Here is a 123,673-nt window from a genome sequence, read left to right on the forward strand (position 1 = left end):
AGGCAGCCTAGGTGGCTCAGCAGTTTAGCGCTACCTTCAGCCCAGGGCCTGATCCTGGAGACCCCGGATTGAGTCCCTCGTCGGGCTCCCTGCATGGAGCCTGCTTCTCCCTCTGCCTGTGTCTCTGCCTCTGTGTGTGTGTGTGTGTGTCTCGAATAAATAAATAAATAAAAACCTAAAAAAAAGAAAAGAGTTTCCTATAGTTTCCTGTAGGTAAGGAACAAATGCCATCTACCAACATATGTTAAAGTACATATGAAATATGATAATACGTAATATTTAGATAATACAATAATATATTATTTTATTTTCTACTTAAATATAAATTAATTTGCAACAGATTTCTCTGAAGAGACTATATGGACTCAGCTCCTTCTCCACTATATGGACTCAGCTCCTTCTCCACTATATGGACTCAGCTCCTTCTCCAGTTGACTTCTAGTTTGACGATAATTTGCTTTGTGGTCTTTCTGTCTCTACACTGTATTGGTGGCTAACAACCTTGACCCTTCATCCCTGAAGATGGATACTATCTTCAACTACTATATTTTCATGTGGCTACATTTAGCAGCACTGTTTCCAAACTGTCTGCCACTAGTACTTTTCAACCTCTGCCTAACTTTTCCATATTCTTCTCAAAGTTTATGAACTGATTTCTCCTGTCTTTACCTTCTCCAAACTATGCTACATCTTGCACTTTTCTCCAAAAAAAATTTTTTTAACTTTTTCATTGCTTGAGAAACAAAACAAAAATTCCTCTCCATTTTTGACCTAGGTTTCTTCTTTAGAAAATTTGCTTTTGATCTCAGTCTTCTTTTGTTCATTATAAAATTCATTTAACTAATTTGGCTCAGCACATTGGAAGGCATTCATACGATGATGAAGATGAGGGTAGTACCGATTCAGCTCTCTCTTTCCTGATTAACTCTTCCTTACACCCTCTCAAACCAGGGCCGACTGACAAAGGTACCGTGACCAACCTTTGAGAAGCAGTTGGGAAGAGTTTGCCATGAATCACAGTGTCATATCATTCTGTCAGCATAGAGTAATGGCATGTTGAGAGTTCCAAGGTCACATTGCCTAATGGAATTCTTGTGCTCTGTGAGGGTTATGGGAATGAGTGGACAGGAATGGCTACAGGGTGCCAAGATTGGAGATGAAATGAATAAGCATGACATAGGGTTACTATGCTTTAGGTCATTTATGTTGACTTACTCCTAAGGTTATTACAAAAGTGTACCTTTTCAAAAGATTGTACTTTACTTTGCTACAGATTCAGATATTTGCTAATATTGAAGTGTCCATAAATAATATAACAAAAAGGAACAGTAATATCAAGTTTGTATTTGATATTAGCCTTCAGTCACTCACAGTACTATTTCCTAGCCTCAAAATTGTGGCATCCTAAGGGTTCTTCAACTATTTAAAGGGTGTTGTAAAACGTTCAGAAATCTATCAGAGCAAAATGAACTTGGGTTTGCAATCATGTATAAATCAATTTCAGAACTCTACTAATATCAGATGGAACCTAAGATTGTCTTCACCCACTCCTTTGCTATGGTTTTTTTTTTAACTTTTTATTTTGAGATTCTTATAGATTCACATGCAGTTGTAAGAATAACACAGAGAAATCCCCTGTACCCGCCCCAGTAGTAATATATTGCATTTTTGGTTTGGTATTCATGAGAAATATTGGTCTATAGCCTCCTTTCCTCCCTTCCGCCCTCCTCATCCTTCCTTCCATCTGTCTTTGGTTTTAGTATCAAGGCAGTACTAGTTTCATAAAATGAATTGGGAAGCATTCTCTCCACTTCTATTTTCTGGAAGAGATTGGGGGTTGCCTGAACGCTTTTTAAACTCCCATTGTTCTGAGTATCACACAGCACATACACATACCTTATCACAGTCTATTGTTGCTGCCATTTTACTTGCTCGAGTGAAATGTAGAAATGTCATTTCCATTACACCCATTTACCCTCTCCTATTTATAATCTAATGGTCTTCTATATTCCTCTAGTTACATTTAAAACCACATCGGGCTGTGTGGTTAATTTTTTAAATAAAATTTTGCTTCAACCATCAAAAACATTTAGAAAACACAATAGGAGACAGGTTATTGTATTAGCAATACTTTTGCTTATGACATTCTTTCTTCCCAATATTCCAAGTTTCCCTCTTTTATTATTTCTCTTCCATTTGTTTTTTAAAGGTTTTATTTATTTATTTATGAGAGACACAGAGAGAGAGGCAGAGGTGCAGGTAGAAGGAGAAGCAAGCTCCCTGTAGGGAGCCCGACGCAGGACTCTATCCTGGGTCTCCAGCATCATGCCCTGGGCTGAAGGCGGTGCTAAATCTCTGGGCCACCAGGGCTGCCCTCTCTTTTGTTTAACCCTTCTTTTAAGGTGGGTGGGCTAGTGACATATCCGCTTAAGTGTCCTTCAAATAAAATGTCTTCATTTTCCCTTCCTTCCTAAAGGATCATTTCACTGAATTTGGAATTCTGGGTTGAGGTTGCTTTGTCTTCAGCACTTGAAAAAGGTTGTGCCACTTTCTTCTGAGCCTCGTAGTTTCTTATGAGAGATCCAGTGCCATTCAAATCATTTTTCCCTATAATGATGTGTCATTTTTCCATGGCTGTCTTCGACATTTTTCTGTGTATTTAGCTTTCTTTTTTGTATTTACTTTTTAAAGAACAGCTTTAGGTTCACAGCAAAATTAAGTAGAAGGTATAGAGATTTCCCATATTTAGTTTGATATCCTCCCAGTTCTTGGTCTGTTGAGTGTAACTCAGTTGAAATGTGGATATTGGAAATACGATGTTATAAAACTCTAGATCTTACATAAGCCTACTGTTTACCTTGATTTTTAGACATCGCTTCAGCTGAAAAAGGGATACCATTACTGCCTCATTCCTGTAAGTGGAGAGAGAAGTCCAGGTTCTTCACTTGGGCTCCATTCACACTGAGGTGGGAGGTGGTCCTTGTTACTGCTGGGTAGAGGTGGAAGTTCTGACTTCCTACTAGCCTCCACTCCTACCTTCCTGGCTGGGAGGAGAAGTGCATTGTAAGAGTTCTCCACATGGTCTCCACTGGCATCTGGGGTGGGGTGGGGGTGCATAGGGATGGGAGTGGGAGGAAGGAGGATGGCGAGGAGGCCTTGGTATCGCTGTGTGATGGTTAGAGTCTTAACCCTACTGAATCCCTTCTGACACCACCCTGGAGGGAAAGGGAAGAGAATGCTTCATTTCTATTAGGTGAGGAAGAAAAGTTGGCTTTTTATTTACTCTTCCTTGACATGGCTGGGGCAGACAGTGAAATTGGGGTGTCTTCTTACAACCTAGCAAGGATGGGAGCTGAAGCTTGCCACTTAGCTTTTTCAGGTGTGGGTCTGAATGATACCAGTTTTTTTCCTATGTTGTTTGGCTAGAGTAGCTACTGTCTAAACAATTTCTGTCTTGCTAGGCTGCCCCTTTCCTGGTCCTTTGCTGGAGAGAACAGGCTTTTATTAGGGCTCCTTTTTGGCTGTGCATACTGGCATTTCATATTCTTCTCCTCCAAGCCTGGGACATAAGGGGGCAAAAATGACACAAAGCAAAACAAAATGGGAAATTCATCACCATGTCATTCTTTGGATTCAAATGTCCTTAGCTGGTTTGCCTTTTTCAGAGTCTTCTTATGTTTGTTTCATGTACCATGTTCAGTGTTTTTAGTTGGACTTAGCAGGAGGAATAGGAAAAAATACATCTACTCCATCTTCTTTGAACTTGCTGCCTAATTTTCTAAATCTGTTTTCTCTAATAAAACACAGAGGCAAAGAAAGAAGATCCTAAAATCAAATTAGCCAGTATTTGTATTTGTTCATCAATTGAAGAGATGTGAAGTACTTGCTAAAAAGCTTTCTCTAACTTATCTGCTCATTTCCCCCCTGCATCCTCTTAGTAACATCTAGTCCAATATGTCTACTTATAAAAATCTGCATGTTTTTCTACATAAGACATGAGAGTAGGTGGACACTATCTCAGTCTGGCCTCAAGCTTATTCAGCAATAAAATAGGGAGTCAAATGCCAATAATTAGAGATGATAACATGGCACAATAATGAGGCAATATTAAAGAAACCAGAGTTCAGGGGATCCCTGGGTGGCTCAGCAGTTCGGCGCCTGCCTTTGGCCCAGGGTGCGATCCTGGAGTCCCGGGATCGAGTCCCGCATCGGGCTCCCGGCATGGAGCCTGCTTCTCCCTCTGCCTGTGTCTCCCCCTCTCTCTCTCTCTTATCTGTGTCTATCATAAATAAATAAATCTTTAAAAAAAAAAAAAGAAACCAGAGTTCAAGCTCTTCATTCATACAGCCTTATGTCATGTTTTGCATTATGTTGTGCTGCATTCATTATACTTATTTTTACATCTTTCCTTCCTGTGAGCTTCCTAGACTGTGAGCTTCTCCAGGAAGGGAGACAACACAAATATAGTAGCTGGCACATTGTAAGTACCTGATAAATCCTACTTTCTGCCTTCTTGTCCACTCGTTTTCCGTCCCTCACTAGTTCAGGATCAAGGCAGAAAGCCCAGGAGAGAATCTGCATCTGCAATTAATCTAGGCTTAAGGCTTGAAGAAGATCTCTGAATCAATGACCAGTTACCATCAATCAGTACCTCAGACTGATCTTGCAGGAAGTGCTGGCCACCTCCCAACTCCCACCATCTTAGAAGATCATGACAGAGCAGACACCATGGAATTAAAAGGAAGGGGTTTGTCAGAGCACCTGGTTCACTCAGTTAGTTAAGCATCTGCCTTTGGCCCTAGTCATGATCCTGAAGTCCTGGAATCAAGTCCCTCAGGCTGACCTTAGCCCTGCGTGGGCTCCCTGCTCAGTGGAGAGTCTGCTTCCCCCTCTGCCCCTCCCCACCTTGCTTGTGCTCTCTCACTCTCTCTCTCTCAAATAAATAAATAAAATATATATTTTTTTAAAGCTAAGGGGTGGGGTGCCTGGGCGGCTCAGTGGTTGAATGTCTGCTCAGGTCGTGATCCTGGGGCCTGGGGATCCAGTCCTGCATCAGGCTCCCCTCTGTCTATGCCACTGTGTGTGTGTGTGTGTGTGTGTGTGTGTGTCTCATGAATAAATAAATAAAATCTTTAAAAAAAAAAAGGAAAGGATTGTAGAACTCTGTCTTCCACTTCCTTTCTCTTAGAGCTCTGACCAATTTTGTCAATATTTGTCCATTTATTTAATATATATTTATGGAAGAAGAGAGGGGTGGAATTAGAAGCATCCCCCTAGAGCCAAGTTTTGCAGACTGTGAACTGGGGATTGCCAGCAAGTACTTAGTAGGCAACAAGGGTCCCTTAGATAACAAGTGTTCATGGTCAAATAAGTTTGAGAAATGCTGCTTACCACACTGCTCGCTCAGAGGATCACAATGCACATCGAAGATCAAGAAGTTTTGGGGTAAAAAAAATCACCTAGCTTTGTTTACCTGTGTTTCCTCCCCACACCCCTATCTCACAATACCCACTGAAAGCATTTATACTCTCTTTAGCCTTACACATAAAACCACTTCTAAGAAAGGTATTCTCAAAGTTCCAAGAGCAGGGAAGTAATGCAGAACAGATGGGAGTGAAGAGTGGAGCCCCGGAAGAAAGATGGTGTGATCTTAATTTGGCTGAGGTGAGAGGCAGATAAGGATGTGGTGGACTACATACGGGGTTTTATCCACTGAGAGACTAAAAATGAAGTGGAAATTTAGACTTACAGAGGCTATCAAGACAGCTTTTAGAGAGCAATCATTGTACTGGTCAAGAATGGTACCTTTTTCAATGATATAAACTTTTATCAGTCGATGTCTCAGCAAGGCAGGAATGGTACATTCAAAATTAGGATATTCGGGGCACATGGGTGCCTCAGTGGTTGAGCGTCTTTCTGTGGCTCAGGGCATGATCCCAGGGTCCCAGGATCGAGGCCGACATCAGGCTCCCTGCCGGAAGCCTGCTTCTCCTTCTGCCTGTGTCTCTACCTCTCTCTCTGTGTGTCTCTCATGAATACATAAATAAGATATTAAAAAACAAATTAGGATATTCAAGGATGATTTAATGAAGGACCTAGTAATAAAGATATCGGCAGAACATAGGGTATAGGGGATATATCATAACAGATAGTGGAGACCTTGGGGCCACAAAAATGGGAGGCATTGCCTTCCCCAGGCCAGCATCGTAGGGGAGGTAGCTGTTGCCAGAACTCATATTAAGTGTCATGCAGGGAAAACTGCTTTGAGAAGGAAAGTGAGGCCCTCCAAGTGCCCCCAGGCTCCCCTTCAGCTGAGCCCACAGAAGTCAATCTCCCAGGGCAGAGAGTAGTACAGAGAGAAGGATGGAGTGTAAATACGGAAGAACAAAGGGAAGATATTTGGCACATGTCTCAAGAAGGAAGCCTCTGGAAAGTAGCTAAAGATATTTGAATTCTGCCATTTTCTGGCCCTGATTATCTATGATTCATGCAATCCTTCTGAAGTGGTCATCTACTGTGTCAGGACACGGCATTAAGCACAGCCAAGACACAGACATGAAGATAGAGACACAGCCCTCAGGTATGCAAAAATAACTATAAACAGAGTGAAAAATGAGCAAATGACTAAAATACAGAGAGAAATATAAACATCAAAAGATGTACAAAGTCTATGGGAGTTTTGGCGCAGATAATTTGCATAGCTAACTTAAGACTTTGGCCTTGATATGCAATGCTAATAGAAAAAATTGTTGGCTAAAGTAACCTGTCTGGTATAAATGCAAATTTTGAGAATTTAAAATGTACTCGATTTAACTTCATCTGTTAATAGCCAATAACAGCCCATAATAAAAAATTTAGCTATTCAATGAATTGCTTTCAGAACTAAGGTATATATGCAAAAGACTTTCACAAATGCTAAGTGTTGTGAAACATCCCATGATCCAACATTTTTAATTTTCCTTTTTTTTTAAGGTTTTATTTATTTATTCATTGGGAGACATAGAAAGAGAGGCAGAGACACAGGCAGAGGGAGAGGCAAGCACCCTGTGGGGAACCCCATGCGGGACTCGGTCCCAGGACCCTGGGATCACAAAGGCAGACGCTCAACCACTGAGCAACCCAGCTGTCCCTCATCCAATGTTCTTAAAGATCCTTTTACATATTTGTTCTCATAGAAGAAACACCCTGAACTAGTTTTTCACTTTATCCTAACTTCCATTTTGGCATATTTCTCTCCAGGTGTTGTCTGTCTGTACATATTCTGGACCTGGGCTGTCTGACCCCAAAGAATTTTATACCATTTTTTACTTTAGGGAGGTAGATTATTACAGCCATGCAGTTTTTCAAATAATTCTGATAGTCTCAGCCCTAGCTTGGCTGAAACTGGCGCTTTACCAAAGCAATGGAGAAAATCCACGGATAAGTCCCAGATGAGTCATCTATTTAAACTCTAAAGGATGGGAGTCATGGGGTCAATGCCCACACTGATTGACATGTTTTGCATAAGAGAATTGAGGAAGGACAATGAACTTTTTTGGAAATGAAAAAATTTGCCACATACCAATTCTGATGGAATTAGGGAAGCCTCAGCTGAAAACTGGTGTGATTATAGAAATAAAATATTAGAGTTATGACTTTGGTAGTACTGTTGAAGCTTTCTCTATCTTTTGACTAACACAGAAATTTTAAAAAGTCCTCCTTTCTCTTAACCTGTGCCCTTTCCCTTCCTCCTCAAACAGAATAGTGTGATTTCCTGTGTAAGATGCTAGGAGTTGTGTCTCCCTGATGCTTGTGAATGAAATGTTATGGGCACAGCAGCTCTCTTACTGGCTACCCACATGCTTTGGAGATGCAAGGTAGGTTTCTAAAGTGTAGTCTTTTCTTTCTTCACTTATGGAAGTTGTAAGGTATGTATTTTCATCTTTATAATGGAAATCAAAAAGGTAAGATGTGGTTCATTTTATTTATTTTTGTAATTTTTTTTATTGGAGTTCAATTTGCCAACATATAGCATAACACCCAGTGCTCATCTCTTCAATGTTGTTCATTTTATGAAATCTCACTGCACATTTGTAGGAATGTGAACCCCCTAAAATAAGGCATATCTCAATACTCTCGCCATTTCAAATTGACCACGGCAAGAATACAAATCAATCTATTCTAGCACACCATGCTTTCACACCTGGTCCCTACCTCACTTCCCAGACTTATCCCTCTGACGGCCACCACTCACTCCTTCCAACACACAGCACCGGAAACTGACCACCATGAGTCACTTCCCATTCCAGCCGTAGGGGCTGTTCTACACTGCTCTTTGCAGCCACACCCCCTTCCCTACTGTCCATCTGTCAGGTAGATAGATACTCAGTTCTCCAGGCAGCATTTTTAAGGCTCGAACACTCCCAGGAGGAGTGATCACTCTCTTCTTGATTCCTCAAGAAGTCTTGCATCATGACACCAATACATATTACTAACCTAATCTCTTTTTTAATAGATTTTATTTATTTATTCATGAGAGCCACAGAGAGAGGCAGACACATAGGCAGAGGGAAAAACAGACTCGTATGGGGAGCCTGATGTGGGACTCGATCCCAGGACCCTGGGATCATGACCTGAGCCGAAGGCAGATGCTCAACCACTGAGCCACCCAGGCACCCCCTAACCTAATTTCTTGTCTCTCAAACTGTGGTCTCCTCATCTTATTATTTTGCCCCCAGTATCTAGTCCAAGCACCTCACATAATTGTCAAAGGAATAAATACAAACACAACTTCCTTTTCACATAAGAGAACTGGTAGCCTTGAAGAGCAAGGAAAATATGAAGTGAACGCAACCAACATTATTTTTTTTTGCTTATAGTCTACATACTGAGTATTGTCCTAAATCCTTCATTATATATTTCATGCTCAAGTAATCCAATAAGGAGCTATGGAAATCCCTTAATTGCCAACGAGAAAATAAAGGCTTAGTGAAAAATAAGTAACTTGCCCAAGAATCATACATGTTAACAAACTGGCAGTTAAAAGAGAAACCCAGATCTTTCCAGCTGGAGAGACTAGGTGCTTCTCCATACACGAAGGAGCAATCAATGAGAGGGAACACATTTCTGTGTGGCTGACCAGTGAAGAAAGCGAAAACATTAGTTTCCAGCTCCAAGGTCACTTTTCCTTATGACCAAAACTGGCTCTTTTGAAAGAGTCAAAATATTTCATCATGTACCTTTGCCTTTTGCACATATCTGGAAACATTCCTGCTTTTCTCTTTGCTATTCTGATTTCTCCAGACTCCAAGGGCAGAGGTCTTTCACCTTGCTGTTAGAAGTTCCAAGTGGAACAAAGGACTACAGTTGCAGAAGGTGCTCCCTGAAAATCTTTTGTTTAGTCTTTTTTAAAGAGCAAAGATATTTTTTCATTAACATATACTTTTGTTGAGGACTTTCAATGTGCTAGACCATTGATAGAAGTGTTGGAGTACACGGGTGAACTAGGTATCCACCAAGACACTGAAATTTTGAGGGATACTTTTAAAGATTAAGAGAGAGTAAGTGAAAATCCTTTATAGGCTCTGGAAGAGTCATTGCTTGTTAGCCATCAATTGGCTTAAAATAGTGGTTTTCATTTTTTACTTTTTTTTAAAGTAGGCTCCACATAGTGTAGAGCCCAATGTGAGGCTTGAACCCACAACCCTGAGATCAAGACCTGAGCTGAGATCAAGAGTTGGACGCTTAACTGACTGAGCCACTCAGGCGCCCCAAAACTCTGAATTAAGTAGGTTCAGCTAGGTGGTTCTCATCTCATGATGGTGCAGTCAGATGCTGGCTGGGTCTGTACCCTAACACTCAACTGGGCTGGATGTCTGAGATACTCACTCACATGGCTAGCACTTCATGCAGGCTGTGGGCTAGAGGCTCAGTTGAGTCAAGTCATGTGGCATTCCCATGTGTCTGAGGCTTCTCCTTACAGCATGGTGGCTGGGGTCTGAGTTGGGGGATGATCATCATATCTCAGGATCTGGTCCTCAGCTTCCAACACTCCCAAACTCCATCTTGTCAGAGAGGGCTCCCAGAGAAAAGCAAGCAACTGTGCATACCCCACCACAGTGCCTCATGCCACTTTCTACTTCATTTAGTCAGCTCCAACCACAACGTCCTTCTTTCTGTACATCAAATTCTCTTTGAACAAGCTATTTCCTCTACTTGAAATCTCTCCCTCCTTCCCTATGCCTGTCTCCCCATTTCTACTACTTCCTTGGTAATTCCTCTTTGTTTCAGATTTCAGCCAGAACTATCATTTCAGAAGCAACAAATTCTTAAGTTTAACTGTCTGAGTCTATTTCTTTTTTTTAATTTTTTGTTGTGAAATATAGACTCACAGGAAGTTGAAAAAACTGTAGAGTGGTGTGGCTCCCTCATCCAGCTTCCTCAAATGATGGCATATAGTCACTATAGGACAAAATCAAACCGAGGCCATTGACATCGGTACCACACTATTACCAGACTACTCTAATTTCTTAAAAACAAAAACAAAAAATTTCTTTTACAAAATTATGGACATAAATCCCATAAGGGTTGCCTTTTATTCTGCAAAGCAGAAAAGGCTGGATTTTAGATTTTTTTGGTAATGGTCACTTCCCTATTTTTTATATAAAATTATATGGCCTTGGATAAAAATTCTCTTAATATACATTAACAAAGAACTTTCAGATTTTTTTTAAAGAAAGGAATTTTTTAAAGATTTTTATTTATTTATTTATTTATTCATGAGAGACAGAAAGAGAGAGAGAGAAAGAGAGAGGGAGAGAGAAAGATGCAGAGACACAGGCAGAGGGAGAAGCAGGCTCCATGCAGGAAGCCTGACATGGGACTCAATCCCGGGGTTTCCAGGATCAGGCCCTGGGCGGAAGGTGGCGCTAAACCGCTGAGCCACCTGGGCTGCCCCAGAACTTTCAGATGTTAACTTGTGATAAAACAAAACTGACCCAGAGAGGAAAGCACACACTAAATCAAAAACTTGGCAAAACAGCAGGTACTCATGAAACCTCTACTAGATATCAAGGACTTTGCCAAATGCAAGAATCAAGGGATACAAAGACAGTCATTTTCTCAAAATGTTCACAAACTGGGAGCAGGCATCTGAAACAGAGATGTGAGTAAGAAAAAATGAATCACAAAGACTTCTTATCACTGAGATCTGGGAACAAATAGCTACTTTGTGTGTCAAGAAACAGACTGAAACACATTTTGGTCTAAATTCAGAACCTGATTCTGGTGAAGCAAAGAGAAGGGCGATCATTGTTTAGAGTTGGATATAGCTGGAGAATCCTAGCATGGAGCTAGGAAAATAAAAGAGTGGAATCAAGCAAACAGTACACTTTGGGACCCAGCTGTGTTTGGTTAGTACCCTGAGGTCCAAACTTCTGAACGCCTTCTGCTATGATGTCACCTCAAAGCCAAAAGAACAAATCATCTTCCTTCTAAAAGAGTTCCTCATCCTCATCAAACTCACAGCATTTTTCAAGTCAGTTTTTCTTTTACCTTTCTCATACAGATTATGGATGTATCTCAGAGCCATCTATTCTCTGTTCTCACCAGCCCAACTCAGACTCATTACCCGCGTTGTTTTGTTTTTTAAATAAAAGCACCTTGCTTAGCTTCTCTGATTTGAGGCTTTTATCAGTTTCCTGAGGCTACTGAAACAAATCACCACAAATCTGGTGGTTTAACAGAGAAAACAATATGGAGGTTCTTCAAAAAATTAAAAATAGAAATACCATATGATTCAGCAATCCTACTTCTGGGAATATAGCTGAAGAAAATGAAATCAGCACTCCTGTGTTGACTGCAGGATGATCACAGTGGTCAGGATATAGAAACCCACATGTCCATCAATGGATGAAAGGATAAAGAAAATGTTGTGTATATACATATATACAACGGAATAGTATTCAGCTATAAAACAAGGTAATTTTGCCATTTATGATGACATGGATGAACTAGAGGGCATTTTGCAAAGTGGAATAAGCCAGAGAGGGGGGAGGAGCAAGATGGCGGAAGAGTAGGGTCCCCAAATCACCTGTCTCCACCAAACTACCTAGAAAACCTTCAAATTATCCTGAAAATCTACGAATTCGGCCTGAGATTTAAAGAGAGACCAGCTGGAATGCTACAGTGAGAAGAGTTCGCGCTTCTATCAAGGTAGGAAGACGGGGAAAAAGAAATAAAGAAACAAAGGCCTCCAAGGGGGAGGGGCCCGCGAGGAGCCGGGCTGAGGCCGGGGCGAGTGTCCCCAGGACAGGAGAGCCCCGTCCCGGAGACGCAGGAGCTGCACCGACCTTCCCGGGCGGAAAGGGGCTCGCGGGGAGGTGGAGCAGGACCCAGGAGGGCGGGGATGCCCTCGGGCTCCCGGGGACACTAACAGACACCTGCGCCCCGGGAGAGTGCGCCGAGCTCCCTAAGGGCTGCAGCGCACGGCGGGACCCGGAGCAGCTCGGGGGGCTCGGGCGGCGGCTCCGCGGAGGGGGCTGCGGGGCGGGAGCAGCTGGAGGGGCTCGGGCAGAGGAAGAGGCTCCGTGCGGAGGGGGCTGCGCGGTTCCAGGAGCAGCTCGGAGGGGCTCGGGCGGCAGCTCCGCGGAGGGGGTTGCGCGGCCCGGGAGCGCGAATCCACCAGCGCAGGCTCCGGAGCACAGGGCGCCAGGACACAGCCCGGGATCCCGCCTCCCCCGGGACAGGCAGAGGCCGGGAGGGCCCAGGACAGCGAGGACGCTCCTGCCCCAGCTGAGCAGATCCGCGGCCCCACCCCGGAGCCTCCAGGCCCTGCAGACGGAGTTCCTGCCGGAGCTGAATCCAGGTTTCCAGAGCTGCCCCGCCACGGGGGCTGTTCCTCCTGCGGCCTCACGGGGTAAACAACCCCCACTGAGCCCTGCACCAGGCAGGGGCACAGCAGCTCCCCCAAGTGCTCACACCTGAAAATCAGCACAACAGGCCTCTCCCCCAGAACACCAGCTAGACGGACAACTTCCAGGAGAAGCCAAGGGACTTAAAGTACACAGAATCAGAAGATACTCCCCGGTGGTTCTTTTTTTTTTTTTTTTTTTTTTTTGTTGTTGTTGTTGTTTTTTTTTTTTTTTGTTTTGTTTTGCTTTTTGATTTGTTTCCTCCCCCACCCCCCCTTTTTTTCTCCTTTCTTTTTCTTTCTCTTTTTCTTCTTTTTTTTTTCTTTCGTTTTTTTTTCTCTTCCCTTTTTTTTCTCTTTCTCTTTTCTTTCCTTCTTTCTCTCCTCTCTTTTTCTCTTTTTCCCAATACAACTTGCTTTTGGCCACTCTGCACTGAGCAAAATGACTAGAAGGAAAACCTCACCTCAAAAGAAAGAATCAGAAACAGTCCTCTCTCCCACAGAGTTACAAAATCTGGATTACAATTCAATGTCAGAAAGCCAATTCAGAAGCACTATTATACAGCTACTGGTGGCTCTAGAAAAAAGTATAAAGGACTCAAGAGACTTCATGACTGCAGAATTTAGAGCTAATCAGGCAGAAATTAAAAATCAATTGAATGAGATGCAATCCAAACTAGAAGTCCTAACGACGAGGGTTAACGAGGTGGAAGAACGAGTGAGTGACATAGAAGACAAGTTGATAGCAAAGAGGGAAACTGAGGAAAAAAGAGACAAACAATTAAAAGACCATGAAGATAGATTAAGGGAAATAAACGACAGCCTGAGGAAGAAAAGCCTACGTTTAATTGGGGTTCCCGAGGGCGCCGAAAGGGACAGAGGGCCAGAATATGTATTTGAACAAATTCTAGCTGAAAACGTTCCTAATCTGGGAAGGGAAACAGGCATTCAGATCCAGGAAATAGAGAGATCCCCCCCTAAAATCAATAAAAACCGTTCAACACCTCGACATTTAATTGTGAAGCTTGCAAATTCCAAATATAAGGAGAAGATCCTTAAAGCAGCAAGAGACAAGAAATCCCTGACTTTTATGGGGAGGAGTATTAGGGTAACAGCAGACCTATCCACAGAGACCTGGCAGGCCAGAAAGGGCTGGCAGGATATATTCAGGGTCCTAAATGAGAAGAACATGCAACCAAGAATACTTTATCCAGCAAGGCTCTCATTCAAAATGGAAGGAGAGATAAAGAGCTTCCAAGACAGGCAGCAACTAAAAGAATATGTGACCTCCAAACCAGCTCTGCAAGAAATTTTAAGGGGGACTCTTAAAATTCCCCTTTAAGAAGAAGTTCAGTGGAACAGTCCACAAAAACAAAGACTGAATAGATATCATGATGACACTAAACTCATATCTCTCAATAGTAACTCTGAATGTGAACGGGCTTAATGACCCCATCAAAAGGCGCAGGGTTTCAGACTGGATAAAAAAGCAGGACCCATCTATTTGCTGTCTACAAGAGACTCATTTTAGACAGAAGGACACCTACAGCCTGAAAATAAAAGGTTGGAGAACCATTTACCATTCGAATGGTCCTCAAAAGAAAGCAGGGGTAGCCATCCTTATATCAGATAAACTAAAATTTACCCCAAAGACTGTAGTGAGAGATGAAGAGGGACACTATCTCATACTTAAAGGATCTATTCAACAAGAGGACTTAACAATCCTCAATATATATGCTCCGAATGTGGGAGCTGCCAAATATATAAATCAATTATTAACCAAAGTGAAGAAATACTTAGATAATAATACACTTATACTTGGTGACTTCAATCTAGCTCTTTCTATACTCGATAGGTCTTCTAAGCACAACATCTCCAAAGAAACGAGAGCTTTAAATGATACACTGGACCAGATGGATTTCACAGATATCTACAGAACTTTACATCCAAACTCAACTGAATACACATTCTTCTCAAGCGCACATGGAACTTTCTCCAGAATAGACCACATATTGGGACACAAATCGGGTCTGAACCGATACCAAAAGATTGGGATTGTCCCCTGCATATTCTCGGACCATAATGCCTTGAAATTAGAACTAAATCACAACAAGAAGTTTGGAAGGACCTCAAACACGTGGAGGTTAAGGACCATCCTGCTAAAAGATAAAAGGGTCAACCAGGAAATTAAGGAAGAATTAAAAAGATTCATGGAAACTAATGACAATGAAGATTCAACCGTTCAAAATCTTTGGGATGCAGCAAAAGCAGTCCTAAGGGGGAAATACATCGCAATACAAGCATCCATTCAAAAACTGGAAAGAACTCAAATACAAAAGCTAACCTTACACATAAAGGAGCTAGAGAAAAAACAGCAAATAGATCCTACACCCAAGAGAAGAAGGGAGTTAATAAAGATTCGAGCAGAACTCAACGAAATCGAGACCAGAAGAACTGTGGAACAGATCAACAGAACCAGGAGTTGGTTCTTTGAAAGAATTAATAGGATAGATAAACCATTAGCCAGCCTTATTAAAAAGAAGAGAGAGAAGACTCAAATTAATAAAATCATGAATGAGAAAGGAGAGATCACTACCAACACCAAGGAAATACAAACGATTTTAAAAACATATTATGAACAGCTATACGCCAATAAATTAGGCAATCTAGAAGAAATGGACGCATTCCTGGAAAGCCACAAACTGCCAAAACTGGAACAGGAAGAAATAGAAAACCTGAACAGGCCAGTAACCAGGGAGGAAATTGAAGCAGTCATCAAAAACCTCCCAAGACACAAGAGTCCAGGGCCAGATGGCTTCCCAGGGGAATTTTATCAAACGTTTAAAGAAGAAACCATACCTATTCTCCTAAAGCTGTTTGGAAAGATAGAAAGAGATGGAGTACTTCCAAATTCGTTCTATGAGGCCAGCATCACCTTAATTCCAAAGCCAGACAAAGACCCCACCAAAAAGGAGAATTACAGACCAATATCCCTGATGAACAGGGATGCAAAAATTCTCAACAAGATACTGGCCAATAGGATCCAACAGTACATTAAGAAAATTATTCACCATGACCAAGTAGGATTTATCCCCGGGACACAAGGCTGGTTCAACACCCGTAAAACAATCAATGTGATTCATCATATCAGCAAGAGAAAAACCAAGAACCATATGATCCTCTCATTGGATGCAGAGAAAGCATTTTACAAAATACAGCATCCATTCCTGATCAAAACTCTTCAGAGTGTAGGGATAGAGGGAACATTCCTCGACATCTTAAAAGCCATCTATGAAAAGCCCACAGCAAATATCATTCTCAATGGGGAAGCACTGGGAGCCTTTCCCCTAAGATCAGGAACAAGACAGGGATGTCCACTCTCACCACTGCTGTTCAACATAGTACTGGAAGTCCTAGCCTCAGCAATCAGACAACAAAAAGACATTAAAGGCATTCAAATTGGCAAAGAAGAAGTCAAACTCTCCCTCTTCGCCGATGACATGATACTCTACATAGAAAACCCAAAAGTCTCCACCCCAAGATTGCTAGAACTCATACAGCAATTCGGTAGCGTGGCAGGATACAAAATCAATGCCCAGAAGTCAGTGGCATTTCTATACACTAACAATGAGACTGAAGAAAGAGAAATTAAGGAGTCAATCCCATTTACAATTGCACCCAAAAGCATAAGATACCTAGGAATAAACCTAACCAAAGATGTAAAGGATCTATACCCTCAAAACTATAGAACACTTCTGAAAGAAATTGAGGAAGACACAAAGAGATGGAAAAATATTCCATGCTCATGGATTGGCAGAATTAATATTGTGAAAATGTCAATGTTACCCAGGGCAATATACACGTTTAATGCAATCCCTATCAAAATACCATGGACTTTCTTCAGAGAGTTAGAACAAATTATTTTAAGATTTGTGTGGAATCAGAAAAGACCCCGAATAGCCAGGGGAATTTTAAAAAAGAAAACCATATCTGGGGGCATCACAATGCCAGATTTCAGGTTGTACTACAAAGCTGTGGTCATCAAGACAGTGTGGTACTGGCACAAAAACAGACACATAGATCAGTGGAACAGAATAGAGAATCCAGAAGTGGACCCTGAACTTTATGGGCAACTAATATTCGATAAAGGAGGAAAGACTATCCATTGGAAGAAAGACAGTCTCTTCAATAAATGGTGCTGGGAAAATTGGACATCCACATGCAGAAGAATGAAACTAGACCACTCTCTTTCACCATACACCAAGATAAACTCAAAATGGATGAAAGATCTAAATGTGAGAAAAGATTCCATCAAAATCCTAGAGAAGAACACAGGCAACACCCTTTTTGAACTCGGCCATAGTAACTTCTTGCAAGATACATCCACGAAGGCAAAAGAAACAAAAGCAAAAATGAACTATTGGGACTTCATCAAGATAAAAAGCTTTTGCACAGCAAAGGATACAGTCAACAAAACTCAAAGACAACCTACAGAATGGGAGAAGATATTTGCAAATGACATATCAGATAAAGGGCTAGTTTTCAAGATCTATAAAGAACTTATTAAACTCAACACCAAAGAAACAAACAATCCAATCATGAAATGGGCAAACGACATGAACAGAAATCTCACAGAGGAAGACATAGACATGGCCAACATGCATATGAGAAAATGTTCTGCATCACTTGCCATCAGGGAAATACAAATCAAAACTACAATGAGATACCACGTCACACCAGTGAGAATGGGGAAAATTAACAAGGCAGGAAACAACAAATGTTGGAGAGGATGCGGAGAAAAGGGAACCCTCTTACACTGTTGGTGGGAATGTGAACTGGTGCAGCCACTCTGGAAAACTGTGTGGAGGTTCCTCAAACAGTTAAAAATATACCTGCCCTATGACCCAGCAATTGCACTGTTGGGGATTTACCCCAAAGATACAAATGCAATGAAACGCCGGGACACCTGCACCCCGATGTTTATAGCAGCAATGGCCACGATAGCCAAACTGTGGAAGGAGCCTCGGTGTCCAACGAAAGATGAATGGATAAAGAAGATGTGGTCTATGTATACAATGGAATATTACTCAGCTATTAGAAATGACAAATACCCACCATTTGCTTCAACGTGGATGGAACTGGAGGGTATTATGCTGAGTGAAGTAAGTCAGTCGGAGAAGGACAAACATTATATGTTCTCATTCATTTGGGGAATATAAATAATAGTGAAAGGGAATATAAGGGAAGGGAGAAGAAATGTGTGGGAAGTATCAGAAAGGGAGACAGAACGTAAAGACTGCTAACTCTGGGAAACGAACTAGGGGTGGTAGAAGGGGAGGAGGGCGGGGGGTGGGAGTGAATGGGTGACGGGCACTGGGTGTTATTCTGTATGTTAGTAAATTGAACACCAATAAAAAATAAATTTAAAAAAAAAAAAAAGGAATAAGCCAGAGAAAAATTTTTTTGGTGGGGCTTTTAGTATTTATACACACACACACGCGCGCGCACACACATGCACACACACAAGATCCTATTATTTACAAACCAAGACAATTTTACTTCTTCCTTTCTGATTTTTTTTTTTTTTCTTTTTTGGCCTGACTGCTTTGGCTAGGACTTCAGTAGTATATTGAATAGGAGTGGTAAGAGTTAACCCTTTTCTTTTTCCTGATCTTAGAGGAAAAACTTTCAATCTTTCACCATTAGGTATGATGTTAGCTGTGGGCTTGTCATACATGGCCTTTATTATGTTGAAGTATGTTCCTCTATATATAATTCGTTGAGAATTTTTATCATGAAAATATGTTGCATTTTGTCAAATTCTTTTTCTGCACATATTAAGAGGATCATAAGGTTTTTAGCCTTCATTCTATTACTTTAGTGTACGATTTATGCATTTGCATATGTCGAACCATTCTTGCATCCCAGGAATAAACCCCCTCCATCATGATGTGTGATACTTATAATGTGCTTTTGAATTTGGTTTGCTAGTATTTTATTAAGAAATTCTGTATCTATATTCATTAGAGATATTGGCCTATAGTTTTCTTATAGTGTTTTCTTTCATTCATTCGTTCAATTTTATTTTTTTAATTCCAGTATTATTAACATACATATTAGTTTTAGATGTCTTGCAGTATTCTTATCTGGCTTTGTTATCAGGGCAATGGTGACCTGGTAAAATGAGTGCTGAAGTGCTTCCTCTTCTTAAATTTTTTGGAAGAATTTGAGAAGGAATAGTGCTAATTCTTCTATGTCGAATTCACCAGTGAAACCATTTTGTCGTGGGCTTTTCTTTGTTGGTTTTCAATTAGTGATTCAATCTCCTTGTTATTGGTCTATTCAGATTTTCTATTTCTTCACAGTTCAGTCTTGGTGGGCTATACGTCTCTAGAAATGTATCCATTTCTTCTAGGATGGCATGTAATCTCTTCATAGTAATCTCTCATAAACATTTGTATTTCTGTGCTACCAGTTGTAATGCTCCCTCTTTTATTTCTGATTTTGAGTCTTCTGTTTTTCTTAGTCTAACAAAAGTTTTGTCAAGTTTGTTTCTTTTCAAAAAATAACTCTTAGTTTCATTGATCATTTCTATGTTTTTCTGTTCTCCATTTCATTTTATGTTTTGATCTTTGTTATTTCCATCTTCCTGCTAACTTTGGGCTTGGTTTGTTTTCCTTTTTCCAGTTCCTAAAGGTGTAAAATTAGGTTTAGTTCTTTCTTAGGTATTTATATTTATAAATTTCCTCTTAGAACTACCTTTGCTGTATCTCCTAGGTTTGGTATGATGTGTCCATTTTTGTTTCAAGGGCCTTTTTTGTTTGTTTGTTTCAAGATATGTCTCTACTTTGATTTCTTCTTTAACTTATTGATTGCTGAGGAGCATGTTGTTTAATTTCCTAATTATTATGAATTTTCCAGCTTTCCTCTTGTTACTGATTTCAAATTCCAAATTATTGTGGTTGGAAAAGATCCTTGGTATGATTTCTTTTTCTTTTTTTAAGATTTTATTTATTTATTCATGAGAGAGAGAGAGAGAGGCACAGACACAGGCAGAGGGAGAAGCAGGCTCCATGCAGGGAGCCTGACATGGGACTTGATCCCGGGTCTCCAGGATCAGGCCCTTGGCTGAAGGCAGCGCTAAACCGCTGAGCCACCCGGGCTGCCCTGATTTCATTCTTTTTAAAATTTGCTATAACTTGGAACCTATCACATGATCTATACTGGAGAATGTTCTATGTGTGCTTGAGAAAAGTATATATTCTGTTGTTATTGGATGGAATGTTCTCCACATATCTGTTAATCCATTTGGTGTAAAGTATAGTCCAAGTCCAACATTTCTTTGTTGATTTTCTGTCTTCATTATCTATCCATCATTGAAAGTAGAGTCTTGAAGTCTTCTAGTATTGTCTGAAGTCTACTATTACTGTATTGTTGTCTACTTTTCCCTTCATATCTCTTACTATTGGTTTAATATATTAGATGCTCTGTTGTTGGATGCATATATTTTTACAATTATTATACCCTTTTGGGCAGCCCAGGTGGCTCAGCGGTTTAGCACCGCCTTCAGCCCAGGGCATGATCCTGGAGTCCCGGGATTGAGTCCCTCGTCGGGCTCCCTGCATGGAGCCTGCTTCTCCCTCTGCCTGTGTCTCTGCCTCTCTCTCTCTCCTCTCTGTGTTTCTCATGAATAAATAAATAAAATCTTTTTTAAAAAATTATTATACCTTCTTAATGAAGTGACCCCTTTAACATTATTTAATGACCTTTGTCTTTGTTACCATTTTTGGCCTAGAGTCTATTTTGTCTTATTAAGAATAAGCTACCCCTGCTCTCTTTTGGTTTCTACTTGCATGGAATATATTTTTCCATCCCTTCACTTTTAGCCTATGCGTATCCTTAAAGCTGATGTGAGTCTTTTATAGGCAGTGTATAATTAGGTCTTGATTTGTTATCCATCCAGCTACTCTATTCCTTTTGATTAGAGAATTCAATCAATTTGCACTGAGGACTTATGATGCCATCTTACTATTTCTGGCTGTATTTTAAGTTCCCTTGTTTCTTTTTCCTCTCTTGCTACCTTTCTGTGAGACTTGATGATTTTCCATAGTGGTGGGTCTTGATTTCTTTCTTTTTGTCTTTTGTGAATCTACTGTAGGTTTTTGCCCTGTGGTTACCATGAGGCTCACATAAAACATCTTAAAGGTATAACAGTGTATTTTACAAAACATAAAAAAATATTAACCTTTTACTTACCCTTTTCATGTTTTTGATGTCACAAGTTGCCTTTTTTATATTGTGTACTCATTAAAATTATTACAGCTACATAGTTAACACTATTGTCCTTTAACCTTTATACTAGAGTTAAGCAGTTAACACACCACCATATTATAGTACTATAGTATTATGAATTTAACTACATACTTACCTTTACCAGTATGTTGTATATTTTTATATGTTCTCATGTTACTAATTAGTATTATTTATTTCAGCTTGAAAAACCCCTTTCAGCATTTCCTATAAGGCAGTTCTAGTGGTGATAAATTCCTTCAGCTTTTGTCTGGGAAAGTCTCTCTCCTTCATTTCTGAAGAACTTTGCCAGACAGTTTATTTTTGGTTGGCAGGGATTTTTTTTCCAGCATTTGGAATGTATTAGCGTAGTCTCTCCTGCTGAGAAACCCAATGACAGCCTTATAGGGGCCCCTTACAAATTACAAACTTTTTTTTTCTCTTACTACTTTCAAGCATTTTTGTATTTGATTTTTGACAGTTTTATTATAATATGTTTAAAAGGGGATCTAAATTGATTTTATGTGATGACCCATGAGCTTTGCAAACTTGAATATCCAATTTCTTCCCAGGCTTGGGATGTTCTCAGCCATTATTTCTTTAAATAAGTTTTCTGCCCCCTTCTACTTCTCCTCTCCTTCTGGAACTCCAATAATTCAGAAACTGGCTCTTTCAATGGTATTCCATGGATCACAGGCTTTCCTCACTCTTTTCCATTCTTTTTTCTTTGTTCTCCTCTGACTGGATTATTCAATGCTGTTGTCTTCTGTCTCACAGACTCTTTCTTCTGACTGACCTATTCTTCTGCTAGTGATCTCTACTACATTTTTCATCTCATTCACTGTATTCTTCAGTTCCAGAATTTCTGTTCCTTTAAATTTTCTCTTTGTTAAACTTCTCATTTTGCTCCTATACTGTGTTCCTGGTTTTGTTGAATTGTCTTTGTGTTGTTTTGAAGTTCATCAAGTCTCCTTAAAACAGCTATTTTGAATTCTTTACCAGATAAAACATAGAGCTCCATGTCATGGAGTCGGTTACTGGAAAATTATTGTGATCCATCGATTGTGTCATGCTTCCTTGATTTTTTTCATGTTCTGTGAAGTTTTGCCTCACTGTCTTCCCATGTGAAGTAGCAGTCACCTCCAGTCTATTCAGTGGCTTCAGGAGAGAAATATCTCCCATCAGCTATGCTAGTAACTTGAAGGTTTCATCTGACCCTCTATGAATAAAAGTGACCCACACTTCTTGCTCCCCTTATTGGAAGAGACCTTAAGCTTATGTGCCTTCTCTTGACTCTATACCAGGCCATGTAGTGATTGCCTTCCTTTTGTTTTACCAAAGGTAGCAATAAAGCTCAAGTCTGTGGCCTTCCCCTGGCCTGCAGACTTGGGCCAGCCTTCTGTGTGTGCTCACTAGCTGTCTGCCAAGTCTTTTGCTCTTACCACTGCTCTTGCTGCCACCTTTGGGAACTTGTACAAAAAACTACCACAGGACTGGGCAGAGGCTATGTGTATATCAGTAAGAACACTGAGTGCTGGGGTGCTCCATGGGCCAGTTGGGGGAATTTGCAGGCAAGGTTTTCCCTGTGGCTTGCAGCCAAGTTTCTTGATAGAGTCCATGACACAGTTGGTAGGATCCATGTATCTTCAACACCTTCTCAGAGTCCAATCTGCTGCTTTCCCGGTTTCTTCCCACACCCTCTCAAAGTCATGCATCTCAAAATCCAGTCCTCTAGATGAGGAAAATAAACCTTTTTGGCAGCATTCTGCACAGCTGGGGAAGCCAGGTACTCCTTCCTGTTTTCACTTCCCTCCACAACAGAAGTCAGGGGCTAAGCTCTCTCCTGGGCCTTCAGCTGTGTTGCCACGATAGAGGAGTGGGACAAGTCAAGCTATTCCTCTTACCCTCTCCAATGCATTCAAGCTAGTATTCTTTTTGCTCTTTTTTTCTGGAACTTCTTCTCTGAACTCCTGGACTTCTACAAAGGCTGTGTCATCCATGGGTGACTGTTTACCACAGTGTTTTCTAGAACTGGGACTGAGAGGGCCTGGAGCCAGTTCACAGGCCACCATCCATAGCCAGGACCAAGGTCTGTCTGCCTATTATGTGACACACAGGTGGGTGAGACTTCCCTCAGGACCCTTGGCTTCTAGATCCCACAGCTCCCACAGAGGCACTTGTGTCTGTGGATGGCTGCTAAATTATTGTTGTTGGGGTAGGGGTAAGGACAAAAACACAGGACATCTTATTTCACCATGAGGCTGCTATTACTCTTCCAGGGTATTTTATTTTAATCTACATTTCTTTCATTATTGAGATTGTGCACTTCTTTATTTTTCTAATGTATTTCTTCCTTGGGAACTACCTGATCATGTCCTTTGCCCCTTCTTCTTTGGTGGTGGTAGCATTTTTTCTTTTTAAAATTCTTTAGATAGTAAGGATATCAATTGTTTACAATAAATATGGCAAATACAACTCTAGCTTGTGTCTTTCAATCTTGTTTGTAGTGCTTTTGGGCTTATTTATTTGTTTGTAGTCAGAGTATCATTCTTTGTGGTATTTTCTTTTTTCATTCGCATATATCTGCCACTAGAAGGGTCAGCTTTGGAAGAGACCAATTATTGGGAAAAGTGATTCATTATCAAAACAGAAAAAGAGTTATTATATTTTTTAAAGTGCAGAAATATTAAGATCCTGTAAGAGCCCTTTATAAGAGCAACGCAAAATATTTGACATATAGCAGAGTATATGCTATACCCTGTATATCCTGTGCCACCCTCCCACCCCTAAAATTCTGCATTGATATGTGTAGTTGGTTTGAGAGCCGTCATAATGTAGAAACACAAGAACCAGCAGGATCAAGTCCACAGAGAATGAGGGCTGGTGGTTCCTTAGGACCCACTGTGAAAAAACATATACAATGGGAATTATTTACACTATTTAACCATTTTCACAAAAATTAATGGGAGTTTTTAAAGAAGGCTTTTTTTAAAAAAAATACATTAGTAATCTTTAATATTTCATTTGAGAGATGATATAGGCATTTTAGACAAGAGGACTCTCGTCATATAAAAGTTTAGTTTTATTATAGCTAGCACTTTATTCAAACATTCAGTACTTTTTACCACTTCTATAATCTTTCAGCAAAGCAGTAAGTTACAAATAAAATATAAACAAAAATTATACAATTTATTAACAAAATCTACTTTGAATTACTCTATAATTTTATAATGCAATTAACACCAGTATTTTATTCCATCAGATAATGTTTCTTTTGGTTCCTTTAATTATAAAATCTGAAGACTCTGAACTTGGTGGAATGATCTTCAGTTGCAGCAAGAAATGTTAAACAGGTAGTTCTACATAGTTTTTCCAGTAAGTGCTCACCTTTTAACTTTGATTAAATGCCATGTTTTAACACAAATATTAAAAAATATTTAACAGCTCATATGGCCACAGTTCACTAGCGCTTTGCTCCAGCCTGGACACTGACCATGGAAAAATAGATGCCTTTCTGAGCCAGCAGCTGTTGATGTGTGCCATGCTCCTTGACTTTGCCATTCTGAAACACCACTATTAAATCTGCATTCTGGATGGTGGACAAGCGGTGGGCGATCACAATGCAGGTGCGGCCTTCTCTGGCTTTGTCCAGGGCTTCTTGGACAACCTGACCAATAACCACATAAATTAATTCTGATAAAAACAGTCCTCTCCTTTCCTCCTCCATAATAAGGCTCATAATCATCCTCCCTTCTTTAAGGATGGTATCAGTGAAATACAACAGAATTGACAAAGCAAGGAATCTGTCATAACAGGAGATAAGTGAATCGTAGTCTGGATTAGTTCTGAGACAGAGGTCATCTGTTCTCAAAGTTATGACAATAAACACAGTCTGTTCAATCATTTAAAAACATTTACTGCTGTGCCCACCCACAGAACACCTCCAGGGCCACCCTTCAGTCCAGCTTTACAGCAAATTCAAGGAGAGTGAGCACAAGCTGAACACAGCCTCCTTGAATTTGGTATTTTTAAGACAGGGTATAGCTCAGAATTAATTTGTCTTTCAGATACTCGAATAGTGAACTTTTTGCTCAAACTGAAAATGATTACTAATATTTATCTTAGGGTACAGTCATCTTTTACAGTATATTAAGCTCTTGTTTTTTTATATAGTTGCTGAGGAGATACCACCAGTAGAATGGGAAAGTGACCTCCTTAACACAGCATCTTTGGTCAATATAAGGTGATCCGGGCTATTTTTTGGAGCCTAAGTGCTATAAGACTAATTTCCCTTATTTTGTCTTAGTTCTCTTGAATAACAGCTACAGAAAGGGTCTACATTCTGTTGAACACTGACGTAAGTAACAATCAACATATCTGGACTGAATTTTGTTCTCTTCCGTGAAAGACCGAAGCATTTATTTAAACCTTTCAAGGACAACCGATTCAAGCATACTGAATCCAATTTAAATTCTTACCTTTTCACTTTCTGTATCCAGAGCTGATGTAGCTTCATCCAAAAGCAAAATATGAGGCTGTCTAACAAGAGCGCGAGCTATGGCAATGCGCTGTTTCTGGCCACCAGAGAGCTGGGTTCCTTTGTCTCCTACTCTGGTGTTGTATTTCTGTGAATAGGGTTTTGTTATTGAAATGGAGAACTGATAACCTAAAAAAAGAGTGTGCTCACAGAAAACAGGATAATCACATTCATAAACACACAAAAAAGTTTAGGTTCAGAAGCTAAGAATGGGTTCACAGAGGATTAAACATCAAAAAAATAGCTCTGCATGGCAGGTTTGACTTCTCTTCTTGAAAACAGACATTTGGAGGGCGCCTGGTTGCTCAGTCGGTTAACTGTCTGCCTTTAGCTCAGGTCATGATCCCAGGGTCCTGGGACTGATCCCCATGTCTGGCTTCCTGCTCAGTGAGGAGTCTGATTCTTTCTCTCCCTCTGCCTCTGCTCTCCAGTGCTCACTCTCGCTCTCTCTCAAATAAAAAAAAAATTTTTTTTTCTAAAAATTGAAAAAAAAAAAAAGAAGAAAAAAGGGAGAAAATAGACATTTGGGCATAAGAGGCCATGTTTCAGTGTAAACAAGTCAATATCTTTATGAGGAAGACTACTGTTACAATGTTAGTCTCTTCCAGGCTCCTGGTTTCATTATATTTGGGACAAAGATTGGTTCCAGGAAAGAAATCAGACTTCAAACAGGCAATGCAAAAAATAAATGAAGTTCATTTTACTTATAACCAGCAGGTGGTGCTCTCTGCACGAAAGTCAGGAAGGGAAGAACTTCTTGGGATGCTAATCTTACCTGTTTTTATAAAACTATGTCTAACATTTCAATAATTTTAATGGCTGCTAATGAATTCCATTCTGATCCTTAACTTTAAAAGCTAAAATATCTTTTTAATTTTTTTTATTTTAGAGTTCTCCCAAAGTTCTTCACATATTGTTTCCCACAGTAGACAATTGTCATTTACTACTCAACAGGATGATACACGAGTTAAAAGGTTATGTAGAAGAGAGCAGGAACAAGACACGACAGCATATGTAACCTAGAAAACAAGACTATCATAATTTACAGGCTCTTGCCAGATTGGAAGTATATCTGATTCTGACAATCAGGGTTTGACTTAAAAATTCATGTTCTATATAGGATTGGCTATTTTTATTTGCTATATCTGTCACCCTAGTTCAGTGGCACTCAGACCGAGATGTCTACCTGCAGGCAAAGTCCGAGGATCTCACCTGAGTTTCCAGCAGATGCTTTCCACTGGTTCCCCCACCCCCACCCCGCCCCCCGCCCGCCCCGGGGCTGCAGGTCCCTCAGAAGGCAGGAACACTGACGTGTGTTCCACATAAGTGTAGGGATCCCCGAGACAATCTGATCCTGTTGCAGCAGGTAAAGGCAGAGCTGTTGAAGGAAGTGGGTCACCAGACTAGCCTCCTTTGGGGTGAGGGAAATCCTAGTAGGAATTGCTCAGGTAAAGAAGTGGGTCCTTGGGCAGAGAACAGGACTCAATGGGCTCTGCCTTCTGTTTCCACATCTAGACATTGAGGAAAAGAATCATGATGTCTATAGGTGTGCTTTGTGTGACAGAGACCAGGAGCCCAGAAGGGCTGGGTCCTTGTGGTAGACAAATGAATGCCAGAGGAGTATATTTAATGAGAAGCTAATATTTACTCTCTGTGTTTGTCTCTGTTAACCTCCAGCCCAGTGGTTCTCAAACTGTAGCCTGGTATCTGGGCTATTGAAACACAGATTGCTAGACTCTACCTCCAACACTTCTGATTTAGCTGGTTCTAATGTGATGGTTCATGCCCATATTTTGAGATCATTAGTAAAGGGGATTGAAGCTATGTCTTTCAAGTTTTCTAGCCTTGGGAAAGACCGGTTATCCCACAGCTGGGCAAGAAGGTTGAAAGGAGGGGAAAGGGACAATCCTCTTCTTGGGGGTCTGTGATGTGGGGGCTGCAGTTATCAGAAGAAGAGCCTCAGAAAAAGGAAGTTTGGGAAAGAGTTAGGGCCAGTTGGTATTGCCATCCTTACACATAAGGAAATTGCCTTCCCTACTGGTTTGAGGCTACTGAGCTTTATTCTTTAGGGGTGATTCCTTATAAGTAACTAGTGGTGATGGGACATGGTGTAGACAAGCCAGTTCAAGGTGACTTCAAAACACAGGATCTAAAGGGAGGGCTTTAGGGAGGGTAGGGTTCCTTTTAACTTCCTGGGAAGAATTCAGAGGGCATCCAAGGACAATAGCTCAGAGAGCCCCAAGGAAGTTTTCGGCAATCAATCCTATAAGAGCTTGGAGGCCATGAAATGTGCAAAGATGAGGGATTGAGGGATTACATGATACCACAGTTATTCCCAGGGCTCAGCTCTATTCAGGGAGAGCCTTCTTTTTGACATGGGTTCAGCTCCCCAGCCTGGCCCAACACAGAGGTAGGCTTGCAGCTTGGGAGAGAGCAGCAAAGAGGCAGAAGGAAGGTCGGGAGAGGAATGAGGGTAGGCGGCTATGCCTACTTCTACAGAGCCTGTACTTGGGCTCAGAGGGAAAGGCTTCCTGCAACCACATGCTTTTCCATCAGGCTTGCTCACAGGAAGAGCCAGTCAGGTGGTCAGGCAAGCATAGTATCAAATGGGCATAGGAAGTTTGGCAAGATTTTTTTTTTTTTTTTTTTAGGAAGTTTGGCAAGATGTTGTGCACAGGTGTGTATTCTGGTCGCTCACTTCTCTTCAAGTTTGGAAAACCTGCCTTTTAGAAATCAAAGTGTAGGCCAGGGAGGTTGCCACAGGCTCCTGGGCTCCTATTTTGGAGAAAGACTTACCTCAGGGAGTGTCTCGATGAAGTGGTGTATGTTGGCCTCCTTGGCTGCCTGCATAATCTCTTCATGTGATACGACCCGGCTGTTGTCTCCATAGGCAATGTTCTCGGCAATGCTGCAGTCAAACAGGATGGGCTCCTGAGACACGATGCCCAGGTGTGCTCGGAGCCACTGGACATTCAGGTGCTTTATCTCTTTGCCATCAATTAGCTGAAAACGAGAATTCATGGGTGACTCATGACCAGCACATTTTTAACTTAGCAAAATCACTGTCATTATTTCATACACTAAAATTGTCAGGTTACCATGGGACAATATTTTTGTTGTTGTTGAGTTTGGATTGTCAAAGTTAACTGAACAAGGTCATAATTGTATGCTCTGATAAGTTGTCACGTTTCTTCTGCTTTAACCCTGGTTTCGCTATGTGCTGTGGTAAGTAGGATCATGCCCCTCACCCCCCAAGATATCCACGTTCTAACTCATGAAACCTCTGAGAATATAATGTCACATGGCAAAAGGGAATTAAGGTGTAAGGTTGTTCATCAGCTGATCTCAAAATAAGAAGATGATCTGGGATTATCCAGGCAGGCCCAATGTACTCATGAGGGTCCTTAGCTGTGCAAAACAGAGGCAGGACACTTACAGCTGTGCAATATGGCAAAGCCTCATTTAGTCATTGTTGCCTTTGAAGATCGAGGAAGGGGCCAGGAGTTAGAAAACAGTCCCCTCAAGCCTCCAGAGGGAACACAGCCCTGGTGACATTTTGATTTTGGCCTGATGAAATCTATTCTAGATATATGACTTCCAGAATTTGTAGGATAGTAAGTTTGTGTTGTTTTATGGCATTAAATTTGCTAGCATCCTTATTCTTATGTATCAGTTTTTCACAAGAAAATTAGCTAAGATTAGAAATCAGTAATTACTGTGAGCACATGAGAGGTCTGCAGGTCAGGTTTCTAAGAATCAGGTTTTAGAAGAATGGGATGTAGCAGTTAAACGGAATAGAAATAAGATGGCTGCTGTATCTCTAAGTAGTTGTTGGTCTTGGGAAAATGAGCTAATTTCTCTGACAGCTACTTTGTGGATAAAATGAGAATTATGATAATAATTCCTAAACTCATAGAATTGAGAATTGAATGAGATTTCATCTAGACCCCACTCAGCACAGTGCTTCAAGACTGTCAGAGATTGGTTAACTCTGTGTGGCTGTAACTGAAACTACAGTGGACGGATGCAGGCTGAGAAGATGAAATGTTGGACAGACATCTACAATGTTGGGCCAAAGGAGTAGGAAGGAGAAACTGCCTCTTCTCCAGTGACCTGGCTCTCTAGGTTACCGTGCAAGAGCCTAGGCAGTGCCCCTTACAGCCTTGCTCTGATCCACATAGGTCTGCCCAAAAGATCTACTTTGCAAGAGAACTCTGGTATTCAAGTGAGAGAGCTAGTTCATCCCCTCCAAAGAAGCAAGTGACTCAGATGCAGGCTTTTCCCATCGTGCTGGTGAGTGTCTACTGAGCTATATATACTCTTTGGATCCCATGTGCCTGGCTTGGTGCCCCTGGGAGACAGCTGGCCAGGGGTAAGGTATAGTCTTTGCTGCAGGAACGCGGCTTCTGTTTGTGAAGCTGCCAAGTGCAGGGATAGAAAACACAGCCATGACCTTATTAGTACCGAGCCCAGTTGCCATGGAGACTCTTCCAGCATCTATGTTGCAGGCATCCTTATAGTGTTAAGTGAAGGTGGGAAGTAGAGGGTGGAGAGAGGCAGTAAAAATCATACAAAGATGTGGCAAAACAGCAGATCCTGTTAAATGGAACACTGTACTTGAGAAATGGAAGTTTCAGGAAAGGAGTAGCTTAATTTTTTCTAAGCTTATGCTCCTGGGAGGGAAACAGATACTGCCAAACTAATCTAATTAGGCAAATTTGAGTCATCCCATCAGGTTTTAAGGAGTTTCTCTCTATCACGCTGTATATGGTAACACTCTTGGCCCTCATCATTCCCACATGATATGCTGGAATTGCAAATACTTAAAACCTGTGTTAGCTGAAGCATCCTCTCTATAGAGAAAACAGGTTTAGAAACCCAAATGTGATAAAGACCAGTGCAGAGGTTCTTGGGCTGAGGCATGAGTGATGGTCTGAGGGAAGACCAAGGAACTTTGAGGATTCAGAAAACACTGTTCCAAAGATACTGGCCTACATAAAACTTAACTAGGAAAGTAAACACACTGGTAATAATAAGGTAAAATCAGGTTAAATGGCCAGCTATCTCTATTCTAGATTGTTAAATGTGCTGCTTCCTTCATAAGCACAATCATATGTTAAATATGTACTACTCTGTTATATGTATTTACTCTGAAATCATGATTATAGATAAATTAGTGAGCACTGACTGTAAGTCCTGTGATAAGCATGTCTCATGCATTTTCTTGTTTGATCTTCACAACAGCCCTAGTGAGGTAGTATGGTTTTGCTTTCTTTTTTAAGATTTATTTATTTATTTGAGAGAGAGTGTGTAGTGAGTGGGCAGAGGGGCAGAGGGAGAGAAACCCAAGCCAAGTCCGTGCTGACCTCAGAGTCTGACCGTAGGGCTCCATCTCACAACCCAGGAGATCCTGACCTGAGCCAAAACCAAGAGCCAGGAGCTTAACTAATGGAGTCACCCAGGTGCCCCTGGGGCAGGCGTGGTTTTAATCTCCATTTTGCAGATTAAAAAGATGAGCAGGGATCCCTGGGTGGCGCAGCGGTTTGGCGCCTGCCTTTGGCCCGGGGCACGATCCTGGAGACCCGGGATCGAATCCCACGTCGGGCTCCCAGTGCATGGAGCCTGCTTCTCCCTCTGCCTGTGTCTCTGCCTCTCTCTCTCTCTCTGTGACTATCATAAATAAATAAAAGTTTAAAAAAATTTAAAAAAAAAAAAAAATAAAAAAAAAAATAAAAAGATGAGCAGAAGTAAGTAATTTGCACAAGATCACACAGTAACTAGGGTAGCTGGGATTGAATGTGTACACTACAGGGTGGGTTTTGGTAACACACACACCTTATCATTGAAAGACATTCTGTATCCTCCCTCACAGAGGAAGGCCCCACTTAGCTCAAGTGCCCGCCAGGTAATAACCAGACTATGACCACAGGCTTCTGCCAATGGTGCATGTGATAGATGGGAGAAGACTCAGACCAGAAGCGATTTAACAGTGATGTTAATGAAGTTCATCTTCAAGGGTCCTGAATTGCAGGTGACTGCTGGCTGCTGAACTGTGTTCTGAGTGGGGGGAAAGTGGGGGGCACAGGCTGCAGTCAGGAAGCTCTTCTAGGTGATTTTATGTATCTGCTTAAGGAGGAAAGAGACCTGAGGGGCACCTGAGTGCCTCAGTTAGTTAAGCGTCTACCTTCAGCTCTAACTGAGATCCTGGGATCCTGGGAGGGAGCCCCTGTCAGGCTCCCTGCTCAGGGGGAAGGTCTGCTTTCCCTCCCTCCACTCATGGCGCACTCGCTCATGCTGTCTCTCTCTTTCTTAAGTAATTAAATGAGAAAAGGGACTTGAATCTTTACGTTTTCAATATTTTGTTGTGATTTGTTTTATTAGAAGTAAATATTCACTTTTGTACCTAATTTCTTCGTATTCTTTTAAGTCAAGTCTCTAAAAATGTATAACCTGCACGCCCCACAAAACTTGAAGTACCCACTCTGTACAATTCAGTAGCTTCATTTTTCAAGACTCTCCACAATTTAATCTACATCTTTCCAATTTATCATTTCAGTGGTTCTGAAATGATAGTTGGCATCTGAATCACCTAGGAAAATTGTAAAAATTAATAGGCCGACTGATTGGAATGAGCCAGGGTGGCTGTGTTCTTTAGTAGCTCTGTAAGCCCTTCTGATACACATCATTTTGAGAATCACACCTCTGGTCACTATTTCACAAAGTACAATTCAAGGCCCACTGATGATCATGAGGATTTCCTGACTGTAGGATCACATCCTTTTGCGGTTCTTATGAGCAATCATGCTCAAATCCACACTCATATTTTACATGACAGTGAGAACTAATTATAAGTCACCTACTAACTGAGTTCTTAAGGGTTACTCATTGATATTTATGAACAAAACTTGGCACACATATTAGTGTTTCTTGAGGACACTTGGCTAAGAATTTTGGCTACTGTGCACCACTTGGCAGGACTTCAAAGCTCTAGCACAAATGTACAGGAGCAGACAATAGTGTTCCTACAATAGATAAGGACACTTTGTTTCCCATGTATTTTAAGTGTTGTCTTGAGATGGTTTTTGCCCTGTGCACTCAGCATTCATTTCCATATTCTTCTGTGTATACCCTTCCATATATGACCGGAGTGGAAGGCTAAAAACTATTTCCCAGACTCCCTTCTGGTTCTGGAAGTAATTGTGGTTCTACCAGAGAGATGCACTGTGCAAAATCTGGAAGGTGTAGGCTAATTCTCTTTAGTAGCAGTACTAAACTAACACATGTGAGTATGAGTACAATGGGGAGGCCATGAGTTTTTTTTCTTTTTTTTTGCTCTTCCTAAATGGGTCATAATTTAAAAGTGTGAAAATCACAACTTTCATTAAATCTGCTATTTCAGACAAAAAGAGGTTATATGGACATTGGGAGCAAATAACTTATCAAGCACAGCTCACATTATCTCTTTCATCAAATGATATCTTGCATGCTCACTCTCACCCTCATGCAACCAGCTCTACTCATCCCTTAAGAGCCATCTGTAGGTCTACCTTCCTTTATAGAACTCATGGAAGTATATGTCCCATCTCCTCAGTTAGAGTCTTTGAGTGCAGACATAACCTATAATTCATTAAAGATCAACATTTAATACACTGCTTACTCAACACCTATTAGGGGCCATAATCAGTGTCTGAGAGCTAACATTTCCTTCTGTAATTGCTTCCTTTGTCTCTACCTTTAGAGTCCTCTGTTCAAACTTTAATAGCAAAATTGAAGCATAAAATCAGAACAGAAAATATAAAACAAGGGATCCCTGGGTGGCGCAGCGGTTTGGCGCCTGCCTTTGGCCCAGGGCGCGATCCTGGAGACCCGGGATCGAATCCCACATCAGGCTCCCGGTGCATGGAGCCTGCTTCTCCCTCTGCCTGTGTCTCTGCCTCTCTCTCTCTCTCTGTGACTATCATAAATAAATGAAAGTTAAAAAAAAAAAAAGAAAAGAAAATATAAAACAAGAAAGTAAAAATAAAGGACAGAGCTTATGTAGGTGTTAAGAAACAGACTGAGTAGAATACAATAAAAAATATCTATGAGTAAGCATGAGTGAATTTAATTTTTTTAAAGATTTTTTTTATTTATTTGAGAGAGAGTAAGCAAGAGAGAGAACACAAGCAGGGTGGAGGGGCAGGGGGAGAGAGAGAGAGAGAGAAGCAGACTCCCTAGTGAGTAGGGAGCTGGATATGCGGCTTGATCCTAGGACCCCGAGTTCATGACCTGAGCTGAAGGCAGATGCTTAGCTGCCCCAGCATGACTGAATTTTCAAAGAGCTCTGGACTACAGGTTGTAAGTCTATTTTCACAATGGTCATTAATTCAAGTGGATTCCATGTGGAACTGGGGCATCAATATGTACAGAGCAGGTATCCATTCTGTTTGGTCAGTGCTCACACCATTCTAGTCATTAATTTTTTTTTTTTTTTGAAAGGGAGGAGTGGGGAAGGGGCAGAGGGAGAGGGAGAGAGAGAATCTTAAGCAGGCTCCATGCCCAGTACAGAGCCTGATGTGGGGCTTGATCTTATGATCTGAGATCATGACCTGCACCAAAATCAAAAGTCAGATGCTTACCTGACTGAGCCACCCAGGCACCCTTGTTGTTAATTTTTTTTTTAATAGCACTTCATAGAACAACCAACAACTAAATACCCATATAATAAACATTTCTATTCCTTCCTAATTTGATTCTTTTCCTATTCTCCATTGTAGTCATTTCACAGCTCCCTTCATGACTCCTATCTCATCCCCAGTACCTAAGATAGTCCCTGACAGGCACTCAGTAAATGACTATTGAGTGCTAAATTAATAAATGTGACCATTTATTCTTTTAGTTCAGGAAAGAAAAGGGAATCCCTCTATATTCTTTATCTGCTTCCCAAATCTGTTGATCTCACTGTTGTTGTTGTTTTCTTTCCTTAGGAGGTGTTTCAATACCCTCTCAATGATTTTATCTTATCCTTTGTCATAAAAATGTTCCAGATTTCCCCTTCTCAAACCCCTCCCCTGGACTCTGCTACCCCGCTCAACCTGCTGTTCTTGTTATTCTTTCTTTCACCTTTGATCTCCTAGATAGCCTGCATTCAGTCTCCACTTCCCCTTCCAGCCCTGCCTCAGGAGACAGATGATAACAGGCTGCTGGCAAAGGAGGGTGGAGGGGAAGTTTGAGAGAGAGGCCTGAGAAGCTGCCTCTGGCCGCAGACATAGCTTAGAGCCCTGATCTAGGATGTCAGAATTTCCGTGAGACTGTTATTTCAAGGTTGGAAAAACTGTGGCTTATAGTCAAGAATTAAATACATCCAGGCATTTACATGATGAAAAACTTAAAATGAGGTAAGAAAGTGTGCTCACCACTGAACCAGCCAAGGGGTCATAGAAGCGCTCTAGGAGCTGAACAACTGTGCTCTTCCCACAGCCACTGCTACCTACGAGGGCCAGCGTCTGGCCCTTCTTCACCTCGAGGCTCAGCCCCTGGAGCACGGGGATGTCTGGTCGAGTGGGATAGTTGAACACGACCTCATTAAATGTCACATTTCCTTCCAACGTATTCTAAAATCAGAACAGTAACAATAAAAATGATTATTACAATCCCCAAAGTTTTGTATAGCAAACCCCCTCTACTACCAGGTGTCAAAAGACAGTGAACTTGTATTACAATTAGGCTGCATTTGTAACTGCCAGAGTGCAGTAAATAAGATCTAAGAGTCAGTGTTTTTATAGCACGTATTGTTAATAGAAATGAGCTAACTCAAATATGTTCCCCAAGAATACAGTGACCTACATATAATAAAATCTAATTAACAAGATTTGCTTATAAATTGGGCAGTATTTCTATCTCCCTGTAGCCTTGTTCTACAAAAGTATGGGATGTAAATGTACATTATTAGCATTTATTAAAATGATCTCATGATCTAGAAAGTTTCTTTTTATTACCAGCAAATAAAAAAAAGCCACAAGTTTTATTAAATTTCCTCTTAGAGTACTTGTACTTATCAGTTAGGAATATATCATATCATCAAAACATCAAACTCACTGGCTTGAGGCCGTGAGGGCTGTAGCTGTCAATCAGAGGGCTTTTTTCAATGATCATGATGACGTGGGCTGCTGATACTTTGGCTTTGGCATAGTCAGGAGCAAATGAACTGACCTGCCCCACTGCCATGGCACCAAAGACAATAGCTGAGAATACCCTGCAAAAACAAAGACAAAGCATGCATAGAGTTAAGATTATAATGCTAGACAGCGGACAGTTCTACAGCTAGAGAGCATTGCCTCAATTAAAAACAGAAGTTAAAAAATAAAACAAAACAAATAAACACTTTTCCTCATAAAGTTCACCTCAGTGTAACATATTGTAAGATGGCCCCATTTTTCATCTGTCTCTGTATCCTCACCTTCTAGTAATGTGACTTTGCAGCTCCCCCTTTAAGAAGAGGAATTAGTTTTCCTAACTTTTGAATCTGGGTTGGCCTGTGACTTGCTTTGCCCAACAGGATGTGGTGGTAGTGATGGTTGCCAGTCCTAAGCCTATCACTCAGGGGCCTGTGTGCTTCTCTCTCTGCCGACTACCATAAGCCCAGCTAGCCTGCTAGCAGACAAGGCACAGAGGGAGTCAAGCTGTGTGGGCCCTGCCAACTAGCTTTTAGTCCCCTGCACATATGAGTGAGCCTCGCTGAGATCTGCTAGGTCTAACCCAGATCAGCAGACCCATCCACCTGACCCATAGACTTGTGGGCAAATAGGAATGTTTGTTATTGTATGTCACTGGGGTTCAGTGGTTAGTTGTTATGTAGTGTGATTGTGGCCATCAATAACGGATGTAGGCATTTGTGACAACGTGGATAGACCTAGAGGATATTATTATAAGTGGAATAAGTCAGACTGAAAAAGACAAACACCCTATGATTTCACTTGTGTGGAATCGAAAAATATAAATGAATAAATAAAAAGCAGAAGACGACCTATAAATCAGAGAAGAGACTGATGGTTGCCAGAGGGGAAGTGGGTGAGAGGAGGGTGAGCAAAATGGGTGAAGGGTAGTGGGAGAGGCAGGTTTCCAGTTATGGGATGAATAAGTCATGAGAATAAAAGGTACAGCATAGGGAATCCAGTCAATATTATAATAGCATTGTATGGTAAGGGATGATAGTTGAACTTGCTGTGAGCATAGCATAATATATAGAGAAGCTGAATCATGTTGCACACCTGAAACTAATGTAATATTGCATGTCAACTATTAAAAATAACAGATATAGTGCTGAAATTACATTGGATTCTTGGAAAACATGTGAGCTGTACAGCAAAGAGTGAGTTTCTTTTTTTTTTTTTTTTAAAGAGTTTATTTATTTATTCATGAGAGACACACAGAGAGAGGCAGAGACATAGGCAGAGAAAGAAGCAGGCTCCGTGCAGGGAGCCCTCTGTGGGACTCGATCCGGGACTCCAGGATCATGCCCTGGCTGAAGGCAGGCACTCAACCGCTGAGCCACCCAGGTGTCCCAGAGTGAGTTCCTTATAGAGACAGATATGCTTCTCTCAAAATGCATCCACATGTTTAACCTATGCCATGGGAATCATAGAGGCTTAAAGCTGGGAAGGGTTCTACAGGCTATCAAGAAGTCCAGCTCTCAATATTTGTTCCTTGGGCACTTTTCCTAAGTTGACTTCCATCCTTTGTTTCAGGAAGTAGCAACTTTGACTAAGCCTATTGTTAAAAAGTTCTTTTTCAAATAGAAGAAAAATGTACATCCTTTTACATAATTCAGCCCTTAACTGGAATGTTGTTAAAAAGGCCCTTTGCTTCATTGGGAACTCCTTTCTCTCTCAACACACCAGCTGCCCTCCTCTGGACAGATTTCTCAATATGTCTTTTTATTATTTTATTTTTATGTATTTTTTACTTTTATTATTATTTTTTAAGTTCCAAGTTTTTATTTAAATTCTAGGGAGTTAACATATAGTGTAGTAGTAGTTTTGAGTGTAGAATATATAGTGATTCAACACTTTCATACAACACTCAAAGCTCATCACAAGTGCCTCCCTAATCCCCATCACCTATTTCCACCATCCCCTCCCCTTCCCCCTTCTGGTAACCATCAATTTGTTCTCTATAGTTAAGTGTCGTTTCTTGGTCTGCCTTTCTTCCCCTCCGCCATGTTCATGTTTTGTTTCTTAAATTCTACAGATGAGTGAAATCATATGGCAATTGTCTTTCTCTAATTTTTTTTTCACCTAGCATTATTCTGTCTCCATCCATGTCATTGCAAATGGCAAGATTTCATTCTTTTTTATGGCTGAGTAATATTCCATATATGCCACACCTTCTTTATCCATGCATCAGTCAATGGACATTTGAGCTGTTTCCATAAGTTGGCTATTTCAACATGCCTTGTTAAACAGTGGGCCTGGAATAGGATAATATTTGGGAACCTTCCCAGAAGAATACTATGAGTCCATCACATCCTCTCCTTTGGACTCTAAATAAATCATACAAATGGTTCATCTCAGGCTTGCCATCATTCGTTCCTGTGAGATCTTTTAAAAATGGACTACTTTCAGAAAGGTATCTCCTTTTCTTTATGTGGAAGATTGATTTTTCCAGTCTAAATGCCCACATGTCAGCAATTTTAATCAATTCAATGCCTTATCTTGAAGTAAAGCAATATATCAAATAATTATCTAATCAAAACCCCAATGCCAGTGATGCCTGGTTTTGATCTTTTGGCTCAAGTCAAAAATAGCTCCTGTGTATCATTTGTCAGAGATATTAAGTGGAAATTTTAAATCCTCTGTTGAGGTCATCCTGAGCAAACTATAATGCATACACAAGGGAATGTCTAGATAGAACAAAAATATTATACTAACACCTTATATTAACCAGGCTTAAATGATTCTGATTTAAATGTAAAACTTTACTATCACTAATCATGGTATGCTATCAAAGGGAAGACTCTCACTCACCACCAAATCTAGATGCTCAGAAAGATTATACATACTTTTCACTACCCAACTGCTTATTTAAGTACTTCAGAAGTAAAATTAAGTTCAAGTCTGTCTTTCCCTGACTGAAGTATAATTTTTTGCGTTCATAGCAATGGAGCAGAAATCCTCCTAATCTAGCTTTTCCTTTATCATTTCTGAATTTCTTCAGCTCTTACCTTCTAATCGCTCTTTTTGTGTATCAAGGAAAACAAATTTATCCTAGAATCTCCCAAGGCTTGCAAAACTCAGTGTCGCACACCTGCCCTTTAGCTGCCCTTTTCAGAGACTTCTTTAAAAGGAGCCAGGCGGGCAGCCCGGGTGGCTCAGCGGTTTAGCGTCGCCTTCAGCCCAGGGCGTGACCCTGGAGACCCGGGACTGAGTCCCACGTTGTGCTCCCTGCATGGAGTCTGCTTCTCCCTCTGCCTGTGTCTCTGCCTCTCTTTCTCTCTGTGTCTCTCATGAATAAATAAATAAAATCTTTGAAAAATAAAAGTAAAATAAAAATAAAATGAACCAGGCAGTTGGTGCAGGGTTAGGTTTCTTCCCAAATGCCAAAACCTCCTGGAAACCCCTTACTGAATCACTACCATCACTGAGCCAAAGATTCAGAAAGGTCAAATGTATGAGTCAGCACTGGGGAGGAGGCCAGTCATTGATTCCCCAGAAGAAATGGGGTTACTTCAGTGATACTACACAGAGACTCAGGAAAAATTCCACCTTTGGAATAACCAGAATCATGAACCTTACAGTAAGGTTTTCTATCCAGGCATGAAGATGTTTACCTCAGTTTTATTTCTAGAGTTCGATTGCCAACATTTACAAGAGAACATCCAATATTTATGATGTACCCAATACTCACAAAAGAACATCCTGAAAGTTCATGAACTCATTTGCCACCAAGTAGGCACCAAACCGGAAACAGCCAGCATAGGAAAAATACATCATTGCCTGGGTGATAGAAAATGAGACCCCGAAGATGTGTGCTTTCCTCAAAGAGTTTCTGAAAAGAAGACATTACGAAACTTACTTGACTTTGATTTCTCAGTTCTTAAAACATAACCTGTGCTAGATCAGCAGTGGGGCATGGTGGGCAATAATGAGTTCAGTTTCCAAAAACATAAGTTTGGTCTTCATTTTTCTACTTGTGAAAATTTAGGACACTGCCTAATGGAGGATTAGCCACACCTCCAAGTGTTAGGGCAACTTAAAATAAGCTGAGGAAAACATGAAGAGCCTGTTAGGGGTTAATATAAATACAAGTGCCTTCCCTTTCTCCCCACTTTTGGGCATACAAAATATATGCACTCTTGAGTAAACATTCATTCAACACACATTTACCCAACATCTACAAGCTGCAAGGACCATGGTGCATGATGCAGAAGAATCAGTCGTGTTCTTGCCCTTGGGGACCCAGCAGTCAAGTTGACTATAATTATGCAATGAAGGAACACTATGAATACCATGTTAGGAAAAGAAAGGAGGAAGCCCTGAACTCTCTGGGGGATTTAGAGAAGGCTTCATAAGGCGTAACATTGGTGGGTTTTCTGAGCCACATTAACTGGGTGATGTAGAGGGATCAGGCTGGTGAGTAGGCACTGGGCCTCCCACCTCTGCTCCAACCATGTCAACTCTGTTTCTATCTGTTTCATATATTGTATTTCAAATGAAGACATCTTCAGAAAAAAAGGCTCTACTATTATTTTTAAAAAAAGTTTGTAAATCCATCAATTAAATCCAGCGGTCTCCTTTTACCATATAAAAAACTGAGATTCAAAGAGGTTGGGCTTAAAAAAAAAAAAAAAAAAGAGGTTGGGCTTACTTTTAGAACCCTCACGGATAAGTTCATTAAAGGAAATACAAAAGTTCTCCACTAGAAAACCTCAAGAGAGGAAGGAAAGTCATCCTCAAGAAGTACCACCTCCTCACCCAGGTCCCACAGATACATCTGATTTCATATTCCATAGAGAACTCATCCCCACTGAGAGCAAGTAATAGGGTCATTACCCAAGCTTGGCATTAGAGAGTCATTCTCTATCTAACCTCTCCCCTCTGCTTCCCATCAGTTACTGCTCTTACAGGTTCTACCTTGGAGAGGTCAGGGTCTTGTGATTTCTCTCCTGGATAATTACAAGTGCTTCATGGTTGGTTCCCTTCTAATAGCTTCTCTGCTTGTTCCCCATCTTCTGGCCAAAGTAACCTTTCTGACAACGAATCTGGTGATGGATAAGCCTCCTCATAATCCCCTCCTACTCTTCAGTGGTTATTACCTGTATGGTACTTGCAAACTCTGTGCATACATGTATTCAAACTTCTGCTCCCGAGTCAAAGAAACAACAGTTCGGAAGTTTTCGATGGCTTCTGTAGCAATCTGTAACAAAGAGCCCCCAGGCACAAAGTGAATAGTGGTAATTAGTATGAAGTCCATAAAGAGATTAATAAAGTTAATTTTATTATTATATATTACTCATTTATTATGACCTATGAGCTTCTTCACCATGAATAAGGAGACTAATTTATTAAATCAAATTTTAGATCTGGAAGGAAGATTGGCTAATTCAATTTCCTCTTTATAGAGAGAGAAGCTAAATCTTAAAAAGACAGGATAGTTAGCTAAAGCCGCATAGCTTTACAGGGCCTTTTTTTTTTTTTAAACAGGGCTAAAATTCACCTGAGAGCTCAGTATTTTACATCTACATCGCAGTGATCTTTTTTCTATGGCATTTTAGGTTTATAGTTATTTTATATGTATTTTAAATGTGATGTTTATGTTTTTCTCTCTATAATTATCATTCTTGACAACTAAGGAATATTTGGGATTTACTGAGAAGATAAAAAAAACTAATAGAAAACTACATATAGATATATTTTATATATTAGCTTACAAATTGTTTTTTTTTTCTAAGCATATACGTACATAAGAAAATTGGGACCAAAGTCTCTATTTGGCTTTTACATCAGTATTTTTTACCTTGACAAATATCAAGAGCATTTTCCAAGGTCATTAAATATACATTAAATAATGAGCTATTTACAGGCCACATATCTTAGCCAGTAAAGCACTCCTTTATTGTTGAACAAGGTTTTCCATTCTCTTCCTATTAAAAATAATAATACTATGATAGACATCCTTACACATAAACCTTTGTCAAAAGTAAATTATTTTCTTAAGAGAAGTTCTTAAAAGTGAAATTACTAGGTCAAAGGGAATAAACTACTCTTTAAGGAACCTGGCACATATTATCAATGTATTTTCCAGAAAGTTTTTGTCACTCAGTTATTTTTTAACTGAATGCAATTTCCAACAAGTCTTTGTGATTAGTACAAATACATCCTTTTGGATTCTGGGTAAAAGATTCTGGAAAACATGAAAAACTCCAGTGTACAAAATGAGATGTCAGCCTGTATCAGCCATGTGACTAAATTATAAATTATAAATCAATAACTAAGAGAAATCATACTTCTACAAAGATTTTCTTCCTTTCTCTGGCCTGTACACTGGTCAGAGCTGATTTGTTTTTTTAAGAGCAGAAAGAGGGGTAGAGGGAAAGAGAGAATCTCAAGCAGACTCTACACCCATTGTGGAGCATGACATGGGGCTCTATCTCATAACACTGAGATCAAAATCTGAGCTAAATGATTTACGACTTAAAAAATCATAAACATGAAACCTCACTTATTCCTTACTAAATCCTATACAAATTACCTAACATCAAAGGGAAAAGCAAATATTTGATACAACATAAGTCAGTTTTAAAGAGTAACGCAAAGAGCTATTAGAAGAAAAAGAAAAAAAAAAAGAAAAACAATATTATATACTTAAAAACAAAAACTTATTTAAAAAGTAAAGTTAAAAATATTACACTCCGACCCAATTAGGCCAAGAATATCACACTATATTTACTCTAAACTACTGACAAAGATAGAAAAACATCCAGATTCAATTCATGTTAAAATATTTCATAAAAATCTGTACACACTATGAAAATAATATACATTCATTTTAGAAAATCCTAAAAGTACAGAAAACATAAAGTTAGAGGAACAAATTCACCTCCAATCAAACCCCCACACAATCCTGGTTCAGACCCGTGTTAGAAATATTTTCAATGATAATGCTCCCAACAGAAAGGTTTTTTTGCTTTAGTAAGGAAATTCAACAAATTATAACAATGTCTGCTAAAAACAGATTTTACTGTAAATTTCAATGTGGTTTCTAGGAAAGATTTTCTGTGCACCATTTTCTAAGAGAAGTGTGTTTTGTTTCTGACTGGTCTATAAATGTGGTCACTTCATAGAGAGTGTCAACAGCCCACTACAAGTGAATTTATGAGTCACAGACCTCACGTAGTGAGTAAAACAATACAGTAATCACTTCACAATCATCTTTATCTTGCTTCACAATGAAGCAATTAGGAAAAGGCTTAATTAGTACTCTGTATTCTCAAAGCTTCATGTTCTCCAAGAGTTTTAAATAGAGACTCAGTAACCACTATGAGCAGATAGAACTTCTTTAAATAAGATTTATTACTTATTTCAGGGAGAGAGAGAGCAGGAGGAGGGGCAGAAGGAGAGGGAGAGAGAGAATCTCAATCTGACTCCCTGCCCAGCACAGAGCCCGACTTGTGGCTCCATCTCATGAGCCATAGATCATATGAACCCATGAGATCACCCCCTGAGCCCAAACCAAGACTCAGATGCTCAACAGACTGAGTCACCTAGAAACTCCAAGGAAAGAGAATTTCTAATGTGGAAAGAGTAAATAGCATTGAGTTTCCTTCAGTAGCCATCATGAATTAAATAATTTTGAAGAAAGCAACATATATTTTTTTCTAGAAAGAAAAAAAATCCCTCCTGGTGCCTCTCTTTTTATCCCCAAATAAACTGATGTTTGCTTATGGCTTTTTTCTGAAAGGGAAAAATCATCTATTTTATTAAGATGTTCATTAGTCAATAATAATGTGACAGAAATCTATGGAGCACAAGCAAGGTAGGGGCCATGAGCAGGCTGACAGCACACAATCCTGCTCTGGGATCCTGGGCCTGCTCTGTTCCTTTAAAGGCAAATCCACAGACATAGTCCTATCCCCATGAAGCTTATGTCTTAGTAGGGAAGACAGACCATGAATCAATAAAGAAAGAAATAGTAAAGAAACCTCAAGTGCTGAGAAGTGTCACAAATTATTTCAAGTTTTAAGAAAAGCCTCTCTGAAGAAATATTAATGCTGAGACCTGAATAATGTAAAGGAACCAGCCATGAAAAATCAGAGGGAGCCAGCATGGAATGTTCCAGGAACTGAAAAAGGAAGCCCATGAAGCCAGAGAGGGGTAGGCATGGGAGAAAGTAGAGAAAGATGAGTTCACAGTTGTTAGGGAGGCTGGGTCATGAAGAATCTTATAAACCAGGGTAAAAAGTTGATCTTATTCCAAGTGTGATCAGAAGCCACTGGAGGGTTTTAAGTTGGTAATTGGTTAGCATGATCTTATTTGTGTTTGTAAGACATCAGTGTGGCTTCTGTGAGAGGAATATAGAAAGCAGGTGGACAAGAAAGGAAGGAGTGGAAGTAGGGAGATCAGTTAGATTATTGCTGTGTGATTTGGGCAGGTTACCTGACTTCTCTGAACCTCAGGTTTTGTCATCTAACAGGCATAATCCAAAAGAGTTATTAAGAATATCAAATGAAAAAAAAAAAAAAAGAATATCAAATGAGAAAATGCATACAGAGCTCCTCTGTGATGCTGGCATATAATAAATACTCAATAAATGGTAACCTGGGAATGATGAGCTTTGGGAGTTGATTTTCAAAATTACATGGACTGGATGATGCTGCAACCTCCACTTTCCCTACCTGCATTAGCCTGTCTCATGAACCACCACTGAATCAGAGCATTTATCTCACCTACAACATTTGCTCAGTGAGCCTGCCACATTCACACATAACCACGTGCATCGGCACCCTTTCCTTTGCCCCATGTGATACAACTCCAAGAGTCTTAAATCTGATGCACCACTTCAAAGGTGATAACCTATGGTGTGCAATGAATTACCTTATAACTATATCTTATAACTTGATCACTTTCTTCCAATAAATGACCTAAGGCTCCTTTCTGGTACATTTTGAACACCTCAGGAAATGATGATACTACGTTTTCTTTTTATACATGTTGTCCTATATTTTTCTGTCTTCTCATATGAAAAGCCAACAGCAGAGGTGGGAAAAGAAAAAAACAAGACAGTACAATATTAAATGAAGTGACTGGTCACAGAACAGGTTCCCTGACAGGGGCTTCCTAGGTCTGTGCCCTGACTCTTGGGAACCTTGAAGGGTCCACTAATAAATGTATCCCTACCCAGTTTTGGGGGTCACTCATACTCTGACAATTTCCATTTCTGTATTGACAAAAATTATGTGATATCAGATTTGTTTGGCCATTAGCAGACTTCCCTGGGTCTTCACAGAGGCACAGCTTTGGATCTCCACTCTGAGGCTTATCAGTCTAAAGCACGGGGGTCATTACCCATCTTCAGCTGAAAAAAGAGTTAATGACAGAGCCTACCTTCAAGGCTACAATGAGGAAGTAAAGCTTTACCCAGGAAACACAGTAAATGCCATACAAGCATTTGTTTAAAAAACAACAACTACAACAACAAATAGACAAGTATGCAAGAAGAGAAGGAGAAGAAAGAAAAAAAAAAGTAGTGGTAGCAGTGGCAATAGCAGTAGTAGGATAAAGTTAAATAGAATTAAGATGCTAGCAGGAGGCATGATAAAAAAGGAAAGAGTGCTAATAATTTAACCCCTATAGAATAAATACCTTTAGGACTTTTCCATATTTTAATCCCCTTAATCATAACATCATATGTAATTAAATAGGGCAACCCTCCTCAGTAAAGGAATGGATTTCAGCCTGCTTGCGGGGATGGGGGGTAGAGGATGTAGAGGAAGAGTGTAAAGACAATGGTTTGAAACTAGAAAAGCCTAATAAAATTAGTCATTGGCCTGTAGCCTCAGTATTTGTTTTGCTCCTTTTCTTCCATTTCCAATCTGCTGAACAAGTGTCAGGTGAGACTGCTTTGAGGAATAGTTATAACACCGTTCTCCAAGCATAGTAAGTAGTAGTGAGTAACAGAACAACACTGATTAGAATATTTTGCTCTATTAGATCAGCAGTGATATTTGGTTGACTCACCTTCCCAGCTCCTTCTAGCTCTTTCTTATCTTTCAGTGCTTGTCCAGACAACATTTTCATTTCAACAACTCCTGCTATTGCAATGATGGGTACAATTGCTAAGAGTAAAAGTGTTAATTGCCAACCATAGATTAAGGATATAATAATGCCTGTCCCAAGATTTGCTATATTCTGGGTAATGACAGCAAGCCTGGAACCTATAGCCTACAAGAAAAAAAAAAAAAGAACAAATTACAGAAATGCTTTCATATTCTCTTTAAAAATCTATGCCTAGATTTTCTTCAGGATGATGACAATTCAGCTTCATGAAATTCTATTAATTATCTTCTCAGTTACAAAATAAAAATAAAAGGTTTACTAATAAGTTTATTTGGTTTCTAAAATAAAGATTTCAGAGTAAATCTTGAAAGTAAATACCTTCAGAGTAAATACTGAAAGTAGAAGATCAATAATTCAAATCTAAATTACATATTTGTATCTCTTCAATTTTTTTTAAATCCATGCCCAGTGTGGAGCTCAATGCAGGGCTTGAACTCACAACCCTGAGAACAAGACCTGAGCTGAGATCAAGAGTCAAATGCTTAACCAAATGAGCCACCTAGTCACACCTCTATTCTTCTTTTTTTTTTTTTAAGGCAGTAAAACAAGGTGATGGCACAAAGCTCTGGAAAAGGGAGGGGACCCGAAAGGGTTGTCACCAGAGTTTCTAAGTTTAGGGGTTTTTTAGGCTTGCTTGGTGGGCTGTTTTAATTTGATTAACCCTCCATGTGCCTGTCATCCAGTCAGGTCTTGGTCATTTATCTATCACATGGGAAAAGGTGGAAGGATCTCTTTTAATTTTTAATACAAAGAAGATTTTCATTAATCAATGAAACTATGATCACTAAAGCAATCTATTCAAATTAATAAAAGATAAAATAGTCCAACAGTGACACAGGAAATGTTGGCAATTTCCTATATTAGATGCATAGCTACTCATAAGTTGAACCTAATATTTGTCATTAAGAATATCCAAATATATCTTGGCCTATTTGAGATGCTTATTGTGTTTAATTTAACCTTCATTTGATGTGGAAAAACTACACAGAGCTGGAAGTTATGGAATTTAAGTTAGGATATTAAGCGGGCATCAGAGCCTTTAGTCTGAATGCTAGAGGGGGCCCAAAGCATGACTTTCAGTAGCATGCAGTGACTTCCAGTTCTAAAGCCAAAAGTCAAACTATAAAGTCAATTCAGTCTACTACTCCACACTGTACTTCTCTACCTTAGAAACACCCAAGCCCTCAATCCATTCCAAATTCTTGCTCTGATCCCCAGATCTGGAAACGGCCCATGTTTTTTCTACTCACAAAGTTCTCTCTGCATGCATGGAGCCAGACTCAGGTAAAGATTATGATGGAGTAGAGTCCAGAATGGTCACTATCTCCTCTGTGACTTTGGACAAATTTCTCCCAACCCTCAAAATGAGAAAATATGTTGATTAATAACCAAAACTTCTCTCAGCCCTAAATTTTAGGATGGAATTCTTTATATTCCCCCTTCTCCATCACTCCAGTGTCAACACTCTGCAATCATTCAACACCTATGTGATGTAAACACTAGGCCGGTAATTAGGGGACAAGGGTATTGCAACTACCAGGAGCCTCTGTACATTAAATTCTATACCAGGATTTGTACCATACAGCATGAAAAATGGAGCATTTCTTTTTATTTGATGCAGCCATTGGATTTCTATCAGAGGGATGCTTAACCAAATTTGACTTAAGCCAAAGAATGAAGTGGATTTCAATGCCAGCTCTTTGTATTGAACATTTTCAATCTGAAAGTCAAAGGTTACAAGCCAGAAAGTCTGTGGCATGGGGATGATGTAGATTGCGCCTGTTCTCAGAATCTACAAATCCTACCCAGAACTCATTTCCCACAGCAACTGACTGAGAGAAGCCTCAGAACATCCCGCAAGCTCACAGCAGGTGAACCACTCTAGAACATTACTGTTCTTTATCCCAAAGACTAACACTCACGGTTCCACATCTATTCCTCATGCGGAATATGAGTCTAGAGTTCTGAGGATCACAGTTAATGGGACAGCAAAGATTAATAGTAGCATGGTAATTTTCATTTCAAAAAAGTAGAGCTGAGGGGAACCTGGGCGGCTCAGTGGTTGAGTGCCTTTTGCTCAGGTCTTGATCCCGGGATCTGGGATCGAGTCCCACATTGGGCTCCTTGCAGGGAGCCTGCTTTTCCCTCTGCCTATGTCTCTGCCTCTCTCTGTGTGTCTTTCACGAATAAATAAATAAAATATTTTTTAAAAAGTACAGCTGAGAGAAGATAACAATCCAAAAATCACAGCCCAAGCGTGAAACAGGGTCAGACAAAAATAGGCTAACACTTGAAATCCACCAAGACCCCTCATTACCTCTCCACCCTACCACACATTCAAGTAATTATATCTCACTTCCTCTTCTACTCATTTTTCTGCCCATTCTGCCTTGTTACTCCCTGCTCTGCTATTTATTTCCTCCTCCAAACATAACCATATTGCTTGAAATCTAATTTAAAACATTTGTGATACTGAAAAAAAAAGCCTATTTCTTGAACCTCTTTCTGAAATTAGAAACATTTATAACATCATCTTTTCCTCAACCACCTTCTCCTCGGAAAAACATTTTTTAACTACACGGTGGCTTTTGATCTCTCCACGGCTCTCATTTGCTTTTTTTTCCCTGCAGAATTCTAGTCCTAATACCAAAATAAAACTTAAAAGCTCATCATTTCCCAGGTAAAATATTGAGATATATTTTCTCCTGATTTATTTCTAGCAGAATTATGTTGCTTACTTAAAAATACATCTGAGAACATGTTTCATTGACAATGAAGTTAAATATGAAGACCATTAAACCTAGACAAATATTATCACTAACTATATACACACAAACTTGAGTTAGCCCTGCCTTGGGTGGAATGATTTTTGACAGTACTGCTTACTTTGGATATTTTTAGATATAAAAAATTAGTTTCACTACTTCCCACCATGAAATAGACAGATGGAAGGGTATATACATGTATATATGAGTGTATATATGTACATGTATATATATATACGTGTATGTATACATATTTACACATCTCACACATACACCCCATCATAAACAGGTCAGCTGGTAGTATAAAGTGGATACAACTACACTGTCTCTGCTGATTTGTGGTAACAGCTACATTGGGCTTTTCAATTTGTGATGACACTCACAGCCCTACTTGCTTCCTCTTGCTTGGTCCTTCTCTATTAGCTGTTGTTCGAAGTTCTGGAAAACAGTTCTGACTTGATGGCTCATACACGGTGTGCAGGTGCCTGTGCTAGGAGGGCCATGCGAGTGCAGGTTTGAAGAAGCAAGTGAAAAGCACCTGGTCAACACCAGCAGGCAACCAGGGACTGCTGGAGTTCCTGCGAGTGGCCGAGGACCTCAAAGGCAACAGTAGAGGGAGAGGGCTGACCACCCATGTGACAGATACAGGAAAGGAAGGGGGCTAAGGGCAGACCACAACCCCAGAGGGACCTCAGAGGAGGGGAGAAAAACTACCTGTGCATGATGCTCACACTACACCTGCTCATGGTTCTGGCACCCAGGACTGAGTTTCCTCTAGGATGTGGCCTCCACACCAAATGGGCTATCGGCCGAGTGTATCGACGCAAGCATATCGCGCACACGACCAGGTCTCCGTGAAAGGCCTACTAAAGTTATGGCAGCAAAGTTCAACTAGGAAAAACTGGATTTCAGAAATTTAAGTACACAATTTGTCCACACTGATTATGGTCCCCAAGAATGGCTTCTGAAGGGAGGGAGCAATATTGGATTGACCCCAAGCTCACTGGCTGATTCTCAATACAATTTATTATTATTATTTTATTTATTCAGTTTTATAATATTTTGTTTATTTATTCATGAGAGACATAGAGAGAGAGGCAGAGACACAGACAGAAGGAAAAGCAGGCTCCCTGCGGGGAGCCCGATGTGAGGCTCAATCCCCGGATCACCACCTGGGCAGCTGTCCAACTGCTGAGCCACCCAGGAGTCCTGCAGAAAGTCCTTTAATGATTTGTCCAATTGTGTTAGCTCTCTTTTCTCCTTCCTCATGATTCCACTCCCAACAGGTTTGTTCCTACCACTCCCTGGAAACAGTTCTTGTCAACAGCATAAGCACCTCTGTGCCATAAAATGTTCAGTCATCTTGTAAGCTCATTGGCGTGTTTGATATCCTAGACTGCTCCTCCTTAAAATGCTTTTTCCATGTTGTGTCTAGGACACTGCTCTCTTCCCTCTCCGACTCCCTCTCAGTTTTCTCTATGGGTCCATCCTCATAGCCCTGACCTCAGGGCCCAGGACTTGCTATGCTCTCTACCTACATACACTTCTTTAGCTCTCTCACTCAGTCTCATAGTTTCTAGGCCACCACTGCACTGAAAAATCTCCAAGTGTCTATTTCCAGACCAGACTTCTGTGTTCAACTCCAGACTTACACATCTCTCTGCCTTCTTGACATCTCCACGGGGACGTCTCACTGGGCATCTCAAAATTACCATGCTCCAAAAAGAACTCTCAATTCTCCCTCAAATCTGTTCTTTCAACAGGCTCCCAGTTTCATTAAAAAGTGACTCCATTTCTTAAGTAATGCAGGTCAAAAATTGTGGAGACATTCTAAATCCCCACTATCTTCTACCCTGTGTATAACCAACAGATTCCGTTGGCTAGATCTTCAGACTATGTCCTGGATCTGATTACTTTTTGTCACCTTCAGTATGACCACCCCAGTCTTCCAGTCTAAAACATTATCATCTCTCCCCTGATTTATGGCAAAAGAGACCCTGCCTCCACCCTTGCCTCCTTCAGCCTAGTCCTACAGCAGCCTTAAAAAATTTCAGATCACATCACTCCTGTATTTGAAACCCTGCAATGGTTTCCTGTCTATTTCCAGATATAATACTGATCTCAATTCTTATGACTCTTCCTTTCACTTACTTTACTCCCACCCTACTATCCTCTTTACTGTTTTGGGAACAGTTATGGAAATGCTTCTGCCTCAGGGCCTTAGCACTTGCCGATCTTTCTGTTTAGAACACTCCTCTCCACACATCTACAGGGTTAGTACCTTTCCCTCACTCAGGCCTCTTGCGTAACCACCATATCTTTGAGGCCTTCCTTATCTGACAACTAGAAAGCCCCTATCTATACATCCTGCTACCACTTATTTCCCACAGCACTTAATGACAATCTGACATACCATGTAGACATATAAGGCCAGGGTTGTTGTCTGTTTTGAGAAGTTCAAAGGTATTACAAGGAATGTATATTTGGCTCTGCTAGGTGCCATACGACTCAATCAAACCTCAATTTTTGTTGATTTGTTTGCTTTGAGTAAAGAAATCTATATGAAAACAATTCCTAAGACTTATAATTTTAAAACTCCATGTGCTTTCATATTGATCACCTAATTTATTCTTACAGAAGCCCCATTTATTAAATAGAAGAAACTTTAATATAGAGCTACCTTAGAGAAAGACTAAAAGATAAAGATTAGTAAGGTTCAAGGGAGGGAAGGACATGGCAGAGATCATATGCTTTTTTTCAAATCCTACATCATCTCGTAGATTTTTGCCATCAGCAGTTGTAGTTGAAGAAGAAACTGTCACTTCCTCCACAAATCAAGACCTCGTTTCTAGTTATACCAATTAAAGAGAGTCATGAAGTAGTAAAATTTAAGCTTCATAACATCATAAAGCTGTTCCTTCTAACCACTGCTTTAATTTTTTAATGTGTTTCTCATTTTTTTTCTTTTTTCCCTTATTTCTTTCAACCTGTTTTTATTTTATTTTTTTTACACACAGAGAGTACATGCACGTGAACAGGGTGGGCGGGGAGACAGAGGAGGGAGAGAGAGAGAGAATGTTAAGCAGACTCCATGCCTGCCCAGTGCAGAGCCCAAAATGGGGCTCTATCCACGACCCTGACAGCATGACCTGAGCCGAAATCAAGAGTCCAATGCTTAACCGACTGAGCCACCCATGTCCCCCTCAACCTTATTTTTAGATTTTTTCCCTCTTCTCTCAACTGCAGTGCTCCTAAACATTTATACAGAAACTTTATGCATTCTTTTTTTCAGTAGCAATTACAGTTTTCTGTTGATTAACTGAACACAAAACAGACTGAAGATACATGATATGCTGCTGGTAAATACTTCTTTTTCTAAATAATTATCCTTCCATGTGTATCTTGTTAAAGCATGACTAACTAGTAAATAACAAAAGAAAGCCTATAAATTATGCATATACTATACAGTATATAATGTTTAAATGGTTAACATTTTTGCTATAAGGCACATGATTGGTTGTGTGACATATTTATCTAATATTTTAATGATGATGAGAACACTTGTAATGAGAAAATTAATTTCATGCTGAGATCCAAAATGGCCAATTAAGACAAACACCAGCAGAACGAAGGCACATACCCCTTTAACTTGAGCCGCATCATTGGCAAGCCTGGTTGTCAATGCTCCAGTGGTGTTTTTAGGGTCATCAAACCAGCTGACATCCTGTGGCACAAAAAATGACTTTAGTGTCTTAAAGCTTTATTTATAAGACCCTTAGTTTTGAGGGCAAGGACAGGGTCAGGTTGGTGATTACTTCTATCCCTGCATTTAGCACTCAGGATTTGACACTCAATAGACGAGAAAGGAACAGATGAATACATAAATAATTTCATTTGTTAAGATAATTTTTTCCCTCTCTTCTTCTCTGCCTTCTTTTATCCAAATGTGATTTTAAGTGTTGGATCTATACAACCGTGAACAAAAAAGAAAAAGTTGCTGCTTTCATGAAGCTTAGACTCTAGAGATGGATGCCACAAGTAAATAAATACATATTATGCCAGGTGTTAATAAGTGCTATGAAGAAAAATAGAGCAGAGTAAGAGGGAAAAAGTGAAAAAAAAAAGGCACAGAGAAGGCCTCTCTAATGTGATATTTGAGCAGAGATGTGAGGGAAGAGAATATCTGAGAGAAGGAGGAAACAGCTTGTGCAAAGGCCCTGAGGCAAAGGCATACTTGATCTATCCATGCATTTTCTTTTCTTTTCTTTTTTTTTTTTTTATCCATGCATTTTCAAGAAAGCTTTAAGGGCTTTAACAACCTTTGTATGAATTTATAAAAGTTGCCTCTTCTTTTGGACAGATTTCCACTCTCATTTGGCTCTCCTACTCCTTCCCTCTCTTATCCTTATGCAGTAAGCCATTGTGTACAGACTGTACAGTGGGAAAAGAGGGAAGCTGTAGGAGATGGGTCTGAGAGTGACAGGGACCACATCATTTATGACCTTAGAGGCAACTGTAAAGATTCCAGATTTTACCCTAAGGTATATGAGTAGCTGCCAGCAGGTTTTGGGTAGAGGCGTGTGATTTAACTTATATTTCAGAAGGATTACCCTGGCTCTTGGAGGTAAAACTAATGGATTTGAATAAGAATGGGGGCAGCGAGACCAGATAGGAGGCTATTGTAACATCACATGGTAAGAGAAGGGTCAAAAATGACCTTAAAGTTCTTAGCCTGAACAACAGGTACAATGGAGCTGCCGCGACAGATATGATGGAAGACTAGGTAAGAAGTAAGCCCCATGGCAAAGGGAGACCAAAAGTTCAATTTTAGAAATGAGCATGAAATGCTACCTAGACATCCAAATAGAGAGGCTGAATAGGCAGTTTAGATAACTGTAGTTTAGGGCAGAATAAATGAAATGGGTTTAAAAAAATCAACAAAAGAAATCTAGATGAAAATTTAAGTTTAACATAAAATAGGATTTTTTTATAAAGCCATTTACTAATTTTTTAATTTTTTAATTTAATTCAATTCAATTAATTAACATATATTATTAGCTTCAGAGGTAGAGTTCAGGGATTCATCAGTTGAGTACAACACCCAGTGCTCATTACATCACATGCCCCCCTTAATGCCCATCACCCAGTTACCACATCCCCCCTTCCCCTCAGCAACCCAGTTTGTTTCCTATAGTTAAGAGTCTCCTATGGTTTGCCTCCCTCCCTGATTTCATCCCATTTTATTTTTTCCCTCCTTTCCCTATGACCCCTTGTTTTGTTTCTTAAATTTCACATATGAGTGAGATCATATACTAAATGGCTGTCTCTGATTGACTTATTTCACTCAGCATAATACCCTCTAGTTCCCTCCACCTTGTTGCAAATGACAAGATTTCATTTTTTTGATGGTTGAGTAGTATTCCATTGGAGATATATACATACCACATCTTTTTTTTTTTTTTTTTTTTTTTTTAATTTTTATTTATTTATGATAGTTACATCAGAGAGAGAGAGAGGCAGAGACATAGGCAGAGGGAGAAACAGGCTCCATGCACCGGGAGCCCGACATGGGATTCGATCCCGGGTCTCCAGGATCGCGCCCTGGGCCAAAGGCAGGCGCTAAACCGCTGCGCCACCCAGGGATCCCACATACCACATCTTTATTCATTCATCTGTCAATGGACATCTGGGTTCTTTCCATAGTTTGGCTATTGCGGACATTGCTGCTATGAACATTGGGGTGCAGGTGTCCCTTCAGATCACTATGCTTGCATCTTTTGGGTAAATACCCAGTAGTGAAACTGCTGGATCCTAAGGTAGTTATATTTTTAGCTTTTTGAGGAACCTCCACACAGTTTCCCAGAGTGGCTGTACCAGCTTGCATCCCCACCAGCAGTGTAAGAGTCTTCCCTCTTCTCCACATCCTTGCCAATGTTTGTTGTTTCCTGACTTGTTAATTTTAGCCATTCTGACTGGTGTGAGGTCGTATCTCATTGTGATTTTGATTTGTATTTCCCTGATGCTGAGTGATGTTGAGCAATTTTTCATGTGTCTGTTGGCCATTTGTCCATTTACCTTTTTAAATACATAAATACTAAAAAGATTTTGAGTGTGAAGTATGAATTTATATCTGTAATAAAAGTAACTGTGGTCCTGTTATCTGTACTGGTGATTTGCAATTAAAACAATATCTACCATGGTTTCCCAAAATATTTAAGAAAAATGAAAGTATATAAGTTATTCTAGTATGTATCCCCTTGCCTTTTAAAACTGTGTGTTTGAGTTCCTCTTCCACTGGCATGTAACTTCCTTGAAGACAGGGACTACTAATGTTTGAATGCCTGACAATAACTTTGTATTACAGCTCTGAAAGAGAAGGTCCTCCATATGTATGTACCAGACTTAATAATTTATGGAGAGGTCATTACACAAACCATCCCCTCAGCTTCCAAAGTATAATGTATCCAGGAGTCGGCCTGGGGGCTGGTAGGGTAATGGGGAATTTGGTTCTGGACCTAGATCAGCCTCGGTCCTAAATGGAATCTCAGTTACAAATACGGTTTGACTCAGAGTCCTAGGACAGGGCCCCCATCAAATAGTGCTCTGTTACTCATTCAATTCAGTCCTGGCTCTGTCAGTCACTGACTAGCAATTCCCATAAATATGCTTCTTTTTAAGTAATGGTGGCACAGGTGGGAGAGGATTGAGGAACCAAAGACAGCCAGAAAAATGTGAACGTCATCTAGAAATCCTAATGGAGCAAACTGAAGCTTCTCAACTAGCATTTGGCACTCTTGGCACATCCAGGGCATCCTTCTGGAGCCTCATTTTATTCACTGGCAAGCGACCAGTGATTTTAAAATGGAGAGTTATAAAGTCATATACAAAATTTCCAGGATTGTTAAAGAAACGTTGCCTTTGAACTGGGCTGCTTTGGGTTACATTCCCAGAAGCTCCCTCCCCCTTTTCCTAGAAAACATTCACATGAGCCTGTTGCTAGGGTTTTGAAGGTATGAAATCTAAGAGGCATTCCATTAAGCCAGTATCAGCTTGTTACACTGTGACTTGGATTACTGTATCAGTCTAACCCCAGCAAAGAAATTGGGCAGTGGTGATCTACTCTGATTTGTGAAAAGAAAGGGTGTAGGAAGCATCTCTTGGTGGGAAGAAACATGAATGTCTTGGGTTTCCCAGGGGAAAGAAGGAAAGAGAGAAAGGGATGAGGGGTACCGCCTACATTGCCTCCAATTGCCAAGACAAAGGCTGGAGGTGAATCTGCTCTGGGGACTCTCTGTGGGAATCCCATTCCCTGTCCCACCCACAGCAGCCGACAGCCAGAAGGACCTCTGACCCAGACCTAAGGGGTTGTCCAGTCACATATCTGAGGGGAGACCAACATGGGAGCTTGATCTGAGTAACCTGACAGCACTCCCACTACGTGAGACCATGGGCACAAGCAGGGAGTTCTGCACGGCCCAATCCTCAACAGACATACCTGTCTCAGCATGGATCTGAAAACCATGTATCGAAGCCGCTTAGTGAGGATCTCCCCAGCTTTGCCAAATGTGAAGCCCTGTGAATGAGAACATACCACAAGAAAGGAGACTTGTCAGAGACCCAGCCACTGATTACACAAAAGGAGGGAGACCTGATGTCCCTGCTAAGAGGACAAAATCAGAAAGCCAGATGTCAGGGTTGGCTATGTTCCAGTAACCATGTACTATGGTACAGACCACATTGGCAGCATAGCCAGGGTGGCCCAGTTTTTAGATCATCACTGCTATTCCATAGTTACTGGCAGGCTGATCAGGGATTTATTAGTAAATGTGTTTCTTTGCTCCTATTCCTATTCCTGCTTACTTCTTCCAGTGAACCAGGGCATATCATTCAGAAAACTGAAGTTGTTTCCAAGACAGGAGCACTCGAAGCAGGGTGGCTGTATTACATATCACTTTGAAAATGCAGAAGGATGCTTTTACTAAAATACCAAGACCTGAGGTGTAATCTGGGAAAACGGAAATATTTAGCCACCCTAGCCATAAAGGATGCAGGGAACAAAGATATCAAATTCCTAGTTTCCAAGTTAAAAAAACCAAAGTCCAGGAGCAAAATAGGCTGGGGAAGAAGGCTGACCAAGAAAGAATGCTATACATTGCCCCTCCCCTTCCCCCCAAGGATATAACCTTCTGTGTCTGAGAGGAGGGAGGAGTTACTCTGAGAAATAAAGTCTGGTGTGAGTTTGTGGCCATGTGGGGTCACATCTGGGGAGAAAGGGCAACAGAACCTTCATCCCAATGGGTGTGGGGATACAGGACTAGGAGGAGGCAGTGCTTCCCCATCTTCTGGAGCTCCAGGAAATGGCAGTCTATGGATAAGGTCTGCCACACAATGGCATGGGGAAAGTAGAGCAGAAATGGCCCATGGTGCGTCAGAAGAGGAGAAGCTCCAATAACAGTTCAATTCCCTGCAGAATCAGAGATGTGGAAAGGGCAGTTATATCTCCTCTGTGTCCCCAACTAGCATGTGGAGATTACTGAGAGAGGGAAGAAACGGAGGCAAAGAGCACAAGTGAAGAAAGAGCCAATTCTTCCAACTGGTTCTGATAAAGGCGGACAGCCAGGTGGGACCATGTAACTGAAGGCCTCAGGCTCTACCAGGTGCCAGCAGGCAGCAGGCAGCCACATAATGTCCAAAGACCATCACCCTGCACCCCTCTGCTAACACAGACACTGATCTACGAGCGGGAGGAAAGGGAGAAACCCTATATTAATGGAATTAAAGCCTGAAATTACTAAAACAATATACTTAGAAATGGCCAGATTAAGGTTTCTGCTACTACACTGAACAAAATGTGAAATATCTGGCTCACTACAGGAATATTACTGTTATTTTTGTTGAGACCTAGCTGTTGTTACGTGCTTATTCTGAACCTGTAGTTTATATACATTACATAAACATATATGTATATACATATGACAACTCTCTTAGTGATGGAAGAATGTCATCCTATGACAACCATATAATCATCACTTTACAAAAGCCACTGAGGTTTAAGGAGGCTGCTAAGTTGCCAGAGGACACACCTGTAAGGTGTTAGAGATGGAACCCGAATCTAGGTCTATGAGAATCCTAACTGGAATGGGAACCCAGCGTCCAAAATTTTTCACCTACAGAGCTCTCCGCTTTTGTTTCTAAATGAGAGGCCGGGCATTCTAACGGTGTTGGCCACTGTGCCATCTCTACATTTCCAAGGTGCTAACATTTAGAGCCTTTGTTTTCACTTAGTTTTGCCAGGCAAGTCAAGCTCCTGTCTCCCCGAGCATCATCATGTTACAAAGGTACTGCTTTCACTGCCTTTGCTTTACCAATTCAAATCTCCAAAGTTTAAGGGACCAGCTTAAAGCCTACCGCCCTTAAAATCTCTTAATCAACTTCACACTCAGGAATCTTTAAGTTCTATGGCATTAACAGTTGCTATGGCAACCGTGCATACAGTGAAAGTGTTACATCTATTCTGCTTAGGTCAAATTACTGGATAACGTTTTAAGTACTTCGTAATGAAAGAGTTCAGTGTTTTTTCTTTGGTACGTCTTATAATGTCAGGAAAAATGTTGTCTCTATAAAAATTAATGCATGCTTATAACATATTAAATAAAGAGATCTGTTCAGAATTTTATCTTAAAAAATTACATATGGTTAACATCCATTCATTTAATAAGTAATTGAGTGTTTGCTACTAACTCATACTGGCCTGAGAACTTGATCACCTTATTTTTTTCTTTTCCTTTCTCTTTTCTTTTTCCTTTCTTTCAATGGTACAGTTTTTTAATTCCTAGAATCTAGATTTGAGGTATCCATTCCTATAGGAACTAGTTGTCTTTCCTACTGTAGCCAAAAAGATTTGTTTGGATACAAAAAAGCTAGCTTTATAACATGCACACACACACACACACACACACACACACACACACACATATTTATTCCTTCCTTTGATTTTCTGGCATTTCTAAATTTGTAGTAAAAGTTTCAATATGAATTTTTTCTTCAGTCTGCAATGGAGTAGACACCATTGCTTATGCAACCTCAAGGAGTCCATTCAAACTCATGAGAACCAGACACTTCTAAGAAGACACAGTGAATTGCTGGCACTCTCACAGGGGGTGCTTCTGTGTTAAAAGGTTTAGAGGGGGCAGCCCCAGTGGTGCAGCGGTTTAGCACCGCCTGCGGCCTGGTGCGTGATCCTGGAGACCCAGGATCCAGTCCCGCGTCGGGCTCCCTGCATGGAGCCTGCTTCTCCCTCTGCCTGTGTCTCTGCCTCTCTTTCTCTGTGTCTCTATTAATAAATAAATAAGAAAAATCTTAAAACAAAATAAATAAAAGGTTTAGAGGGTGGAAACAGCTCCTGCAGTTGTATTCTGAAGATGTGTTCTGGAAGGTCAGTGTTAGCAGGCTTCACCCTCTGGGGGACCCAATAGCAAGTAAGTGGAGTGTGGCTAGATACAACAGCTCCTTCTGGAGGAAGAAGAGCCTAAAAGGTTGGTATAGAATGCATCAGAAGCTCTTTTACGTCAAACTTTTTTTCAGGGGATCCCTGGGTGGCGCAGCGGTTTGGCGCCTGCCTTTGGCCCAGGGCGCGATCCTGGAGACCCGGGATCGAATCCCACATCAGGCTCCCGGTGCATGGAGCCTGCTTCTCCCTCTGCCTATGTCTCTGCCTCTCTCTCTCTCTCTGTGACTATCATAAAAAAAAAAAAAAAAAAAAAAAAAAAAACTTTTTTTCAGGATCTAGCTTTACAATAAGCTTTTGCCTCTGAGTAGAGAGTCCTCTCTGCCACACTTCAAATGTTACAGGAAACAATTTCCTCCCTTCAACTTTATCAAGTTGGCTATTTATCACTACTGAAGAAAAGAGGATGGGCCTTCTAAAACTGATGTTGAGATCAGCAGTCATGACAATTCCCCCAGCTATAATCGCAGACATACCAACAGCAGCATCAATCATGGTTGCAATGGCACCTCCGTAAAGGAATTCAGGTGCTCCTTGCAGGTAAGGACCTCCTTAAAATATGAAAACCACCCTTTTTTTGGTATATTTTTTAATTGGAGTTTGATTTGCCAACATATAGTATAATACCCAGTGCTCATCCTGTCAAGTGCCCCCCATCCCCCGGTTCACGAAGTCACACCATCCCCCCGCCCACCTCCCCTTCCAATACCCCTTGTTCATTTCCCAGACTAGGAGTCTCTCATGTTCTGTCTCCCTCTCTGATTTTTCCCACTCATTTTCCCTCCTTTCCCCTATTTCTATTTCTTATATTCCCCGTATGAGTGAAACCATATGATGATTGTCCTTCTCTGACTTAATTCCCTCAGTATAATACCCTCCAGTTCCATCCACGTTGAAGCAAATGGTGGGTATTTGTCATTTCTAATGGCTGAGTAATATTCCACTTTATATATAGACCACATCCTCTTTATCCATTCATCTTTCAAGGGACACTGAGGCTCCCTTCCACAGTTTAGCTACTGTGGACATTGCTGCTATAAACATTGGGGTGCAGGTGTCCTGCCATTTCACTGCTTTTGTATCTCTGGGGTAAATCCCCAGCAGTACAACTACTAGGTCATAGGGCAGTTCTATTTTTAACTCTTTGAGGAACCTCCACACAGTTTTCCAGAGTGGCTGCACCAGTTCACATTCCCACCAACAGTGCAAGAGGGTTCCCCTTTCTCCACATCCTCTCCAACATCTGTTGTGTCCTGTCTTGTTAATTTTTCCCATTCTCATTGGTGTGAGGTGGTATCTCATTGTGGTTTTGATTTGTATTTCCCTGATGGCCAGTGATGCGGAGTATTTTCTCATGTGCTTGTTGGCCATGTGTATGTCTTCTTTGGTGAAATTTCTGTTCATGTCTTTTGCCCATTTCATGATTGGATTGTTTGTTTCTTTGCTGTTGAGTTTAATAAGTTCTTTATAGATCTTGGAAACTACCCTTTCTGATTATGGAACACTGCACAATCAAAGCTTCAAGGCCCCTGGGAAAAAGTGGGGTCTATGGCATGTGTTCTTTTATAGGCTTTGCGTCAGGAAGAAAGGTTTTGAAGTCTTTGATCCTTCAAGTACACTTAAATTTATATGAAAGCAAATATTTCTAGGAGCTGTGTTCACTGTTCTTCATGAGCTGGTCAAAGAGGAGTCTCATGTCCTTGCTCCCCAGCTGGGGCTGAGAAGAGAATGGTCCTTATCAGTAATCTTCTCTCAAGAAAATGACCTTGGCAGTGACCTCGGCTCCCTCGCCTGTGGGGACGCATGTGCCCAGGGCAGCAGAGGGTGCAGTAACACATGGCTGCTCCTCAGTTTGGCTCCAAGGGTGCGCCAGACGATGCTGGACAGCCGCCTGGCCCCTGCTCCAACACTCCTCCCCAGTCATGGAAAAGGCACATGACATTGGTCACATTATTTTAATCATCAAGAGGAAGGTACTGATATTCTTACTTTACAGATGAGGAAACTGAGGCTTAGTTTAAATTATTTCTTCGTCCTAAACCACAAAATTAGGAATAGGTGCAACTCATACTCAAACCATGTCTAACATCAAAACCAACACTGCCTTACCATACTAGACTTTTAGAACACTTAATTTCTTTGCAATTCTCTTCCAGCCAAATGATTTGCATGCTGTAAAATCTGACTCCTCACAAATGTGTCTATAGTTTCTGTTTAAAGACTGACGTTCTTCCATCATTAAAAAGTTTCTTCTTCCTTTAGCGAAAGTTGAATGATAAACTCTTCAAACTTTTTTTTTTTACATCAGTATGACTTGCTTACAGTGTTTTGCTTTTGTTGTTTTCAGGACATACCAAGACATTTTTGAGTACTGTAACTGACTGGCAGTACTTATATCCAAACTTATGGCCAGGGTTCCTCTGAATTCCATTTTTGACTCCCAGCTTTCATTTTCAATCATCGTATTAGATCAGACACCCTCTTCCCTCTGATTTCACTAACGTTTCATTTAGGGGAGGTGTTGGTGGGGAAGAGAAGGTAAGTAAGTGCTCCAGTGGAAGCAAAATGTCTTTGTTTTAAAATATTTTTATTTTTTAATATTATTTACTTACTTACTTATTTATTTATTTATTTATTTATTTATTTATTTATTTATTTATTTTTGAGAGAGAGAGAGAGCACAGTATGAACCAAGGGGAGGGGCAGAGGAAAAGGGAGAGAGAGAGAATCTTTTTTTTTTTTTTTTTTTTTTTTTTTTTTTGAGAGAGAGAATCTTAAGCAGGTTCCATGCCCAGCACAGAACCTGACTCGGGGCTCAATCCCATGACCCTGAGCCTAAATCAAGAGTCGGATGCTTCACCAACTGAGCCACCCAGGTGCGTCAAAACATTTTTGTTTTAAATAGGTCAAAGAAATTTGGTTCCCAGTAGACCAGTTAATAGAGAAAATTACAAAGATGTTTAGAAATTTCTCCAGCTGAATAAGGATGCATTCCCCAAAATGGATAAAGTGAAAATGTAGACACTTACCTGGAGGAAAAATGTAATAAAAGAAATAATTCCAAGGACTAGAAACAATACAGAAAACATGTTACTATTCTGTCGTTTTGTTTCAGGATCCTCATCTCGGGTAAAGATCTGTTAAGAAAATATTTAAAGGTTTTCAGTTCAAAGACTAAAGAAGTCTTTCTGGGTCTGACCCACTTCCCATCAAGCACAATATTTGGGAGTCAAGATAGGCTTAGCATAATGGAAGTCAGGGCTGGTTTCCCTAATGCCAAACCTAAAGATGTGTGTACTCTGCCTTCCTTATGGGCCAAGAATGGGTCTATATCATTTCTAAAGGGACCTACTCCTTTCACTGTGCATACTCTCTCTTGCAATAACGAGTACCATAGAGGCCACATCAACTATATAAAGTAGAAACAAGAATAAAGACTGCCCTCCTAAAAAAAAAAGAAAAAAAGAAAAAAAAAAAAAAAGACTGTCCTCCTATTTGAGTGATAAACTACATTGTATGGCAATTTATTGTTTTACAATTTGGACATTTCAAGCTGGAGACAAATTTGCTGATGCTGTTTTGGTAAACCAGAGAGAGGTAGTCATTCACTCAGCCCAGGCCTTTGGCAAGAAAGGAGCTTCAATGAGCCAGTCTTCTTTGTAGGATGGCCAGTTAGATAGCCAGCCGACCTAGTACCATACTTGGAGATCTTTCTAGTGATGGGAAGAACGCTAATAGGATGTCTTGGGCTTAGAGAACACAAATAACTACTTCATAGGAAAAGAAAACAAGCAACTCCCTTCATAGTGTGCCAAAATTGTCTTATAACAGAGCTACATTCCTAACCCAACCCAGTAAACTTTATCCTTTGTACAGGGGGGGAAAAGGCCTTTTAAAGGAGATTTTTCTTAGTTATTTTAACCAAAAAATAGCTAACAATCTGTGAGCTCTTATTCTGTGAGAGCTATTATTCTCATATTCAAATTCACGTATACTATTCCTCTATCCTCACAGTTACCTCCTAAGGTTTATTATTGTCACCACCTTACACAGAAGCACAGAGAAATTAATTAACTCATCTAAGGTAACAGCCAGCCAAGTGATGACCCAAAGATATAAACCTGAAGAATCTAACTCAGAGCCCATGACCTTAAACCCTGTGTTACAAACCTTCAATGAGGCAGATAACTAGTTGCCTAACCAATATTTAGGAGTCAATGTGCTGGATCATTTGCTTCTAGACTTACTGTTACATGAAGAACAAAGAAAATATAAAATCCTTAGGCTGAGTTTTTGTTACATACAGCCAAACCCATTCCTAACTAGTCCACTTTTTTTTTTCTTTTTCTGATGATGCCACTGTCTACCTCCCTGCCTATAAACAAATGTTAGAACAGGGATGAGTTCCCTGTGGACCACCAGCTAAATGTTTATATAAAGCTTTGATGGAATAGTGCCATGTTCATCTGTTTCTGCACTGTATGGGTGCTTTTGTGCTACAACAGTAGAGCTAAATATTTGCAGCAGAGACCATATGGACTTCAAAATCTAAACTGTTTACTCTCTTACCCTTTATAGAAAAAGCTGGCTAACCCCTGTCCTAGAACATATGCTCCATGCTATCAGACACTTTGTCTCCTTCTTGGTGTTTTTTTTTTGTTTTGTTTTGTTTTGTTTTGTTTTTACTGCCTGGAACAGTATGTGGCACAGAGCAGTCACTGCAAAAATATTTCTTGAATACATTAAACATATGGATACTAACCAGAAAGAAGTTAGCCAGGCATGGGTAGACCTGAATATTTATATATTTTTTGGTATATCAAAAGTCAATGTTTGGCCTCTTTCATGTAGGGATCAACTTCTTTCTCTGTCATATTTTCAGTAGTTATGGCAAGGGTATCCTCAGCTTGATATCTGAACACCAACCGCTAAACAGAGAGCATTCCTGCCTGGGTTGTAGCTTTATTGCTAAAAATGCCATCATTTAAAAACAGGCACAACCACCATATGTCAACCTTTCAGAAGCCATTCCTTTTTGTTTTCATCTTAACAAGTGGGATGGACATCTCAGCAGAGGCAGCATGAGAGGCCTGCCCACATCCTAACAAGTGTGTACGTCACAGGACAGTTCTGTCTCAAGTCAGCCTGACAAGCACACCAAGAGCTCTCTCTGCACACCAGTGATATGACTTTTCATGATGTTTACTCAGAGCCCTGGGACGGCAGGCAAGAGATGCTCACCTAGGCAGGTTTATGGCCTATTACAGGGACCTGGACCCTAAGACAGCCACAAACTACAAGCACAAAGGAAGCCTTGAAAAATTCACCTTCCTGTCAGACCTACATCTTCAAATTGTGGAGTTTCATAGGAAGGTACATATTTTTTGTGGCTTATGAATAAAAACAGCTCATTGTTTACTCAGGAGTCACAATTTTTTTTTTAGGAGTCACAATTAAATCCAAAAAATGGACATAAATTCTTACCCCTATAATCCTTGAAAATATTATTGAAAATGCTGGTTGCAGGCCTCCGTTTATAATAGCACAAAATATACCAACCACAAAATAAGGCCATTCAGTTGAGTTCAGCTTCAGAATCCTCCAGAAGGAAACTGGAGGTACATTCTCATTCTGGAAAACAAAAGATTACAATAGGCTAGTTAGAAGAAGAACTGATACTTTTAATCAATTTAATGATGCACAGTCCTTCAATATGTACAAACATTTTAAATGAAGATGTTTTATTCCAATTTTCTTATGAATTGATGGCTATTTAATTTTTTTATTTGATTTTATTTTTTAAAAGATTCTATTTATTTATTCATGAGAGACACAGAGAGAGAGGCAGAGACACAGGCAGAGGGAGAAGCAGGCTTCATGCAGTGAGCCTGATGCAAGACTCGATCCCAGGACCCCAAGATCACGACCTGAGCCAAAGGCAGACGCTCAACCACTGAGCTATCCAGATGCCCTGGCTATTTAATTTTTTAAAATGTGCTGACAGATTCTATTATATTGTTCCTTTATATTTTAAGAAATCAATGATGTTTCCATAAATATTTAATAATTACCTGACATTTAGAACATGACAAGAGTATTTACAAGTAGGGATAAAAGGATAGAACTGTCCATGTTTGAAGACTCATTAGAATTTCTTTACATTATAGGGGCACCTGGGTGGCTCTGTCAGTTAAGCATCCAACTCTCGATTTTGGCTCGGGTCATCATCTCAGGGTCATGAGATCGAGCCCCATGTCAGGCTCCATCTCAGAAGGGAGTCTGCTTCTCCCTCTCCCTTTCCCACTGTCCTTCCCCTGCTCACACATATACACACTCTCTCTCCCTCAAATAAATTTTTAAAAAATCTCTTTACATTATAAATTCTAATTCTAAAATTCTTGTTTTATAAATTCTCATTCATAAATGGTAATCGGAGTCTAAAATGTTGAGATTTTGGTGTGTGGAATATTTAGGGGGATAGGACAGGAGGATTTTGAATAACTCTTGTTCCTACTCCTGCCACCCCAGGGCTAGCCCAGAAGGAGGACTGAAGACATAACTACATCCTCTCCGTACCAAGTCCTCTTTTGTACCAAGCTTTCTGTCTTGGCCTTGTGGTGCATGTATACTCCTGCGAGTTGATCTTCTTTTTATTAAACTGGACCCTGAATCTTTTGGAGACATTTCCAAGGCATCACTTTCACTTTTGGATTCACCAGTGGCATTTTCTAACTCAATTTCATTTCCTCTTGTCTAAAATAAACAAGAAATAAACATAAGCAGGTTAGGCTCAGAAAACAAATGAAATTTATCAAAGAAAGTGGTAATTTACATCACTGTAGGAAAGGATAAAGCTAAACTTCTGGGCACGGGTGTTGTGTATAAATATGTGATATATTTGAAAATTAAAACCAGTGAAGGGGGATTACCACTGAATATGATGAAATAATATGACATCCTGTCCTTGTATCTTACGCTCATAGGACTTTTTGTGGGTGTTTGGGCTCAATAATATTTGCTTTGGACCAGTGCTATCAACAGAAACCCATATTTGTCATTTAAAATTTTCTCAGTAGCCACATTTAAAAAGGCAAGAGATCAATCCATTTTTACTATGTATTTTATTTAACCTAATAGATCTAAAATATTAGCATTTCAACATGTAATCAATATGAAAACATACTGAGACAGTTTATATTCTTTTTTTGGTACCACATCTTTGGAATCTGGAATGCATTTCTACTTAAAACACTTCAGTTCAGAATAACTACCACTGACGTGCTCAATAGCCATATGAGGCTAGTGGCTACTACAGTGGATAGATTACCTTTAAATATTTATAAAATTTTAATTTTCTCTAATTAGCCTTCTTTATTTTCCTTCCTTTTAAATGAGAAGAAAAATATGGTCTTAATTCCCCAAGTATTCTTCTCACTTATCAATATAATCAACACAAAAAGTAACGTTTATTTATAGTACTAAACATGCAAAATTAGTTTATACCTGAGATACTTGAGGAAAATTCTGGAGTTGGACTATTACCTGCATTGTGACAAGTTTGAAGTAAATGCCCTTCTCTTTCATGAGTTCATCATGATTTCCTTTCTCCACAATGACTCCATCATCAAAACCAGCAATGACATCGGCATTACGAACTGTAGACAAACGATGAGCTATCACAATGGTAGTCCGGCCTTTTCTGGCCTAAAGAGAGAAAAATTAGGTTTTTGAAAATGTGTACAATTATAGGCAAAAGTTCATCCAATTTATGTTTACTGAACACTAGTGCTCTGAATATTGCAAAACCATCTAAACTATATAAGGTAGTCTCTGGCTTAATAAATGTATAGTCAATTGATAATGGCTTAAAATGATGTTTTATTATAATAAATATTAACACAAATATTATAGTTACCTATTAATGTTAAGTAAGCTTCTAAGAATTTTACTTAACCTCTATCAGCCCAAGTTTACAATAATAATCAGGGGCTTATACAAAATAAAAAATGCTACAGTCCAGGCACTGGCCAATCAGAGCAGACACAGGCCAGTGTGTGGTACTGGTACGGACTAGATAGCACCTGTCTGGGGATTCATAGTGTCCCATCTCACAGAACTTCTGGATAATTAATACAAATAATAAATGTGAGGCAGCAAAGTCCATTGTTACTGCCACATTGATCTGAACTCAAATCTTAGTTCTGCCATTTATGAATTGTGCAATTTTATCTAAATCTTTTAACCTGTGTGGGGCTCAGTTCATTCACATATAAAATGGAGATAATATTAATACTCATTTCTTAGAGTAGCTGTGATAACTAAATAATATAATTACAAAGCGCTGTGATTTTATATATATATATTACTAGTTCCTAGGTAGAAGCGTTATTAAAAGACTGAAGAGCTATGCAAATGATTTTAAATACCCAGTGTCATTTTTGTTTTAATATGGAACAGAGGTTAACAGAGTTTAATATGGAACCAGAACTTGTCTGAGATTTCTTTCACCTCTATAACTTTCCCCAGGGCTTATGACTTTTGTGACTTTGTATTTCTCTCCAGGAACTAGAAATAAAATTTTCAAACTGACAAGAGGTATTAAGATCAATATAAAAAAGAGAAGTGGAAAACTGACAAGAAAAAAAATACATATAGAAAAATTAGGTGGTAGCAACTAGAAGGTAGAGAAGATAATCGATCAGTTCTTTGGATGTCTTTAAGGAAAGGGGGCATGTGGAATTATCCTTCCAAAATTTACATTGTAAAGGAAAAGTATTTTTTAATAGTAAATATATATATTTTGGGGGGGCAGGTTGGAGGGGCAGAGGGAGAGGGGGAGAGAGAGAATCTTAAATACACTCCATGCCCAGTGCAGAGCCCTATACAGAGCTTGATCTCAAAACCCTGGGATCATGACCCGAACTGAAATCAAGAGTTGAGATGCTTAACCAACTGAACCACTCAGGTGCACCTAAAGAATAAGCATATTTTTTAAAAAAGATTTTATTTGTTTATTTGACAGAGAGATAGAGCCAGAGAGCATAAGTGGAGGGAATGGTGGAGGGAGAGGGAGAGAGTAGGCTTCCCCTGAGCAGGGAGCCCAACACAGAGCTTGATCCCAGTACCCTGGGATCATAACCTGAGCTGAGGGCAGTGCTTAACTGACAGCCACCCCAAGAATAAGTATTTTTAATGCAACTTTTAAAAATCATTTTTATTTATAATTTAATACATACTTCCATTGTGGAATAATAAGAAAACGCAGACATATAATTACAGATAAGCAAAGTGAAGGGAGAAATAGCAGCCACAATCCCATCTGCCTCTATTGTGATTCATTCAAGTTTTAGTAACCTGCTTTTCTCTCCCTCAATAATCCATTAAACACATTGACAGGATGTTTAAAGGAACATCCAGTATTGTTTTGTTACTAGAGAAGGGGAGAGCTGGAAGAAATATGAGTTCATCTTTGACTTCTACTGTGATACTTCTATACAGGGCACTTCTGGGTTAAAAGGTCTTTACATTCTGAAGAGGAAGAAGGCAATGGAGTAGGAGGACCCTAAGCTCCTCTCCTCACACAAACACAACTAGATAACTATCATATCATCCTAGAAATTGACGTGAAGACTGGCAGAATAAATTCTACAACTAAGAAAAGAGCCACACTGACAAAGGTAGGAAGTGAGGAGATGTGGTTTAGGAGGAAAACGTCACAGGAGCTGCAGTGGGGACGGAGCCTTGGTTATGGAGAAGGGCATGAGAGAGAGAGAGAGAGAGAGAGAGAGAGAGAGAGAGAGAGAGAGAGAGCGCACACAGGGAATGTGCAAGGGGAATGTGCAAGGAGAATGTTTCCCCAAAGCCATTGGCTTGGAAAAGAAGATGGGCAGAATTTTGCAAGTTCTTGCAACCATTAGGGCTTAAAGCCTAGAGCTTTAAAGGTCAATGGGCTTGGCTGGGACAAAGCTTGGAGGGCACTGTGCTGGTCCTGGAGAGAAGGCAGACAAATAACCTGGGGGTGGATAGTGTAGAAATAGTGATCTGAAAAATGCCTGGGGGGATATTATGCACTCTTCTCAAAGCACATCCCAGAGACTCCACTTTGGGAACAGGGGAGCTGGCCAGTACCATTTCTCTCCCCTAATCTCAGCATAAACACAGAGCCACCTGCAGGAACAGTGCAGTGCTGATACAGCAGGCTGCCTAACTTGCTTACATCAAGCTCCTGTGCTCAAGCCCTTCTCTGCAGAGCTTCCCTCAGTCCCAGTGTGGTAGACTCCTTCCTCAGAAATCCAGCACAAGACCCTGCCCACACCACATCTCGAAAGCCTGAAGCTATAAAGGTCAGCCACCTTGGCTGGGATAAAGCCAGGAGGGCAGGAGAAATAAATAGCTTTTGTAACACAGAGAAGAAGGCAGAGACTTAGACAAAATGCCAAGATGGAGGAATGTATCCAAATTAAAGAACAAGTTAAGGCCACAGCCAGAGAACTAAGTAAAACAGATATAAGTAACAAGCATGTTGGAGAACTTAAAGCAACAATCATACGGATACTCACTGGGCTTGACTAAAGAATAGAAGACATCAGGGAGAACCTTACCACAGAAATAAAAGAGTTACAAAAGAATCAGAGATGATAAATGAGGATGGAACCAAATTGGATGCAGTGAACAGAAAGCTGGAAAAAGCAGAGGAATGAATTAGTGGCCTAGAAGACAAATTAATAGAAAATAATGAGGCTGAACAAAAGAGAGAAAGAAGAATTATGGAACATGAGAATAGACTTAGGGAACTCAGTGATTCCATCAAATGTAATAACATTCATATTATAGGAGTCTTAGAAGAAGGAGAGACAGAAAGGGGGGGCAGAAAATTTTTTTCAAGAAATAATAGTGGAAAATTTCCCTAATATGGGAAGGAAACAGATGTCCAAATCCAGAAGACACAGAGAACTCCCATCAAAACCAAAAAAAGCAGGGATCCCTGGGTGGCACAGCGGTTTCGCGCCTGCCTTTGGCCCAGGGCGCGATTTTGGAGACCCGGGATCGAATCCCACGTCGGGCTCCCGCTGCATGGAGCCTGCTTCTCCCTCTGCCTATGTCTCTCTTTCTCTCTCTCTCTCTCTCTCTCTCTGTGACTATCATAAATAAATGTGCAAGGAGAATGTTTCCCCAAAGCCATTGGCTTGGAAAAGAAGATGGGCAGGGAAATGTTTCTTTGGGGAAACATTCTCCTTGCACATTTATTTATGATAAATAAAAAATTAAAAAAATTTTTAAAAAATCAAAAAAAGCAGGCCAAAACAAAGAGACACTGTAATTAAATTTGCAAAATATAGTGATTAAAAAAAAATCTTAAAAGCAGCAAGACAAAAGAAGTCCTTAACTTATGGGAAAACCCATAAGGCTAGCTGGAGATCTTTCAACAAAAACTTAGCAAGCCAGAAGGGAGTGGCATTATATATTCAGGTGCTGAATGGAAAAAATCTACAACCAAGAATACTCTATCCAGCATGGCTACCATTAAGAATAGAGGAGTGATAAAGAGTATCCCAGGGGATCCATGGGTGGCTCAGCAGTTCAGCGCCTGCCTTTGGCCCAGGACATGATCCTGGAGTCCCTGGATCGAGTCCTGCGTCAGGCTCTGGCATGGAGTCTGCTTCTTCCTCTGCCTGTGTCTCTGCCTCTCTCTCTCTCTCTCTCTATGTCTATCATGAGTAAATAAATAAAATCTTAAAAAAAAAAAAAGAGTATCCCAGACAAACAAAAACTAAAGGAGTTTGTGACCACTTAAATCAACCCTGCAAGAAATACTAAAGGGGACTTTTTGAGTGCAAAGGAGAGACCAAAAGTGACAAAGACAAAAAAGGATCAGAGAAAATCTCTACAAACAATGACAAAACAAGTAATAAAATGGCAATAAATATATATCTATTAATAATTACTTTGAATGTAAATGGACTAAATGCTCCAATAAAAAGACATAGGATGTCAGAATGGATAAAAATATAAGACTCATCTTTATGCTGCCTAAAGGGACTTATTTTAGACCTAAAGACACCTGCAGATTGAAAGTGAGAGAGTGGAGAACATTTATCATGCAAATTGATGTCAAAAGAAAGAGTAGTAATACTTAGATAAACTAGACTTTAAAACAAAGACTTTAAAAAGAAACAAATAAGGGTATTATATAATCATAAAGAAGCCAATCCAACAAGAAGATATAACAACTGTAAATATTTATGCACCCAACATTGGAGCACCAAATATATAAAACAATTCATAACATAAAAGTTCTTACTGATAATAACACAATAATAGTAGGGGAACTTTAACACCCCACACACTGCAATGGACAGATAATGTAAGCAGAAAATCAACAAGGAAACAATGGTTTTGAATGACACAATGGACCAGGTGGACTTAACAGACGTATTCAGAACATTCCATCCTAAAACAGCAGAATACATACTCTTTTCAGATGCACATGAGATATTCTCCAGAACAGATCACATATTAGGCAACAAAACAGGGCTCAACAAATACAAAAAAGACTGAAATCATACTGTGCATTTTTTCTGACCATGCACAATGAAACCAGTAATCAACCACAAGAAAAAACTTGGAAAGACCACAAATACATGGAGATTAAACAACATGCTACTAAAGAATGAATGGGTCAACCAGGAAATCAAAGAAGAATTAAAAAATACATGGAAACAAATGAAAATGAAAACAAAACAGTCCAAAATCTCTGGGAGATAGCAAGAGCAGTCTTAAGAGGAAAGTATATAGCAATACATGCCTACCTCAAGAAGAAAAAAATCTCAATAAACAACCTAACTTTACACCTAAAGAAGCTAGAAAAAGAACAAATGAAGCCCAGAGTGAGCAGAAGAAGGAAATAACAAAGACTAGAGCAGAAATAAATGATATAGAAACTAAAAAACAAAACAAAACAGAACAATTGAACAGGCAATGAAACCAGGAGCTGGTTCTTTGAAAAAATTAATAAAATTGATAAACCTCTAGCAAGACTTATCAAAAAGAAAAGAGAAAGGACACAAATAAATAAAATCCCCAATGACACAGGAGAAATAACAACAAACATCACAGAAATGCAAATAATTATAAGAGAATATGATGAAAAACTATATGTCAACAAATTGGATAACCTGGAAGAAATGGATAAATTCCTAGAAATATATCAACTACTGCAACTGAAACTGGAAGAAACAGAATACTTGGACAGACTCATAACCAGCAAAGACATTGAATCAGTGATCAAAACACTCCCAAAAAACAAACGTTTAGGGCCAAATGGCTTCAGAGGTGATCTCTACCAAACATCTAAAGAAGAGTTAATACCAGTTCTTCTCAAACTATTCCAAAAAAATAGAAAAAGAAGGAAAATTTCAAAATTCATTCTATAAGGCCAGCATTATCCTGATACTAAAACTAGGTAAAGACTCCACTAAAAAAAGAGAACTATAGGCCAATATTCCTGATGAACATGAAGGCAAAACTTCTCAATAAAATACTAGCAAACCAAATCTAGCTATATATTAAAAAAATCATTCATCATGATAACTGAGATTTATTCCTTGGTTCCAAGTGTCATTCAATATCCTCAAATCAGTCAACCTGATACAACACATTAACAAAAGAAAGGATAGGAATCAATTTATTTCATTTCATTTCAACAGACACAGAAAAAGCATGACAAAGTACAAGATACATTTGTGATAAAAACCCTGAACAAAGTAGGTTTAGAGGGAACATACTTCAACATCATAAAGGCCATATACAAAAGACCTACAGCTAATATCATCCTCAGTGGGGAAAACCCGAGAGCATTTCTTCTACCATCAGGAACAAGCCAGAAATGTCCACTTTCACCACTGTTATTTAATATAGTACTGGAAGTCCTAGCCTCAGCAATCAGACAACAAAAAGAAATAAAAGGCATCCAAATAGGCAAAAAAGTCAAACTTTCACTATTCACAGATGACACATTCTTCTATGTCGAAAATCTGAAAGACTCCACCAAAAAATTGCTACAACTGATACATGAATTCAGCAAAGTCACAGGATACAAAATCAATGTACATAAATCTGTTACACTTCTCTATACCAATAATGAAGAAGCAGAAAGAAATCAAAGAATAAATCCAATTTATAATTACACCGAAACCATAAGACACCTAGTAATAAACCTAACCAAAGAGGTGGAAGACTCACACTCTGAAAACTATAAAACACTGATGAAAGAAACTGAAGATGACACACAGAAATGGAAAAACATTCCATGCTCATAGATTGGACAAATATTGTTATAATGTCTATACTACCCAAAGTCATCTACCCATTTAATGCAATCCCTATTAAAATAACACAAGCATTTTTCACAGACCTAGCACAAACAAATCCTAAAATTTGTATGGAATCAGAAAAGACCCTGAATAACCAAACAACCTTGAAAAAGAAAAGCAAAGCTGAAGGTATTATAATCCCAGACTTCAGGCTATATTACAAGGCTGTAGTGATCAAAACAAGATGGTACTTGCACAAAGTAGACATATAGATCAATGGAACAGAATAGGAAGTTCAGAAATGAAGCCACAGATATATGGTCAATTAATCTTTGACAAAGCAGGAAAGAATATCCCACAGGAAAAAGTCTCCAACAAATGGTTTTGGGAAAACTGGGTAGCAACATAAAAATGATGACACTGGGCCATTTTCTTACATGAAACACAAAAATAAATTTGAAATGGATTAAAGACCTAAATGTGAGACTTGAAACCATAAAAAATCCTAGAGGGGAACACTACAGGTAGTAAACCTCTTTAACATCGGCTGTAGCAATTTCTTTCTAGATATGTCTCCTCAGGCAAGGAAAACAAAAACAAACTATTGGGACTTTATCAAAATAAAAACTTTCTGCACAACAAAGGAAATAATCAACAAAACTGAAAGGCGACCTATGGAATGGGAGAAGATATTTGCAATTGACATATCTGGTAAAGGGTTAGTATCCAAATTATATAAAAAACTTATAAAACTCAACACGCAAAAAGGAATAATCTAATAAAAAATGGGCAGAAGATATGAATAGAAATTTTTCCAAAGAAGACATACAGATGACCAACAGATACATGAAAAGCTGCTCAACATCACTCATCAACAGGAAAATACAAATCAAAACTATGGGAAATATCACCTCATGCCTATCAGAATCAACAACACAAGGAACAACAGGTGTTGGTGAGGATGTAGAGAAAAAGGAACTCTAGTGCCCTGTTGGTGGGAATGTAGCCACTGTGAAAACAGTATGGAGGTTCCTCAAAAAGTTAAAAATAGAACCACACTACAAAACAGCAATTGCACTAGTAGGTATTGACCCAAAGGATACAAAAATACTAGTTCAAAGGGATACATGCCCCCCAATTTTTATAGCAGCATTATCTACAATAGCCAAAGTATGGAAACAGTCCAGTGTCCATCAACAGATGAATGGATAAAGAAGAGGTGGCACATATATACAACGGAATATCACTCAGCCACAAAAAGAATGAAATCTTGCCATTTGCAATGATGTAGATGGAGCTAGAGAGAATTATTGCTAAGTGAAATAAGTCAGAAAAAGACAAATACCATATGATTTTTCTCATATGTGGAATTTAAGAAACAAAACAAATAAGTAGAGGAAAAATAAAAAGAAAGAGAGAAGCAAACCAAGAAACAGACTCAACTACTGAGCACAAACTGATGGTTACCAGAGTGGGGAGGGTGGAAGAGGGGATGGGGGAAATAGGTGATAGGGACTAGGGAGGGTACTTGTGATGAGCACTGAGTGTTGTATGTGAATGATGAATCACGAAATTCTACACCTATATTACACTGTATGTTAACTAACTGGAATTCAAATAAAAATTTTAAAAAAGAGGTCTTCATATTCCTTGTCCTCACAGACCTAGCTTGGTTACCAATACATGCCAGGGACCAACCAAACCGTGCCTAGCACAGTGTAAGCACTCAAATCTGATTGGGTGAATGAGTCCCGTGAACTCAAGGATTGCAGGAAGGTCAAGCTCTGTTGATAGTCAAGGACATTTCATGGCCCAGATAGGTTTCCAACATCATCAGTTCTCTGCCTCTTTCCTGAGTACAAGAGGTTTCTCATTTTCCATAGGGTTTTCAATACGTATTTAACATCTTGGAGATAAAATGTGAACCTTAATTATATTTTCCTCTTGTTGACAACAGCAAAAACAGAAAATGTAAATAACAGGGTCATCTCTACATAACAGGCCAAGTTTCAAGATCATAATGATGACCAATTTTCATTTGAAACTCTATTTCTCATTGTTTAATTTTAAAATTTTGCAAGTATCTTTCAGTGAAAGTTTATTCATTTTTACTTAAAAAAAAAAAAAAACAGAGAAATAAATAGAAATTTAATGAACAGATCCAAAAAGGACTACAGATTTAATTTTGATACTTGACGGGATCACTTTAGAAGTTATCAGAAATGTCCTTTTTCAAAAATAATATCAAGAAGAATTAACGGTGGGCTCTCCTTATGCTTATAAATCAGGTCAGTTTGAATCAAGGGTCACAGACCTTATCCAGGGCCACCTGAACCACTGCTTCACTTTCAGTGTCCAGAGCTGACGTTGCCTCATCCAGCAGAAGAATCTTGGGGTTGCGAACCAGGGCCCGAGCAATGGCGATTCTCTGTTTCTGTCCACCACTCAGCTGGGCCCCTCTCTCTCCAACCAGAGTGTCAAATTTCTACAACACAGAAAATAAAGAGGGGGTCTTAGCAAAAGAACAAACTATCTCAGCTTACATTTTAAGATGGGAAGTGATCCCATAAACAACCCACAGGGAATACAATCCAGGTCCTTAAAACTTAGCAATAACCAACCCCAATTTTTACAAATATACCTACTATTAGCTGATGGTGCTAGAGCTTTAAAATCTGACATAATCTTGATTTCCCTTCTTAGGAGTTTTCTATAATTTACAGTAGATTCCTAACTTCTTTTTTTAATTTTTAAAAAAATTTTAGTTATTTATTTGAGAGCAAGAGCCAGAGAGATTACAGAAAGAGAAGCAGGGAGAGAAGCAGACTCCACTGAGCAGAGAGCCTGATACGGGGCCTGATCCTAGAACCCTGAGATTGTGACCTGAGCCAAAGGCAAACACTTAACTGACTGAGCAACCTAGGCGCCCCTAGATTTCTAACTTCTAATACAACAGGCCAGCAATCTATTCTATTTTATTCTTTGAACTTCTAGCATGGCAAAGATCAAGAAAGACTTACATTAGGTAGTTTCATGATAAAATCATAGGCATTGGCTTCCTTAACAGCTTTCTCAATCTCATCCATGGTGACATTTTCGCGGCCATAGCGAATGTTTTCAGCTATCGTGGTGGCAAACAACACAGGCTCCTGACTCACCACACCAGTAATTTCCCGAAGATGCCTTACATTTATGGTCCTAATGTCCTGTCCATCAATACAGACCTGAAATAAAAAGTAAGCATGATTTGCATGCCTTGCAGATTTGTAATGTGAGCTGTGCAAATGGTAACTGCTGACGGCTGCAGCATCTAGTTCAGCAGGAGCCACCTCACCATGCCATCTGTGGGGTCATAGAGCCTCTGCATCAGCTGCACGGTCGTGCTCTTCCCGCAGCCACTGTTCCCAACCAGCGCCACTGTCTGCCCACTCTGAACCTTCAGGTTGAGACCCTTTAAGATCTAACAGAACGAATGAGAAATAAACTTAAGGATAATAGTACACAGATTCCGGGACTATGAATTGACTATGAAGTCAAAACCAGGTTTAAATGTACATTTTTTTTAAATCACTAAAGTCAAGTATCAGACACTTTCAACCAATACATGGTTGAATCACTGATTAATCATGTATCACTGTACCTTAACTTCTTTTCGAGAAGGGTAACTGAAGTGAACATTTTTGAATTCCAAATTTCCCTTAATATTATCTGGTTTATGTCCACTCTTCGAATAGCTGTCAATGCTTGGTTTCTAAACAGAATAAAATTTCAGAAGATCACTAGGGTACAATAGCTATTTTTAGTGATGTTTGTGGAGCATTGGATAAAGTGATAAAGAAATTGACATTTAATTAGAAATCTTTTAGAGGGAAATGGCTAGCCTGGACTTACATTGTCAATTATCTTGAAGATTTCATAAGCTGCTCCTCTTGCGTTTGCAAATGCTTCAATGCTTGGGGATGCCTGTCCAATACTAAAAGCCCCAATTAATACAGAAAAGAAGACCTGAGGGATGTGAAGGAAAACCATCAAGTTACTTTGTGTTTATTACAATTTTTTTCATACATCTTTCTTCTGATATAGCCAATGTTGTTGTTGTTATTATTATTATTATTATTATTATTATTATAAGTTATTATTATTTTTAAGGTGGCTTGTTATGAGTCCTGGTGTTAAAAACACTTTAAAAGTTTAAATCCTTTTTGATTTACAATACATAATGAGTCTTACTTGCTCAGTGAAACAATGGTACAAGTTCCACAGGACCAGAATAGGATAGAATATATATTTATTTAATTATTTATAAATATTTACTTAATTATTTTGGTTCAGATCATCGGCAGGGCATAGGGGAAATAAATATCCAAAGGAGTGTCAGAAGACCAAGGTCCAAATTCTGGGTAAGCACTAACTAGCTGTCTGGCTTCAGGCAATTCTCCTAGAGTCTCCAGGCTTCAATTTCTTCATTTGCAAAACTAGGCAGGATTCTATGGGTTTTCCTTACCTGGCAACCTTAGAGTTGTACCAAATGAAACAGTATATATAAAAATATTTTGTAAATCATAAAGCACACATCTAGGGCATTATTCTTGATCAGGCTGTCTTCTTTCCTCCTACCAGGCTGTGTTTTCTTTGAGGTCTGATAAAAGGGGTTTATTTTTTCATTTTGACCAAATTAAATTGTTTTTCTTTAGGGTTGCAGAGAACTAATATCACCATTCATTCCTTTCTAAATCACATAGCAATTACCCAATAATTCACATAGAAGAAATTTTGCTAAGTGATTCTACATTCATTTTCTCAGTTAGGATCTACAACTATACTAAAAGTTAAGGCAAATTATTCTTGCCATTTCTATTGGCAAAAGAGGTAGCAGAAACTTGAAAAGTCTAGGTGGCCACCCCAAATCATACAGTTAGTAAGTGGCACAGATGGAATTTAAACCAAGTCAGCCTGATTTCCAATCCCATGCTCTTACTCATATTCTGCATGCTTTCCAGCTTGTGAGACAGTTCTGGGACCAGTGATACAAGATTTTAGACTACTTATCTGTATCACAATTAAGTAGAACACATTTCTTATACAACCTAGGTTCACTAACACCATTACTCTCATAATAAAAGCTTTTTTGGTAAAAGCCATTTTTACTAAATAGCCTTGCACATTTTGGATGAGCACAACTGTTATATCTACATTACAAATCTTGCTCCTAGGAGAAAAAATGAGTGGGGAATATCAGGGAGGGAGACAGAACATGAGAGACTCCTAACTCTGGGAAACGAACTAGGGGTGGGGGAAGGGGAGGTGGGCGGGGGGTGGGGGTGACTGGGTGACAGGCACTGAGGGGGGCACTTGAGGGGATGAGCATTGGGTGTTATTCTATATGTTGGCAAATTGAACACCAATAAAAAATAAATTTATAAAAAAAAACAAATCTTATTCCTGAGAAAGGGAACTGTTGTAAGGGACTTAAAATATGGTCTGTCACCAACAATATTACTTGTGCTTGGACTGTGAAAAAAGAATTCAAGGACTCTTCTAACAGTATGCACTTTATTAGATCAAGATATAGGTTGAACTATTTCACCATTTTTAAATAAATGAGAACAGTATCAAATGGCAAGCTTTCTGTGCTTGTACAAAGTTCTAAAAGGCAGAGAACCTCCAAATAGAATTTCTTTAAGGAAGAGTAACAATTAATACTCCCATAACTTTGCAAGGTAGACTAGCTATCATTCAAAAAAATTTGAAAAGTAGTTAAATACTGTATTTTGCCATTTGTTGTTGTGAATAGTAAATCAGAAAATAAAAATGAAATGCTTAGCACTGGGCCAACCACAAAGAAATAATCTCAACAAATAAGATTTCATGCTATAGAGATTTGTAATGTCAATATTATTTAGGCTGCAAGACAAACTGTGCAAGAGATTTGTAAAAAAGACACCACTGGTTGCTCAATACCTCTAATTTCCTTTCCACTTTTTAATCTAGTAACACATGGCTCTTCATATTATTCAATAGTTCTTCAATACCTATTCTCCATCATCACTCAAGCCAACACCACTCAACTCCATTGGAATTTTCACGAGAGATTCATTTCTTAAAATAACATCACTTACAGTGAGTACTTGTCCAATAGAATATTCACTGGAGAGGACCAAGGAGGTCCCATACCAGAAAGCCAGAGCATATGATGCATAGATCAATAAGAAAGCGGCACCAATAGAAATGTTGGCCGTGATAGCTTTCTTTATCCCAATTCTTTTAGCTTCTTCTAAATTTTTGTTGTACCTATGAGAAATAAAAAAACTATCACATATATTCATAAATCATATGAAATGAACCAACATAGCCTGATGGTTATTAAAGACTTAGAATGTGCCCAGCCCTGTTCAGTGTTTTACATGTATTTTCTCCTTTTGTCCATACATTGACCCTATGGTGTTAGTACTATTTTAACCCCTTGTTGTAGAAGAGCAAACTGAGGCTTACTTATCCACAGAGATTAAAAATTTGGGGGAAAGTATTCTAAAGCTTCTTCTCTGGTCTTAACAATAGTTTAGTAAGTAAAATAATGTTTAGTAAACTTCAAGAATTTGCATTGTTTCATAGGCAAAACAAAACAGAGGCTCTAAAAACATTTGTGTTTTCCCTTTAAAATATTCATGCCTTTTAAATTTAATAATAAAAAGCAGATATAATGCTAGATAGTGCACAAGTAAATCTTTTAAATCTCTTAATGTTTAAGGAAATGTTAAGGAAGATTCTTTTTTCTTTTTTAAAAATATGGGCCCCATTAGCTTATCTCATGTCTCTTTTCTTAAGAAGAATCTTTGTAAATATAGAATGATGGTAAAATTATTAGGGAAATAAGACTGATTATAATTGAGTCTTAAATTTTTGTCCTTTTAATCATATTTCCCTAGGAACTTAGAACATTGCCTTATAGAAAGAAAACATTCATAACTGTTAGAAGAACTTGCTTCCATATAAAATTCATACTTTAAGGTTCTTTGATCCATAAAAGCATGACATAGTATTATGTTAATTTTCTTTGGAGGATTCACTCCCTTAGTTGGAATGTACAGACAAATTCAAGTCCCGCTCAGGTAAAAGCATGCATTCTTTCTTGCCGTCGTGACTTTAACTGGCTACTTTACTAGTTAAAAGAATGCCAAATGAAACTTCCATATCCACTAAAAACCAAATTTAAACAGAACTTTATGATGATAAAATAGTAACATACCATTATAGTTTCTCTCTGCAAAAATGTGTATCCCTAACTGCCAGTAATAATCTTTGAGCAAAAAAATTATTTTTGAGTAACATGTTTCAACGGTTGATCTATCTGTCTCCCACTTTTTGAGTTGACCTGAGGCAAAACGTATTACTAGGCGTCAACAATACATGATTACAAAGAAGGAACGTTAATACACATGACTCACACCTTTTTTGTTACTTCCTTTATACCAGTCCTTGCTTACCGAGACTAATGCAGAACTCATTTCACTGATATGTTGTTGTACCATGCAGCCAGAGGAAACATTTTCATAGGAAGAAGCAACAACAAGGAAGAAAATCAGATACCAGAAAAGATAAATGGAAAAAAAAAAAAAGAGGGTAAGGAGGAAGGAGATATCAACAATGCTACAATTACATAGGCTTTTGATTAGGGTTTTGCTAAAAATACCACACTACCAAACCCAATATGAAAACCATCTACTCATTAAAAGCTTTAGTATAAGAATGGTCATTTAAGTCACCATTCTTAAAATGGATTAAGGATACATAACAAAAACCCTGATGTTTAGAAAACAATTCTTTTTTTTTTTTTTAAGATTTTATTTATTTATTCATGAGAGACACAGAGAGAGAGGCAGAGACACAGGCAGAGGGAGAAGCAGGCTCCATGCAGGGGGCCCAATGCAGTACTCGATCCCAGGTCTCCAGGATCACGCCCTGGGCTGAAGGCGGCACTAAACCGCTGGCCACCCGGGCTGCCCCTGGAAAACAATTCTTAAATATTATGAAAATATTTATCAGTGATGTAAACAGCCATTTACAATAGCAAGAAACACTTTTAGCTAAGCAGAGAAATCAATACTAAGAAGTAAGACACACAGGTGAGAAAAATATCATTTTAAAATTAAGGAGAATAAAACTATTCCTACACTACGGAATTGAATTCATTGTAAATTCTGGTTAAATTTCCATTCTAAGAGAGCCAGCTTCCGCTTGCACCTATTAATTGGAATAGAAAGTCAGACTAAAACCATTACTTGTCCATGCACAGCAGAGAAAGGAAGGGAAAGAACTACAAAGAAAACTGAAGGATTACATTTGGCCCAAGAATAATTTTAGCAAACATACTTCCAAATGATATCTGATATCTGGGTACTTGTCTCCCCTCTCCTGCCCACAGTCTACATCAGGCCACCACAGGTCTTTCCTCTCAGGCTACAACAGCCTTGCTACCAGCCTCCCTGCCTCCAATCTTTAACTGCTCCCCTCCACTCACCAAACCAATTACAGACAGAGAAATGATCTTAAAATATAATGGGGATATTTGTTCCTTTGTTTAAGACCCTCAACTGCTTGCCTGTGCCCTTAGAGTAAAATCTTAACTCCTCTACAGCCCACACTGCCTTCAACAGCCTCTCTTCTCCATCTCCCATCACTCAACAGAGCTCTAGGCACACAGACCTGATGGCATGTTCTAGAACATACCTACGTTTGCCACCTCAGGAAATCTGGAAGACTCTTCTGTCCCTACCCTAATCCCACCAGGACAGGCTTTTCCTCACCCTTCAAGTCTCAGCCTAGATGAAATCTCCTCAAAGACGCCTTCCCTGGCTGCCAAGGCTTACCATGACTGCCATATTTAAAGTAAAATTTCCCTTCTCACCCTTATCAGCACACCACTTGATTGTTTCATAGTATGTTTTAAAAGTTGATTATTTCATTCATTTCTTCAGTGATTTCTTTCTTATCTTCCTTTCTACTCTCTTCCTTTCCCCTTTTCTCCACCTTACTCTTTGGACTAAGGATCCTAAGAAGAAAAAGTTCCTCTATTTCCAATTTTCTATTGAAAATGTAGAGTGCAGCACATACATGTGGTAGACACTGGCTAATCTGTTGAATTGATGAACTTTCAAGAAATGCCCAACCTGGAAAGAAAATCAGGCCATAAAAAAAATAAAAAAAAATAAAAAATAAAAAATAAAAAATAAAAAAAAAAAAAAAAAAGAAAATCAGGCCAGCATGTTGTGGTCCTGAATATCCTCTTGCTCTAGTTTCCTATATACCTCTGGTATACACTCTATATTAAGAAAATTAATTCTTACTCTTAGTTTTGAATTTTTGTCATGAATTATACATAATTAATCCATTTTCCTCATCCACCAATACAAAACATTTCTTCCTTTCAATCTGTTAATATGGTTAATTATATTAATAGATTTCCTAATGTTAGAATCATCTTTGTATTCATGAGATAAAGCTAGTAAGTTCCAGTTTTTTTTTTTAATCTGATGATATTTTTCACATGGATTTGTTTAGCTAATAACTTACGTAGACTTCTGCATCTAGGTTTTAGGTGAAACTGCTTTATAATTTTCCTTTCTCATATATCTGCCTAATTGTGGCATCAAAGTTACACTGGCCTTATATGGTGAATTCTCGACTTTCTATATATATTTTTTTCACTCTCTGAAACAATCTCTATAAGGTAGGGTTATCTTTCTCTTGAAGTTTTGTTAGAACTTGTCTGTAAAATTATCTGGACTCTGGGTTTTACTGTGTATATAAAGGCAGAAGGTGGCAGTTTTTAACTTTGGATTCAATCCCTTTAATGATTGTAGGTCCACTCAAGTTTTCTTCCTCCTAAGTAAGAGTTTTAGCCTATATATTTTTTAAAGATTTATTCATGAGAGACACAGAGAGAGAGGCAGAGACATAGGCAGAAGACAAGCAGGTTCCCTGTAAGGAGCCTGAGTGAGACTTGATCCCAGGACCCCAGGATCACTACCTGAGCCAAAGGCAGACACTCAATCACTAAGTCACCCATAAACCACTGGTTTATATTTTTCTAGGGTATTGTCTAGTTCATCAGTTTACCAAAAACTTATTGGTATAAAGCTGTACTTTTTTAAAATGAAGTTTTTTTTTTGATCTGTAGCAATTTTTCCTTATTATTTTTTAAATTCCTGATTAAATTTGCAAAAAATACTTGATTATTTATTAGTCTTTTCAAAGAATTAATTTATGCATTTGTCAGGCCTCTGCTTTCTTACATTTATTTTCTATTCAGTTAATTTTTGCTATTTATTACTCCCTCCTTATACTTCCTTTATTGTTCTTTTTTAAATTTCTTAATTTGGATGCTTATTTAATTAATTTTCAGCAATTTTTCATTTCTTCTACTGGACACCCTAGTGGTTTCACTGGACATGAAATCCTCAGTCTTGGGGAGAGAGCCCTCTCTCGTTCACAGAATTTTATAAATTCAAGCCCTAAGTGCATCTGAGGGTGATACCTGAGATTTTTTATTTCTGTAAGGAGATGCTTTCCAGCTCAGAAACTAGGCAGAAGCATAAAAGCTTTATTTGTCTCCCTATGTTGGTGGACGTATTCTTTCTCTGGTCCACCCTTCTACTGAGAAAAACTAGAAAAGAATCAAAACTTCATTCTCTGTTTGCTCAAAATTAACTATTTAAAAAAAGCTTCTGAATCATCTAAATAGTAAACCCTATGACTCTAGGGTCATAGTAACCCCTATGACTCTTTATATCCCAAATACTGTTAACCTAACTGGTAAATTAGATATTTTGTTACTTATAGTTGTCTACATTCTTCCCCTTCCCATCCCTCTGAAAGAATTTAATTGCCAAAGAGGAAGGACTGTATTTGATTGGATGCTTGCCAGATCACTAAGTAAGACTTCTCATTTTGCTTATTTGGTAAGCAAAAACCTTACCAAAATTAAGAGAGAACATAGGTGTTACTCTCCTTTGAACTTAGCCATCATAAATTTTTCTCAGAGGACATCTTTGTGGCTATGAAATATATCAGATGAACAAAAGTATACCCAAAACACACAGGCACAGTATAAAAATTATGTACAAGTATTATAATTATGCCGTGAACACCCATCTCACCACAACTGAGGTCAAGACGTAGAATACTGCCAAAACCACAGAAGCCCTCTGCTATGTGTCTCACTCTTATAACTCATGCCTCATTTCTCCCAGGGGTAACTATCATGCTGACTTATAAAAATTCCCTGTTTTCCTTATGGCTCTACCAACAATGTATAATGTTCCAAACAATATAATTTAGTATTTCCTAACTTCCAAGTATACATATAGTCATAACATTAAAATACTATAATATCAGATTATAACATATATTCAATAAAGTCTGCCACTGTTTAGCAATCAATGGATCTGATAAATACTATACATTGCAATAAATTTACCATCTATACTCTCAGAAATCTAATAAAATGGGACAGTTGCAAGAAAATACTAAACAACACATAATAAAGATTCTGAACTTTTGTACAAATGTGCTTTTTAGTCATATTTTTATCTTCCAAATCATGGAGCCTAGCCCAACAGATGAGGAGCCTGGGCAAGAGGGGACACTAACTACAGTTTAAAAAGTATCCCTAGATCTTATACAAAATACTCATTTAGTCTTAGAGAACCAAGAATTAACTTGATGGGGAAAAATTATTGTCAGATATAAAATATGTTTCAGCCTTAAGAAATATTTTATCGCCCTACCCACCTAGGACATTCTAGAACATATTTTAAATTAACAGATATAAGAAGACTATAACTAAAATTACAACTCTTCCAGAATATTAGCTATGCTGTAGAATATCTAGAAAGCTATTTAAAAGTACACCCCCACACACATACCTTTATATTCAACTCTATAAACTTGAAGGGCATCTAAGATGACATAGAATTTAAAATTACTAGCAACTTAAAACAAAAGACTCAAACCTTTCAAGTTCTTTCTTTTGTCCTCCAAAGGCAATCACAGTTCTGATTGCTGCTAAGACTTCTTCAGCTACTGCTCCAGCTTTTGCATAGGCCAAGAGTTCTTTATCAGTAAATGAAGATAGTATCTGTTTAAAAATTCAATTTCAGATCATTTAATATTCTTTAATGAAGGCAAAGCTGTATCAATGGCCCTCCCCACTCTGCACACAGGACTCTGATGATCTTGTAAAATTTATTTTCCCTTCCAAGGCTGTGTGTGGTGTTCATTTAAAACCAATTTGATGTAAGAGTGGGTAGCAGGTAGAGGTTGGTCCAGTTTGTAATTTCTGTTGAGTTCACCACAACTTAGAGAAAGCACTACAAATTCATTTGGCAAAACCATATAGGTGTTGGTAGGCCAACAAAAGTTGAGCCAAACTCAGAACAAATCAGATGGTAAATATTAAGAAGTTTTAGAAATTTTACCCTAGAGGGTGGATATTATTTTTATATTACAAATAATAACTACCATTTATGGAGCATCTACTATATCAGACAAGTACATACTATCCTTCTGAAGTATAGGTATTATCTTATTTAGCACAGGAAGAAACTGAAGTTCTGAGAACTCTGTTAATTTGTTACTGAGAGTAACAGTGTGTAAATGATATTCTTGGTGGTGATAATGCATTTCTCTATTAGTCAGGTGAAATACTTGGCAAAAGTTTGTGTGTTAATTGATTTTTCTGTTTACCAGAACAAGTCAGGTGGCAAATTCTTCATGTATTTATTGAAAAACTGTTTAATATGTACGGATGTCTGTCCTAGATAAGTTAGAAACAGTTCATCTTTTAATAATGATGCATTGCTTCAGATACTATTTGTTTAATAAATGGAGCCGTAGGCTTATTGCTGGAGACCTAGGTTTTTTGTTTTTTTGTTTTGTTTTGTTTTGTTTTTTTTGGAGACCTAGGTTTTAATCCTCACTCTTGGATTAAGTTTTGGTATGATTTCCAACAAATTTCGTAAGTTCTCTGGTTATCAGCCCAGTTAAAAAAGAAATGTGGCCCAAGCTGGGAAGCTTCTTTGTCCCTGTGAGCCTGAGGCTCTTCTCTCTAACAGAGACAAGAAGGAAGAACAGAAGGGACCCAGTCATGGCAAGCTCCAAATAAGCATCTTCAGACCAGTGTGCTGGCACCTGTCACCTTCCACCCAGAGACACCGAGGCAGCTAGAGGGCATAGAATCTACTTGCACTCTCCCAGGTGACAGATACATGAAAAGTACTAGCAGCTCCATATAAACCATGCTGACTGACCAAAATAATGTGCAAAGGGTCTGAATATGACACTGCCACTGGAACCCCAGCTCACAAAAGAAGGCCAGGAATTGCAGGCTAAGCCCACACATGGTAATGACTTGCTAAAACTAAAGACTTTAAATAGGACCCATCCTCCTCACATAAAGGACAAAATGTCCAGGATACAATAAAAGTCACTTGAAAAAAAAAAGTCACTTGAAACCAAGAAACCAAGAAAATCACAACTTGAATGAGAAAAACAACAACAACAATGAACTGACACTAAGACAAATCAAATGTTAGAATTACTTAACATGGATTTTTAAACAGCCACCATAAAACGCTTCACTAATCAATTACAAATTCTCTTGAAATAAAAGAAAAAAAATAGGTACTATACTATTAACATTGAAGTGGAAGTTATAAAAACAGGACGAAATGAAATGAGAAAACTGAAGAATCCAACAGCAAAATTAGAGGTCATGGAGGAAGGTCTCAGTCTCACTGAGTGGCGGTGACAGAACAGAATAGGTGTCCCTAGGATAGAACAATGGAATTCACTTGCTCTGAAACAGAGAGCAAATGAAAAGCTTCAGGGACCTGCGGAACAATGGGAGAAATTCCAACATTTGTCACCATTGAAATCTCAAAGGAAGAGGAGAAAGAGAGTAGGGTGGAAGGAGTAAAGGCCATATAAAGGCCATATATGAAAGACCCACAGCTAACATCATCCTCAAAGGGTAAAACAAGAGATTTTCTCCTAAGGTCAGGAACATGAAAGGGATACCTACTCTTGCCATGATTGTTCAACATAGTACTGGAAGTCCTAGCCTCAGCAATTACACAACAACAACAACAAAATAAAAGGCATCCAAATCAGCAAGGAAGAAGTAAAAGTTTCAATATTTGTAGATGACATGAACTCTGTGTAGAAAACTCAAAAGATTCCACCAAAAAATTTGAAGAACTGATACACAAATTCAGCAAAGTTGTAGGATATAAAGTCAACATACAGAAATCTGTTCCATTTCTATATACCAACAGTGAAGCAGTAGAAAGGGAATCAAGGAATCTATCCTGTTTACAATTACACCAAAAACTGTAAGATATATAGGAATAAACCTAGCCAAAGAGGTAAAACACTTGTATACTGAAAGCGATAGTACACTTATGAAAGAAATTGAAGACACAAAGAAATGGGAAAAAATTCTATGCTCATGGGTTGGAAGAATAAATATTGTTAAAATGTCTATACTACCCTAGATAGTCTACATACTTAATGTAATCCCTGTGAAAATACCACTAGCATTTTTCATAGAACTAGAACAAACAATCCTAAAATTTGTATGGAACCACAAAAGACCCTGAATAGCCAAAGCAATGTTGGAAAAAGCAAAGTGGGAAGCATCAAATTCTAGACTTTAATCTATATTCCAGAGCAGTAGTCATCAAGACAGTATGGTATTGGCACAAAAACAGACATATAGATCAATGAATGGAACAGAACAGGAAACCCAGAAACAGACCCACAACTACATGGTCAAGTAATCTTTGACAAAGCAGGAAAGAATATTCAATGGAAAAATAGTCTCCTCAACAAATGGTGTTGGGAAAATTGAACAGCCATATAAAGAAGAATGATACAGGACCACTCTCTTAAACCATACATAAAAATAAACTCAAAATGGAAGAAAGATCTAAATGTAAGATAGAAAACCATCAAAATCCTAGAGGACAAAACAGGCAGCAACCTCTTTGACCTCAGCCACAGTGACTTCGTACTAGACATGTCTCCAGAGGCGAAAGAAACAAAAGCAAAAGTGAATTATTGGGACTTCATCAAGATAAAACTTCTGCAGAGTAAAGGAAAAAAATCAACAAAACTGAAAAGCAACCAAAGGAATGGGAGAAAACATTTACAAATTATCTATCAGAAAATGGGCTAGTATCCAGAAGCTATAAAGAACTCATCAAAATCAACACCCCAAAAATACACAATCCAGTTAAGAATGAGAAGATACGAACAGACATCTCTCCAAAGAAGACCTTCACATGGCCAACAGACACACAAAAAAATACTCAGCATCATTTATTATCAGGGAAATACAAATCAAAACCTCAGTGGGATACCACCTCCCACAAGTCAGAATGGCTAAAATTAACAACTCAGGAAACAATAGATGTTGGCAAGGATATGAAGAAAGGGGAAACTTTTGTACTATTGGTAGGAAAGCAAACTGGTGTAGCCACTCTGGAAAATGGTTTGGACGTTCCTCAAAAGGTTAAAAATAGAACTACCCTATGATCTACCAACTGCATTACTAGGTATGTATCCAAAGAATACAAAAATTCTGATTTGAAGGGGCACATGCACCCCAATATTTATAGCAGCATTATCAACAATAGCCAAATTATAAAGAACACAAATGTCCATCTACTAATCTACTAATGAATGGATAAAGAAGAACTGGTGTATGTGTACACACACACACACACACACACACACACGATGGAATATTACTTGGCCATCAAAAAGAATGAAACCTTGTCATTTGCAATGATGTAGATAGAACTAGAGGGTATTATGCTAAGAAAAATGAGTCAGTCAGAGACAAATCTCATATGATTTCACTCATTTGTGGAATTTAAGAAACAAAATAAACAAACATAGGGGAAGGGAAAGAAAAATAAGATAAAAATGGAGGCAAACCATAAGAGACTTAACTGTAGAGAACAAACTATGGATTGCTGGAGGGGAGGTGGGTAGGGCTGGGCTAAATGGGTGATGGACATTAAGGAGGACACGTATTGGGATAAGCATGGGGTGTTATATGTAAGTGATGAATCGCTAAACTGTACTCCTAAAACCAATAGTACATTATGTGTTAACCAATTTGAATTTAAATTTGTTTTAATTTTAAATTAAAATAAATAAATAAATAAATAAATAAATAATAAAATAAAACCAAGTATCAAGTATAGATCTGGGTCCTCATATGATAAAAACAGCCTTCCACCATGGAGGATGAGGTGGGGACAGTTTAAAACCTAGAATTAGGGCAGCCCAGGTGGCTCAGTGGTTTGGCGCCACCTTCAGCCCAGGGCATGATCCTGGAGACCTGGGATCAAGTCCCACGTCGGGTTCCCTGCATGGAGCCTGCTTCTCCCTCTGCTTGTGTCTCTGCCTCTCTCCCTCTCTCTCATGAATAAATAAATAAAATCTTAAAAAAATTTAAGTAAAATAAAACCTAGAATTATATGCTTTACCCACCTTTGCCCAGATGGCGGCTGAAAGTCCAAGAACAGGGCTGATGGCCAAAATCACAAGGGTTAGCTTCCAACCACGTGTAAACCCCACTATAAAACCGGTGAAAAATGTTGCTATTGATTGAAAGAACATTCCAATTTTGTCGCCAATTCCTTCATTGATTTTGGAGACATCGCTAAAAGTGTTAGAGATAAACAATCAGAACTGTGAACATAGAACTTTTCTCCTGAATCCAGTTAGTTATTTCATTTTGTTTTGAGGATGGGGCAATTTGTTTACACCTAGGATTTTCCTTGGGAATTTCCTTAGAAAGTACTGTGTTGTTGCTCTATCACACCACTCTCCAAGGACTTTCTGAGTCTGGCAGGTATCCCTCACTCATTGCATGCCATGCAAGTCTCCTCATGCCCTGCTGGGGCAGTGAGAATCAAAGGATGTAGAAGACATGGCTGCTGCTCAGAAGGAATGTAGTCTCATAGTCACTTCTGAGTCCTCTGCTGGTATCTCTGAGCAGATCTGATAACATCCTTTTTCACTTAAGTAAGAGTAAGAAACGTGTCTGAGTTCAATATGAAACCAGGTACTGGGGCACCTAGGTAGCACAGTGATTGAGCAACTGCCTTTGGCTCAGGGCATGATCCTGGGGTCCTGGGATCAAGTCCTGCATCAGGCTCCCTGTGGGGAGCCTACCTCTCCCTCTGCCTATGTCTCCTCCTCTCTCTGTCTCTCATGAATAAATAAATAAATACAATCTTTTTAAAATAAATAATTAATTAATTGATTTTTAAAAAAACAGATACTTACTCTGTGAGCCGGGTGTTAAGCTCCCCAACGTCATGCACGTCAAACCAGCCAATCTCCTGTCGCATGATAGCATGAAAAAATTGTTTTCTAATTTTGAGTATCTGTCTTCCTGCTGCCAGGCACCAGAATGAAACCTGGATGTAAGCAGCCACCAGCACGCCAGCACCGATCCCACTGTAATAATAGGCATACCTGCAAAGCAACAAGAACACTACACAGACAAGGCTTTCTCATCACTGCAGCCTTCCCCAACCAATGACTCATACTTTTGCTTTCAGTCACCTGCATACCTTGCCATCCTTAACAAATTAGAAGAGGTGGTAACAAGCAGAACTGGTGGTCAGCATCCAACTACGTCTATGCCAACACAGTGAGATGGTGAGGAGTGTGGTTTCTGCTTTGGCTCAAATCTCAGCTCTTCATTTAACTGCTGTATAATCCTGAGCAAGTTGCTTAACCTTTCCAAAGCTCAGTTTTCTAAATTCTTATCTGTAGTGAAATGCAGATAAGAATAGTAACGTGGCAGTGCACAACATGCACTTATGGCCAGGGCCATAAGCTCCAGAGTATATGCCAGTTACTGTGAAAGACTTGTGTGGTGCCCTGAAGCATCACAGCATCAAGTTAAGACCTACCACTGTCTTCCTGTCTACTTATATTGCCTCGTGATCAGTTAATGAGCACTTTGAGGTGCTTTCTGCATATTGGAGAATAGAAAGAAGTAACAAAACTTGTCAGAATGTGGAACCAAAAGATGGAAGTGGTGCCCTGCCCTTTGGGGCTATTAATCTGGCAGCACATAGAAGCCAAATAAAAAGTATTTTTACATTGTCTGCCCAACTACCATTCATGAGTTACCCTAAAATGCTTACAGAATCAAATAGCACTCCTTTCAGTTTAAACCCTGACAGTAAAAAACATGACTATCTTGTAAAACCAGACCTGTGATCATCTAGAAATAGTGAATTTATGTTTCTTTGCTCTGAGTCTTTATATTTTTTTTTTAAAGGAAACAAGTCTTACATCTTACTAAGCAAATTCAGTTTTAGGTTAAAGACAAACATTCTAAAATGAAATCTGAGATTCTAATATTCCCATTTTTACAAGTTCACTACTTGCCACCTTCCCATAAAAAGGTTGGTACGAACCATGCAGAAACTATAAAGTGACGATGTAATAACCAGAGAGTCATGGATGTTACTGCTTACAACATAGTGTTCAATCCCGCAGGCATTTTGGTAAACATGTTTTCCCCAAGCTATTCCTTGTGATTACAATATATTTATTTGGGAAAATGTAATGAGAATACTAAATTTTAGTTAATAAGTAATTCAGTAATTAATTATTATCCAAGCGTTAATGATATAGCAAGAAATAGCTCAAAAGAAAACCCACTTAACAAATAGAATGCTTGAGGAGTTAATGTATTTTAAGCCTCAGTCCACATAAATTTAAAAAAATCTATTTATATCTAAGCATTCATAAGATGATTACAAGACAGTTTCATTTTTCTCAATATAAAAAAATACCTCTCTATAGGAATATTTGCTTCCCATCATTCAAAATATGATCAAGAGTCTCTATTTTCTTCAAATCCAACATTTACAGGGTAATGTGGAATCATTACCTTCTGATTAACCAACTTGTACCTTTGGACATCTCTTACAAACTGTTTTGGGAAGCAAACTTCAAGATACATAAATCATTAACAAAAGCTTTTCAGGGCAAATAAAGGTCAGAAGGACTATATTTATTCTGGGATGTTTTGTTTCATTGTTTACAATTTGATGCTGTGTTAAAGAAAAAATTGTATTGATTGGTTTAATTATATCATGACTAAAAAAGTCCAGGAAGTAAGTTAATAATTACAAAGTCATTGTAAATACGTGATTCTTAATTTAATTACATTTTAAAAAGCCACTTCGAACTCCTCTAATTTCCCAGTATATGATATTGTATATTTATAATGCATATATAAATCTAATCTAGGCTTAACTTTGAGTACATCTCATGCAGTAAATTCTTTTCATAAGAAATAAAAAATTTTACATTGTATCCTGCTAGAAAACTAACAATGGTATTCTTAAAAGTCTGAATCTTTATCATAATAATGCAAAATTTTAAACACTGCTATAATTAGATACAGAAAATAGTAAAGAAAATGTTTAATTACGTGGTCATTTCCTCCTCCAGATGGTTGATGAAATGTTGTGTATTGTTCGTAATACCTAGATCACCACAAAACAAACATATACCATCATGTCTCTTTGTTCTCCAGTAAAAATAAGCATATAAAAATTAATCAAACTTGTGTCACTTAATATTTTACACATAAAATTATGTTTTATGTGTAAGCACTATGGCATCCATTCAAATGCTTCACTATTGGCCATCAGCAGCCACACACATACTTAATTCTGGGAAGCTTTTTTTTTTTTTTTAAGATTTTATTTATTTATTCATGAGAGAGAAAGAGAGAGAGAGAGAGAGAGGCAGAGACACAGGCAGACGGAGAAGCAGGCTCCATGCAGGGAGCCCAATGTGGGACTCAATCCCGGGTCTCCAGGATCACGCCCTGGGCCGAAGGAAGGGGCCAAACCGCTAAGCTACCCAGGGATCCCCAATTCTGGGAAGCTTATTTGCAAGAAGAAACCCACATTTGTTAAGCAGCAGTGTGTCAGCTGGAATATTGGTATCGATGAATTAAAATATTTTATGAAATATCACTCTAAAATGACACAGAGCAAACTCTTTCCTACGGCCTCTTCTTGATAATTAAATACCAATGCATATTTGACACTAAAGCAGTTGGCATTTAGAGTCTCACAATATTTTTCCACCTTTTATTTTTATTTAAATAAAACACAAAAAATTATATAATAAGCACCACTGAGTTCATCATGCAGTATTAGCAAAAGTTGACATATTTAGACAAGGTACATTAAAACTTCAACACTGCCCACTGCAAACTCCCCCCCCAGCCACACACACACACACACACACACACACACACACACACATAGTACTGTTCAATATTTTGGTGCATATTTTTTCATTTCTTTTCTATATGCATGCCTACTCACACATAAATACACATACATGCTTGCTTTAAAAAAAAATCACATCCCACATTCAATGGCCAATTTCCTGTCAATGTGTGTGTATAAGTGCGTGTCTCCATTTTTTCAAATTTGCATCTATTTCAGTTGTTTCCAATATTTTACTGTTACCAGCAATGCTGCATTAAACATACCCACACACAGATATTATATAGGAATGTATGGTATATATTTTTATAGGATGAACTATCATAATCCAGATTGCTGGATCAGTGGGGAAGCATACTTTAAATCCTACAGTCATTTCAAACATTATGTCATAATATGAGAGGGCCTAGTTCAGACGAGTCTGATTTTGACAGGCATGAGAAAGGGGAGGAGACGTTTTTCTGGCAAAGGGAGAAACATGGATAAAAGTTCACGGCATGTTTGAAGAGGGAGTAAGCCTGTTTGGCTGGGGTGTGGGTGTGTTGTGTGGATGGGAGAGGGTGGATATGTGGCTGGAAAGATCAGCTGGGCCCCATAGGTCCAGGATATAAAACTAGAAGTCACTCAGTGGTGAGTGACACGAGGACACGATTAGAGGTCTGGTGTAGGAAGATAGAGCTGCTAGCAATGTATAAAATGAACTAGACTAGAGAGAGACTAAGCAAAGTGAGCTACTGCAATTCTGTAATCACAGAGGGTCAGAATGAGAATAGAAAAGAAGGAAAGTACCCATAAGATTTAAAGAAGGAGAAGTTCCAGGTTCTAGCAACTGCTGGAAGAATCAAGACCCCAAGTCTAAGTATCTGGAGAGTGGTGGTATCATGGTGGGAAATAATTAAGCAAAAGAGAGAGAGAGAGAGAGAGAGAGAGAGAGAGAGAGAGAGAGAAGGTCTGGTCAGATGTGAGATTATTGGCTCCATTTTGAAGATTTTTATTCTGTGGTATCTGGAACATTCAACAGAAAATGTCCTATAACTATTGAGACTATAGTGCTCCAGTTCTGGAGAGAGTTCAGGTCTAAAGATGTAGGAGTCATGTGCTAGAGGCCCTAGCTAAATTCAAGAAAGAAAAAAAGCCATTTTCCCTTAGCTGTGAGGACAGGGTGGCGGCAGGTAAGGAGAAGAGGGTGAGCAAGTACAGAACCCTCAGGGAATTTACATTTAGGGCTAATACAGAGAGTAATGAAGTAATAAAAAGATGCAGAGATGTAGCAAAGCATGTAGCAGAGAACCTTGGTTGCTTCATGTTGCCTTTGGCAGTGCAATAATAAATGTGTCCAGATTGATTTTTTAAATGTTATGAGATTGCTTCTGCTCTATATTTTCAGGGATAAAATATTAAATAGCTAGCTGGGTGAGGATTTTTCTTCACATGAGTCTTAGAATATCTCTCATTAGGGATTTTCGATCTTATCTATCTAGCCAGGAAATGTTTTTAAATGGTATTAACTGTCACTATATATATATATAATATATAATATATATATTATATATATATATATTACAATATATATAGAATAACACCCAGTGCTCATCCCATCAAGTGCCCTCCTCAGTGCCCGTCTCCCAGTCCCCCCCCAATCCCCCACCCACCTCCCTTTCGATCACCCCTAGTTTGTTTCCCAGAGTTAGGAGTCTCTCATGTTCCGTCTCCCTTTCTGATATTTCCCACTCATTTTTCCTCTTTTCCCCTTTATTCCTGTTCACTATGTTTTATATTCCCCAAATGAAGGAGACCATATAATGTTTATCCTTCTCCGATTGACTTATTTCACTCAGCATAATACCCTCCAGTTCCATCCACGAAGAAATGGTGGGTATTTGTTGTTTCTAATGGCTGAGTGAATTCAAATTTTTAACTAATATAAACTTATAATATATATAAGTATATATATATATATAGTGTGTGTATATACACACACGTACAATACCGTAAAATATGCGTGTGTGTGTATATATATATATATATGTACATGTATATACACACATAGATTCAGTCATCAGAAACTAACTTTAGCACCAAGTACCTTTTACTTCTGCTTCAGTAGTGTCAAAGTGTACCAGTCAGAATAACAATGGAGGACTCAAATCATCTGACAGAGATAATCTCTACTGACCAATAAAATAAAACTGTTACATTCTTTGGACTCCCTCCAACCAACTTCTCTTTTCTTCCCATCAATTTTTATTAATTAAAAGCTCTCTGGCCCAGAGATTCTTACTGTCTCTAAGACCTCACAAAATTCTCATCCTTAGGCATGCCTTCACAAAATCAAAACTTTTTTTTTTAAGATTTATTCATTTATTTTGGAGAGAGCAAGCATGCATGTGAGTAGGGGGAGGGGCAGAGAGAGAATCTTCAAGCAGACTCCCCACTGAGTGCAGAGCCTGACGTGACATGGGGGTGGATCCTATGACCCTGAGATCATGACCCAAGCCAGAACCAGGAGTGGGATATTCAATCTACTGAGTCAGATAGGTGCCCCACAAAATCAAAGCTTCCAAGCTGAAATGACCTTAGAGATCATATAGTCCAGTGACTTTTTACGTGTATAGATCTCAAGAGTTACTGCCCACATCAGTAGTTATAAAGAAGAACGTTTGAATAGTATCGAAAAATTAATATTATTTTTCAGTGGGAAAAGCCAAAAACTCTCTATATAACATACAGATGTGTGTATGTGTGTGCATACACATAACAATATCAACCAAATAAGGAGTACAAGAAAGCCAGACATTTAAATGCAGCATTTGTTTGAATAAAATACTTGCTTAGATTCTTGACCACTTTCTCTTCTTCTGGCTTCTAGAACCTCATTCTCCGGGTTCTTCCACCACTGTGATCCTTCTTAGTGTCATTCACTGGTTCCTCATGTTCCCCCATCCCCTACAAGTTGATGTTCCCCAGAACACCATGCACACTCTTAGGGTGACCTCAGCCACTTCCACAGCTTTAGGGACTCCCATATCTGGACTCGAGCTATTCAAATATTCTCTTTCCTCAGGGTCAGTGCTTTGGTTCAGGGCCCCATCATCCCTAATCTCTACTCTATTAAGAGCTCCTAACTGGTTTTTCTACTCATTCAGGTCTTCACATTGTCATAAGATTTTATTTTTGCAAACAAAAATGTAATCATATTGGGGCTCTTGGGTGGTTCAGTTAAGTGTCTGACTCTCAGATGGTTAAGCATATGATTTCAGCTCACATCATGATCTCAGAGTTGTGGGACTGAGCCTCACATCAGGCTCCACACTGGGTGTGGAGTCTGCTTAAGATTTTCTCTCCCCCTCTGCCCCTCCCCCCTCTCATAATATATATATATATATATATATATATATATATATATATTTATATAACACATATGTATATATGTATATATATTGTGTATATTTATACACACACACACACACACACACACACATATATATAGAGTTAGAGAGAGTGTGTCATATTGCTTCTATTAATAGCCCTCAATGACAGTCACCACATCAGGATAAAGTTCAAGGTCCCATAACAGATCACATTAGCACCTTTTCAATCTCGCCACAATACATCCCTGACAGGATAATGTTTTTGAAATGTCAACAAATGATTTTTCAAACATTTTCTTTACCCTTACATCTTTCTCCTTTCAGTACTAAGGCACTGTGCAGTCACTGTCTAGAAGGAGATCTGTTACAGAGTAAAAAGAAAAAAATAGTGCCTAAGTTTTTTCTCTGTGTCCCTGAAGCCTTTGCCCTTGGAGACTGGAGACAACACAGAGTATGACAAAGTATTTTGATTAAATGTCATGAGGCTGAGCTCCAACCTTTTACACTAAATATTTTCTTTTTTTTTCTTTTTTTTTTCTTTTACTAAATATTTTCCATATACTGAGAAGAGATTCAGTAGAGAAGTGATGTCAGTTTTCCTCCTCTAGGCTTTTATTCTCTCTACCTGGAAAGCCTTTTACTACATTTTTTTCTTCTGCTAAAGGTTCCTCCTCATGAATGAGCTCAAATACAACCTCTCAAATGGCTTAACCCCTTAGTAGAGTGACTCATCTTGTCATAGAACTCTAGAATAATTGACACATGGTTCAATTTACTAAGTCAATGCTAGAAGTATGATGGTTTATACCTATCTCCTCCTTCTACTCCCACTATATTAGCCCTGGAAGAACTGGACTGTCTTAGTAATCTTTACCTACTCAGTACACAGCCTGCCCTAATTGCTATAACCTCGCCTGTCCCAAAGGTTTACAAGTGGTTTCACAGTCACCACAGCAATGCAGACCATTGCTCAAAATATTCCATCCAATCATTCTATTTTGTATATGTGTCTCAAATATTTTAAGATTAAAAAGGAGATACAGTAAACCAGTACCTTACTACCCAAGCAAGACTTCAAAGAAACTTCAAATGAACAGAGCCCACCACGACTGAAGAGACTCCATACCATTAATGAATCGCATTACATTGCATTTTTATCTGCCCCAAATACCTCAGTGTTTAATAATTTTACCTACTGAACACTTAAGAACAGTATGAATAAAAAGTATGAGACATAAATACATTTGTGATTTCCTAAATGGTAAAAGGAGATTGTATTATAAGGGTGATTTTCAGACCATCTTCCACAGAGCCTTCACATTATGCACTAATCCAGACACTGGGGTACAACCTAGAATGAGAAAGCATTTTTTTTTCTAATCTTGGATTTCTGTGCATGCAGGAAATACTTTTACTTTCAGGCCCAAACCTTCTGTGAAGGGCACCACTGCTAAAATGTCTACAACAGCATTTGCCAGAAACTTCCTCTTTTCTCCCCATGCCTTTCTTCCCATTTGACAAGCTGTAAGAAGCAAGCAATCCAATAAATCAACAAGATAGTTTTTGAGTAGTAAATCTTGTTGAGACAAGCAGCAATGCTATAGTGACTTTCAGGTGGGTTAGGGCCAAAAGGCCCTTCTGAGGGAGAAGTGAATGACAAGAAGCCATTACAGAGAAATGGGTAGTTTCTGTAACACCAGGAAGGAGGTGGGAGTGCTCACAGAGAGAAGATTGCAGGTGGGGCTGTCCTGAGTAGGTAATAAGCAATGAGATTTATGGGCATAAGGGGCAAGGTCACATGAGCCAACATAAGGAATCTGTATTTATTCCATGCAACAGAAAACCACTGGGAGAGACGTGACCTGAAGTTCCATGAGAGACATTATATACACAGTGCTGGGGGCAGAAGAGTTGGATAGTGTGATTAAAGAAGAGTTAGTAAACCACAGAGTTAAAAGATTGACAAAGTGCATTCTAGCTTAAGAACACTGAGTCCAGGGATCCCTGGGTGGCACAGCAGTTTGGCACCTGCCTTTGGCCCAGGGCGCGATCCTGGAGACCCGGGATCGAGTCCCACGTCAGTTTCCCCATGCATGGAGCCTGTTTCTCCCTCTGCCTATGTCTCTGCCTCTCTCTCTCTCTCTCTCTGTGACTATCAAAAAAAAAAAAAAAAGAACACTGAGTCCAATTCTTCCAGTTTTCTTGCATAGGAAGCTCCATAAAACACATGCAAGAGAAATTTGGGCCTTCTACCTAGATGATCAAATGCCTCTGGCATTTGCCCAGGCTAGAATCTGTCACTCCATGAGACTGGGCTTACTGCAGCCAACGGGTGGACTCCAGGACCCACATTCTCCTCAGGTACGCCGTTTTCACACTCCTGGCCTGAAGAGCTACACCTCATGGCTGCCCTGCCTGACATACCTGTAAGCAAATCTACAGGATGGCATCTTAGGCAGAGAAAAGATCAAGTGAAAAATTGTTTGCCACAATTTTAGGCAGAGTTTGAAATCACTACCAGTAGAGTGGACAAAATATCAGACTAAAAGGCAGCTCTGCCAACTGACAAGCAATCCCATTGTGATCACATTGCTTTAACTTCCTTGGCCTTGTCTTCTATATCTATAAAATTATAGGTTTGGGCCAATTTCTAGGTTCTTTTCATCTATACAATCCCATGATTCAATCTTTCATTGGGCTCATCCCATTTCTTAAGTATCTAAAATAGGTAAATATTATCTATGTATCCTGTCTTTATAATATATTGTAGAAAAGACATTGTAGGTAATCTACTTTTTGGTTTGCAAAAGCATTCTCCTAATAATAACAAAAAAAATCTGGCTATGTTATACTGCTATACTAGAAAAATTAGTCACATCTTAATTTTAATACAAACTTTAAAAACTACCACACTGAACAGCATACTTCCAAATATGTTGTTGATATTTGATACTCAATTTTCCTGAAATTTACCTCTAAGAATTTTTCCAATGAAATAGTTGGGGGCAGAGGAAAGCCTTGAGCAAATGAAAGAAAACAGATCCATTATGGGAATTTTTATGAAGTACCTCAAATTTAAATATTATCTAACATTCTAGTTTGGAGCATACACACTGCTGGCCTTAAGAGCATAATAAAGCAATGTTTTCTTTGTGTATATCAAAGTCTTGAAACACACATTCAAGATCTGTACATGATTTACACACTCATAGTGTAAGCAGCAAAATACAGATATTATTTTGAGGATAATTTTACAAATAGTTTTCTTACTCCTCATGAGTTTTAGAGCAAGGGAATAGAAATGATAAATATTATGATAAATATGAAAATAAGCTCCACTTTTCCCCTTTTTGTTTGAATTATGAAATTGTACCAAATTTTAAATGACCCACATATTCTCCATTCCTCAGCCCACAATATGTAGGAGACTAAATAGAACCAACCATAATACAATTATGGAAAAAGAAAAAAGCCATCCATATGGATGTACCATAAATGGAAGCATTAGAGACAATAAATAATCAAGTGGTTATTTAAAGAGTATCTCTGGGAGATAACCATCATAAGATATGGCAAATATCCCCCATGTTCCTTACTTTCTGGATAAGTATGTTATCTTCAGTGTCTTCCTTTCTGGGTGTCCCTCTTTTCTTCAGTGTGTGGGCTGGGGGCCAGTCTACAGGAGTTTGAATCCTCATTACCAACTCTATAACTGGAGGCAACTTAGATTTACTCAACCTTCTGGATCTCTTTCCTAATCTGTCAAGTATAGATAATAATAGTATCCACCTTAGTGCACTAAAGGAGGGGTCAATACATATAATGTACTAAGAACAGTGCCCAACACATCTTGAATGCTCAATAAATGTTAGCTTTAGTTATTGCAGATGAATGGGTCTCTTCTCAAAGCTTAAGGCTCCTACTCCTTCTACTTTCCTCTGTATCCTATCCCAAGAGGTTTAACATCCCTTCCACTCAAATACTGCCAATTCTCTAGTCCTTTACTCAATGCCAAGATTCAGTCTTATTTCTTCAACTGTCTGGCTGTCATTTACACTTGTACCCAACCTGTCACCTTCAACACAACATGTCTAAAATTACAATCATCTCTATCTGGGCTCATTTCTAGAGAGTTGTTAGTCTCATGAAGAAGATGCAAACTCATAGAACATTACAGAAATTCTGCAGTGGTTAAGTTTTTTCACCAAAGTTGTATGGCAGGACCAGAGAGTTCCCTAGGCCAGAGTCATCAGAGATTTTTGGGTAAAAGCAAATTTTAAAAACAAGATAAAGATGGATGAAAGTAGGGTGTCAAGAAATCAGGTCCACAACAAAAAGAGCAGGACCAAGGCCAGTGTCTGATAATGAGGATAAGGCATCAGGATAAAATAAAGAGCATTCATAGGGGTTTATTGTAGCAGCAGAGAAGTATCTTCTCACTCAAAGTTTTTGGAGCTATCTAGTAAAATCCAATGTTTAGTGTAAAACTCTCAGGCTTTGAAGAGCCTTAGCAAATCCAAATCTCCTCTACACAAGAAATACTTCTTGTCCAGTCTACCCTCATGGAGAGGTAATAAAGTTCTTCAGGGGGAGGGCAAAAGAAGAAAGGTCAGAGAGTGTCGGGGTGCTAGGAGTTCAGTAAACTGGCTCTCCCTCCAGAAACATCAGAGAACTCATTTGCTTTCATATCTAGGACCTCAAAACCTTTGAGACTGTCCCAAAAAAATAATCTGATATCTGGAAATTTCAAAGCATGCTGCTTTTGAAAAGACATAGAAGGATATACAGCAGGGTAGTGGCAGTAAGGGGTGGTGTTGAGAGAAGGATATTAACTTATTTTTTACTTAGTATTTATTTTAAAAGAATTTCGCTTGTAACACAGAACATGTTTATTTTGTGCATGAGAGGTTTGATGCTGACGAAACCTGGTTATCACCTCCTCTTGGAAGCCTCCCATGATTTGTATATATGGAGTCAAGTGCCCTTCCTCTCCTTTCTCAAGGATTTTGTGTATCTCTGTTTCACAGCACTAATATCTGACTACATTTGTTGATTCATGTGTCCATTCCTCCCACTACACTAAGTTTCTTAGGGGTTGAGAATGAATATTTGGGACATGTACTGTGTCTGGCACATGAAACAGTTTAAAGTAAATTTACTGATGGAACAATTAAAGATAATAACCCCCTATTCAATACCCTACCTCAGAGAATGGCCTTTTACTGGAAAGAGTCAGAAGATAAATATTTTAGGCTTTGTGGACCATATGGTCTCTGTCAACATTCTACTGCACCAGTGTGGTGTGAAAGCAGCCACAGAAAATATGCAAATGAATGGGCATGGCTGTATTCTATTAAAACCTTATTTACAGATGCTGCAATTTCAATTTTATATAATTATCATGTGTCACAAAATATTATTCTTCTTTTGATTTTTTCCCCAATGATTTAAGAATAGAAAAATCATCCTTTAGCTCACAAGCAGTATAAAATGAGGCAACAATCCAGATTTGGCTCCTGAGCCATTATATGAGGCTTCCCAGAAAGGCATAGCTAGTGGTCCACAGTTACTAAGAAAATGCTGCTAAAAGGGATAATTATCCATATCTATAACAGGGACTGAGTAACTCTGGGTATGTCCCAAACTTTAAACAATAATAAAAATTGAGCAAGTATCACAGAGTTCTGTAAAGATGAAATGACACAAAGAACCATGTCATCATTACAAGTTATGTAGGTTCATTTGTTAGAAGCATGGAAGCATGAATTTACTGACAATATGACAATTGTAACGAACATTTGTTGAGTGTTTTTTTATAACCAGGCCCTGCTCTGTGAGCCTTAAATGACGAATCTATTTAATTCTCACAACCACCCCATGAAGTAGTTCTACTGTTAGTCAATTTTTTTACCGACAAGGAAATTAGAGTATGAAGAAATCCCCCCAAACCTCAAAACTAAAAAATGATAAAGGTGGGGGATGGTTTACAGCCCTGCAGTCCAAATCTAGAGCCTGCTTTCTAACCATTAAATGTCATACCTCCTAAGAACTTGACAGAAACACACTTTGAAGTTTTCCCAAGATCAGAAGAATGAACTAAGTGGGAAGGATGGGCAAAGAACACAATGTGAACTCCAACTCCAATTGGAAACTATATGATGCAGGCGTCTATGAAGAGGAAATCCCAGTGACCAGCCCATGAGGTGTGGTGATGCAGGCATTATTCAGCCTGGAAGTTGGATCAGCAGGCAAATACATGCGCCTATGAGGGAGCTAGTCTCCATAGCTGGACCACCATCTGGGAAATCATGCATGCTAGTGGGTAACTAAGTCAGATTACTGTCCATCTCATCATATCTACAGGAGGTAGGCATAGGAATGATTAGTATTTCCACTTAAAGAAATCAATTGTTTTGTTCATAAAGTAACAGATAATATCTGGGTGATAGAGATACGGCATAAAAAATGTTAATGCAGTTTTTTTAAAAGGCCACTGGACACTGCAGTAGTTGAGTAGTTGAGAATTAGAATGGGCACAGATGGGAGCTCCTATGTGGCTCTGTCAGTTAAGCACCTGCCTTTCGCTCAGATCGTGATCTCAGGGTCCTGTGATAGAGCCTCTCATCAGGCTCCCTGCTTAGTGGGCAGTCTGCTTCTCACTCTGCCCCTCTCCCCACTCCTGCATGCATGCTCCCTCTCTCAAATAAATAACATCTTTTTTTTTAAATGGGCACAGATGTACGCATAATGTACACATGGGCTACCAGAGAATACGATAAGATTTGATTCTTCCACTGTGAAGTAGTAAGAGAACTAACCTCAAAGAATATTGCCAAATACAGCATAAGTGGGAACCAATAAATTTAGCGAGCACCAAGAACTTCCTTTGGGTGAATGGTATAAAACAAAGGTGCCATTCCAAGGTAGTATATCTTCTGGTAGGTCCTTCTGAATGCCATAAAGGGACATAAGAAATGCTTAAATTTCACACATATCATAAATTCTCTAGCCCAACTCTTAACTGCATTCACAGAATTGAAGTAAGCCTGCCTCAAGGTAAACAATGTGTTCTTCAGAATTACATAAGAGTTCCTAGGATCCATGGATAGGTATCAAAGGATACATAAAGGATGCATACTTTGGAGGAAAGGACTTACAACATTCATCAGAGACCTGAAGTTGAAAAAGCTATGTGAGTATCAATGTATACTCAAGTGTATTCTCAAACAGGCATTTTCAAAATTTCTACCACTTGAGCACCCACCAGGTTATAAGTCTTTGAGTAGTTTAGTTTAAGTCAATCTAGGCTTGGGGTACCTGGGTGGCTCAGGGGTTGAGAATCTGCCTTTGGCTCAAGGTATGATCCCAGGGTTCTGGGATCGAGTCTTGCATCAGGCTCCCCACAGAGAGCCTGCTTCTCCCTCTATGTATATCTAGGCCTCTCTCTCTGTGTCTCTCATGAAGAGAAAAATAAAATCTTTAAAAATAAAATAAAACAATCTAGGCTTGACCAAAGGTGACTTGGGGGCTCAGAGCTATCAACTAGTCCCTCCTCAATCAAGTGTAAGTGTGAGAGTGTGTGTGACACCCAAATCATTTCAATAATCCATTCCCACTCTCCTGGAGGACTATTTTACATCTCTTTTCTTTATTAGTCAAATGTCTTGCTTCCTACTTCACTGAGAAAATTGAAGTAATCCCAAGAAAACTTCCACAAATTCTCACCTCCTTATCAACTCCGCTTTGCGCACTGGTACTCAAATCTCTCTATTTCCACCTGTTACTGCGTATAAATTTATCTGTGCTCCTACCTAAAGCAAGTATTTCTTTTTGGACATTATATTCCATCCTTTGTCAAGGACTTCACTCAAATCTCTTCCCTCTCTCTCAAAGCATCACTTTCTTCTCTCTTTTGGATCATTTCCACTAGCATGCAAAGAAGCTATTATTTTTCTTCCATCCTAAAACACACATACACACACATACACACACATACACACACATACACACACACACACACACAACTTCTCCATTTTAGTATGTTTCCAAAGAGCCCAACCTGTGACAATACTTAAAATTAAGTTTCTAGTATTTACTGCCCAAAAATATTCTCTCTTCATCCTCCTTATCTCAGTTGATGGTAACTACATCCAGTTTATCCTGTTTCTTAGGGTAAACATTTTAGAATCATCCTGGTCTTTTCTCTTACATTCATATCCATTACGTCAGAAAATCTCATAACTGATTTCTACTTATTATTCAAGGTCTAGATAAGGTGGTTCCTTTACCTCTTCCTGAAACTTCCTGGGATCTTTCTGAATTCACAGAACTCTGCCTTTTTCTGCATATCTTTGCCAAGACCTCCAGTGTGGATTCTAATACTTATGATTATTATCTTCTCAAACTTATTACCAATATTAACTGTAGCTCAGACTCCTCCCTTTTCCCCCAGAAATAAACACACTAATGTATTTAATGAGGGCTAAACATCCTTCTAAGTAACAGATTTTTCTTCAAACCTCTAAGATCAGTGCCACAAATAATACTTACTTTCATTAATTATAACTGGAAAAGTTTTGTTTCTTGAAATTCCTGCATTTGCAAAGCTATCTGTCATGTTTCCAAAAACCAGCATCATGAGAGGGAGTGCAGCTCCATGGATGATGGCAGCCATTGTCCCCACCAACATATACAACCTATCAAGCCAATTTGAATAGCGAAACTAAAAAAAAAAAAAAAGAAAGAAAATGTAAAGAATAGGAAATTAGCACAGTTTCATGGATAGTTTGCTCTACTTTCCAAATATATTCAAAATCCTAGAATTTCTCAGACTAATACTATTACCATCCTGGTCCAACCTAAACTATTATAATAGCCTAATTAGAAATATTTGACTCTTCTATTGAGTTCTGATCTACTTCTTCATATTGGATTCAGTTTGTCTTCTTTATTATATATGAGTTTTGATGAGAGGAATGGGACATTCTGGGAAATTGTAAAAGTCTTTAATGATACAACAATAGAAATATGTATGTGTTGCTCTGATTTCCAAGAATAGAAACCACTTTTCATCTCAAGATTTTTTTAACCCAGAAAAATCATGATTGCCAAAGGCCCTTCTGAGAACATAATCGAGGAAATGCTTTGTTGCTTTATGAAAGTTGCTTGAGTAAAATATCTGTGGCCTAATGAAATTAGCATTGATGTAAAATGGTTTGAATGCAATTAGGCCTCAATAGTAAGAAGGAAGATGAAAGGAAGAACCAGTTATTTGCATGTTTCCTAAAAAAGGATTTCCTGAAAAGACAGACTATGACCACAGTGACTGACCTGTGTAGATCTGCATAATCTCTTTAAATATAGGCAAGTCAAAAGTAAAGAAAGACTTCTCTGGATCCAGAAAATGATGAGAAGAAGACACAGTAAGGGGAATGAGCTCAGGGCTCTGTGACAGTCCACTTGAAAAGCAATCAATACTTCTGTATAATTCAAGGAACTTAGTTAAGGATCAAAAGAAAACCAAATGAAAGAAAATAGAAACAAAAACAGAGACAAGATGAAGCCCCCTGTTGAGGTTTGTGGATAAACCCCAATGCAGGTGGCTGTACTGTGGATGCATGAGGTATAATCAGCAGGTTTGTAATCTAGGGAGGAAAGTGGGTAAAAAATCATAGGCCTAAGCAGGGAACACAAACCAAAACAAAGACCAAAATCAAGCAACATAAAAGACACATCAATAGAAAGGTTTTAGAGACAAAGAGACAGAAGCTAATCCTAAAGTTAGCTAAAAAGGAACTTAAAATAGTAATGAGTAGGAATAAGTATTAAATTGACAAGTGGAGAAAAAAGAGCAGAATAGTTCTTGGCAGTAGTGACTGGCAATCCATGAAGTAGAAAAGAATTAGTAGAGCTGAGTTGTAAAATTAGCAAAAATTCAGGGCACCTAGGTGACTTAGTTGGTTAAGCATCCAACTCTTGTTTTGGCTCAGGTCATGATCTCAGGGTGGTGAGATTAAGCAGCAAATCAGGCTCTGTGCTCAGGGAGGAGTCTGCTTGAAGATTCTTACCCTCTTCCTCTTCTCCCACACACATGTGTACATGCTCTCTCTCTCAAATAAATAAACAGGTTTTTAAAATTAGCAAAAATTCAAGTTTGGTTTAAGAAGAACATCTAATATATACTGAGGTATTTGCATTTAAATTTTTTTCTAGGGGCGCCCGGGCTGCTCAATTGGTTAACCATCTAGCTCAAGTCATGATGTCATGGGTTTTAAGACTGAACCCTGCATCTGGCTCTGCCCCTCAGCAGGGAGTCAGCCTAAAGATTCTCTCTCTACCCCAACAGGGGCAGAGCAAAAGGCCTCTCTCTCTCTAATAAATATTCTTTAAAAAATAAATATTTCTAGCTCTTAAAAATGAAATCAAGTAAGCTTAAGTTTGAGTTAATGACATATAATCTATAGCATCCTCCTCTTTACAAATTAAAACTGGGAAACTATGTTCTTTTGGCATTTTTTTTTTTCATATTTCATTGAAACACAGACTAAATTTTGCCATTATTTACTTTGTCTTAACTAAGCATTCATCCACCCCCTTAAAAAAACACAAATAAGGTGGAAGAGACTGGCAGAAGCCATTTATTCTCTCTTAGAGACTCCTTTAAAGTGGACAAAATATCAAATTCCTCACTATAAGAAGAGAAAATAGTTGATATACAAGGATTTCTCTCATCACTACTCCCACAGGATATTTTACCTCCTAAACTAATCACTGGCCATAACAAAACCCAGCAGGCCATGAATGTAAGTGTTTATTCAATACCTACCCAATAACTAATAAAAGCCAGATAAATACCAAACGTTTACATCCTGTCCTCAAAGTCCTTGAAGAGAAGGAGGAAGGCAAAGCAAAAAAATATATGCAATCTATATTCTGCATGTTAAGACAGCATGGTGTACAAAGTAGACATAAAACTGAGCAAATGGTCATTTCCTTCTTTGTGGAAAAGCTTCATAGAGAAGGTTTTGCTTTCTTCCAGCTTTGAATATTTGGCATGTGTTTAGAAGCAAGAAGGAAAGGCATTTCAACCAAAAAAAAAAAAAAAAAGCCAGCAGGCAGAGCAGTATGCTCAGAGAAGACTGGGGTATGAGGTATAGAAGCAGTAATATAAAGCTGATTGACAAAGAAGTACCATTTGCTGAGCTAAGGCAAACCACAAGAGGCAAGAGTTTGAAGGGAAGGGACACAGAGAAACCTCATTTTGTGCCATTTGACTGCTTATCCTAGAAGTGCTATCCAAGAAGCATGTGGAGCGAATTCAGAGTTATAATACAGTTTTGTGATACTAGCATAAAGAGCAGAAGTCACGGGAGCTGGATAAGATCATCTATGAAGAGAAAAAGAGTGACTGGGATTAAGAATAATGTGAAAATGAAGCAAGTGAGACAGCACGTTGACTGTCCTTTTGATGATCTTGGGGCAAAACAAAAAACAAGAAAATGACACCAGACAAGGATGCAACATCAAGGGTAGACTACTTAATGAAGTCTTACACATGTCTATAGGTACATCACTCACAGAGATTATTGGTGAAAATACAGGAAGGAAATTGAAATGGGCAACATCCTACAGAATAAAGGAAACAAATACTTCAAGAACCTGAGGAAAGGGATCATTGGTGGATGATATACCTAATGGGTGAAACAAGATATCCCATGGTACCCCAAGATAATTCCTAGTGAGGGTAGGTAGAGATCCTTCTACAAAGGAAATGTCCAATCTGCCATCACCTTAACTGAGTGATCAAATTTAGCATGTAAAAAAGTAAAATACTCTTGACATTTGATGTTTCCAGATGTGATGAGATGTGAAGTACACGCATCCTCTATGCAATCTTCTTACCACAAAATATTTAATGTGAATGTATTTATAAGTAACTTTTAGTATATTAAAAATGTAAGCCATGGAAGAACAAGTGAAATGATGCCATAAGGAAACAATGAAAAGAGTCTAGAAGATGAGGCATTCTACAGGACAAATAGTATAGTATTTTGAGCATGTCAATGTCATTTTGAAAGAGAAAGCTTCTAGACCACAAGATATACTATTTAAATGTTGTCACTGACTAGACCCTGTTTTGAACAAATCAATTGTAAAATACATTTCTTTTTTGAGATAATTGCAAATATTTGAATATAAACTGAACATTACATAATTTTAAGGAATTAGTATTTGTTAAATATGATCATTATATTACGTTTTATAAGAAAAAGTACAGGAAAACTTTTGAGATGTCAGGCAGTTAGGTATGGAACATCACAAAATCTACAATTTCAGATGAAATGTGAGGCAAAATGCTAATGATTGTTAGATATAGACAACGAGTATATGAGCATAAATTTACTGTTCTGCTTTTCCACTGAGCCATCAACATGCCTGCTTCACCTTAAACTAGAAGGAATGAGCTAGGAGTAGGCACGAATACAAACAAGTTTCCAAGAACAGGGACAAAGCTGACAGAGTTCAAAACCTCATGCTTAGTTGTGACAGTAAGCAAGATTGATTTCTGGAGACAAAGTGGTAAGAAAACTTGAGGAAAATTGGTAACATAAGGCTAAGTAACACAAAAGCTCAGTGAAATGCCCTAGCTCTATCACTTACTAGAAAGGGGAGTGTGGGGGAAAATAATCTCTTAATAATGCCTCAGTTTCTACATTTATAAAATGAGGAAAATATTCACGTGTGCAGCAAGTCTCACAAAGCAGTTGTGAGGATGAAAATGGGACTTAAACTTTAATTAAGTATACAATATAGTAATATGGAACATAAGCAGGTGCTGTTACAGGTTTAGGAAATGTAAAAATTCCTAAGACTTCTCAGTAGCTCACAGTGAAGGAGACAAACAAAACTTGTGACACATCAGGTGAAATATAAGACAGAGGCTTAAACTAATTATAAATGGAACCCTTTAAATACAATAAAATGGAAAATGTTTGGCTAGATATTGATAAGGAAAAGAGAAGGGGTGAAACAGAGCCACAGAGAAGGAAGGCCAACACACAAAGGAGGGTGATTTAGGTAATATTCAGTAGGCTTGTTAGTTAACCTGACTGTACCATGGTCCCTGGGTTGGAGAAGAAAGTCAGTGAACACATTAATTTTTTTCATTCATTCAACATTCAAAATATATATATATATTTTAATTTTTATTTATTTATGATAGTCACACAGAGAGAGAGAGAGAGAGAGAGGCAGAACACAGGCAGAGGGAGAAGCAGGCTCCATGCACCGGGAGTCCAACGTGGGATTCGAACCCAGGTCTCCAGGATCACGCCCTGGGCCAAAGGCAGGCGCTAAACCGCTGCGTCACCCAGGGATCCCTCAAAATATATTTGTTAAGAAACTAATAAAGGTCAGGTTTGGTTCTAGGTACTAGAAACAACAGTGAAAAAGACAAGCTACCTATCCTCATAGAGGATGCAAATAGTAAAAGTGGGAATCAATGTATTCAACATTCACTCAATATCTAAGTACCTATTCTAGGCACTAGGAGTATCTAGTGAAACAAACATACAAAAACTGCTTCCCTCATAGAGCTTAGACCACAATGACCAGCAGGGTCAGCTGGCTTAGACTGGCTGGTTAGGGACTGTCTCTCTGAGAAGACAACATCTGAGCTGAGACCTCAATGACAGGAAGGACTCAGTCACATGATGATCTGGACACAGAGTACTCAAATGAGAAAGAAATTTTGCATGAAGACAATTTGGAAATTTCTGTGTGAAAGTATAAAAATGCCAACACCATCACTGAGTACTGGGATAAGGGGTTAAGGAACTCTAACTTCACAAAGATGACAAAAGAATGGAAGAGATTGGGGGGCACTTGACGGGATGAGCACTGGGTGTTATACTATATGTTGGCAAATCAAACTCCAATAAAAAAATATACAAAAAAAAAAAGAACAAAAGAGACAAGAGAGGGGCACCTGGGTGCCTCAGTCAGTTAAGTATCTGACTTTTGGGATGCTTGGGTGGCTTGGTGGTTGAGCATCTGCTTTTGGCTCAGGGTGTGATCCCAGTTCAGGGATCGAGTCCCACATCAGGCTTTCTGCAAGGAGCCTGCTTCTCCCTCTGTCTGTGTCTCTGCCTCTCTCTGTGTGTCTCTCAAGAATAAATAAATAAAATCTTAAAAAAAAAAGTATCTGACTTTTGCTCAGGTCATCATCTGGAGATCCTGGGACTGAGCCCCATGTTGGACTCCCCACTCAATGGGGAGTCTGTTTCTCTCTCTCCGTCTGCCCCTCCCCCTGCTCATGCTCTAATGAAAATAAAATCTTTAAAGAAAATTTTTTTTAAAAGATAAGACCCACATCAGCATACTATAGCATCATGGAAGCAAAGGGAAGAAAGAGTATGATAGACCGTGTCAAGCACTACTTAAAAGTCAAGATGGAATCAAGATATGTCTGCTGAATTTGATGAGTGGTGGAAACAAGCCAAGTTATAATATGTTAAGAAGTGGAATAGAAAGTAAAATTGAGACAAGTAAAGGCAGCTCCTGTGTGTGAAGCCAGCAAGAGAGAGGGGTGGTTTGAAGGATGGTGTTACTGAAACTGAAGACACTTCACATGTAGATGTCAATGGGAAAGACCCAGTAGAGAGGGAGAGACCATAGATACAAAAGAGAAAGGATAATAATAGTAGTAACATAAGGTCCTTGAGAAGGCAGAGGATGTGAGAGTCAAGGTAAATGAGTGAATTACATTTTTTTTTTAAGAGAGAGTGTGAGAGAGCACATGTGTGGGCTGGGTAGGGGCAGAGGAAGAGGGAGAGAGAGAATTTTAAGCAGGCTCCACACTCAGTGCAGAAGGCTAACATGGGACTTGATCTTATGACCCTGAGATCATGACCTGAGCTGAAATCAGAAGATGGAATGCTAACCGACTGAGACATCCAAGTGTCTAATGAATGATTAATTTTAAGAACCAGAGTCTTCCTCTGTTACATTCAGAGGGAAGGAGGAGGGATCTGATCCAGGTAGAGATAGGCTTGTAGAATGGGCAGGATGAACTTTTGTCAGGTGGCTTCCATTCTGTTTGTGAAATAAAAGGAGAGCTCATCCACCAAAGAGAGAAGGAGAGAAATGGGAAATATGAAAGGAGTAGAGGTTTGACACAGTGAGAAGAAGAGTAGGATTTCAGCTGGAAATACACCCTGTTTGGCCGTGGGGTAGGGGTGGGGGGTATTACAGCAACAATCAGGTGAAGAAGTTCAGGCACCAAGGAAGCAGACAGTGATTTTGCTTGGCCTTTATGTAACAGATGACAGGTGAAAGGGTGTTTATAGTTTGGGCAAGAGAAGTGGCTGGTGGGCAAGGGATGGGTCAGTGGGCCAAATATCCAGAGAGAATAGTGAGCAGATTGAAAAGAAAGGAGATGGCTGACTACTTGAAGCTGCTGCTTCAACTGGTCACTTTCAAATAACAATTTTAATAACAGTTTCAAATAACAATAAAATTCAGGATGTGAGTATACAAGCAGATGGCTGGGGCATAGAAGAAACAGATTACTGCACCTGTGAAGGTCAGGGAGCCATTATCCAAAACATCATAAAAGCTACCCAAGATAGTAAGAATTCTGGTGTGGAAAGGGAGACACTGAACCTGGTGGTAAAATCTTTAATGATCCTAGAATGACCAGGTGGCCAGAAGATAATAGCATCAAAAAAGAACTTTGATTCCAGACAGATAAAAGCTTAACTGATCGATCATAAACTACCATAAATGATTCAGGTTGTTAGAAGCTTTAGCTCTGGAGGGGTGCCCGGGTGGCTCAGTCGGTGAAAGGTCTGCCTTCAGCTCAGGTCATGGTCCCAGGGTCCTGGGATCCAGCCCTGTATAGGGCTCCCGGCTCAGCAGGGGGTCTGCTTCTCCTTCTCCCTCTGCCCCTCCCCCTGCTCCTTCTCTTTCTCTCTCTCTCTCCCCCTTTCTGTCTCTGCCTCAAATAAATGAATAAAATCTTCTTCTGGAGGAAGTAGTCTGTGGCAAATCCTGGGCCTGCCCCCTTACTAGCTATGTAAATCTGTGACTTTGAATGCATTGCTTAACTTCTCCTGTTTCATCATTTAGTGTAAGAACAACACAAGCTCCTATGTCATTGGATCACTGTGTTTAACAAGTACCCGGCACAGAAGAAGTACTAGATAGATAATAGCTATTACCTATTTTGAAAGAAATTAATTTTCCTTTAAATTTTATTTTTAAAGATTTTATTTATTTATTCATAAGAGACACAGAGAGAGAGGCAGAGACATAGAGGGAGAAGCAGGCTCCTTGCAGGGAGTCTGATGAAAAAATTAATTTTTCAACAAGATAGGTGAAGTAAAATGCTCAGAGTTGAATCTGCAGCACGTTCCTAGTAAGAGTGGGTAATCCTTCAGGAGTACTTTGTGTAGGAACTGCAGCCTCACTTGTATTTTTCCTATACTTATTTCCCATAGAGTTTATTTTACTTTTATGTTTCTTGTTCTGTTAAAATAAGATCTGATATTTTTTAAAATGCTCGTAGAAATCCTGAATATCACTTATGTTTTTCATCACTTTTTCAAGACTGCTAAGAAGTCTCATAGTAGAAATAAGTTAACGTTGTAAGCCTGAGACTTGCTATTTCACAAGATCTATGTTCAAGATTGGCCCTTGGTGGGCACCTAGAACTTGGACTTGGGGTGGGTTAACAACACTTAATTGATAAAAGTACAAATTATACTTTGTATAATGTGCTTTTGCTGAATACTGCCTTCCTTCTAGGAGTCTGGAATTCTGGTGTATGCCATGCCTACATAATCAGCCCTCAGTACAAATTTCGGGTACTGAGTTTCTAATGAGCTTATCTGATAGCATTTCAGAATTGTCACAATTTATTGCTGGGAAGAGTTAAGTGTGTTCCACTGGGCAAAGACTCTGGGAGGTTATGTCTGGTTTCTCCTGGACCTCTGCCTGCCTTTTTCCTTTTTCCCTTGTTGATTTTGCTTTGTTGATTTTCCTTTTGCTGTAATAAAGCTTAGCCATGAATATCAAGAGTATGACAATATGCTGAGTCCTGGGAGTCCTCCTAGTGACTCATCAAACCTGGTGTTCGTGGTGAGCCCTAACACACGAGTTTTTGTCTTACCTGACAACATCGTACTATAGTGTTAACTGTCCTGAATATGTCCTCATGTCTATAGTCTTCACATATGAGTTCAGTTCAGCTTTCTATGTCAACTCCTCAGGAAAAAGACATGAGGAAAAGCCACATAAATAGTACAGCTCTTCATCAAAAGGCTTAGAATATATTCCTTCTATGCCATCCTGAGCACTGTGATTTAGATTCAAACCTTTACAGGTTTGAATCCTGGCCCTGTTGCCTATCAAGTGGGCAAGCTAATATGTCTGGCCTCAGTTTCTTTATCCATAAAATTAGAATAATAAAAGTATCTACCTCAAAGGGAGTTGTAACAATTAAATGACTTTGGTATAGAGTACTCAGAACAACACATGCTTTATGTATGTATTATTACTCCCTCACATTTAAACTCCAGATTTTTATTCTTTTGTGGCTTAAATTGTACTGATATTACTTCTGTCTATTAAATGTCATTTTTCTTTTTTTTTAAGATTTTATTTATTTATTCATGAGAGACACAGAGAGAGAGGCACAGAGACATAAGCAGTGGGGAAAAGCAGGCTCCATGCCAGGAACCTGATCCAGGACTTGATCCCAGAACTCCAGGATCGCACCCTGAACTGAAGGCAGATGCTCAACCGCTGAGCCACCCAGGCAATCCCATATATTAAATTTTCTAAATAAGACTTTAAAAAAAAATTTAAGCTACAAGTAATAAAAACCAAACTGCAAAAGACAGAAATATTTTGGTCTCAAAATGACAAAACTGAAATTAAATCTTGTAAATAAACACTACTTTAACATAAAAGCTTCTTTTAATAAATAAGAAAAACAAAAACTGTCCCTTGATCACCTGAGTAGTCTTTTTTATTAAATATTTATTTTAGAGAGATAGAGAGAAATAGCGAGCACACATGAACGGGGGGAAGGGCAGAGGGAGAGGGAGAGAGAGAATCCCGGACTCCACACTGAGTAGGGAGTCTGACGTGGAGCTCAATCACATGACGTACCCTGAGACTATGACCTGAGCCGAAATCAAGAGTCAGATACTCAAATGACTGAGCCACTCAGGTGCACCCATCTGGGTAGTCTTTCTGAGAATGACCTATTCTCAGAATGTATTTAGTCTCATCCCCAAATCATTCCAAAGAGAGGAGAGACAGGACAAAAAGTGAAAGAAACCATAACCAGAGCAACTTTAGTGCAACAAGATGATCATGGAAGATAACCACAGAGTCCCCAGTTAGGGGACTATTTTTTTTTCCTGCCTGTTACTATTTTTATATTCAATTTGCTAATATCAATTTTAGAAGATAGCCTATCCCTCCCCCACAACCGACATTTAAAAACTATCTGATGTGTTATGACTGAATTATAAAGTATGCACTCACTGCCAGACTTAATTGGTACAAGAGTGTTCTAGATTCTTAGGAAAGAAAAAAAGGAGGACCCAGGTAGAGAGACACTAGAAACCAGTCACACCTATAAAATCCCTCTTATTCCAAGTCTGATTGAAGAAAAACTTCTAAGCAACTACCAAGCAACCAGCAAATGAGAGAAAGAATTATAAAATGTTTTTCAAATTTGAGATTATCAGTTACTCAAAACAGAGGAATAATTACATGTACTAAGTTCCATAGTAATAAATAATGCATTGCTAACTTCTGCTTTTTGGGTGCCTGAGACTTTGACCTCAAATCTGCCAGAATTTGAGAGCCACTGATGACAAGGAACTTTGTGTCCTGTAAGAACATTACTCTATCTGGTTTCCTCTATCCAGATGGCTGAGACCATCACTGGAAGAAGTGAATAGATAACAGACCACTGGCCACATAAATAATTAGCAGACTATGGAAATCTAGGCCAAGAAGAGTGGCTGTTGAGGCTCAATATACATGGCAAATTATGATCAGCATTCTGCTGAAAACAAGCTAAATTAAACCTATTTGTTTTACCTCTTCAGTAATATACTTTCTGTGGAAATATTATACCAGATGAAATATCTCTTTTCTAGATAAGAAGAAGTCAAATTTCCAAAGCATTCTGAACACTGAATAAATTCAGACTCACCATTGCAAACGTGCTGACAGTTGGTTTCTTTTCTTTCTTCTCATTTTTTTTACTGAAAGACAGCAACAGGATTACACAAAACTTTTTAAAAAATGTAAATTTATAAATGACAAAATTAACATAGATCCTATATTTAATAACAAATAGGACAAAGAAACATTTCTATATTACTCTGCAAAAATATACGTTAACAGTGTGACTCCATTTATAAGTTTAAAAATGTTTTTATCTTAGAAATCTGTATATATGGTTATCACTAAGTACTGAGATTTCTATCAAAATATTTTCTTTTTTGTGCCTTTGGTATTTCTTAATTTTCTATGATGAATACACAGACATACAACTTTTGTAATTATTAACAATAATGCTTAAAAAAAGAGCTTCCTGTTTTTATTCTACAGTCGGTCCCCGATTTATAATGGTCTGTCTTCAGGATGGTAATAAAGTGTTATTCATTCAACAGCAACCGTGCTTCCAGTATGGAATTTGGAGGTCTTCCCTGGGCTAGCAACATGCAGTACAGTACTCTCTAGTGATGCTGGGCAGCAGCAGTAATCTATAGCTCCCAGTCAGCCATGCAATCACAAGAGTAAACAACCCATACACTTAAAACCATTCTGTACCCATACAACCATTCTATTTTTCAGTAGGGTATTCAATAAATTACATGAGATATTCAATACTTTATTATAAAATAGGCTTTGCGATAGATGATTTTGCCCAACTACAGGCTAATGTAAATGTTCTGAGCATGTTTAAGGTAGTCTATGTTAAACTATGATGTTCAGTAGGCTACGTGTATTAAAGGCATTTTCAACTTATGATATTTTTAATTCACGATGGAGTTATGGGGAAATAACCCCATCGTAAGCTAAGGAAGACCTGTAATTAGAAAATCATTCATGTTCTCCAGAGTCAATTCTCTTAATTATCATCTAAGCAATTCTAGCAGTTGATATTCTATGTATTACCTATGTATTATTCTTAATCATTCTCTCTACAAATGGAGAGTAACAGCAATCAGATGCTGAGCATAAACTAACCTCAGAAGAAAAGTAATTAAATCATTCTCTATAATCCAATCTAATTCTGAAAGGATGTCTGGAGCCCTAAATGTACCATTACAGCAATAAATTCAATCTAGAAAAGCTATGATCAAAAAAGATGGTCTGTAAACCGTCATAAAGCTGTCCTCAGGAAGAAGGCAGCTAATTATTATTTTGAGCCCAGATTCAAATGACTCTAACTATAAGCTGTTTTCCACTCTGTGTAACTGCCATCTACAGCATGAAAGCAAACAGACCAAAAGCAGACTCGGCATCTTTATTTTCATATGTACATATGTAAGACTATTCCAAGTAAGAATCACATCATTTTTATACAGATTTTCAAGTTCAAAAGTAAATTTATCTTTGTTTTTTACGCTGCGCAAGGTCAAAGAATTGAAGAGACTTCTAAAAAAAAATCCACAGCTTATCCAATTTTTGGCTTTAAAATAATGTTAGATGGACATGAAAACACACAAAATACACAAACATAACTTCAGAGATAGCCCCACCCTATTCCCAGTAAAGCCTGGTTTCAGTATTTCTGGAACCAGGATTAGAGGGAAAACACAATCACATATAATTGAATTTTAGCTCGAAGCCTTTTATTTATTTTTTCATTCTCTAAAACTGCTCCTACTCTGGAAGACTTATAACATTCCAAATGCGCCTACGTAAACACTTCCCATACACAACCTTATTTAATCTTATCTCAATCTCTGCAAGGCAGGCACGTTTTTGTCCTTCTGTCAGAGCTGAGAAAACTGCAGGTGAAGAGAGTTCACGAACTTGTCCAAGGTCACACAGCTGGAACAAAGCCAAGTTTAAATGGAAAAGTCTATCCCCTGAACACTAAGCTATTTATTCAGTGCAACCTCAGACTTCTGAGATATTGCATTATACAGAAATGCATTTCTATACTGATCTTTCATCCCTACTAGATCATTAATTTATCCCTATCGGCTTGAAACACAGGATTTACAAAAGTCGCTTATCAGACCTCTAGAAATACATATATCCCACATGATACTATCATCCAAGCATTATAGATATTAGCAAAGCCACATGTTTCTTTATAATTCCAGTTTTGAACTTTTAGTTGTAAAAAAAAAAAAAAAAAAAAAAAACTCAGAAAAGGAGATGAGGTTTGTGCTTATCACAGGCTGAGAGGGAGGTGGAGACTGGAGGAACTTGATCCAAAGGTACAAAGATAAGGGAGTCAGTGCCAGGGGTGTAACATACATGATGCATACAGTTAACAGTGCTGTATGATACATATGAAATGTGTTTAGAGTACATCCTGAGTTCTCATCACAAGCAGAAAAAAAATTTGCTTTTTTTTATTGCATGTGTATAAGATGATAGATGTTAGCTAAACATAATATGATAATAATTTCACAATATATGTAGGTCACACCATTATGCTGAGTACCTTAAACTTATATAGTGTTGTCAATTATTTCTCAATAAGACTAGGAAAGAAATCTATAGTTGTACTAAGAACAGATTAAAATCAGTGATGATGAGCACAGTTTAATAAGAATTACTTGCCAAAAAAAAATTACTTGCCAAAAAAACAATTTTTGTTTAAAAAAAAAAAGCTGTATGCATAAAAACCAATAATAAAATGAAGGTATGTGTGGACTGCAACATACTTCTTCACTATTTATTTCCACATACCCTCAGTACTTTTTACTCCAATATCGCTAAGTGTTCATGTATTAAGGATGTAGCTCCTTAAGGTATCCAAAAAAAGTGTAAAAATAAAGAGCAATATCTTCCTTCCACTCCATGAAGTCTTTTTTTCTTTTTGTGTATATGAAAATTTTCATTATGAAAACTTTCAAATAGAAAAATTGAAATACTTATAATGCCTACCCACACAAAATTCACCTAGATTCAATAACTGTTAACATTTTTACCATATGCTCTTTATCTATAGAAGTAAGTATACATTATCATTGTTAATATTTTGCTGAGGCATTTGAAAGTCAGTTGCAAACATCATGGCAGTTCAAGTATTTTCCTACCATTTTCACATTTCAGAAAATTAAAAGCAATTTTTATATCAACTAATATCCAATCTACATTCAAATTTCCCAAGAACATTTTCTACAGATTTTTCCTTTTTTGATTTTGAACTCAGATGTAATCAAGGTTCACACATTATATCAGATGGTTTTGTCTCTTAAGTCTCTTCTAAATCCAGAAGTTTTTCTGCCCCCTCCACCCACACTGACTTTTTGTAGTAACAAGATATCTTGTAGAAAATTCCGCATCTTGGATCAATGTCAGTTTCAAAATAAGTTCAAGCTGAGATGTGCAGGAAGTATAAAATACAGAGCAGATTTGAGGACTTAGCATAAAAATGAGAACGTAAACTGTGTCATTAACAATTCTGATCACATATAGAAATAATATTTTAGATATACTGGGTTCTTTACGATATACTTTCAAAATTAATTAATCACTGGTTTCTTCTCACTTTTTTTTTTAAGGTTGCTACTAGAAAATTAACAATTACAAATGTGGTTCACATTATATCTCTATTGGACAGCATTAGTCTAGAAGCTTGATGGGATTCCGACTAAATGTTTTTGCAAACATACTTCCCAGGTGGTGTCATATCACAAACACAAGACTCCACCATGAGTGGTGCCAGGTCTCATCACTTGGTTATGATTGTTAACTGCAAAAATCTCTCCACTGAAAATTCCCACTTTCTTTTTTCCAATTAGTAAAAATTTGGGATAATTCTTAGAACTTTTGCCTGAGTGGTTTGAGATCCATAATAATCCTTGCCTGAATCAATTATAACAATGCAGATTCCAATATGATAACTGGCATTTTTCTGTGAAGAATATTCCTTTATTCTCACTACCTCTCCCACCTCTTCAGTTTTCTTCTTCGTTTCAGAATTTTATTAAAGATTCAGGGACTATACTGTATACAGTATTCCACAATCAAGCATAGTGAAGTCAGCTCCTGTGTTCTTTTTGACAATTCTCTTTGAACAACAGGATGGTCCAGGCTCATTTTGTATCTCCCCCGCCCCATCCCCAATATCCATAGTTGTAATTAGCCATTTCTCCATGGAGTACAGATTCCATTTAGTGAGGAATGGTATTCATAAACCAAGATCTGGCAATAAGTGTACTCATTCCTACTGTCCCCTTCGGTAGAGAGAAAGTAAACTATTTTAAAAATCATGAGGTCCTATTGAAGTCAGTTAAAATTTAACATTATTTTTAAAAACCCACGTGATGTCCATATCTGCATTTTTCTTTTATAGTGAAAAACATGGTTTCTAATATTAATATATTTACTAACTTATCTTATAATTTTTATTACAATGTGCAACTAACAATGAACCTATTGAGCAAAGTTTAAAATTCCCCGTATAGACACTGTACCATGATTAAAATGTACTTAAAAATTCCCTGTGTGGTTCCATTACCAATAATTTCACACAATGCTAGTAGCTTCTTTGGTACTGCCGTCTTCTCCTTGAGAATTTCTTCTACAAGGGTCAGTTTTTATTGGCCTTTAAAAAAAAAACCAACATTAACACTTAAATGTGGTTTTGGCCTTCTGTCCCATCTGCCAATGCCACAGACACGCAATGTTTATGTGGCCAGAAGCTAGAGACCAGACCACGGAGCAGAGCACAAGCAGCACATGTTCGAGTACGTGGGCGATCAACATCGCTTATAAAGCAGAAAGCTCATAAACCACAGAAAAGGATGTGAGCACGGGGCGCGCAGGGGGCAGGAAGGCTGAGGAAGCAGCACGAAGGCCAGGCCGTGGGAAGATGTAAACGCTGTCCTCAACTCAGCCAGTGAACCTCTGCAGAAGAACCGCTTGCATTCGAGGTTAAAAATGTCATGTCTTCATTTATTTCAGAGCTGGAGACTAGAAATCCATCTCCCCAATTTCGCAAGCCATGTAAGGTATGAAAGTGAAAGAAACTGGCTACCTTTTTTTGCCCATTTTCCAGAAGTTCTTCTCTGCACTCCCCTTACGGCCTCCTTCAGGATCCATCGTCACCTGAGGATAAAACAGAGGCCATCGATGAGATGGGTGACCCGCGGGGGGCGGAAGTGACAGTCCACACGGCCAGCCGGAGGGCGGCTGGGCATCCCGGACTTCGCCCGCCGCCTCTGCGGCTCTGGCCCCGGCTCCTCTCGGGCGCTGATGCTTGCCCCGGGCACCTGCTCGGGCACCTGATCGGGCACCTGCCGCGCGGCTCCCCGCGCTCCGGACAGCAAAGCTCAACGCGCGCGGCGAGCGCTGAAAACCGAGCTGGGCGCTCCACGAGCCCCCCGGGGGACTCTAGTTCTCACCCCACTGCCCCGGAGGACTTGCCGAGAAGACTCGCCCCCTCCCTCCTCTCCGAAGCCCTTCTCCCCCGGGGACCAAGCGCGGGAGACTGGGGACCCGACCCTTCCTGCGAACTTGTCCCCATCGAGCCCTCAGCATCGCGCGCCCTACCTCGGGCTTTCCTTCGCAACCTCCACCGAGAAGGGAATTTGGGAAGATGAGAGTCAGACTTTAAAGACCCGGAGGGCACGAACAACGGCCTGGGCTCCTTGGAGCCAGGAGGAGCCGCTGCTCGCAGGCGCCCGGGTTTCCTGCGTCCCGGGGAGTGAGGCGGGGGCGCGCCGTCCACACCCTGGTGCTCCTGCGCCAGCCAATCGGCCTCGGGGTTCCGCCTGTCCGGCCCGCTCGCCCGAATGCTGATTGCAAGGCGAGTTACGAAACAGGTTGGAGTTCCAGGAGGAATGTCCTCCTTGCTGTTGCTCCTTAGAAGAGCCAGGAGAGAAACGCATAACGGCTGAATCACTGGGGACTCTTAACATTTCATAGAGTCATGTCTCTGCATGTCCACATAAAGCTCCATATCCGTGGAAATATACAGATGTGTATATATATACATATATGCACATAATATATATGGGTGTATATATATTTATGTGTGTGTATATACATATATATGTATATGTATATACACACATCTAAGCGGGGCCAGCTTGTCTGGTGACTTTGGAGGCTTATCCTGCTTTTCTAGTGGATGCGTCCTTTATACTATGTCACCACCACAACAATTTCATGAGCGATCTAAGGAAAATCTATTGCTTCCCTGCCTCCCACTTCAGTGCGAATGTGTTAATAAAACCCCTACACATAGAATTTCATGCAAAGTAAGTCAAACAGCAATTATAGTGGTATGTGTTGTGTTTGGCTTAAAGAAGCTTGTGTTACTGAAGTTAATGCAAAAGTCTGGCCTCTGCTCATGGTGTTACTAAATATATATCCTAAGGGATCAGTCATCTGTTATAAACGGTCATATCCCTGGGTATTAATAAACATTTCTTTAGAGTTTGGGGGGAAAAATATATATATATATACCCAATTGTTTCCATGGGTCTTGAGTAGATAAGGGAAATTTTCTTTGCCATTGCATCTAATACAGTTGATAAAACAACCTCCGACCTCACCCATTCTGTAGTTAACACGAGTTAAACTTTCCTTTCTAGCAGCACCTGTAAAAAAAGCCAGGTGAAAATGTTCTGCAAGTCTTCAGTGTGTTTGGCAGTTTCTGAGGTGTAGCTGTTCATCTTTTTTTGAAAATTAATGAAAGAGAAATATTTTTAAGTATGTAAATCGAAACAGACATTTCAGAGTAAAAATAATATTTAGAAGAATGTGACCTTTACAGTTTAGCCATCAGATCAATGCCCATGTTTTCCCCAAGGCCTTTCTCAACTCCTATGTTTTAGTTCTGATAATTAAAAAAAGTATCGTGTATTTTAGCATATTACTTTAGTTGTAATTTAATTTCATATTTACTACTACTATTTACTATTTTTTTCTTGTCCACTGTTTTTTTCATGTTGATGAAAAGTGCAATCTTCACAATAAAAATTCATAAGGCAGTGTTAACTCATATCAGAGCTTTTCTTCTTATAAATCTAGGGGAAATAAATGTTTTTGTCATCTTTAGTCTTCATTCACATATGCATGTGCCCCTCAACTAGCTGCAAAAGTTCAAAAGGAGAAAAA

At 39.0% G+C, this 123,673-nt stretch overlaps 1 protein-coding gene across 1 annotated transcript; it reads right to left on the reverse strand.

Moving 5' to 3' along the window:
- Nucleotides 1-24,242: 24,242 nt before the first annotated feature.
- ABCB1 (ATP binding cassette subfamily B member 1) lies at nucleotides 24,243-121,651 on the reverse strand. Its single transcript, NM_001003215.2, has 27 exons — nucleotides 121,587-121,651; nucleotides 116,565-116,616; nucleotides 105,881-106,052; nucleotides 93,146-93,200; nucleotides 90,973-91,164; nucleotides 90,172-90,343; nucleotides 85,623-85,747; nucleotides 79,731-79,902; nucleotides 77,503-77,616; nucleotides 77,252-77,362; nucleotides 76,946-77,071; nucleotides 76,632-76,835; nucleotides 75,926-76,096; nucleotides 66,842-67,003; nucleotides 65,876-66,052; nucleotides 64,784-64,930; nucleotides 62,329-62,436; nucleotides 56,288-56,365; nucleotides 52,433-52,516; nucleotides 45,929-46,132; nucleotides 41,008-41,108; nucleotides 39,600-39,740; nucleotides 35,793-35,949; nucleotides 35,111-35,308; nucleotides 28,512-28,718; nucleotides 25,657-25,803; nucleotides 24,243-24,845 (listed from the first exon to the last, which is right to left on the reverse strand). Exons 1-27 carry the CDS (start codon nucleotides 121,649-121,651, stop codon nucleotides 24,642-24,644), a joined length of 3,846 nt encoding a protein of 1,281 aa, NP_001003215.2. The 3' UTR covers nucleotides 24,243-24,641.
- Nucleotides 121,652-123,673: the final 2,022 nt, after the last annotated feature.

Source organism: Canis lupus, chromosome 14, assembly GCF_011100685.1.
Source record: "Canis lupus familiaris isolate Mischka breed German Shepherd chromosome 14, alternate assembly UU_Cfam_GSD_1.0, whole genome shotgun sequence".
NCBI lineage: Eukaryota > Metazoa > Chordata > Mammalia > Carnivora > Canidae > Canis > Canis lupus.

Excerpts from the sequence above, each read along its gene's own strand:
- ABCB1 (NM_001003215.2), bottom strand. The coding sequence starts at position 121,651 with ATGGATCCTGAAGGAGGCCGTAAGGGGAGTGCAGAGAAGAACTTCTGG. Across the intron at positions 79,903-85,622 it reads CAAAAGAAAGAACTTGAAAG|GTACAACAAAAATTTAGAAG; the intron begins GTTTGAGTCTTT and ends TATTTCTCATAG. Across the intron at positions 76,836-76,945 it reads ATGACCCCACAGATGGCATG|GTCTGTATTGATGGACAGGA; the intron begins GTGAGGTGGCTC and ends TTTTTATTTCAG.